The sequence below is a fragment of the Gobio gobio genome (genome assembly GCF_949357685.1).
Source record: "Gobio gobio genome assembly, chromosome: 14".
NCBI lineage: Eukaryota > Metazoa > Chordata > Actinopteri > Cypriniformes > Gobionidae > Gobio > Gobio gobio.
Window position 1 is genome coordinate 30,555,530 of NC_137107.1, and position 144,179 is coordinate 30,699,708.

A 144,179-nucleotide genomic window follows, 5' to 3' on the forward strand; every position below is an offset into this window, starting at 1 on the left:
TCACTGTTGCTGCTTTCGGCAGTGGACAGGGGTCAGCATGGGCACCCTGACTGGTCTGCGGCTATGCAGCTCCAAACTGCGAAACACTGTGTATTCTGCCACTTTTCTATTAGAACCAGCTTTAACTTCTTGACCACACAGGCCAGCCTTTGCTCCCCACGTGCATCAATGAGCCTTGGCCGCCCATGACCCTGTCGCCGGTTCACCACTGTTCCTTCCTTGGGCCACTTTTGATAGATACTGACCACTGCAGACCGGGAACACCTCACAAGAGCTGCAGTTTTGGAGATGCTCTGACCCAGTCTTATAGCCTTCACAATTTGGCCCTTGTCAAACTCGCTCAAATCCTTACGCTTGCCCATTTTTCCTGCTTCTAATGCATCAATTGTGAGGACAAAATGTTTAGTTGCTCCCTAATATATGCCACCCACTTACAGGTGCCTTGATAAAGAGATCAATCCCTAACCCTAACCCAATGTTATGCCTGATCGGTGTATATGTTGTTCCTCTAGTTTTTAATGTGTGTGTATACACACACTGAAACCTACAGGAACATAATTTTGGATTTGATTGATTTTCAAATAGTTTCTTGTAATAAACATCTCGGGAGTATGATTTTACAAGCATGACTGAACTAGTAACTATGAGAAACTTCCATGAAACATTAACTATTTTTGTACCATTCAAAAATTGTTTTAATGTAGACCATATATATGGTTGGAAACGCTAATTTTCATCCATGTTTACAAAACTTTAAGAAATCAGGAAGTAAATGTTATATTAAATCATTCTGTAATATCTTTCCTAACATAGTTGAGAAACTATGTGCAAGTGTTTAGTGGAAGTTTAATTTTCTGTGCCAAAGTATTGAAAAAAAAAACTTCACTCATTTAGATTAAACACGGCTAATTAATATGTACACTAGTGTGCATACACAAATATGAAATATAAACATATTTCACCTATATATGCAGAGGAATGTAAAGAAAGTGAGCACAAAACCTAAGAATTTATTTAAGTCCTGGAATCTCGATAGGGAATTTATTTCTCCAAACACTATAAATTTCATTAAAATAAATAAATAAACATACATTCCAAATGTTTTTCTCTTCAGGGTCCCAGGAGGATAACATGAACAAATCCAACACAGATGAAATACAAGCAGGTCTAAGACTTTAAACGTCAGCTTAGTTCAGATCATCTCACGTTGCTTATGGCCATCCGCTTCACTGCATCTGTAGCAACACTGAGCAAGAGACTGATATACAATAATCTGAAGGAAAACTAGATCTCACTTGTTTAAGATTTAGCCTAACATTTGTTCAGGAAAAATAAACGACAAAAGGTACAAATGCTATTTTGGGGTTATACCAAATTCAACACCCCACTGAATCAATCACTCTTTGGGTCCCGAGGCCAACGATCAATCACCATTTGTTTCTACGCCCCAATGGATCTATATTAATTCAAAACAGTTGACAGTTAATTATAGTCACACAGTTCATGAGCTCCCCAATAGCCACTTAAATACAGAAGGAAAGAGTAAGGAAAAGGGCGGATGGGAAAACATAAGATGCCAAGACAAAGAAAACTTTGGACTTGGGTGCAGAAAATATTGTACACACATCATTCCAGTATCATTGCTTTATCCATCTGGATTCACTCTGTCAGCTACAATGAGCTCATGCCTGTGTGCGTTTCACCAGCTCAACACTATCCACAGAAAAAACAGCCCTGAGAATGCAGAATGAACATTTAAGCCTAACATTTACAATCACCTCAGTGTTAACGCAGCCACGGGAATCAGGCCCAATCCCCCTGAAAAAACAACAGACTCTCTTCAAAGACTAAAGCAGTGTGTATCATATGACTACACTAAGACAAGACTCTTATAGCGCAAAGATAAGAGTGTCAGGACAATCAAGAGAGACGGCGGAGCTGAAAAAAAAATTTCAGCAGATGAAAGGTTCTCTCACTACTGTCCATTTCCTCACTGAGGAATCTGATTCCAGAGTTCACTGCTGCCAGGCTTGCAGGACAGATCTCTCTGGTTCTTTTCAGCAAGATTGGCAGTGTGTCTAGCAAACTGCCAAATCTATAGCGATACACAGTGAGTTGGAGGAAACAGCCCACTGTAAATTTAATTTCCTTTCACTATGACTAGCAGTGTGACATTCCATCACCAGCCAAAGCACTGCAAGCTTGGAGGAAAGAAACTAGCAGTATTTCCTGACATCAGAACTTTTATTAAAGTAAACATTTTCAAGCAGAGGGTGACAGTATAGGATCAGTGATCCAGTTTTACAAGTCTCACCACTGCTCACGAGAAAAAAACCCCATAGAAAGCACAATGGACATCAAACTGGCCACAGGAGCACAAGGGTCAGATTTCACTGATTCTCTGGGGTATTATGCCCCCTAGTGGTAAAGTGAAGCACTGAACTTAAATAAAAAAAGAGGCTAAGATCAAATGGTTTATTTGGACTGAAGTTAAGAGTTACCGATTTAAAATATAGTTCTATCTCCTATATCCATCAACATTGCTTGAACTCAAAATAAACACTGTAAACTATCAAAATGATCTTGACCTTCCTGTTTATAGATCTGTCATTACACACTAATGTTTAGAAGTTTGGGGTCCATCATTTAATTCATTTTTCTGAAAACATCTTATGCTCAACAAGGCTGTATTTATGATAAACTATAGCACAATAAATTAAAAAGAAATTTAGGCTGCCATTACTCCAGTCTTCCCATAAACCTTCAGTCTAGTAAATAGTAGGGCTGGGTATTGACACAAATTTCACAATTCGATTCAATTTCGATTCACAAGCTTTCGATTCGATTTTCGATTCAATTCAATATTGTTTATTTTAGATATGTGTCATGTATAATACATTAACAATTTTCTCAAGGAAAACAAACTTCTGAACTAATGTTGTAAACTATGGGAGTCAGTTGGTAGTACATTAGCCTACTAATATTGATGGTACAAATTAACAGATTTGTATACAACACTTAGATGACACTAAATTGTTTTTTATATATAATAAGTTATTAACTTTACAATTACATAATCATAATTCTACTCCAATTAGGTTTTTGAAATAAACATTGAAATGATGGCTGTCATAAACTTGCCAGATTTATTCATACATGCATTAAAAATTGAAGTACATTGACAAAGAATATCCTATGTAATGTGGTGCATATAATTAGCAAAATGCTCCTCTCTAGAGTAATTTTTTCTAGCTGACTTGGACACTGGATATGGTTTTTCTGAGGTAAATGTGACATTACACAACATTGTTTACAAGCCGTTTTACTTGCGTCTTTTGCGGTTGAAACACTGATTGAGCTATTCTATGTGACATGATACGGATTTCGGTAAGTTGTCCTGTATCTTTTAACACACTTTCAGAGGCTCATTCATGTTTATTGCACACTGTTACTGGTATAGGGCAGAAGAGAAGATCCGTTCATGTGCGCTCTGTAATGCCAGATCACTTGCCACAGCGGTATAAGTTTTTGAATTTCGTTAAAATAAAAGTAATTAGAAATCTGAGACTTTGTTTCATATCATTAGTAAAAAGCACAAAGATTATAGCGATTTTTTGGATGGGAGGTGTGCTACAATGTTTCTCATTCATTAACTGAAAACAGGATGACTAATCAATTCTTGGGATTTAAAAACCGATATGGTTTTGTAAAAGTGAGAATCGATTAAAATCGAGAAATCAATATTTAACCAGCCCTAATAAATAGGTATAATAAGTTCAACTTACTCCTAACTTTTAAAGTTTGATTCACTGAAAATTACATTGTTCAAAACAAGAGTTGTCACTTTACTTGATACCCCATAATTCTGGCTAATTCACTAACGGGAAACTAGTCTAAACTTGTAAAAAAACAATTTCGGTTACTTGCTCACCCTTATGGCGTTCCAAACCCGTAACACAAATTAACCTCATTGGTTCTCGCAAGTCAAGCAAGTTTCTATTTACCATAACTGATGTCCAAGTTCACAAATGTTTGTGAATAAAATGGATTGACAGATTCTTCAAAAATCTTAATTTGTTTTCCAAAAATGAGAAGTCTTATGGTTTGGAACTACATGACGGTGAGTAAATGACAGTGGGTGCACAAACTCTTTAAGAGTCCACAAATTAATGATTAAATGCTTAACATATTTGGGCAATAAAGTGTTCACTCACCGCCAGTGAATGCCTTAAACATCAAGCTTTATTTTAGAACAAACCACTTCTCCAGCCTCAATATTAAATCCGAGCAAGTGCAAAAGCTAAATGACAAAAGATGACAACTACAGCAAATGCAAAGAACCAACTTCGACATTCTTTATTTTTGATAATTTTAAGTGCACATTGCCCATTTCAGTGTTACCAACATGTGTTGCAGAACAGTTTGATCTTCACCCTCTTCCTCTGGAGGAGCACTAGGCCAGTGCAGGGAAATCTTCTGGATCATCTGGGTTTGGAGCCTTAGGAAATGCCAAAACATGATTTAGCCACAAACCACCACAGGCGCAGTCTCACACAGCATGAACACCAAGATGGCTTACAAGTCTTGCATTTTAGAGGGCTAGGTTGCCAGGGGCATTAGCAAATTCTGATAGAACCAATACAACATTAACTTACGGATTCAAATTTTGGTGGAGATCTTTGGGATGGCTCAGAGGGAGCGCCACGGCCACGACCACCTCGTCCACCTCTCCCACCACGAGAGGGCCGAGCCAGGCTGCCAAAGTTGATCTCCAGTTGACAGGTAATGTCATTGGCTGGGCGACGGAAAACCACATCCTCGTCGTCAACGCCATGTTGCTTCTAGAAAGAAAAAAAAAAAAAACTGCAATTACAAGAACAGAACTGCACCCAACAAACTCCGCACCAAGAAGGACTCCTTACCGGAAGGATTTTGGACTTATGGATAACCAGAGCCTTGGACGGGACAGGGGTGTCTGCCTTACGGATATTCAGCTCTGCCTTGGGCCTGCTTTGCTCTTGTATGGCTTTCCACTCATCCAGTGTCATCTCTATGGCAACCTCAATCACTTCCTCAGGCTCAGATGGCCTGTCAGAGGAGCACATGTGGAGTAACATCCATTATGACATAAAAGCACAATTTCATAAAGCCAGCACACAGTAGTATTTGCTGTCAAGCATTGTGTTACAATGGATTTCCTGCAGCGGTGCGAAACAAACCTGCTTTGTCCAGTCTCAACTGCCTCTTGGGTCTCCTCACTTTCAACGACCTCCTCGTTAGGGGACCTCTCTTCAATTTCACTACAGTAAAGGAGGAAGATGACAACCATTTTAAATGTGTGTGAGGGGGGGGCAAACAAACCAATCTGACATAACTATATAAAATGTGAAAAGTCACCTCATTTGGTCTCTCATAGAGCCCCAGTTACGAGATCCACTGCCACTGCGCTTCTCTTCCGAACGGACACTCCTGATTTCAAGTAAATCCTCATTTACCAGAAGACATTGCGCACACAAAGGTTTTAAAAGGAGTCATATGATGCTTTTTAATGGTTTCCTTTAGTGTGGAATGTGTCTGCATGTGCATGCATATAATCCGGAAAGTTACAAAGCTCAGTCTCCCACAAAGGGACTTATTCTAACAGAGAACCGCTCCAGACCTGCCTAAAACGCCTTGATCCAAGTCCAGACATTACTTCTGCAAACATCGGTCACTGTGATATATTAGCATAATGCCCGCCCAAAAGACATATGCAAAGAGAAGACGAGGCTTCAGTGAATTGTATTGTCATCATGTCGTAAAGACACCACGTGTTTGGATGCGAAAGCAAAACCGCTTTGTGTAGGGGTGTCGAAATTAATCGTTTCTGCAATGCATCGCGATGCAGACGAGGACGATTTGGTTTCGGTTCAGTAATAGACCATAACCGATTATAATGCACTTATTTTCTGACGTCATTTGTCACGTACGTGCTTTGTCGCGGTTGCATACAATGGCAGAAGGAGGCAAGACGCGAGTGAGAGTAAAATGCTCCAACTACTTTAAAAGCAGACATCTGGGCACACTTCGGCTTTTATGAACAACCTGGTAAGCACGACCTGGAGAACATGCGCGTTGTGTGTAAATCAAAGCTATCTGATGATTTCATTTACACTTGGGCACAAATGCATCTACGCGAAGCGGATATAAATCCGATCTTAAATTTCCACGCTACATGCTGAGTTAACTGAGTTCACGTCACCGAAAACAGATGAGCTGCATTTTATTGATCATCAGCTCATTTCAAGATCAAAGACCGCAATAGGAGAGAGCACAGCAACAGCACTGGTAAGATCATTCTGTTTCTTTACTTTTAATGAATATGATTGAGGAAAGTAAAGACGTGAGTGCTCAACATAAAATCACGGTCATATCCGACTATAACATGTCATAGCTCATTACACGCTCACACGTTAATTTTAGCATTGTTGCGAGGAGTAAAACTTACATGTGGTTTCAACAACCAGATGCATTTAGACTTTAGTTTTGACTGTAATACAGCCCAGACCACATCCTGAAGTAGCTTTTAGTATTTTGTGTATTTGTTCTAAATGATCCTGTTGTCTTGTGCCCAGACTTGAGTTTTGTTTGATACATTCAAGCGGGTTTGCTTTGAACAGGTCAAATTAAAGGTTCAGTTCATATAACTGACTGACAAAATTATCTACACTTGAGGATGCAGTGCGATGCATCGTGATATTGAATTTAACCGAATCGATGGCATGATAATTGTAATCGAACCGTGAGACCAGTTTAGGTTCACACCCTTATTTGTTTGGCCTTGCGAAATTAGGAATCAGATGTTAAGGTTTATAAACCTGTTCTTTTTGAGCAGTTAACACAAGCTTTGCGCATTTTTACTAAGGACAGGGTAAGTACAACGCAGGCTATATACAAAGAGTATTTAAAACTGCAAAATGTTCTCCTCAAGTCATGCTTGCAAAGTTGGTTCCGATCGTACGGTTTAATCCACATTTTTAGAAACCGACTCGGACACAAACTAATACGGTAAATTAACGGTTTACAATTGCTTAAAGCCTAGGAACTTAAAAGCTGAAGCTCACAATGATGGAATAAAAGTGATCCGATTTTGATTAAAGGGGCATTACACTTCAGACACACGCTTGGTGTTTGGCCAACCAGAGCACTGAGCTTTACAGAAGGAGGGGCTTTGTAGGAATTAGACTGGGAATAGGGGAACTTAAAAGCATCATATGAACCCTTTAAGATGGTTCACCCAAAAATTATCCCATAATTTACTCACCCTCAAGCCATCCTAGGTGTATGACATTCTTCTTGCAGACAAATACAATAAGAGTTATATTAAATGCCCTGGATCTTCAAAACTATATAAATGGCAGCTCAATTTGAAGTTCAGATAACTTTTATTAAACCCCCTGGAGCGTGTGGAGTACTTTTATAAATGGATAGATGCACTTTTTTGGGCTGCCATTCACTGCCATTATAATGCCAGGACATTTAATATAACTGATTTGTATTCACCTTAAAGAATAATGATACACCTAGGATGGCTTGAGGGCGAGTAAATCATGGGGTAGTTTTCATTTTTGGGGGAACTGTCCCTTTAAGCTTACAGGCATTCATTTTCCAGAATTCTTTAAACCAGCAGGTTCCAACTAGTTACCTAACTTAATGGGTCACAAGTTCAAAGGGTTACAGAAATGGAAAAAAAAGGTAGACAACGCAATTAACCATACAATTGTGCATGCCAAGCATATAATGTGATCTAGAGATTGATATTAATCTATCACTCAAACAGATGAAAACAACAACATGGTTATATATTAAATTACATATTTATAAAATAATATTAAAATATGAAAATGTTTCAGTGATAATTAATATTTTTACATCTGTATAATTTTGTTTAATTACATAATTTATAGGTGATTAAGTCTGGGTTCTAAATCAAAACCGGTTGCGAACCATTAGATTTTTTTAAACGGAAAACATGACCGTAAAGAACCACTGCTCACGTTCGGTCGCTGCCACTGTGCCTTTCAAACTCCCTCTTTCCTCTCTGGTCAAATCCATCATTGGATCTTGGATATCCTGGGCCTCGGGCTCCTCGGCCTCGTCCAGTACCTCTTCCTCTGACAGGCCTGTCCAGCACATCCACAGGCCTACACACAGAGAAAGAGAAGATTGAGTGGCACGCAAAATTATTCGGGACGATGACTTAAAAATACGTTTTATTAGTAACGTTACATAATTAGAGAGCTTTAAGTTACCTCTCAACAGAGAAACTGAGAGGGGTGTCGGCATCGCTGAATTTTCTCTCAAAAGTCACGCGTCTCTCTATTCGTTCCTCAACCTCTCCACGAGCAAGGCGGACTTGGCCTAGACATTTGGAGAAACACGAACACTTTAAGTGCCTAAACTAGCAACCACTTCATGCGGTTGAATCTATCATTTCATTAAAAGAAAGGCATGTAACGTAAGCTAACAGTTAGCGTTAAGTAAAACTACCCAGGCCTTCACCTAACGTTACCTTGTCCACTTCCACCTAACGTTACTGGAAGAACGATTTTCCTCTCCTTTTGGGACTCCTTTCCAGCTTTATTTGTGGCTGAAGGTTTCTTTTGCTCTTCTTTCTTTTTCTTCTGCTTTTTGTCTGCCGCTGCCGCGTATAAGATGTCGAATGGGTCGGATTCATCGTCCAGCAGCTGGCCGAAACGATTGGCAACGGCGCACCCATACCCCTCACCAGGCATCTCCTCCACTAATTCCTTCATCTTTTTCGATTATTATCAAGAAAATGAAATAATCGACTTGATATCACCGAAGGATCAAAAAAGAACCAAGCTCTGTTTATCTCCCAAATAGAAGATTTAAACAGCGCCCATAGAGTGAACACCAACAAACTTAACCGTCAGAAGTGACGTTCATGAAATTGAATTCAGGTTAATATACAAGCAATTAGTCCCCGCCCCGGAAGTCCACTTACAACGTGCTCATTAATATTAATTACGCATTCAATACCCGAAACGTGAAATGATATCTTTTAGAACAAAAATAAAACTATAAATACATCATTCTAGTTTGCAGAACACGCTCATTAATATGAATTACGCATTCAAGTTATTATTTGGTATCTTAATATAAAATAGCCGAAATGTGAAATTATAACTTTTAGAACAAAAATAAAACTATAAATATATTGTCATTCTAATATAATTTGGACATTTTCCTCATCTCTATACATGTCATAATATAGCCGTCCCATATGCAACATTACAATAACAAAAAGATATGTTCAATTAATTAGATCACACAAACTTTTGAGATAACTAAGGAAATGATTGATAAAATAACTTCCCACTATTAAAAATAAAATGTTACAAAAAAATAAATAAATAATTACATTTACTACATTAACCACTCCGTCTGTTTAACACACACAGGATTCTGGGATCTTAGAATATCTAAAAATCGACCAAGGTGGGTAAGGCATTTTAGTAGAGTAGGTTAGCATATGCTGTATTCAGACATGAGATTTTATAATCAACCATTATATTTAATCAAATACAATTATTTTATAATACATGTAACGTTAAGAAGACAGAGCTGGTTCTCCACGATGTTTTTATTGCCATCACACACAAGCATTGATTCCCAGTCCTGGTCTGAAATCATAATTGTTAACACAATTAAAAATCACAGAGGCTTACAAACTCTTATTTCATTGAGCTTGGCAATCAAGACCCTACAGTTCAGCTATGAACATAATAATGCTATGCATTACATAAACTAATTCAGACAGCCCTGCACATGAGATTCAACATTTAATTCAGTGTAACCTTTGGTCTTGCAAAAATTGAAGAATTTACATAGTGTATTTACATTTATGTTGCTTGAGATTTCTATGATCCACAAACTTTTTCCCACAGCTCTCACAACTGAATGACTTGAGACCGGTGTGCACTCGCTGATGTGTCCTCAGATGCACAGCCTGATTGAACGTCTTACCACAAACGTCGCACCCAAAAGGTCTCTCTCCTGTATGGATTCTCATGTGCATCTGAATACTGCTCGAATACCCAAACCTCTTTCCACAAACATCACAACTATATGGCTTTTCTTTCGTGTGAACCCTTTGGTGAACCGTAAGGGCGGCTTGCGAATAGAACTTCTTTTGACAATGATCGCAACTGAACTTCTTCAGCAGAGGACTGACCAGTCGCTCATGATGCTTCTCTCCTGTGTGTACAAGCATGTGCTGATTAAGAGAACTGGGGAATATGAAGGCCTTATTACAGATGGAACACACGCAATCCCTCCTTCCCGCGTGAATGATTCGCTTGTGCCTTTTCATGTAGTCCGAGCTGGTAAATCCCTTCCCGCAAACGTCGCAAAGAAACGGTTTGCTCGAAGTGTGTTTGTGCATGTGCATCTTCAGGGCGTACGCTGTGGTGTACCTTTTCAAACATATCGGACAACCGTACAGCTTCACTCCTGTGTGACCAGCTTTGTGTCTGTTGAGGTTTCCAGAGGTGGCAAACTTCTTGTCACATACGTCACATGCGTATCGCTTTTCCCTCGTGTGCACGAGCATATGTGCCTGCAAGTGTTTGCGAGCGCTGAACCGCTTGTCGCAGACTTCGCACGGGTAGTCGTAGGTTTTCTCGATGTGACTCTTCTGGTGATTTTTCAGATATCGCTCACAGCTATAAAAGGCGCCACATATCTCGCAGCAGTAGGGCTTCTCGCCGGTGTGCAGTGTTTGATGATCGAGCATGTTTTGTTTAATTTTGAACTGCTTGTCACACACGGGACAGTTGTAGAGCGTTTCGACTGCTCTGCATCTGTGTCTGCCGAACGAACGCTTGCCGGGAAAAACCTTCTGGCAGTTTAGGCAAGCAACCGTCTTTTCTGCCGTGTGAAGACGCTTGTGCTTTTCCAGGGAGGCCTGAAATACAAAAGACTTGGAACATATATCACATTTGAATAGCTGAGCTCCAGTGTGCATCGCCGCGTGTCTGATGAGGCAGCTTCTCATAGTAAAGCGCTTGTCGCAATGCGAACATTTGTAATGTTTCACGTGAGCCCGAACGTGGTTAATGAACTTCCACCTCAGTTCAAAACACTTCCCGCAAGTTCTGCATCGGAACAAACCATCGTTTGATTGCTTTATCATATCCGTGTTAGGTGTGGCGTTGGGCTGACCGTCTGCGTTTTCGATGGTAATATTCAAACCTTGCACAAGCGATTCCGTTGTATACTGACTGCTTTCCAAGACAGCACAAGATAAGTCTTCGTTGTCCAAGTTATTTTGGAGAATTTCTGTAAGGAGTTAAACACAGAGTATGTTTAAGAGAAACAAACAGAAAAGGTAACAAATATTTCTACATTTTCTTTTATATAGAAATGTTGGTCATTTAAGGTGCATTCAGAAAATTAACTCATCAAAGCTGTGGTCCTTCAACTTTTTTAGTCACACCCGCCTTTAAAAATCTGGCACCCCCACCCCACAAAAAATTAGTAAAAAAATTATGAGTTTTTAGTTGAGATTGAAAACCTGCAATTGCATAATTTTAAACTGTGTCTACACCTGATGCGAGTGGCACAACGTGACCCGACTAAAGAACCCATTATAATCAGTGATTCTGATTATAATTGGATGTGGTGCGATGCGACACAACAAATCCCCTACAGGTAAACTGATACCCCGTTCTATTTATGACATACTCCAAGCACTCATGCTACTTCTGAAATAACGGACAAATTAATTTGCAATGGTCGCTTTGATACATCCAGTGTAAACAGCTTTTAGCTGTTGCGATAACACTTGTGTCCGGTGTAGACACAGCGTTTGCACTGCTGTTGAAGGGGAGCGGCGGGTTCACAATAGCAGCTTGTGATGCCGTCCGCTGAGAAGATGCTTTTCTATGGTGAGGATCTTCAATGTTCAGACAGTGTGAAGTCAACGGTCTGAAGAAAAAAGTTTCAGAGGAATTGGCATTCGGTGCCATTTAATAAAAGGCAGAGAGCCAAATGACATTCAAACACTATTTTTTTGTTGTTGTAATTAATACTTTTATTCCACAAGGCCAAATTAAATTGACCAAAAGTGGCAGAAGACAATTTTTTTTATTATTTCAAATAAATGCTGTTCTTTTAAACTTACTATAAATCCTGAGGAAAAAATGTATCACGGTTTCCAAAAAAGAATTAAGCAGCACAACGGATTTCAACATTAATAATAAGAAATGTTTGTTCAACACAAAATCAACATTAGAATGATTTCTGAAGGATCATGTGACACTGAAGACTGGAGTAATGGCTTCAGAAAATTCAGCTTTGCAATTACAATTTGAAATGTATATAATAAATTGTAAACTTTTATATATATTATATTATATATATACACAAGTATACAATCCTAGATGACTGCCATATCGGGCAGAGCAACATACAGTCAAACCAAAATTTATTCAGACACCTTCAACATTTTCTCACATTGTCACAGTTTATTCGTTATAGTTTAGAAAATGGTAATAAAATCAGAACAAATTCATCTTGATAATACCAGATAACTTTGATAGAAAGGTATGTAATGGATTACAATCAACCAATCAGCTGTTAAATTTAAGTACACAATTAGATAATACCAATTTATTCAACCAATCACCAAGCAATGCTTAATTTTGTTACGTCTGTGGTGTAAAACGTTGCATTAGCAATTAAAGAAAAAACACTTAAAGGATTAGTTCACTTTTAAATAAACTTTTGCTGATAATTTACTCACCCCGTGTCATCCAAGATGTCCATGTCTTTCTTTCTACAGTCGAAAAGAAATTAAGGTTTTGGATGAAAATATTCCGGGGGTTTCCTCCATATAATGCACTTCAATGGGCCCCAGACGGTTCAAGGTCCAGTTTCAGTACAGCTTCAAAGGGCTTTAAACGATACCAAACGATGAATAAGGGTCTTATCTAGCGAAACGATCAGTTTCTGCGAGAAACCGAGCAGTATTTATGCTATTATTTTACCTCTGTTCAGACGAGCGTGATCATCTCTGAGCTCAGCCATAACTTCCGCCAAGTGAGGTCAAATACGATCGTGGTCATAAATATATCGATCATAGATGCCTCATTCTACTGATCCGTGGAGGTGCTAATGAGGCATCTACGTATAAATCTATGACCACGATCGTATTTGACCTCACTTGGCGGAAGTTATGGCTGAGCTCAGAGATGATCACGCTGTACTGAAACTGTCATTTGGACCTTGAACCGTTTGGGGCCCATTGAAGTGCATTATATGGAGGAAACCCCTGGAATGTTTTCATCCAAAACCTTAATTTCTTTTCGACTGCAGAAAGAAAGACATAGACATCTTGGATGACATGGGGGTGAGTAAATTAGTTTATTTAAAAGTGAACTAATCCTTTAAGCAAAACATGGTCACGTCAAAGTGTCTGAATAATTTTGTATCAGTTTTACTGGTAGTCCACTGTATGAAGAATTTTTGGGTATATGTCACAGTTTACTTTATTTTTGCTATCCTCACTTACATAAATTAACTATAGTGTCCTGCACCCACTAGTAAAAAATTATATCTGGTGTCTGAATAATTTTTGGTTTGACTGTATATCACTGAATGCACCTTTAAGCAATGCATTTGAAATGTCTTACCTTGAGTGGTGACCTCTAGTGTTTCCAGGGATGTATTGACAGCATCACAGGTTTCAAGCTGCACAATGAATTCTCCTTCGTGCAGAGTGGCTTCGAACTCAATACTCACATCCGGAGTCGTGTGAAATCTCTGGTGTTTCATCAAGCATTTCATCATTTTGAAAGTATTCCCACATGTCAAACAATTGAAAGGCCTTTCTTTGTGTAAAGCATTGTGAATGTTCAACAGGGCCAAGCCATTGAAAGATACTCCACAGGACTCGCAAATTAAAGGCTCTCGTCTCTCTTCTGCAGCTACGTTTGTGCTTGTGGAAGGTTGGCTTTCACTCAAACCCACACTGCCTGCCAGAATATCGGTGGGTGCAGATGACAGCTGTTGGTACTGATTGTTTGCTGCTTGTCCAGAGTTTTCATGATGTTCTGATTCCAGTTCATAATCCTTGTTCTTTTCAGGCTGAAGAAGCACAATATTTTCAGGCTCAGGAGTAGCTGCTTGACCCTCTGTAAGAATACAATAAGATTTCAAATAATAATGTTTTTTTTTTTTTTTTTATTAAAATCTTAGAATCACTATATCAAAACAATATATTAAAACGATACACTATTATATATATATATATATATATATATATATATATATATATATATATATATATATATATATATATACACATACATACATACATACATACACACACACTATATGATATCCTATATAATACTTATTATTATTTTAGGAATTTACAAGCAGGAATCTTGAAATATGGTTAGGTAGATTTCCAGTTCAAGTGTTTCTGGTAATCTTTTTTTATTAATTGATCTCATTTCTACGACGACAAGTACAAATAAATGCACTTTGGGTACTTTGAAAACCTTCTGCAGAACACTCTAGAAGAGAATAATCATAAAACTATACATGTGCACAGCAAAGACATACATCAAATATTTTTGCCCAGGTTGAGATTCAAGCTGGAGATTAAAATCACCATGAAATGTAAGTCTTCCCTGTTGTGATGTATATGCAAGTGAAACCAACAAGAAAAAATGTAGGGTGAGACTTGTAGGTTTTGTCCATCTGGAATTGATTGGATTGTTGGATTATTGTGGATTGAATACATGTTAACATTCATATCCTAATCATTGTTAACATTTATTTATTACTTCAATGAGCTCATTGTTTCTGCCTTAATTTAATATGTTGTTTAAATTAATACTTTGTTAGCTAACTGCGTACATTTCTGAAATACATAATTTGGACAGCACCTCTGAAAACAGATCCCTCTAAACTGTAATGTAGACACATGCATTTTCTGTAAAGCTGCTTAAACAATACATATATATTGTGATAAACGCTGTACAAATAAATGTTTATTGAATTTAATTGGTTTGCTATTGCTGTGATCTCATGTGAGTGGCCGGTCGCCCCGCCCTTGGGCCGGTAAACACTTCATCAGTAAAGAGAAGAGATGTCGTCGCAGGAAGAAGGTGCGATATTGAAGAAAAACGCGATATGCAACATCCTTGTTAAATAATGCGATACGATATTGCTTTAAGTGTGTAAAATCTATTTCTTTCCCTAACTGATATCTTTTACTTAAAGCATAACCGACTGTGTTTACATGAATACTCATAATATGTCATTTTGACATAACAGTGTGTGTATTTGACAGTTCGAGTGTGTAACATGACACGAAAAAAAGAATGACTTTTGCGCATGTTTCGATGTGTGTGTCCGACAGCAGTTGTTTTTGGCAAGTTATTGCATTTAATAACTCTTTTTAACGTCAAGCAAGTCACATAAGTAACAGTCGTGTGCTCAGTCTATTCTCTGCTATATGCGTCAACCTAAAATTTACACTTTTCACAATGTTGAAGTAGCCTATTAAAATCATTCAGATATTGCGTACTCTTGCGATATGCATATTGAGATATATACATTTGCGATATTTCGATATATTGTGCAGCCCTAGTGGGTGGGACAAGACCCACCCACTTTTTACGATCAAAGATATTGGACCCACTCACTTTTATCATCTCTAATTCAGCACATGTCTATTTACCTACCCCTAACCGATAAACACTTATTATTAAACACGTTAGATGCTTTACTTCCACTTTTCTAATATTTTCTTCATTTTTTCGAAAATAAATGCCTTTCCGATCTGATATGTGATGGGAAAAGGGAGTAGAGTGAGTTCGGCAAAAGGTGGATTCGAACCTCGGCTCGATTTGCGTCAAAACTTGATGCCATGAGTCTTACCCCTACACTATTGCGCTCTCAATGATACAGTGATTTCCCTAATTTTGTCTTGCCCAACCAGACATTTAGACAATAAATACATAAAACAACCATAAAAATTTTCTGAGAGAGGACCCATCCACATCTTTTTGCTTCCAACGCCCATGTATTCCATAGAAAATGTCAGTATTGATTTAATTGAAACTTTTAGAATAAAAACATACCATTTAGTTTGCCTTGTTTTGACAGCTGAGACTTTGCTGTAGATTCCAGTACTTGAGCTGAGATGCGATCATGAATCAGTTTCACCATTGTCTCTATTGTGGCTTTACTCAACAGCTCCATGAATGCGGCAAACTCCTTCTGAAATGCAAAGAGATCATTTGAGATTTAGTTATTTGCATGCACCCATTACATTTTGCTTCATGCCAAAAGCAGGGTTTTATTCAAATAAATTATTTTATTGCAATAATTACTTTCTATGCACAAAATATTTGACTGCCTAGAGATCTGCAATGTTGTCTTTTGTTTTAATGCATTCTGACTAGAACAAGTTGCCGAAAGGACAAACATGTTCAGAGGTATTCACCTGTTTGAGTATAAATATCCTGCTCCCATGTTTTCACAAAATATGAATTTCCAATCACTCAATATGAGTTAACACCGACAGACACAAAAAGCAATGTTGCGTATTATATAAATCACAAATTCTAGCATTCAGTTGAATTAATGAGACGACAGGATGTTTTCTGCACCATCTATTAAATTGTCAATTTGTCATCACGTCGCGGTGCGCTGGTGACAAAAAACAAACATTTTGTATTAATGTAGTATTGATTGTGTTTGTCTGTTGTTGCTAGCTACTTTCAGGAGGAAAATCATGTAAAAGCACCAAAACTATTTTTTTTTTTTACAATGTTTGATGAAGGTTACAATTGTTATGATTGTTGGATTATTGAAATTAAAACCTTGCCGAGCACATATGACAAAGAAACTTTTTAATAAACTTTTTTTTAAGTTTTCAAATATATCTGTCATGTGGACAGAAAGTAGGTACAGCTGTTTAAGTGAATATTTGCTGTATACAAAAGAATTCACCTCATTCTTCAGTCAGAACGGTTTCTTCTATGGTGTTCATATATGCATGCGTCTGTCATGTGTCAAAAACAAATTAGATTTTTGTCTAAAACGTAATAATTTCTGAATAATTTCCAATGTAGGAGATTACTTTGTAAAAATTGTTTAAAACAAACAGGAATTTAAAACAGCATGTAACAAAAAAATTATAGATACACGCCATTTAATCAAAAACAGCTTACTGGGAAACAGGTGGAGGTTGCAAGTTTAACAGGTTTATTATATTTATAATATAATTATCACTATTATGGAATTTAAATATGTCATTTACAGTGTGAACACTCCACATGCCAGTTGTAATTACAATGTAAACAACAGACAGTCAACATTTAGAAGCGTGTTGTGAACAGGCATGGACTGTATTCGCTAGTCTACTCTTGAACTTACAGTTTTGGCTTGATTCGCCTTGTTAAGTCTGTTTTTGTTCACTGCAGTCCCCTTGTTGCGCTTCCACTCTTCAGATAAGACAGTCGTGAAGTCAGAGAGATGTTTGCTCAACTCCGACACGACACTTTCAACTAACACCCCCATAACGGAGGACAGTAACTCGTGAATTACTGCCGTCATGCTCAATGATGATTACTCGGCACTTTATTCCCCAAAAATATGCTTACTACCTCATCATTACATACAAAAATGCAGGTTCAAAAAGTATTTTAGCTAGCCCGATCCATTTGGTTGTGTGTGGCGGGTGAACAAACGGAAGGAAATTTGTCTCTCAAACTAAAATCTCGAATGAAGTGTGTTTTGTAAAAGCAGTACTGCCACCTAGAGGTTTGGAGTTATTAGTACGCTTTATTCTTTGCGAATTCATATTTTTATTTCTTCTGTCGGCTACTGGGAAGCATAAAGTCTCTAATTTGTGAGATTCATATTAGAGAGCTAAAAGTTCATAGGCCTATTTGTTATTTTTTCAATCCTGAATGAATGAAAAGAACAATTCTTAAAGGGATAGTTCATCCAAAAATGAAAACTTTGTCATGATTTACTCCCCCTCAAGTTGTTCCAAACCTGTATGAATTACTTTCTTCTGCTGAACAAAAAAGAAGATATTTTGAAGAATATGGTTAACCAAACAGTTCATGGACCCCATTGACTTCCATAGTATGGAAAAAAATACTACGGAAGTCAATAGGGCCCATCAACCGTTTGGTTTCCGACATTCTTCAAACCCTTTTTTGTGTGAAAGTAATTCATATAGGTTTGGAACAATTAAGGAGAGTAAATGATGCCAGAATTGTCCTTTTTGGGGGGGTTTCTAACACAGTTTTCAAAAATATATCCTGCGTGGAAGACTAAGCACATTCATGCAAAGTAGAGTTGAGCAAGTAAAGTAGCCTATGGGCCTAGGCCTATGAATTAGTTAAGAACGTTTTGTAAAAGCATTAATGTAGATGAGATCCAATTCCAAATTAAAGAGCTAAATACGTATCATTGCTATTTTTTCACTCCTCGAAAAATGTTTTTTGTCAATTTGTGAGATGCAGACAGCAATTCTTAATAAATTCTTAATTATTTAGCCTAATCTATGCAGAGATTCTAGATTGTAATAACAAGAATGGAAGAAACCATTATTGAATAAATACATACAACTTAATACATTTATCAATTTAATAATACTTTGTGTAAATCTTGCAAGTTACATAAACATGTTGGTGGTCATTCCAGGACCAGATTCGTTTTCAGTTTATTGGATGTACACAAAATAAGCTTTTTGGCAAAAACATCTCTTTGCAATTTAACAAAAACAAATATATTACTGAATTGAAGTATTCAACTTCTGTTCTAGTAAATCTTAATACAAACAATGATCAAAATGTTAATACAGTTCTATAAAATGTGGCATCAATAAAGATCTTTTACAACTTGTTTGAGTGTGAGCTTTATATGGGTGTTCCATAGAGTCATTTGTTCCGTTGTGGGTTATATATATTCACAGAGCTCAGTTATCTGTAGACTCTGCCTCAGCTTCTTGGCTCTCAGGCTGAGGGCTCTGAGGAGCAGGACTCTTCACAGCTGGAGTGTAGGTAATGGGAATCACTCTCTCGTTGCTCACAGCATTAGCCTCTTTGGGTGCTTGTATCTGTAGCTGTCCGTTATTTAAAGAACAGGTCACCGTCTCAGCACTCACACCTTCAGGAAGGTCAAACTCCTGCCTGAATTCTTGGCATCTGTACGAGTACGATCCTTTCCCATCATCTTGCTTCTTCTCTGCCTTGCCGCTCACCCGCAACTTCCTGCCCACTTGTTTGACGGACAGCTCCTCCGGAGAGAAATTTTTTGTATCTAGTGTCAGTGCATAGTGGCTCCCTTCATTTCCGAGCTGGAATGAGATGGGTTTGAAAGTCGTCATGGGTGGGACATGGTCAATCTCGTCAAAAATCCTTTGGTGCAGGCGTTCCATGAACTCCAGGTTGTGCCTCATCTCCTGCATGTGCCTCATCATTTCTTTCTCGATCTGAAAGAACAGAGGTCTGGTCTCCGGCCACAGGCTGCGCACTGGCCAGTTGAAGTCCATGAATGGGCTGAGATGAGGCTGAAATGTGCTTGGGCAAAGCATCTTTGGTGGATTTTCGGTTCTGTGTTGAGCTGGTCGACTTCGTCTGTGCTTCTGTCCCACTGAACAAGACTCGATGCTTTTATATGCAGCCTCAGAACGTTCCAGTAACGCCCTGATTATTAGCACTGCAGTGTGTCAGCCTGTCGAAGAGCTGCTATGACTGAGCACTTGCAGTCATGTTCCAAAACAAGTCGGCTGTATTTTTGTGATCCATCTGTTAAATACCAGAGAAGTGCATCGTTGTTCTATTTACAGTGACAACTCATGGCACTCTAATGGGTCTGCATAACTTTCTATTAAGGGAAGAGGTTAATGCAAGAGGATGATATAAGGTTTTCCATACTTTTATATTAATATAACATACATTATATTACTAATTCTGGCTAATCAGGCTCACTCTAATAAATACTTCAATGTTTTCTGTTTGTGTCATAACTTACACTCTGTCAGTCGTGTTTAAATTTAACTTACGAGGTGTTCTAATCCTGAAGGATTCTGAAACTGACACCTACATTGGCAGTGCCTCTGACGACGTCACCACCTGAAATAGTTTCAAAAGGAAGGAACAAGTTTAATCTAAACAAACAAACGTATCATCACTTGGAGACTGACATCCATCTATTTAGGTAGTATGATGGAATTCATCTTTATCAATATCCATGACCTGTCCTGTCAAGGTTTCTGTCACTGTCAAGACTATTTAAGTCTTATTTATCTCAAAAGTTATGTTGAGATAAATAAATGCTAAAAAGGATGTTAAAATGATGAATAATAATAATAATAAACAATAGGCCTACAAAGCATTATAAAATGAATGAATTAATACAAATGAATAAATAACCAATGTTACTTGAGAGACTATATGGATTATTTATACTTCAAAAAACGTATTTGTAACACTTTAGGACCATTTAAGTTAACTGCTAAATCGTTAACACATATATAATTAATAAATAAATAAATAAATAGGCTAACTTAATCATACTCTAATTGAGAAACTGTATTACACTGGAATATTTATACTTTACAAACACAATTGTCACACCATAGGAATATTTAAGCGAACTGCTAAAAAGGTTAAATAAATGTTGAAAAGTCACAAAAGTTCATGGACATGTGTACAATGTACTGACAGTAGAGAGAATCATCAATCAGCCCCGAGCGCGCACTGACTTCCTCTCCTGCCCGAAGAAGAGTTCCATTCAAACATGGTTCCTCCCGTACAGGTCTCCCCGCTCATCAAGGTAAAGGTTCTATTAAGAATATGACCCTCAAAGTGTGTTTTATATTTATAAACATGTTTTATACTTGTTAGTTTATATCAGCGACCTTCATTCATCCTCAGCAAATAGCTCGCTATAGTACATTGCTAGCGTTTAGCTTAGCTGTAGCCGGTGGATGAACTAATCGTGTTAGCCAGCTAACGTTAGCTGCCTATCCTCAGCACTGCAAGGTCAGGAATGTTTGACTAAATTGACGATTATCACGACGTGTTGCAAAGATACTGGCGAAGGAGAATATTTAAATAGAATGAAAAGGGTGTTAATTGACTAAAGTTAAACATGCCCCTGCGATTCATTGAATTTACAAAAATATAAATATCCCCTGTAGTCACTGAGGTCATACACAATGCATACTTATTATATAAAAGCCGTATTTTATATTTGAAAACATTTTATTTAAAATAGTTGATTATATTAATTATGGCATGTCACGCCAGAGGACATTGCTGAATGTTTTGTCAAGTACCCATAAACAGACTGCTCTGCTTTGTCCCAAGTTTGACCCAAACATTTTTTTTTCTCGTACTGTGTGTTCAGTTTTCGTAGTCTATTCAGTAAAGAAATAGATTTATAAAATATCGAATTGGCCTTTGAAGTCATTGACAAGCTTACCAGTAAACAAACCAGCAGTCTTCTTTCTCTGATTTCAGACAGCAAGATGGTCAGCCTTGCTAATTGGATTAATTTATGGGAAGCAGAGATATGGTAAGTTTTTATATATTGTGTATTAATTTACTACTAATTTACTAATACATTATTAAAATTAAAGTTGTATCTGTTAATATTATTTAATGGACTTGAGCTAACAATTAACCGTTGTATTTTTATTAACTAGCGTAAACAACAAAAAAATGTATACTGTAACAAATGTAGCTATTGCTTATTGTTAGATAATGTTAGTTAATGCATTCTAATTTTAACTTAATGGGACTTTATTGTTAAGTGTTACCTGTTGTTCTTAGTTCTTTTGCACTCTAATCGGTTTGAAACATTTGGTTACTTTATACATTTTATGTATTTTTTTGTATTGATATGTTCAGGTTTGTTTACTTTTCTGCATTTCATTAAATTGTCTTTATTGTGTTTTTATTGTGTCTATTGTGTTTTTCAATCAATCTGATCACCAGATTATCTTAAACCCATTGCTGCTGAAGAAAAAAGGATTGAAGAGGAAGAGAAGAAACAAAGGGAAGAGCAAGAGCGCATTTACAAACAGCTTTCTGAAGGTCTGTAACTAGTTATACATAGTTGCGTGTGTGTATATATATTATTCTAATATAACAAGAATAAAATGACAAAATATATATCAGATGATGTTGCAATTAAAAATAGCATGGGTTGTATTTGAACCCTGCTCCATCTGTTAATTTCTGACTTTAATGTCTCAGTGTGGACATTTTACATTAACCAAACCTATGTAGAGGGAAGATACAGTGTGTTTGACAAAAAAAACTGGTCCCTTTTTATTTTGTAATGCATTAACAGCATCTCATAATGATAATTTGAAATTTAACTTTGGGACCGAAGGTTGCTTTAGATTCTTTTGAATTCTTTTCAGCCAAATATTCAATTAAACAAATGCAAAGAAGTGTTATTCACGGAAAAGAATTTCAGGGGATGTATTTCAACTATTTCAATGATTAAGAGAAAGTTATCAAAGTTCAGTGTATGTGTGTGTGGCATAACGTAATGTCACGTTTAGTAGTAATACAGGGTGTTAACTTGACCATAAATATTTCAAAATATTAAAATCTTAATATTCAGGTTTCTGTGTGAAAATGGATTTAAAAAGTCTTACACAAATAAAGGCCTTAAAAGGTCTTAAATCAGATCAGAAAGATATGCATTGCAAAGCAAATCAGTATTTCTGTCCTGTTTTCCAATAAAAATATCAAAACCTTCAACATTTTTGATACATTTACTTGAGATGCAAATGTAAAATGAAGTCTTGAAAAATTAAACAAAATGGAGTTTATGCTTAAAACAAGGACAAATATCTGTCATTGAGCTTTGAAACTTCCATTTGAATTACTGGTAAGTAGATATTTCTTAGCCCGTTGGAACATGTTTCTTCTTGGTTTAAGCATAAACGCACTTCATTTTGATCAGAAAACACAACTTTTTTTTTAAACATTTTTTTTTGTATCTCCAGTAAATGCATCTTGAGAATCTTTAGACAACTAGAAAACAAGACAAATACTGAGGAAGAACACCACATTTTTGCTGTGTGATCAGAAGATACAGTAAAAGTTGTCTATATTGTAGTGGCTGAGAGCAAATGTTCAAACTCTGAAGTGTTGCTAATGCAACTCGTGTTTATCACTAGACATTACATTTCCAGAGCATATTGATATATTGTAACCCCTTCAACATATTGCTTAAGTTTTCTTTACTTAGTCTTGAAAAACTCTTAAATTTACCTTCATAAACCCTGAATTCTCTCTCTTTTTTTTAAAATCTCCACAGCAAACTCTGACACCATTCTGAAGTAAATCTCCATGACGTATCCATTCCAGCACCAAATGAGATGAATCACAATTAACCTAATTCTATTTTTCAATAAAGGCAGAAGTTAAAATCTTTTTTGTATATTTTCTTTTTTTCCTCTTTGGCATTTTTTAGGTAATGATGATTATATGCATCATAGGGATTTCTGCATACTCAATCAGCAAGAGAATACAAATGTCATTTGTTTATATTTGTATGCATTATGTACATCTAACCAAACAAGATCATTCTCTGTGAATGTGTTGTAGACTGTTTTGTCTTTTCTGCATTCCCGTAGTGAGGACGGTTGTATAACTCGACCATGGTTTAGCATAAATCCCAGGATTTAGGTCAAGCCAATACAGTGCAAGTGCTGATTTAGCAAAAATGCTTCGCAGCTATTTAGCAGCAGTGCTACACTTCATTATTTATATTTATCATCTATTTAAGCAAGATATATATTTGCTTAGATGTCTCAAAACTCTGCTTTCTTTAATTTATACACAGCACTTCTTGACTTGTGTTTATCTGAAACCAAGAAATGCTATGAGTTTAAAGACACCAGCGGACGATAACGTTCTGTTTATGACAATTGCACGCTGAGTTGTGGTCTCCCGCTTTAAATGCTTGAGCTCTTAAAAGCAGGATGGAATCTAATTGGCTGTCATTGTTCATCAGCAGGAAAAAAATAGTTCTAAAAGTGATTTTAACAATATTGTTCCTCTGTGCCTTTATCGTAATAGCTGTGGTGTGGACACTTCTTTTTTTAATTTAGAATGATTTTTAGAATTATATATTTATCATTAGATTTCGCTCTTGCTGTGAAGGGGCCTTAACCGATACAAAAACATTGAAAGTCTTGTAAGAATATTGTCAGAGGATTTATTGTGAAATGGAATATGTAGTTGTTCAGATAACCTTTGCAGATGACACCGAGGATGGGAAGGCTGGAAACTGCTGATAGTTCTGATGGGATAAGAGGCTTTCTTATCGAGTGAGTCACTGAGCAGATGTGTGAAGAGAATCAAATCCTTTGTATTTCAAAGAGTCTCAGATTACTATCGTTATTGGTTTTATGAAATAACATTCACAAGTTTGAGCTGATGTTTTTTAAGGACGTCTCTTATGCTCACCGAGGCTGCATTTATTTGATCAAAAATAGGGTAAAAAGTGCAATATTACAGTTTAAAATATTATTTATTCCTTTTCAGCATCATTACTCCAGTTTTCAGTATCACATGATCTTTCAGAAATCATTCTGATATTATTTGGTGCTCAATAAAAATATTTCTTATCATCAGTCTTGAAAACACTTGTGCTGCTGCTGCTTAATTTTGTCCTGGAAACCGTGATGCATTTTTCAGGATTCGTTGATGAATGGAAAGTAAAAAAAAAAAAAAAAACAGCATTTCTTTGAAATGGTCATCTAAGCACTATGTAAAAACCACAAAGTTCATAAAAATATATGCTTTAATTGTCATGGTATTGAGCATACAAAGTGAAGCTTAACATTGTTACCAATTGAATTGGAATCACACATATTTCATGCTGTATTGTGGATGGTTGGAGAGCATTATATTTGATGATGAATAATAATAATCATAAACATAAAATTATGAAACTATAACCGGGCCCCCACTGTCAGATCTGAAACATCGATTTAAACATCCATTTGCTACAATTCGCTACTTAAATTTAACCTTTATTATACGTGAATCAGAAGCAGCAGCTTTGTATAATAAGCAATTCATTAAGTGCGCTATAACACACCTTCATATTATTTATTTTAAAACTATGTAAAGTCGTACATCATAAAATTTATAAATAATTTATGTATATTGACACAATTAGATTCACAACTGATTTTTTTTTCTCCGATGTTTTATAGATAACCAGTGAAAGAGAAACTTGCTTCCTATAAAAGTCAGACATAAGAGGAAAATAAATATGCCCGAATCTGAATACCTTGGTGAATTTCTTCCCAAGGTACAGTGTGATGACAGGTCAGCTGAGAACTCAACAGATGAATGGTATCAAGGCCACTGGAATTAGTTTTCTCTGTGAACGCATGTCCCAACAGTGGAGAAACGGAGTAACGGGACATTGCTCAGTAAAACACACCCATGACAGCACTTGACGTATAGAAGTCTGAAGGACAATTGCGTGTTTCCTGTCAGAAATAAAAATCAAACTACAAAAACAACTATAACTCTTTATACATGCTGACCACCACTGTACTCATATCTTGCTTACCCGAAGCTATATTTTGGTGCGCACTTAAGTCTGTCACCTACCAAAGTCGAACAAAATTCTAACGTTTAGCTTCAAAGCTGTATGATGTGATCACTTTTAGAGGGAATGAATGACATAAAAACTGCATATCATTCATATAATGGCTTTTATGTTTAGGGAAAGTAGCAGGTGACACTAAATGGAACATTATTACAATAACAAAATGGAGAAAAAGTTATCTTTAAAGTATAATATTTTGCTGTACATTCCTTCGATTTTAATTACACACGTGAGAACTTGTGGATCTGCTTGATATTAAACAGCAACTGATCACCAGCGAGGAACTAAAAGTCATTTATAGATTATCCTAATATTTTTGATTGGCTGGGGGAAATTTTTTCTTCTTATAAATCAGAAGACCGGCTCTACGGCTCTGGACGTAAGATAATTAATGTTCACCTCTGAAAATTTCCTGTAGTGCATTTAAGACTGCATTGTGATTAATTGAAGCCGAGTACCATCCAATGAAAATGCTTAAACCAAACACTATGACCCAAAGGAAACACAATGGAACAGTAATACTAACTGTAGGCAAGATCCAACGTGTGTTTTGGTTAGCAGGTGGTCCACTATAATGCATTGATAGTGTTTTCCCACTCACTCTTGATTAGATCCTTGGAGATCCTGGGGGTCAGGTTGCATCCCCCCATTTCACATAATAGAGGCTAGGTTGCATCTTAAACTGCCCTGCCCTCTGTACGGTTGTCTTTTCTCTAGCAGATGGAGCAGGTCTTGGACCCTGATCCACCGGTGCTGTTGGACTGTGCAGCTGTAGAGAAACAAATACAGAATCCAAATTATAGAAATGTGTTAGATTATACAATATAAGGCCGACAGGATGTGGATAACAGGTCTGGCTATTCCAGTTCAGCTTTGTGACGGCCAATCAAATTCTTTTGAGATTAATAAAGTTCTTGATGTTTCATTACATGTTCTTCAGGTCGGATTTTTGTTGTCTGGGTTCGTTCAAAAGTTTAGTGTTGGTAGTTTTGGGGTTTTTATTCTGCAAGGATACATTAAATTGAACAAAAGTGACAGTAAAGACATGTTAATATTATAATTAATAGTAAAATTCAGTTTCAAATAAATGTTGTACTTTTGAACTTTCTATTCATCAAAGAAAAATGTATCAGTTTCCACAAAAATATTAAGCAGCACAACTGTTTTCAACATTGACAACAATTAGAAATCAGCATATTAGAATGATTTTCTCATGTGACACTGAAGACTGGAGTAAATCATTACAATTTACCATCAGGAATTACAATTTGAATGTATTAAAATAGAAAATAATTATTTTAAATTGTAATAATATTTCACATTAGTACAGTTTTTACTGTATTTTTGATCCAATAAATGCAGCCTTGGCGAGCACAAAAAGCTTATTTGAAAAAAATCTTAACCCCAAACTTTTGAGCGATAGTGAACATTTGTATGTCAAATAACAACCTGAAGATGAGCTATAAGAGGGTTTGATTATAGGTTTATGACCCCATTTTATATTAGGTGGCCTTAACTATGTACTTACATCAAAAAATAAGTACAATGTACTTATTGTGTTCATATTGTATTGCAAAACACTTTTGCTCATATTGAGGTGGGATATGGGTAAAGTTAGGGACAGGTGTGGTGGTATGGGTAAGTTTAAGGGCAGGGATAGGTGTAATGGAAGTGTTAACAGTGCAATTATAAATGTAACTACAGAAATGAATTACAGATGTAATTACATGCAGCTAATTTAAAAAATGTAAGTACAATGTAAAAACATGTATGTACACAATAAGTGCATTGTATCAAATGATTAATTAAAATGTTAGTACATAGTAGTTAAGGCCACCTAATATAAAGTGGGTCCGGTTTTATTAAATGTAGTACAAATACAGAAGAAAAAAAAAAAAAAGGATACAACTGAACCAAAGACTGTATCTAAAACTCAAACCGTTGTTTGCAGCTGCTTCCTGTTTGGCTTTAGCTGCCTCCTCCAACACCTTTAGTGTCGCTTCATATTCCTCCTGCCTCTCTTTCCAATGCATCCGGTTGTTCAGAATGCCATCATACATTGGCTGGATGTCCTTGTGGAAACGAGAGAACTCCTGTGGAATACAAAGAGAAGAGAGTTGCTAATCATACCGGCAAAAACTTTTCATTTTTTCATTAATTTCATGAAACGAAAATGTATCAGTCTTGACACAGGTACCTTGTAGACAAAAGTACAGACAAAGTCGATAAAACCACACTGAAGCTTTGGCAGCTCTGCGGCTTTGTTCCTGTCCATCATGGGCTAGATTAGGTGAAAAGACAGACACCACATAAAATTTTCAGAATATTCTTTTTTTAACAAATGTTTCCAAGATGGCCGCTTTCATAGTAGAATAACCACCAATATGAGCAAAAGTTTTGTGTGAAAACAAACTCATTACTCACGATGGGCTGTTGCTCAAGGACAGTCCTCTCAAGATCACCCTGCTCCCAGAATTCAGCTGCCACAGAGAGGGCAACCTAGGATAGGAGAAATCACACTTTGTATATTCCAGAGAAGCAAAAGTGAAGTTATTCTTCAGTTGACATCTCCTACCTTGCTCTGCACCTCCCATGGCTTTGTGATAGCTGAGAGGTCACACGCTGTCATCATCATCGCCCTGGTCGATTAATAAAAATATGAAAAGTGATGATTCTTTTTGAATCTTTTTAAAATATTCATTATGCTAAAACGCCAAATGTAGCTATAAATGGAAATACTTACATTACAATTTCTTTCCTTGTCGTTTCAAGGGACATGAAGTCCACCCATTTCTTCTCCTCTTCATATGTCTCAGAGAGATCCACAATTTTCTGGAACATTGTCCTCTTTCTTTAAATAGAGAAAGAGTTGAGTTGAGCATTCTTTAAATGAACAGCCATGGTCACTCTAAACTTTCAATTTTAAATAAAAGCTGCATGATTCTTTTCTTCATTAAAAAAAACCCCAGCAGTTTGAAACAGCATCGTGAGTAAATAATGATGAGTAAATGTAATAGTGGCATTTCAAACATGCCATTGTTACATATTGTCATAACTTACTTGAAGTACAAGGCAAGATCAGTTGCAATAATGGCAATATCAATGAGGTGGAAGACATGCTCCGTTTGTCTTCTGTTGAGGTTTTGGAAGATGTTTAGTGTCTAAGGAAAAACAAATATGTAAGTATCAAACCAAATTAACATGGAGGCTTACATTCTGGACGGTTTGCTCATACCTCTTCGCTTAGCAAGAATTTGCCAAAATCCAAGTGATGCCTCTCTAGAATGGAGGACCCATGCAGCTTGGCTAGAGGATTTTGGGACCTAAATGTGATGACGATGATGATTATTATTACTAGAAGCAATATAAGTACAAGTACTAGTAGAAATAGTATTAATAGTTTACTCACTTCACTTGGTAGAGGTTATTTGTGCCTCTGTGGTCGATATCATGCAGGAAGCCAGCAGTGATCATGGCCATCACCTCCAAATCGGAGTAATACCGCTTCAGTTTGCCTGTCTGGATCCATAAATACAAAAATAATTCTCATTAGGGTTTTATTATTTGTATCATTGTATGTATATCAAAAATGTGTCATGAACAAAATAGATGCAAAAATCTCTTTGTCTGAGCAGCCCAACTGGGCATGAGTTTGGGCAGGGCTATACCAATGGAAGATGGAGTGTTCATTATTTTTCAAAAGGGTTTACTTAAATCAAAATACGTGTAGTTTGGACCCCATATCTCAAACAGTACAGCATGATGCTAGCAACATGAACATCCTGGTTTAAATTCCCAGGGAAAGCGTGAACTGAAAACATCAGATAACAGTGGCATCCAAATGCATACATGTAAATATAAGCCGAGCAGTTCTTACCGTGAGTAAAGTGAACATGGTTTGCCCAACATTGAAGCCATGGCGCCAGTTGTGGTAGGTGATTTTCCTGTAGCCTTTGCTGACCGAGTACATGAATCTCACCAAAACCTAATTAAAGCAGATAGCAGCCAGATAACATTTTGCTTTTATGAAATTTCATGACACACATAAATCAAGTGTTGTGTCTATCATTATAAACATGAAAATGTACCTCCTGAGGGATCTGAAACTTTCTAACCACTCCAACTTCATAGTACATCTGGATCCCACACATTACAAGCTCCAGTTCAGTGCAGTCAAAGTCTGAAAAATGGAAGGCGTAGATCTCAAACTTTTTTGGGCCAGGCAGCTCTTTTTTCTGCATGAAAAACAAACAAAAAGTCAGACAATGCATTACTTTTTGACAACATAAACCAATGCTAAATGAAAGATTTGCAAGAATTTTGAAGAATGGAATAATAGCTGAAACAACATAACTTGAACATAATTAGCATATCAAGAGAGTCACAATAGACATTTTTAAAATAATCTGTATTGTTTTTGCTAATGGGCTCCTATTAAAGGTGACTTTCTTTGTCTTATCTGTCTGATTTCAAAAATCTTGAATTAATAAGATAATAGGAACAGTAAACAGGTCAGTGTACCAGAATCTCCAAAAGCTCGTCCTCCTCACAGTCTCTTGGCTCTTTGTCAAAATATTCTCTTGTTTTCTAGAACATTAATACCAAACAGAACAAAAATGAAGAGAAATAAAATACAAATCAATGTCAGCACAATATATAAAATAAGTCACTTGGAACTTACAAGGACATTTTGAATCTCATCGTCTCGACATCTGACATGGTACAGCACCATGTCCTGGGCAATGTCCTTCCTGTTCTCCAGCCTATTCATTTTGTCGTAGGTGTCCGTGTTGAGGACCGACCAGCCCAGAAACTGTGTCAAAGCCTGTCAAAACGACAATGAATTGTTCAATGACTCATCAAGTAAGCGGTGACCCATCTCTGTCATTCTACCAATCAATTTTACCTCCATGAGTTGCTCATCATGTTCATCGAATGGTTTGCCATCCTTCCTGTTGTAGAAAGTTGCAACACCGACAATTTCTTCTTTTTTGTTGACAATTGGCAGGGATAGCACATTCTTGATGGTCCATCCACTGCTATCCAGAGCTTCCGTCTACAGAAGCACAAAGTGTTATTACTGCAAGGGAACTTCAACTATTAAACATGTTTTAGATAGCAAAACATATCTACCTGAAACGTGAACATTTCCTCTGATGCTGCATTCATGATGTTGCAAATCTTGAGCACACAATGAAAAAAACAATAAATGAATATGTAAATATACATTTACCATTTCAAAAAGCAACCATACTTCGTTTCCAAAATAAAAAAGGAGTAACTTACAAATCCACTTTCTGCTACATATGTGGGTAATCCACTAGACAAAGCCCAATGATCTGGAGTTGGATTTCTGTGGGGAAAAAAATATATATTTTACATTTTTATAATGGCATCTTTTAAAATGAACACTTTGGATATAGCACATCAGAAGAAAAGAGAAAACTTACGGTATGACTTTGATGTCCTCTTTTCCGTGCAAAATATAATCAATAACTTTGTAGAAAATGATTTCCTAAGTGAAACGAAAGATCAAATTTTTATTTCATTAGCATTTCAGAGGCCTTCAAAAATGAAAATGATGTCATCGTTTACTTTAAATTTATGTCATCATGTCATTATTACATAATTTTGCCATTCAAACCAAGTATGACTTTTTCGAAAAGAAGTAATCTAGCAAAATGTCCAAGCTGCTCTCTTCCATATAACGAAAGTGAAAGTGACCACAGGTGCCACTAGCCGCGTTTCCACCGCAATCACCGGGAACAATTTGTCCCAGGAACTTTTTTTCTCCCAGACCTATTGCTGTCTACGTTTCCATCATGGTCTAAAGTACCGTGAAGATTAGGGTAATTAGTCCGGGGACATAGGGCTGCGCGCAACTTATACAACATATAAGCTTAATAAAGCCTGAACCTCGTCCTTGGTCCATTGGTCATATTTTTTTTAAACTCCATTGCTGATTTGAATAGTAAACAACTCTTACTGCACACACCGCAACAGACTTCTAAGAATGGTTGTTGAAATAAAATCCTGCGTGGAGTCAACCAATCAAAATGCTGCGTGAACTCAACCAGTCAGCATGTTCAGCGCCCAAGTCCCACCCCCGAAAGTTCGTGAACTTTGAAAAAGTACTACCTCGCGAGCAGGGACTTTCTGAGGGGGAAATTTTTACCCGGAACTTTGTTTAGACCCAGGTCCCTGCGGTCAAAATGCCCCTAGTTCCTGGGGAACGTTCCTGCGGTGAAAACGTGGCTACTCTTCCATTAAAAAAAAAGTCATATGGGTTTGCATCGACATGAGGGTGAGTAAATGATGAAACAATTTTGATTTTGGCTCAACTATCCCTTTAATTTGAAATATGAAAAATGCAGCCTACCCTTCCGTCTGGAGTTACAGGGCCAGAATAAGGTGCCTGCTCTCCCATCAACACCGGCCAAATATCAAAGAACTCCTGCAAGAGAATAAAACCACCAGGTCAGTCTTAGAGAGAAACAGGAGCAGGACAGTCTGAAGCCTCTAAATTAAGCATGAAGCCTCTGTTCCTTTCAGCAATTATAGTGATTGACGTACCTTTTCCTTGGTCATGTCCAGCAGGCCCACAGAGTACCTGTCACAGTTGAGGTAGGCTCGCACGGTGTACAAAGCTTTGTGAAACTGTCGTTCAATGTCTGTGAGCTCTTCAAACACCTTGTTAGCTGACCACAACAGCAGCTATACATGATATGTATATATAAAAAATGCATTAAGAATCATATCTTTTTCAGTTCATTTTTAACAATTTCACAAGCTAGTGTTTAAAAGTGTATGCAGACTGACCTGTCCTTTACGTGTTTCACAGTTATGAAGGTAGCTCAGATGAAAAATCTTCAGGTTCAGAGAGCCAACTTTCAGATACTTTAAAAAAAGCTTTGAGAAAAAGAGAATTTTTTTTATTTTTTTTATTAAGAAAATAGCATGATGCCAAGTAAGCTTTAATGTCTCAATAAATGTCAAGTGAGTCTTTAGCATCTCATTGCCAGTTAAAATGTCTTACTTTTTTGACTTGTGATGCAAAAAAACAAATAATATTGAGGGTTGTGCTATCTGTACTTAAAATAAACGCTAATTAGCTTGATATTTTGTTATCTAATGCAGTGACATTCATACATGCTTTAATGTGTTTTGAGGCCACTGTAGACTGTATTAATAGGTGGTGGATGGAAAAGGCCGAGAGACACTTACATCCTCATCTTCATCTGTGAAATAGGGTCCAGTAGTCTTGTTGACAGCCATGATGACGGCTACTATGTCCTTTCCATTCATAATGGGTGTGGCCAACATGTTGCGTGTGGTGTATTCAGTAAGTTCATCAACGAATGTGCTGAAGTGACTATCCTACAGTAAAAGCAATGTCAATTATGTCACACACATTGCACACTATCCACATACATTCATACTTGTATTTATCACTAGGGTGTCGTAGGGTCAGGCTGCAAACCAAATGTTTACTTCTTTCATTTGGATTCAATTTTGTTTTTTCTTGATGTTAATTAACCACAATATCTCATCACAGATTAAAAAACACCTTTAAAAGACTCTTTTTACAGATATACTGATAATTGGCTTTTAATTGTGGCACATTTATCTGACAAGTAATGGATATGGATATTAGTAAGGAGATGAAAAATAGGCGTGTTTTCACCCTTGTTTAACAAATCAAAATAATTGTGCCATAACACCCACAACATATTGCACACATTATTAAATTAACAATCTTTTCAAGGTTTTGTGTGAGTATTCAGCTACTGAGAGGAGATTTGGTCATTACATAAATGCCACAGGTGAAATAATCCTTCATGCTGGACATGGGTCAAGGCATATTGAAATAAATGGATTATGTCAAGAGGATTTGCCGCGCCTCGAAATATGACCATAGCTGCAGTCTAATAATGTATTATTGGTCTCTTTCAATCAAGTTTTACAAAGTGTGTCTGATCTGTGTACAGATGTTTCAGAGTGGTTCGTACCTGTGTGACATCCTTCACATTGACAGACTTCTTGGTTTGAGCCACATGTCCTACTATACCGATGTCCAGAGGGAAGACGATCTCAGAGTCTGGAGGCACCACACAGTCATCGAGCTCAGAATCTTTATTAACGTTGAAGAGGCGGGTAGCCAGCTCGGCGATGCCATTCCTTTGTCGATACATGAAGAGGCTACATCGGTCGGCATCGATCAGAGCGCTGATCCTCTTCAGAATCTTAAAAATCACCTTCTCCATATTGACGTTCTCCTGCATGTCTGTAATGAGATCGTAGAACATCACTCCTTCTTCTATCGAGCTTATGTCCTTAAAAGTGTTCACATCCACTTTCGACTCCGGTATTCCCATGATCGAGGCCACGGCACCAGGTTTGAGCTTTTTGTCAAAATAGCTTCTGGCAAAATCTTGATTTCCATCCAGGAACTTCTCCACGTCTTCCTTTTTGACACTCATCTTGGGATCTTCTGGCCCAGTCCCAGTACTGGCAGGTAATGGCCAAGTAATGAGAGTTCAAATGAGTTTTTCAGGACAAAACAACTGAATATTTACAGCATATAATCCTCAAATGGTTGAGAAAAAGAGAAATCGTGAGATGAGACGCCTGCCACAGCAGGGGCAACCCGTGTCCAATCTAACTGTCATCAGCAAGGTGTTTTCCTAATAGTGTTGAAGGTGAATCAGGATCTGCTCTAGTAAAACTGATCAGGTGACCTGCAACAAAGCCTCAGCCCACAGCTGAAACTGACCAACATCCTTCTCTGAACTCTCCTCTGCTTTCTGTGTCCTGGGAAAAAGAAGAGATTAACTACAGTTTTAAAGGAAAAGCTACAGTCATAAAGTAAGAGTGGTAATGCACAATCATATGCTTTGTTCCTCTTCGTATCTTCTCCCAAAAGCCAGGCCTTTACGCTACAAGCTCTTTAAGTTCTTATTAAAAACACACTCCTCATTACTAAGCCCTATTTAACCAGGCCACTAGCTGATTATCTCAGCACCCCAGTTGTCTTCTTACTCAATGTGACTGCTACAATGAGAGCAGTGAAAGGGATTTCCTAAAAAATGGAAAAGAACCAATGTACAGTATATCCGAAGATTCTTAATCACCAGTATTAGGGAAAGTTACTTTTAAAAGTAATGCATTACAATATTGCGTTACTCTTAGTTACTTTTTATGGAAAGTAATGTGTTACATTACTTTTACGTTTTTACTTTTCTCATCTGAGCTGGGCTTGCCTGTTTGTTTCTTGATAACATTTTAGCAAATGTATAGGCCCTTTAACACCAAAAGTTAAATGAATAAGCCTGTTCAGTAGAGGCAAACAAACCTTTCAGCTGTGCTGCCATTCTAGATTGCAGAAGAATAGGACGCCAGGGAAAAAAAATACTCTTACTGAAGTAAGATTATTTTTTACTCTGGCGTCCTATTCTTAAAAAAACAAAACAATAAAAAACCAAAATGAAACACATATGTGATGTCCCTAGCTCTCCTCGATTTCACATGGGGACAGGAGACATTTGCATTACTTACTTGAAAAAGTAACACTGATATTTTGTTGTAAATTTTTAATTAATGTGTTACATTACAAGTTAACTATTACTAGTTTACTAGTAATCTGATTATGTAACTTGCCTGAATGACCATTTAAGAGAAAAAATGTTAAAATAAAACCAGCATCCATAACAATTCTCAAAAAGAGTCAATATCTCTGTATTGCATCATAATTCTATGAACACCATCTTGTATGGCAGTAATACAAATACTACATACTCTCATATATATATATATATATATATATATATATATATATATATATATATATATATATATATATATATATATATATATATATATATATATATATATATATATATATATATATATATATATATATATATATATATATATATATATATATATATATATATATATATATATATATATATATATATATATATATATATATATATATTATATTATATATTATATATAAAATTCAACTAAGAAAACTTTAGGAGGACCATGGCACTCTTTTAAATTAAAAAGCCTTTACTGTCAGATACATACAAAAAATGTCAAATCTCTCCAACACGTTTGGGCCATGCCTCTTCTATTGGACTTTGTTTCTATATATATTATTACCAAAATAAAAAAAAATAATTGACAAATTATTTTAGTAATTAATTACTTGATGCGGGTGTAGATGGAATAATGATACTTATCATAAAATTAGTACTTAGTCTTATCATAAAATATAATCCTTTCTTTAGGTAAAGTTCATATCTATATAAAGGCCGCGTATCCATCTTAAGCAAAAGGTCATGAGGATAATCAGCATATTAATAGCTCCATACGTGCACAAAATAAGTCACAGCTTTGGCTGCTGAAGGAAGGTGAATACTGGTACATTTCTATTGTTTGGGTGAACCCTGCAGTTTAGAAGCTGCATGATTATTAGTCAAAATGTATTCAGCTGTCAGTCAGTTGCTAGAGTACACAGACATTTTAACAAAATCAACCTGTTAAACAAAATGCAGTCTCTTTGGAGAAACTTGGAGGTTCAGGAGGGACAGGACAGCCTACAAGGGTGTGAACCTACGATCTCTACATTAGCACATCAGATCCATAACCAATAGGATTTCATCAGCCAACGTAAGGGTAACTGATGCATATGTAAAAATAACATTTAGTGTTTTAATGCTTGTTTGTTTGGCAATGAAAATGATATGCTAGATATTTTTATCCTTTGACATGACAAGCAACACATTTTATTTGTAAGTTTCTGTGTAACCGTCCTGACCGACATAAGGGCAGTAATCAGAACCTGAATCCAGCCCTAAGTGCATTTTTCTGTAGTTCTTATGTTACTGTAACACCTAGTGGTAAGCATCAGTATTTTTTTTGCTGATGTGATGCCACACAGCAGGAACCAAAAGAATTGAAATAATTGAAAAAGAAAAAAAAAATGTATCAAGCCCTTAAATAAAAGACCTCGATTCGCAAGGTTTTACATGAAGAATCAAAAGACAACATAAAGTGTTTTCTGTAGTCTAAATGCAGCTTTTGTCATTACTACAATGTCCACAGGGGTGCAGTAGATAGTTCGACTCATTTCACTGAACTCATGTGAACTTATTTTTCTTACATGCAAAAGATCTTGCATTTTGTACAGTTTGACTGAATTGTCCTTAGATTGACAGAGTTTGGATGGGAAGGGGTGGGGGGGTCACTGGGCCTCTAAAACTTGAAAACCCCTGAAAAAAAGTTTAAAAGTGCTTGCCACAAATTGATTTATTAGCCTGTAGTTACGTGGACCTTTAAACATTAAATAAACCTTGCTCTCTAAAAAGGAGCATTAAACAATGGATGTGATTTCAGAAAACTAATTGGAACATGTGCATGGTCAGCACATGTGTACTCAAACTAAGGAGTGCCTTTGTTTGAATAGTTTCATAGGTTGGCGAGGAGAAAAACCATGAGAACATGGGGGATGTGTGGGATTAGGATCAGGGTTTATGGGTTGAGGTTCACGTGGACAACAAACAAAACAAAAGGCCTATAGATACATTTCTGTGTGTGCTAAGGCTGAAGGAAACAGTTAGAAGGGAGTGAGGATATCCACTGAGCAACAATATCATAATGTGAAAAGGTTAGTCAAGTTAGAGGCAATTGTTAAACAGCAGTTGTTAACGTGCAAACAATATCTTACACTTTTTGAAAAGAAAGAAAAGGAAAATGTTGCTATTATTTACATCATCCTCATGTCGTTCCAAATCTGTATGCTTTTCTTTCTTCTGCGGAACACAAAAGAAGATATTTTGAAGAATGTTGATAACCAAACAACATCTTCCATTGTATGGACAAACCCTCCGAGATATTTCTCAAAATATCTTCTTTTCCATCCCAGAGAAGAAAAAAAATGCATTTTCCATTTTTAAACGTTTTTCCCTACAGTTCTTACACATGTTTAAAGGTAAATGTGCAACAACCAGGGACAAACTTCTTTTCCATCTGTTTACATAGTATATATAGCTGTAGGCTTGAGAAGCTGTGGCCAAAAAAAGAAATAAAGGTCTTTAAAAGAAGTGTACTAATCTCTGTGGAGTACACCTACAAATAGATACCACTGAACACTCTCTGGTGTGCCAGGAGAGGTTAGTCAGGTCAGCCATATCTCATCTTTAGGCACAGCGTAAATAAATGGATTAGGATTCAAATTATGGCAACACTGCCACTGTAGAGTTAAGACAGAACCTAATCATGCATTATGTAATGGAACCTGTCAAGCATACTGGCAACTGTATGGATACATATGTTGCCTAGATCACCCCACCTGAGAGCAGTCACCGTGATTTTGCCATGCAAGACATGTTCCTAAATCAACATATTTTGTTGATCCTGGAACAACATTCCTTATACAACGAAGTCCTTATCCTTATCCCTACCCCTAAACCTAACCCAAGCCCATAAATTAAACCTAAAATGTTGTTGATCCAGGAACATTTGGTGAACTTAGAGAAATCACGTTCACCAGCTGAGAGCAAAGTTTCTTGAGGTCACAGTAGCATCTAAGCCAAGAGACCTCAGTGCTCTGGTGCTAATTCAGCAAATTTTGGCCACAGATTATGCAGATATGCACAGGAAGTAGTCTAAAAAACAGCTCAGAAAAGACTTCTATGGACAATCTAGAACAATTATTTTCAAAATAGACAAATGTTCAGCGATCATATTGTACAACAAATGTATTCTTCAATATCAAACGTCTGGCCAAGAATCTTAAAAACACAGATCTAGACTGTTAACAGTGATTCCTTAATTAAATGTCCAAACAAAACTGTGATAACGCTTATGAATCTCGGGTTAACAGGGCTAGCATGTTTGGCATGTTTTGCCGTTTTTGTGTGATACTTGTGAAGTGGCCTCAATAACAGCAAATGCTATTTTATTTACTTATCCATTTTTATGGTGTCGCTAGTGAATTGTACTATATATACACTTTTACTTTTTAAAAATAAAACAATCTTTTCATTGAACTTGCTAATTGTTTCGATTTGAAGTATAAATACATTTTAATAGTAGAGTTCAATGATGAGAGAGACTAGGAGTGTGTAACTTCTTAATGAATAAATATGGAACAGAATAAATAATGGTTACAATTTTATGCAATGCTTTTATGCAATGACATCATAGACATACGGTTAAAAATATATATATAATCTAGATTTTGTTTGCATAAATCTAACACAAAGAGGCAAGTACATTACATAATGGATTCTCATAATGAATAAAGCTGCTTCCGTAATCAAGTCTATCTCATCTAAATGGCACAAAGCCACTTTTGTCTAGCCTTTGTTTTCTGATTATTGGACATTTAGTACATCTTGCATTAGCTAAAGCTTGTCATATTTGGAAATACATCTGGAACTTACTGGAGTGGAGTTACAAATAATTTATTCAACTATTTTCTCCTTCCTGTATATCTTGCATTGTTTCTCTTATAGTTATTTTAACATAACAGACATCAACATAAAGGACATCAAGGATTTAGATTTAAACTTGGATATGAAGAAAAAAACAACCATCCTTAGTCTGCAACATTCTAGCTTCACTTAATAATCTGTTAAGAGATTATATGGACCAGAACTATCTGGAATATATACAAGAGTCTATTATGACTTGTAATCTTTGGAGGAAAACCTTTATTCCATACATTTGTTTTTCACTTTGCAAAATTACATTAGATGTTTAACATAATTTCACAAATAAATCTTACGAACTGATTATTTTAGCTTCATCAACCACTATTTCCAGATGTTTTTTATTTATTTAGACAAAGTCTCACGATATTCCACTTAGTTGCATAAATGGCAAGCATGGGAGGGTTCAACCGAGAAGCCAGATTACAGTGAGGATTTCTACAACCGGATTAACCATAGATTTAAGAACCTTATTTAGTCACAAGAAGTGAAAATAATCAATAAGCCTGTCTGTAGAGTTGGTATAAAAGGGCTCTTGCTCAGTGTAGACAACACAGCCTTGTGGAGAACCACAAAGAGAGACCCGACACCACTGAATCCTTCCTTTCGTTCACTCCAAATAACAACAAAACAAACAGGTAAGATCTAGAGTTTTTGTGTAGGCCCTCTGGGCCATGAGGTTAACTAACATGCAGTTCAAACTGTATTGAAAAAGACTGTTGGAAATAGCTAATGAACTGATTAGGTTTGCATCAGACTGCTTCACCTGTGCTGTCCTTCTCCACTGCTCAGAATGGAATACTACAAGTTTGCCCTGCTAGTGGTTTTCCTCTCCTACATTGAGCGCTGCTGGTCTGCGTCCTGCATTGTGGACAGTTTTACAGTCAAGGATGACTTTGACCCCAAGAGAGTATGTAGTATGCCGTTTGATGATCTCAGAGGAGATAAACGTTTGCTCATTAATAATGTTGATGCAAAACAGACAGGATTACCTGACTTGCTGTCCTGTACCTTGTAGTATGCAGGCAAATGGTATGCTCAGCAGAAGAAAGACCCAGAGGGACTCTTCCTCCAGGACAACATCTCCGCCGAATACACCATTGATGATGATGGCACCATGACTGCCTCTTCAAAGGGCCGCGTAACTCTTTTCGGGTTAGTGGAAAATCGGAAAGTATGAGTGTAATGAAGCATTCTATTCAATGGCATTTGATTCATAAACCAAGTTTAATACGTGGCAGCAATGGCATCACATGCTAATGATGCTGCTTACGGATCCTGGTTTGATTCATAAATCAAGTTTAAATATAATGACAGCAATTAAGTCACATGCTAATGCTAATTCAGATGCTTATGGATTCTGGTTTGATTCAGATATCAAGTTTAAATGTATAACAATAATGGCATCACATAGGCTAATGCTAATCCTACTCACGTATTTTGGTTTGATTCAGAAATCAAGTAGTGTCACATGTTAATGCTAACCCTTCTAACTATTTACAGATTCTGGGTTGTTTGTGCTGACATGGCTGCCCAATACAGTGTGCCTGACCCTACCAGTCCTGGCAAGATGTTCATGAACTATCAGGGCTTGGCTAGCTATCTGTCTAGCGGAGGTCAGAGGATATGTATATTATCAAACGTGTACCCATTACTGTCACATGAATCATTTGACTTATTTTTTATTGTTTATTCTTCATAAAGGTGACAATTACTGGGTCATTGACACTGACTACGACAACTATGCTATCACCTATGCTTGCCGCACTCTGAAGGACGATGGCACATGCGATGACGGCTATGCCCTGGTCTTCTCACGCAACCCCCGTGGCCTACCTCCTGCAATCCAGCGCATCGTCCGCCAGAAACAGGATGAGATCTGCATGGCTGGTCAGTTCCAGCCCGTGCTGCAGTCCGGTAAGTTCACGGGCAGAAGTCAGGCTCTCAATTTAGCTGCAAGACAACAAAAGTAGACATGTTAATTCAAATTAAATACGCAGATAAGGATAGAGTTTGGATTTATCTGTCTGATTTCTCTCATCTCTCATTTTACAGGGGCTTGCTAAGCTGTTAGAGGAAAGGGATTCCTTTAACATGTTGACAAAAGAAGCAGCATCCACTGTCATTCCCTTTCAATGCTGTAGAGGTGCATGTGTGCATCAGGGAGACATCAGATCATTGAACTTCTTATCTCAAGGGAGTCATGAATTGTGTTTTAAGTGTCTGTGACAATAAATATTTTTTAAACAAAACTTAATGTAGTATTTTTTTATAGAATTCATAGGGGTGGGTGATTATGTATTGCTTTGCATATTACTGACAACTTTAGTATAACTGGCCATAGTGTACAAATTGAAAGACATTATATTACACAGGCAGCACATTTGCACTGATAACCAATGACAAGAAAAACAGAATATATTGATATAATCAACATACTGAACAAAAAAAAAATCAATAGGGGACAATAAATATTTCTGTTTGGGAAACAGAATAGAGATTATGGGAAAACGTAGACATACACATGTTTAGAAAAGCAATGAGTAACCATAGTTTCTGTAATGCCCAACCATTCATGAACATTAACTAACTGTTAGAATGTCAGCAAATATAAATGAACACACTGGCCTGTTTTAAAAAAGGAAAACATCTGCAGAAGGTCAAAGTTCATGAGAGAGTTCACAAGATCTAATTAGGTAAAATTGGACAAGTTCGAAACTTGGAAAATGCTGCCTTCTGAGGACACATTTTAAGATAGGAAGGCATCAAGGCACGTCCGAATCTAATGTTAGCTTCACTTCCTGTCTCCTGAGATACTGTCATCTGATCGAATTTTGAAGGCAGCATAAATGTAACTTTGGTTGCCTTTGATATCCCACAATCCAGTGTGTTCCATTCTGTGATAGTTGAGCTAGGAAAAAAAAGGCGTCCGAAAGTTGCGTCAGTTTTTGTAAATGTAAGTTATTTACTAACATTTTCCACTTCTGATGTCATTTCTAGCGAGAAATTACCAATGTAGTAATTAAATATTTGTCTAGTTCTCACCAAAGCTCTCTCTTTTTTGCTGTTTCGTGAGGTGCCTTCATGCACAAACATTTACAAGTCATTGTCTGATAAGGCAGCGAGGCAACAAGTCAGCTGCCTAGGTTTTCGGACGCAGCCGTTGTGTAGCCAAAAGAGAAAGAAAGGAATCTGTCAATTAATTTGACTGAAGAATTAATTTGAATATACTTGGATTTTTAAAATTAATGCAAAAAAAAGTAATTAAAATCATAAGAGTCAAGAATCAAATGTGCCTGGGGCTTGTAGAAACATTTCCATTTTCAATTTCTAAAGAAATATTTTTTCTCCAGTGATAAGAGAACCAAACTTAAAGAACTTTTCATAGTGATATGAATTCAATAAGGTCTATCGAAAGATAATAGTCTACATGTTTTCAATGTTAATTTCAGGTGTGTGTTTTGCTGAGAAGTAACACAGTTAATATACAGGTACATAGTCAATGCAACAACTTTCAAAGATTCAAAGAAGATTTCCTAAATAAGTAAGTATATATGAGCTTATCCAGCATTATTACATCTTTGGTCATCTGAGGTCTTGCCAATTTATCTACAATAGGTTAATACCCCCTAAAAACTGTTCTTATTATGACTGTCTGCTGCTAAATATTCTCATGCCAGCTGGTGTCTTGAAGACAGAACATATTGTCTGTACTGAGCTGAGCCTCTAGAGAAAGGCAGGGTTAATGACATAAGAAGCTTTTAAAGCCTGGCAATGTAAGTAAACTAGATGTAGTCCAGACTCCAGACTGGAAATCTGACCGTTTTCTGAGCGTGCACTACTAAATAATACTTAAAAATCTAAATATATACATTTCAACAACACAGCTTCCTCTTTTGGTTATAACATACATCATCATCATGCAGCAGCTCCATTCAAACATACACTATATTGCCAAAAGTAGACACCCCTCCAAATCATTGAATTTAGGTGTTCCAATAACTTCCATGGTCAAAGGTTTATAAAATCAAGCACCTAGGCATACAGACTACTTCTACAAACATTTGTGAACGAATTGGTCGCTGTCAGGAGCTCAGGATTATGGTATGGGGTTGTTTTTCAGGGGTTGGGCTTTGCCCCTTAGTTCCAGTGAAAGGAACTCTTAATGCTTCAGCAAACCAAGACATTTTGGACAATTTTATGCTCCCAACTTTGTGGGAACAGTTTGGGGATGACCCCTTCCTGTTCCAACATGACTGTGCACCAGTGCACAAAGCAAGGTCCATAAAGACATGGATGAGCGAGTTTGGTGTAGAGGAACTTGACTGGCCTACACAGAGTCCTGACCTCAACCCGATAGAACACCTTTGGGATTAATTAGAGCGGAGACTGCGAGCCAGGCCTTTTCGTCCAACATCTGTGCCTGACCTCACAAACGCTTCTAGAAGAATGGTCAAAAATCCCCATAAACACACTCCTAAACTTTGTGGAAAGCCTTCCCAGAAGAGTTGAAGCTGTTATAGTTCCAAAGGGTGGGCCAACTCCATATTAAACCCTACAGATTAAGAATGGGATGCCATTAAAATTCATGTGCATGTAAAGGCAGGCGTCCAAAACTTTTGGCAATATAGTGTATTTAAAAAATAAACATTTAAAATGTAAAAAAAAAACAACACTTAAATGTTGGTCTGTTTGTCACACAAAGCATCAAGCAGTCATGACTTCATAAGACTATATTCTGTTATATAATGCTCTATGAAGACTTTAATTCTTGCAGTTGTGATAATTTGATAGTGCCAGCAAAAAATAACTAATTTGAAGGCAAACCCTAGTACATTTTCTCTGGAAACTATCTACATAACTGATGTCACGAAAATACACTGAAGTGCAGTGCAGATTCTGCAGACATGTACACATTTTCAAAACATTGTGATAACAGCAATGAGTAACCATATTACTGCAATGCCCAACCATTCATGAACATTAACAAAGTGGCAGAATGTCAGCAAATATAAATGACCATACTGACCTGTTTTTAAAAGATAATTAACTTGGGCTCAAGCTTTGTTTGCTGTGGGAAAAAAAACATATTTTGAAGGGTCATAATGAGTCTTGTACAGCAAAAAAAAAAAGGAACAAAGAGAACAAAGCAGAAGCAGCTAAGCAAACACTTGTTTTCCATTAGTATAACGTGAGCTAGTGAGCTGCTGTCATTTTGTGGGCAAAAAAGAACATTTTTACATTTTTAGAGGACAACAACCAATAAATGGCTTATTAATATTAAAAATGGCTAAGACAATTAACAGAATGCATTTAAACAATCCCAAAAAATAACACACTTCACATTTAAAGTATGCACTTTTATTCATATATTGGAGTCCTCAATAAAACATCTATGACGTCTATGGATAATGCTCAGATATATGTTATCTATGTGTCAATATAAAATCAAATACCAGTGCAATTGTATAACAAAGAAAAAATGTCTTCTCATTTTTTCCCTCATGTGGCTCTCAGTGCACTACTAAGATGCCTTCAGCTATGTATAAATTCAGTAATACTAAGAAGTGACTGTGGGTGGCACTGTTTCTATGGTGATCAGCCCACAGCCCCTCCTTTCTCTTCCTCCATCTGTCTATGATTGGTTGCTGAGGGTTAAGCAAGTGAAACAACATCTTTACCCACAATCCTTTGCCCCATTCAGTCAAGCCGTGCACAAGGAAATTCAGCAGTGAAGGCATGGCAAATGTATTCTCCATTCTACTCATCCGCTCCTATGATAAGGGTGAGTCCATGTTTCTGTCCCAAAATATTAATCTTCATTCTTTATATGGTGGTGGGCTTCCTCTTATACACATCCTTTATTTGTGTGTGATATCACAACAATATTTCATAGGAAATTAAGATAAAGCTACATCCCTCTTGCCTTTTGGGATGGTCATGTCATGAAAATTATTTCATGATAACATTTTAAGATTTTTAAACACTTTAGAAATGATAATACAACACTGAATTGGTAAATAATCTTTTCCCACACATTATTTAAACCCAAACTGCCCTACTACTATTAAGACACATCTTACAAAAGACTTCAGTGTGCCAAGAACCATATTTGAAGGTTTGTCTCTGTCTTTCACTCAGTCATAACATATTTGCTCATAAAGTATGACTCATATTAACTGACTGTGGACCGAGATCTTGGTCTATACATAATTGCAGAACTTGCAGAATAAAGACTGCATGACTGAAGAGTGGACAGAAAGCACACCATTATTCTTAACTACAGAGTCTGTATTCGACCAGATGACAGAGGCTTACAGTTCGTAGAATAAACTGACAGGTTGCCTGAACAGGTCCATTGTTATTTATTGACACAACAATCAGTCAAGCTCTCTCTCTTTCTTTGTAATTATGTAAATGAAACACGCACATGCACAAACAAAAGTATGACTCATACTAATACCATACAAAAAAAAAACATGAAAAGAAATTTGCACATCCAGAAATATAAACTGTGGTTTAACTTAATAAATATTATATCGTATTTTAAAAAAAGTATTAAACCAGTGTCAAGTTTCAATGATAAAATCCCATGTGACTCTGTGATGTTTCATCACGTGGGACCTATATTTAAAAAGCAGAAAATGTATGATAAAAGACAGAGTTAAAAAGCGTCCTGCAGAAATGTGCGTGTAAATCTTATTTCACACGATTTCTCACAGTATAACGGCATGGATCCTGAACAACAGCCTTTTAAAGTAAGCGTAACATTTTTAGCAGAGGCAGACAGTAGTGAATTATTTGTCTTTTCTACTCAAGTACATTTTTCAAATATATGTACTTTATCACCGTTTTTCTTGGGAAAACTTTTACTTCACTACATTCCAAAGCATAATGTCGTACTTTTTACTACACCACGTTTCATAAATAAAAAGTTGTAGGGTTTTTTGTACCTTTAATACTCAAGTAAAGAAAGAAAATACTACATTTTTAATGTAAGAATTAAATTATATTCAATATGAAACGTAGTGTAGTAAAAAGTACAATATTATGCTATGGAATGTCGTGAAGTAAAAGTTTTCCAAAGAAGAACACTGATAAAGTCCATATACTTGAAAAATGTACTTAGAAAGTAAAAATACTTCACTACTGTCCGCATCTCTGCATTGCCTGAAACAAAGAGCCACTTCTAAAACTAGTTCTCTAACCCTGTTTATAACTCATTTAACTATAGTTCAGACGAAACTTTGATTTTGTTATTTTCTTTTCAAATTTGATTAATATTAAAACGAGCTAAAATGTGGCTCGCGTTGCACTACTCAGTCCAATCTATACAGTGGGGCAAAAAAGTATTTACTCAGCCACCAATTGTGCAAGTTCTACCACTTAAAAAGATGAGAGAGGCCTGTATTTCACACTTCAACTATGAGAGACAGAATGAGAAAAAAAAATCCAGAAAATCACATTGTCTGATTTTTAAAGAATTTATTTGCAAATTATGGTGGAAAATAAGTATTTGATCACCTACAAAAAAAGCAAGATTTCTGGCTCTCACAGACCTGTAACTTCTTCTTTAAGAGGCTCCTCTGTCCTTCACTCATTACCTGTATTAATGGCACCTGTTTGAACTCGTTATTAGTATAAAAGACACCTGTCCACAACCTCAAACAGTCAGACTCCAAACTCCACTATGGCCAAGACCAAAGAGCTGTCAAAGGACACCAGAAACAAAATTGTAGACCTGCACCAGGCTGGGAAGACTGAATCTGCAATAGGTAAGCAGCATGGTGTGAACAACTAGGGGAGCAATTATTAGAAAATGGAAGACATACAAGACCACTGATAATCTCCCTCGATCTGGGGCTCCACGCAAGATCTCACCCCGTGGGGTCAAAATGATCACAAGAACGGTGAGCAAAAATCCCAGAACCACACGGGGGGACCTACACTCTAAAAAAAAAGGCTCGTAATCATAGGGGAACCTTTTTTAGTGCTATATAGCACCAATTTTGGTGCTTCAGTGGTTCTTCAGCGGTTCTTCAGAGGTGCTATATAGCACCTTAGTCAAAGAACCGGTGAAGAACCGGTGAAGAACCTCTGAAGAACCGCTGAAGAACCTCTGAAGAACCGCTGAAGAACCACTGAAGCACCAAAATTGGTGCTATATAGCACTAAAAAAGGTTCCCCTATGATTACGAGCCAAGAACCATTTTTGGTGCAATATAGAACCTTTTTTTTTTTAGAGTGTAGTGAATGACCTGCAGAGAGCTGGGACCAAAGTAACAAAGGCTACCATCAGCAACACACTACGCCGCCAGGGACTCAAATCCTGCAGTGCCAGAAGTGTCCCTCTACTTAAGCCAGTTAGGGATGAAACAGTATGGAAATTTCACATCACGATTATAGTGACCCAAATTATCACGGTTATCAATATTATCACGGTTTTGTTCAAATGAGATGAAAGTATTCAAAAAGAACAGATGTACACACTTAAAACATTTAAACAAGTTATATATTTGAAAATCAACAAACAACAAATAAATCAAGCAGCTCTATGCACGTTTTTAAACTAGATTCTGTGGGATTTCCTTCCTTATAATGGCCGTCGTCAATAGCAACGCATAATTAATAATAAAAATTTGGAGTATGTAATCTCTAATATTATCTCTGTAAATATATTCTCAAGCAATATTCATATCAGTGTTCAGCAATGATGCATTTAAATCTAGCATATTTTGTGTAAGAGTCCAAACAGTATCCTAGTGAAATAATGCATATCCATATTTCCATATGATTTGACAGTTTATTTTGAATATCAAAATGTGTGCATCATACCTGACACCTAGATGATCACTTTACAGTCAGTTTTATGACTGTCATTCCCTTCAAATGCTATTGAAGTTTGAAACGTGTACGTTACCTAAATTGTATGTAACTTTAGAGACGGTCCCTAAATTCGCCAACTTTATTCCTGCCAGTCATATCAGATGTGCTGTGGCTCTGCTGTGTTTGTTTGAAACTATTTTTGCTGCTGAAATAGAACAAAAACAGTCAACCACTGTATGATGAGTGAATCTCCTGCGTACATCACACGTTCATCTCCGCTTTGAGTGCAGATTTCAGCGAGAGCGGCGCGCGCTCGGAACAAAACTCCGGCTAATCTGAACGCCTCTGATTATGAGACATTGCATTCATAAACTTAATAGAAACACGTGTGAGTGGTTATAATGCGCAACGCGATTATAACAGATGGCTTTTGAGAAGACTATAATAAGTTCAACTGCCAAAGTGTCTAGTGTCGTGTGCAGCCGAAATAACGTTACACCCGCAAATGGCGGTTGTTAATGTCAAGCCCTGATTATTATCCCTTAAATGTCACCCTAGTCTTGACTGAATCTGTTCGTTCGCTTCACGTTATTATTTCCCAGACGTAGTTTTGGTATTGAGGTCAAAGTCCACTTGCCTTGCGTTCGTAGTTTTGAAGTGTTCACCCTATTACAGCGACTTTCTTCTGGCATGTTCTGCAGACAGGGTGACCATCTTTGATTAAGTTTCCCTCAGGACTTTTGTCAAAGCCAAAATATGACCACACCTCAGATTTGGTCCTTTTAGAAGTCTGAACAATCTCCCGAGTGCTGTCACTGCCTTGTGCCATTTCTTCTCATTCAAATAACAGCGGTGCGCTGTGCCTGTGTCAGACTGACTGGACAAGATTTACCGTGAGTTTTCAAAATCGTGATAATCACACGCGGTTTTAATGATAATTCAATTTTAAACGATATTACTAACCGTCCCTAAATTTTATCGTGGTTTATCGTGAAACCGGTAATCGTTTCATCCCTAAAGCCAGTACATGTCCGGGCCCGTCTGAAGTTTGCTAGAGAGCATTTGGATGATCCAGAAGAGGATTGGGAGAATGTCATATGGTCAGATTAAACCAAAATAGAACTTTTTGGTAAAACTCAACTTGTCGTGTTTGGAGGAGAAAGAATGCTGAGTTGCATTCAAAGATCACCATACCTACTGTGAAGCATGGGGGTGAAAACATCATGCTTTGGGGCTGTTTTTCTGCAAAGGGAACAGGAGGACTGATCCGTGTAAAGAATGAATGGGATCATGTATCGTGAGATTGAGTAAAAACCTCCTTCCATCAGCAAGGGCATTGAAGATGAAATGTGGCTGGGTCTTTCAGCATGACAATGATCCCAAACACACCGCCCGGGCAACGAAGGAGTGGCTTCGTAAGAAGCATTTCAAGGTCCTTGAGGGGCCTAGCCAGTCTCCAGAACTCAACCCCATAGAAAATCTTTGGAGGGAGTTGAAAATCCGTGTTGCCCAGCGACAGCCCCAAAACATCACTGCTCTAGAGGAGATCTGCATGGAGGAATGGGCATAGGCGTCGATTTCGGGGGGGACGGGGGGGACGCGTACCCACCAGATTTCGTCATGAGTCCTTTTATACCCACCACTTTTTTTTTTTTTTTAAACCTCGAGTTCAATTTTGCGGTGAAGCATTGCTGACACACACATATTATTTTTTCCACTCAATTGTGTCGTAATAACGATATCTTATGTCGTTTTAACTACATATTTTCTCATAATAACGAGATCTTATGTCGTTTTATCGACATCTTTTGTTGTAAAAACGTTTGAAAAGCAGAAGCAAGCTCCGTAAAATAGGCTCTTCCGCTGCCTGTATCAGTGGCAGTGCCCATAACACGAAATTGTTGTAATGGATTGATGTAGCCTATACAGTTCTTAACAGCCATGGGTAGCAGGTGCCATGGACCGCTCATGATTTAGCGTAATGACGGACCCCGGTGCAGCCACAAATATCATAATTATCTATAGGCTAGGCCTACTGTAATTGAGACATTCAAGAAATGTATTAAAAAGAAAGACGCTTTCAGCCTTACTCAAAGTAGAGCCCTACATTTCTGCCCGAGCCCGACGGGCCCCGACTTTTTTACGCCCTAGGGCCGGGCTTCGGGCCAATTTTCCAGTCATAGCCTACCTCAGACGCGGGCCGGGCTTCGGCCTTTTCGCCGCAAATGAGTAAAGCAAGCCAACACGCAAACTGCCACAAGTGAAACTGAAAATAAGCTAAGTTTTAGATGCTCAAAAGCACAATCATCTTCATTAAAATTAATGAGACTAAATGCTCTTACCAGTGTTTAGGTCGCTCGTTCTCATAATGCGGTCTTGATGTTGAAAAGAGCTGATGAATAAAATACTCATATCGGTTGATTTCGTTGACATGAACTCCGTTAAATGTGCATATAGCACGGGAATTGAAGATCGGATATATATTCATTTCGCGGAGAGGTGTAGCCTAAGGTAAGACAACCAGCATGTTTTTTATTTTTAATTATTTGTTTAGATTGTGTAGCCCGTTTTGTTTGCGCGCGCCGTTGCGATCTGCCTGCCTCATCTTGTCAAAAATGCCTTTTTACTGTGATGGTGGTGATAATAGGCTAAACGTGTAAACGATGCTTTAAGTGTTTTTTATGGATTTAATAAGCAAGACAAGTCAAGTGTTGATTTCAGAGGCTAAAGTGTTGGGTTAACTCACTGTCGGCCGCTGGCCGCTTGGTCGTCACTTTAAAAAGCAAAAACTTTAGTTTAACAAACATTAAATGCTTTAAACATTTTTCTAAATTAACTTAATAAAGAAACAAAACGAAATATATCTACTTTGACATTAAAAACAAAACTGAACTATTTTAATGGCTGTAACTAATGTGTAATAGGGAGGATAAAAAAAACACGGGCTCCAGTGGGACTCTGATAATGAAGTGGTAAAAAAAAATTGCACAAATGAAAAATATTAAAGAATTCGCGGGGCGCTTTCGTCGGCATGAGTAAGATAGGCTATAAGACCCGCAATATGTCTCTCATCTGACATTTTTATTTATTTACATTAGTAAGCTGCAGGACATAGTCTTTCAAAACATGACCTGCGCGAAAGAGAAAAAAAAATGTACCCAGCACTTCTGAAAATGCACTTCTGAATGCGTCTCTGTCCCCAGCACATTTCAAACCAAACTGACGCCCATGGGAATGGGCCAAACTACCAGCAACAGTGTGTAAAAACCTTGTGGAGACGTTTGACCTCTGTCATTGCCAACAAAGGGTATATGACAAAGTATTGAGATGAACTTTTGTTATTGACCAAATACTTATTTTCCACCATACTTTGCAAATAAATTCTTTAAAAATCAGACAATGTGATTTTCTGGATTTTTTTCTCATTCTGTCTCTCATAGTTGAAGTGTACCTATGATGAAAATTACAGGCCTCTCTCATCTTTTTAAGTGGGAGAACTTGCACAATTGGTGGCTGACTAAATACTTTTTTGCCCCACTGTAAATCATTTAACTAGTTCAAATAAAATTGATTCCATTAATTTCATTATTTTTCATGGAACAATCTGATGTGTGAAATGTTTTTGCTCCATATGATAAGAACCAGTAAAAGATTGACTCCTTGTGCCTTGATGCTTTGTTATTGCTTAATACATCGTTACACACTAGCATATGTTTAACCCAGGAGTGACACAACACTTCTTCCACCTTCTGTTCCTACAGCCTATGAAAACCACTGACGTTGGAAAGGTTTCCGCAAACTGAAGCATGGACTTGCATCATTGCTTTTTATTTAGCCGGTGGGAGGTGGGGTAAAGAGGTTAGTGCATAAATCGAAGAAGTTTTGTTTATTTTATAGCTTGATTTCTATTCTTTAAGTGACCATTTATTCAGGTGAGTGTTTAATAGCTGCTCACTTAGATTGTATCTAATTCCTCTCTTAAAATCAGACACCTTGACCACATCAAGGACAACTGCAGAGGAAAACAAAATAGTTTACTAATGTTAATGCCAGTTCAAATATAATAAACTTTATGAGACGCCATCATGGAAAATGGTCTCATCTAAATGGCGATTTTACGACCCTCCAATAAAAAGGCAATTATGACATAAATAGCATGCATGCATAGTTCACTTTGACTCCAGACCAACTTCTTTCATTGTCAAGAAGGACAGACACATCCAAACATAGATGCCTGACACACTGACATGAAGATGATTTAATGGGAAGAGGAATCAAAAAGAAATGTTAGATACATTTTCCTTTGAACTAATTAGTAATTGGACATTTTTACTCAAGAATTGCTTTGAATAGCCAAATCCCACAGCTAAGTGCACAGATCTGTATGTGATGCCACATAAGCCTGACCTTGTCATTTGTGGAGTGGACGGTCACTTTTAGCAATGATTATTAAAGGCAAGGGATTTTATAATCATGGCCATCATAAAAGAGTTGTATTAGCATATACATTGTGCATACAAAGTCCTAATAATAGTGCTGGCTGAGATGTAAGATCAAGCTTATCTTTCTTAGTTTCACTGTAGTCTGTAGATCAAGCAGCTACAGAGGAAAAGAGATGATTGATTGTTCCTAGCACGTTAAAACATCTCAAGGACTGACTGGTTTAAATTCATTGATAATTGTGTTAACTTGTGTGACTAATTATTGACTCGAAACTCCAAAAAAATAAAATGGAGGAATCTGTATTCCATTCACTCTTGTTCTAAGCACAGCGATTAATCAGTTACCCCTATTTAACAGACATCCAGTTTGATCTTAAAGGGAGATCACTTACTGATCAAAGGTCTTTGTCCCTTTTTCAGGAGCTGTTAAAAGCCTCATCAGTGCATGGGTCCCTCATCACTGGAAGGCATGGAGGACCTAAACTCTGGGACTGTCGGTCCACTAAAGCGCAGAGTACGACAGAGGAGGAGGATTCATGAGATTATCAAGACCAAGTTGCAGCGAAACCTCTCCTGCTCAGCACCTAAAGTGAAGAGGAATCTAACAGGCTTCTTCCCCGTATTTAAATGGCTTCCAAAGTACAAGGTAAAGGAATATATATGGGGAGACCTGATGTCTGGACTCATAGTTGGCATAATACTGATCCCTCAAGCCATTGCGTACTGTCTTCTGGCCGGCTTGGATCCTATCTATGGCTTGTACACGTCGTTTTTTGCAAACATCATATACTTTTTCATGGGGACGTCAAGACATGTTTCTGTCGGCATCTTTAGCCTCATGAGTCTGATGATTGGACAAGTTGTGGATCGAGAGGTTTACCTTGCAGGCTTTGATATGAACGAAGACGGTACGAAAAACACATTTGGGTTAAATGGAACTGGGGAAACCAACAGCACTGTCGTCAACTTGAAGATCATGGCACTGAATATGGAATGTGGAAAAGAATGCTACGCCATTAGCATTGCCACAGCTTTAACATTTCTTGCTGGAGTCTACCAGGTATGTATATATTCAGTACATATTCAGGCAAGGTCTAAGAAATTTGCTAAATTTACGTTATGACTACAAAAATGTGTTTTAACCATCAAACAAAAAGTAGTGAGATATTTTCATTTGAAGACAAGCGAGTGGACAGATCTTAATCATTATTTTAAATAAATAAAAAAGGAAAAAGGTGTCAAAAAGTATTGGCATAAAAAGGTCAAATCTTATAAAGGCACAGTATGTAAGTTTCGCCGCTCGAGGTCACTTATTCAAAACAAAGGCGTAGCTTGATGACACCGTGAATGAGCATGGAATCATGGGAGTTGTAGTCTTGACTCTTGGCTCTTTCCGTTTGCGTATGTGGGGTAACGTGGTGCTGTTTTACATGGTTAAATCAATCATACTAAATACATTTGAGCGGATTGAAAGTTATATGATGTTATAATGTTACTCTGTGCGTTCAATCGGTGGCTGGTATGAGAGGCTTGTTGCATTTTGCAGTAATCTAGATTGATATTAGGATATCATATTAATAAAAACGGGATGACTAAATGACTGTTGCTAAATGACATGCAATTCATTTTTAAATATATTGTATGATGGAGAAAGCTCTCACTGATTATGATATGTTAGCCACTTGACAAAATAGTGTTGTCTCTGAGGCATGGTAAAACAAAAAAACAAGCGATTCAAACAATAAGACTAACTGTATAGCAAAGATTAGTTTTCTGTTGATAAATGTATATCCAGACAGTTGCTCGCCTGTCTAATAAAAAATACATATTTCCATTTCCATGGTTTCTACAAAAATCAAGGGTAGCGCGGATATGACGTCATTGACAGGCGCCACAAGGACACGTTCCGTAACACTAGTTAAAATAGATGATTTCTCTGGATTTAAACATTGTTGGAAATGTTTGGGATAATGTAAGTACACAGGTCAACAAAATATATAACATTGTTCAAGTAGTTTTTGGATATTTGAATCTAGAAATCTTACATATTGTGCCTTTAAAAAGACTTCAGAAATTGAAAACATGCTCATTATAAAACGTATATTTTTAAGTCTTGTACATTACTGCATTTTTTTAATGTATTTATAAATGAATACATTAGACAAAAAAAATCAATGTCATGTCATTGACCTGATGGTGTATTGTATGTTCTCCTCAGGTGCTGATGGCTGTTCTCAGGCTGGGCTTTGTCTCGGTTTATCTCTCTGCTCCTATGCTCGATGGCTTTGCCACTGGGGCATCTTGCACTATCCTCACTGTCCAGGCAAAGTACCTGCTTGGCCTTAAGATCCCTCGACACCAAGGCTACGGCACAGTGGTGGTCACCTGGATCAACATCTTCAAGAACATCCACAACACCAACTTCTGTGACTTAATAACAAGTGCCATTTGCATCCTAGTGCTGGTTGCAGGAAAAGAGATCCAGGATCGCTACAAAGACCGTTTGAAGGTACCGATGCCCACAGAACTGGTGGTAGTGGCAGTGGCCACCATAGTTTCCCATTTTGCTGATCTAAACGGGCAGTTTAGCTCCAGTATCTCAGGTGCCATTCCAACTGGTTTCATTCCTCCAAAGGTACCCAGCGTTGAACTGATGCCCCGGGTAGCATTTGATGCCATTCCATTAGCTGTCATCAGTTTTGCGTTTACCGTTTCTCTCTCCGAGATGTTTGCTAAAAAGAACGGCTACACGGTTAGGCCCAACCAAGAAATGATAGCAATCGGGTTCTGCAATATAATTCCTTCATTTTTCCATTCTTTCACTACAAGTGCGGCCCTTGCGAAAACCATGGTGAAGGACTCAACAGGTTGCCAGACTCAGGTCTCCAGCTTAGTGAGTGCCTTAGTGGTTCTTCTAGTCCTCCTCTTCTTTGCACCGTTTTTCTACGCCCTGCAGAAATGCGTCCTCGCCTGCATCATCATCGTCAGTCTGCGGGGCGCCCTGCACAAATTTAAAGATGTCCCTAAACAATGGCGTGAGAGCAAGATTGAGGCAATTGTCTGGTTGGTGACCATGAGCTCAACTGCTCTAATTAGCGTGGAGCTTGGATTGCTGATCGGGGTGGTCTTCTCTATGATCTGTGTGGTGGTCCAGACTCAGAATCCTAAGGTTTCGTTACTGGGACAAATTGAACAAACCAATGACTATGAGGACATGGAAGAGTATGATAATCTCTCGCCTGTTCCAAAAGTGAAGATCTTTCGTTTTCAGGCGCCTCTTTTCTACGCCAACAAAGACTTCTTTTTAAAATCTTTATATAAAGCAACTGATCTTGAGCCATTCCTTGAAATAACCCGAAGAAGAAAACTGGAGAAAAAAGCTAGAGAAAAAGCTAAGAAGAAGAAGACTGATAGTGTAGATCAAACAAATGGAGATGTGAGTGTGAGCTTGATTTCAAAAGACTTAGATTTTCATACTATCATCTTGGATTGCTCCTGCATCTCCATAATAGACACAACAGGAGTGAGCACCTTCAAAACGGTTTTGAAAGACTATAAAGAAGTTGGCATCAATGTAATTCTAGCTTGCTGCAACACAACAGTGATAGATTCTTTAAGGAGAGGCTCTTTTTTTGGAGCTGGTGACAAAGACATGGAAAGACTATCATTTCATACCATCCACAGTGCTGTTTGTTTTGCTACTGGTACAACACAACCGGTTAATGACTCGTCTGTGTAATGTGTCCACAAATGGGCCTCAAGAGCTGAACAACATGTTTCTATTAAAACATATTAACAACTCCTGGAAAATGATCTCATGTTAAACAAATCATTTGATGACAAAGATTCCACTCATGTTTGAGTCAATGTGAATATTCAGAATATTCTGCTACTGTACAAACTCAGGGGTTATGATTATATACACACTGTAAAACTAACAAAATTGCATTTATGTCTCATAATATATAATTTTTTTATTTATTTTTTGTTTATTTTTAACCAAAATTTACACAAATAGCAAAATAATTATTTGGTGACATATTTCTAAAGACAAACTAATCCCATATTTAATACCATTTTAAAATTTAAATACATATAATATTCAGTGTGATTGGTGCAAAACTTGCCATTATTTTCTGAAAAAGATCTTCTGACATCATTAACACAGGACCATGGGAAGGCAATACAGATTTGCTTTTTAAAGTGATTTTAAGTTATAAGCGACTGTGTTTTTTATATATATATGTGAAAATGTTTTTATGGTGTTCTTGGGAAATAAAAGTGAATGACAAATTTGTGATTATATTTTAAACCAGTGTCAATAACTGTTATTTGGAAAACCATTTGGATACACTTGCTGCCTCAAGGTTCATACTTGGTTTTTAGCTTTGTTCTTCATATGCACATGAATATTGTAACGCAGGGGTTATAGACCAGGGTTTTTTCAGACAAATGATGCCTTGAGAGGAGAGAAGGAATCCCCTGTTAAATGTTGTATAAAAGCACTTTTTTATGTACATAATTTAGGCTATGTGTTTATATTGGGGTTTTTTTGTTTGTTGGTATTTTATAATATATTGGGGGGGTTTTGTACAAAAATTATTTTGGGATCAAACAATAGTTGGACCTCCTACAGACCACCCTTGCTGGAGGAACAATTGCCAATGCTTTGACCAAGAAGCACACATACAAAAGTGGCATTACAGTTTACTGTACCTTATTTGAAGATACTCCACAGACTGCAGATTTTGTGGTTTGTAGGCTTCCTGTTGTTCATCATTTGTTCAGTTTGTCTTTTACAACAAATATGTAGTTTCTCTTCTATTATGTTTAGTGGAACAAAGGTCACAGGTTATTCCAATATTTTATCACACTAACATCTTAGGGTTGCGGCCGGGTGGCCAAAACAAAACAAAACAAACAAAACATGTTTAGTGGAGCAAAGTTCCACAGGTTATCTTAAGGTTATTTCAATATTTTATCACACTAACATCCTAAAGGCTGTGACGAAAACCAAACAAATCTTCGTTATCACAAATCACTACGGAATGTGTTTGATTATTGTGATAAGGAAACTATTCCGCTCCGGGACGCGTCGTGGCGCACTACTTTAGACGCTATATGAGTCTCTTTTCAAGCTGCATCCAGTGAAGAAGAAAAGAAGACGTCAGCTGCGATTCAAATTTTACCGCTCGTTGGATGCAGGGAGAGACGACAGGCATTTATTTGTATAGGCATATTTTATGTAGTTTATCGACGGAGTTGTGCGGTAATACGGTACAACGATGTCTTGTCGAAAAAGGTAAGCGTGTCTACGTGGAGACTATTAAAAAGCGCGAGATTAAACGGCCAAAACAGCGCGAGATCAAATTATATTATGGCCGTGTCTCATTATCTGGTATATCTTATGCCTGGAAACATAAAACATATGTCAGTTACATACATTACCTAAATGCATTTTGGTAATCCAGCGAGTTTTGTTGAAGCTGTAATTTTAGCTAAACGTGGTTTATTACTTTTTGACCCGTTTCGTTGTCGTGAGCCTTTTTTAGGTGTCCATAACAGTGTGTTAAAGGGATGGTTCAGCCAATAAATAAGATGATGATGATAATAATAATAATAGTAGTAGTAAACTTTCTGTCATCATTTGCTCACCCTCATGTTATTCCAAAACTGTCTAACATTCTTCTGTAAGTCGCTTTGGATAAAAGCGTCTGCTAAATGTAAATGTTGAACACAAAAGGAGACGTGTAGTCACCATTCACTTTCATTGTATTGCAAATAGATTAAATGAAAGTGAATGGAGACTGATCTGTCAGTATTAATTTAATCTCATTTATTTGCTTGTGTTTTCATGAGCAGTGAGGCTCTGGCATTCTCTCTTGTGACTGAGATCAATCATGCGATGGCCAAGCTTGTGGACATATGGGACAGTATCGGCATCATGGAGGACCAGAGGGTGGAGCGAATGCAAACTGTGAAAAAGCATATTGATGTAAGTTATCCCTTTGCGCACATCACATCCCTCACCTATTTAGGCTTTATACTTACTCTTAATTATACACGTTCTCTAGGGGCTTTTACATTCCATGATCATGGAGGAAGAGGCCTTAAGACATCGCATCAGAACCGATATCATTACCTCCCAGAAACAATTGGATACACTGTGCTTGGAGCTGACAGTGGAACCGTACAAAGTAAGACTTGAGAAATATTGTTATATTATTATCAGGATGAGCAATTTCACTTTTCATGAATGGTACAAATTGGTGTCATTATTATTATTATTATTATTATTATCATTTTTAAAGACAAAAGAGTCTTTATTCATTCATTGAAGACAAACTTTTAAATTCAAAAGTTACTAAATATAGATTTACTATATTATAATGCTTTTTATAATTAGATTACTTTTAAAATGCTGTTTATGTTAAAATAACAATCAAAACGCATAATTTTAAAATATTCAAGAATTTCAAATTTGTACGCTAATCATGTAAAGTTCCAGTTTCTTTCATGGTTATCCTGCAATCTTTTATAGTTGGAGGAAGATCTTACAGTTCTGCAGATAGAGAAGAACCTGCGGTGCCGTGTGGACTTTCTTCTGAAGGAGAAGAATGAACGTTTAAGAGATCTGAGCGATTTGAAGAAGCAGGATGAGGAGTTGTGCGTGACTCTGTGCTCTACCCCGTACTACATTCCTTCGGGAAGTGTGCCCTCTCGAACCCAGCTGCAGGAACTCCAGGAGCATGTCGAGAAACTCGGCAAAGAAAAAGTATGTATTCTTTCTCTTTTTGAAAGTGTTCTGATCCCTCATGAATTTCTGTCCTGGATGCTTTTGTGATTTTTAGCTCTGTGTTTGCAGGAGAGCAGGGTTAAGGTATTCTCTGGGCTCAGGGGGGACATCAGGACACTGATGGACGAGATGGGACATGAACCAGAGAGCAGTCTGGAACGGGAGTCCATCTGCCCCGACACTGAAATATTTCTGCTCACACATGACAATATCAAAGCCTTGAAACTGCTGCTCAGCCAGGTGCTACACTTTAATCATATAATAATTAAAAAATGTAGTTCAGTTTTGAAAATATGTAATTTGTTTTATCTGGTTTTTAAATTAAGCTAATGGTGCCATCTAGCGGTTGTTTAGAGAACAACTTTAGCATCTCAGCCAGGGTCCAAAATGAACATGCCAAATGCGAATAAAAATCACTGCAGTTCAAAAGTTTTTCATTTTTAATGTTTTTAGAATTCTCTTATGCTCACCAAGGCTGCATATATTTTATTAAAATTGTGAAATATTATTAAAATGTAAATTTTAAAGTTTTCTATTTGAATATATTTTAAAATGTAATTTATTTATGTGATGAAAAGCTGAATTTTCAGCATCATTACTCCAGTCTTCAGTGTCACATGATCCTTCAGAAATCATTCTAATAAGATGATTTGCTGCTCAAGAATCATTTGATGAAAATTGGTTGTGTGTAAAAAATATTTTCTGGATTATTTGATGAATAAAAAGTTCCAAAGAACAGCATTTATTTTAAATATAATCTTTTGTAACATTAAATGTCTTTACTGTCACTTTTGATCAATTGAACGCATCCTTGCTGAATAAATGTTAATTTCTTTAAGTTCTTCCCCCCACAAAAAATTCTTACTGACCCAAAACGTTTGATCGGTAGTACAATGTTGCAAAAGCTTTCTATTTCAGATAAATACTGTTCTTTTGAACTTTCTATTTATCAAAGAATACAAAACTATTTACAACATTGATAATAATCATAAATGATTCTTGAACAGCATATCATTATATTAGAATGATTTCTGAAGGATCATGCAACACTGAAGACTGGAGTAATGATGCTTTTATTTTAGATTTGAATAATATTTCGCAATACTTTTTTTGTATTTTTAATAAATAAGCAATAAATGCAACCTTGGTGAGCATAAGAGACTTCTTCTAAAAACATTAAAAAATAATAGTTGTTGTTGTTGTATAGCTGATCATATGCCAGGGGGGTATTCCTGAAAGCAAGGTTATCTTACCGTCAAACATACCGTGAACTCTCAGTTGATTAACCCAAACCTTGCTTACTTGAGGTATGCTGGTTCCAAAAACGTTCCTGGGTTTAGCAAACCCAGAGTATGTTCACAGTTGTTGACACACAAGACATTCTCAACAGGACATGTTGATTATATAATAAATAGAAAACCGTCTGTGCTTGCAAAGATAACATGGCTGTATAAGTTTATTTTTTATGTTTAGTCATTTTGCTTCATATCACATTTTTTTTATTTTATAGAAATGCATTATGATCCACCTGTGTCTATTAAACATTTGACAAAATCACAGCGGAACATTCAAATCTTAAAACGTGCATTTAATGCTTAATTAATATTTATTCCACACAGCTTGAAATGAAGAAGGAATCCTTGATTTCAGCTCGAGACAAACTCAAGGAGCGAGCTACGAGCCTGTGGAATCGTCTGAGTTGTCCTGAGCCGGAAGGCGAGGTTCTCCGAGAGGCTGCGATGAGCACTCTATCTGATGATATCAGACGGGTGAGAGCTTTTCTATCTAGCCCACAGGATGTCATATCAAGGCACTAGAACCTTCTCGCAGATCTTAACTCTCCTTGTGGTTTACTAACGAATGCTAATGGAGTGCATTTGCTCTTTCAGTGGCGGGACTTTGTGGAACATCTGGAGGAACTGCAGATGGCTCGACTGGAGGAGGTGGTTGAAAAGGTCCGACAGGAGCTTGTGGTTTTGTGGGACAAATGCATGATTGGACCAGAACAGAGAGAGCCGTTCAGTGTTCACTTCTGTGATTGTAAGTTACCCAAACCTTGCTATCAAAACTTAACAACCTAAAAGCAGTCAAGTAACTTTTGGCGGTTAAAAAACAAAACTTGTATGCATTTTGCAGATGAATGTTGTTTTGGTTGTGCTTCGGCTCTGTGTAAATGTGCAGATGAATATGGCCCTTTACAATAGATAGATAATGCTTTATAATGAACTCTGTTAGAGGCTAGCTACATATTGGCAGTTTATCTGTTCAATAAAATACCATACTCATCTGTTGAATAATAAAAATGCCATCTCCACGTCGCTTTTACAGCATTTCAAATCCCTCAGTTCTCACCATCTCTGAAAAGCCAACGCAGTGTTGACTTTTGTTTTATTATGAGATCTGTCACGTTCTCTTTTTGCCAGTAGACTGTTGTTCAGCATTTTTAATTTTTTTATTTACCAGATATCCGATTTCCCCGGAGGTTTGAAATTTAGTGTGCTCCATGTCAACCTTTCTCGCTGGTTGTAACTATCCTATGCCACTCCCAAACCATAAAAAGTAGCCGGTGCATCTTTTCTCTATATACAGATATAAGACATGCACAGATGAGTGATATATGTATGCAATTTCCTGTGAAAACCATCCTGCTAGATTAAAAATATAAACGCTTATAATAGGCTTACTCTAGTGAATCCGGGTTAAAAAAAAAAATCATAGTGTACCTTTTAATTCATAGCTTTCCCTCAACATTTTATGGAAGTAGATTATATATTTTTAATAATGATTACCAACCCTATTAAAAATCATTAAATTCAAAGATCCGATAAAAACGGACTCTTTGCTAATGGACAGGGGCCTTAACTTCATTCTGGTTGAATAGATCACTACACAGAGGAGCTGCTGGCCCTCCATGACACCGAGTTGCTGAAAATGAAGACTTTATACGAGGCAGCACAACCCATACTGGAGGACCTGGAGAAATGGAAGCGGAACTGGGCTCTCTTTCAAGAGTTTGAGGTTCTCCCTAGTCACATGCGTAGAATCAACTCAACCTTATGTGGTTTCAAGTGTCGTTTTGTTCTATATGTTTGTTCTTTACTCACCAGAGAAAGGCTGCAGATCCAGGTCGCTTCAGTAACAGAGGAGGGTCTCTGCTCAAAGAGAGTAAGGACAGGGCCAAAGTACAGAAACTGCTCCCAAAGGTACTTAAACATTTGTTTATGGTTTAAAAAATAAACATATTTGAATAAATGGGAAATTATGCATGACCACTAGGCATGTTTTTGTCTTTTCTTTTTTTGACCTCGTAATTTTTATGATAAATGGCAGAATTCTCCAATCATTAAGTCAGCATAAATTTCACCCCCGTTCTTACAATCGACTGCAAGCTTGCGTTCAAATCTGCCTCCACCCAATCAATAACTGCTGGATATACTCTACTTTATTATTATTTTTCGTTCTCAGCAATTCATAATTCAGATGTACTAAAAGATCTGTCGCTACATTTTTGTAACTTCAATAATGATTTAAATTTTTCGGTGAACTATTCCTATTGTAAACAAGTTCTGGATGTGAACAACAAAAGAAATGGTCAATTTATCTGTGTATTTCTACACATACAGCTGGAAGAGGAGTTGAGAGGCCGTGTGGAAGAATGGGAAAAGAATAAGGGGTCTTCCTTCCTTGTGCAAGGTCAAAGGATCATGGATTACATCTCATGCCAGTGGGAAGAACATCGCTTGCAGAAAGATAAGGAGAAGAATGAACGGGCAAGTTTAACTTTATGGATGCAATTTAGTAGTATATACACAGTGACATATCTTACCGTGATACATTTACATACTCAGGAACATTTTTATAGCTTTATTTCACTAACCTGTATGCTTTGTGCTTTCCAGATGACAAAGAAAACCGAAACCTCTCAGTTTAAAACTCCAACAAAGAGGCCCCTCGGAACAACATATACCACCCCCACCCCTACCAAAATTAAAAAGGTACTTGTTTTCTTACTGCGAATGTTCTGTGCAAAAAACTGCATTTTAATCAAAACGCACATTTTCAATAATTTCAGATGGCCAATCAGCTGGCACCTCGCACTGCCACTGTTAACAGTATCAGTGCTGCCAGCAGCAGCAGTAGCTCATCCACCACGTTTCTGTGTGTGCCAGGAAGGCCTCAACTCTCTGCCAAGGTAAGAACACCTGCCCAGGGCAGTCAACTCATCTCTGTGATCAAAGCTTTTGGCTTGAGATCAGTCCAAAAGGATTGTGGTTAGACTTGAAGGAACACTAAAATAAAAAAAAAATAGGCTCATTTTCCAAATCCCCTAGAGTTAAACAGTTGAGTTTTACCGTTTTCGAATCCGTTCAGCCGATCTCCGGGTCTGGTGGTAGCACTTTTAGCATAGCTTAGCATAGATAATTGAATCTGATTAGACCACGGGTCTCAAACTCATTTTACCTGGGGGCCGCTGGAGGTAGACTCTGGGTCAGGCTGGGGCGCATCAAGTATTCCACATAAAAAGTGTTTCAAGTATTCCAAAAAAAGTAGCACAACTGATCCAATCTTCTCAATCTTTATTATTAACAGTTCTTCAACATGAATGTTTCTTCTGAACGTGAACTGTTCCTCTGAATTTGAACTAAATCTAGCCTTTAGAAATTAAATCGTGTAATATGAAATAATGAATGATTTTAATTTTATTTTAAATAATAGACTAATTCACAGCGAGGCCGTAACCAGGTCAAACAGAACAGTGTGCGAAATTCTAGGTCTAGTTGGGAAATAATCTTTTTGGGACTATTTGTAAACAATATTTGCATTAATTTACATCAAATATATTATTAGTCCCGATATTCTTCGCATGAGGGAGTGAATAAATACATATATCCGCCATTTACTTATGGATTCCCTAGTGGTCTGGTGGTAGGGTTTTTGTCAACCGTGTCAAAGGTTCCGGGTTCTAATCCGCTCTCATATAGTTTTTCTTCATTAAAATCAAAGATGTTCATCAATGATTGTATAATAAGACCATGGACACGTTTGCATTTTGTTTTGTGATTTCACCGGAAAGAAAAGAGTCTCTCTCAGCAACGGCATTAAAAGATAGATTTACGCGCTCGTGTGTGAAGACTGTGCACGAGCCAAAAGAGAACGTAAACCCTGCCTACGTTGATTTGATTGGCCATCTCAATCATTTTGACATTGACGAGCGCTGTTAGACCACATCTGTTTCATCTGTCTGATCAGCTTCGTTCGTCTGTTCCTGCCAATCACGTGGTGTCAACCAATTATACTGCACGAGGGAGGGGCGAGCCATCTCTCACTCACTCACTCACTCACTCACTCACTCACTCACTCACACAAAGGAGGCAGCAAGCGCTGCACACGCAACAATTCAGCAAAAAGGTGCTTTTCAGAGCAATGCGCGGGCCGCACTAACACTAAACTTTGATGTCAAGAAGGGGGCCACAAAATATCATCCTGCGGGCCGCGAGTTTGAGACCCCTGGATTAGACCGTTAGCATCTCACTCAAAAATGACCAAAGACTTTTGATATTTTTCCTATTTAGAACAAAAAATGTGTGTGTTTTTTTTATTTATTTATTTTTTAGGCCGATTATGGCTAGGAACTATACTTTCATTCCTGCTTAATAATTAAGGAACTTTGTGCTGTACCATGGGTGCAGCAGGCGCAATGATATTATGCAGCGTGAAAATCGCAACTTATCATTTTCCATTGTCTTAGTACACGATGTAACTACAGAAGAGGAAAAAAAAAATGTTTTAAATAGGAAAAATATGGAAAGTCTTTGGTCATTTTTGAGCGAGATGCTAGCGGTCTAATAAGATTCAATGATCTATGCTAAAAGTGCTACCTCCAGACCTGGAGATCGGCTGAATGATTCGATAAACGATAAAACTCAACTGTTTAACTCTAGGGGAGTTGGAAAATGAGCCTATTTTCAAAAAAAAGTGGAGTGTTCCTTTAAGTTCAGTGATAAAATGGAGATGTTCCCTCAGCTAACACTAGAGGACACTGTTGGATCAACACAAATCAGTACTCGGTGTAAAACTGTCGGTCAAGTCCCATCTTCTTTAGTATGTCGTTTATGCTGAAAATGAATGAATCTTCTTAATTTTTGTCTCCTTAATTTTTGTCTAACAGAGGAGCAAGACTACAGAAGCCAGCTCTGGCCCACGCGTGCCGCTGCAGGAGTTCAACAGTGACAAGAAACCCGTTCCAATGAGCTACTCTGCCTTTACCGTAAGACCAATCACTCAGTTCTAGACCACTTTCCCAGATGTATATTAACTCCAAATGGAGCATTGGTGATAAGAAGGATGCTCATTTGTGACCGCTAATTCCCCTGAGAGAGATCATTAACATTTTAAGACCCACACATGATAATGATTCAGCGTTCAGTTAGTAAAAATGTGTTAACAAATGTGTCGTCTTGTTTCCCATTACAGAGCGAGCTCTCCAGAAAAGCCAACAGTGATGCTTTTCTCAATTCCACTGTTAGAGACATGCTTTGAATGGACTGTCAGCATTGTTTTCTTATTATTTATTTTTTTATGAGGTTTAGGTCACATTCATGTCAGGATTGGAAACTGTACAGGATAAAACAATTCTCAGGTGTTTGCCTTATTTACATTTTACCAGTGCAGTGACTTTCTAACAACTTTATTGTTTGTTTTAAAAGGCACAATTATATATATATATATTTTTTTATCTTGCTTTATTTTATTTCATTGTTTACATACTCGTTGGTAACTAAACTAGTTGGATTGTGTATCAACTCCTAAAAGGTCAGTCATTTCCTTGTATATACAGCACTTTGAATAAAATGCTTCTTTATACATTTTAAATGTATTTTTGCTCCAATTCTTTCTATACTCTGGATTATTAAAAATTGAGAATATTCCCTCAAGTTTGTGGTCAGTAAGATTTTATTTTTCAAAGAAATTAATACTTTTATTTTGCAAGGATGCATTCAAATGACAAAAAAATTACAAAAGATTTAAAATGTTAATTTGAACTTTCTATTCAAAGAATCCTGAGAATTTTAGTTTAAAATAATGAAGCAGCACAACGGTTTTCAACATTGATACTTGAGCAGCAAATCAGCATATTAGAATGATTTCTGAATGAAAATGTGACACTGAAAACTGTATTAATGGCTGCTGAAAATTCAGTTTAAAAATAGAGCTATTTTACTGACAGTAATATTACTACTTTTATAGTATTTTTACTCCAATAAATGTAGCCTTGGAGAGCATAAGAGACTAAAAAAAATGACTGACCCCAAACTGGTTTAGTATATTGTGAGTGGATGTCAAAGCAGTGCTTCAAAGATCTTAGCATTATTATTTTTCATAAGATTGATTGTCACATGCAGAGAATAAAACATCTGTGGTGTGCCTTAAAAGTCACATTTGAAATCATCTTCACATTAGTTTTGCAAATGGATAGTAATTTAGCTCTTTGATAGTTGAGTTTGAATTTTTGAGTGGCACCTAGATGCCTCGACATGTAATTGGCTCATTTGGGCAAAACAATGTAATGGCCTGATCAAGCTAATGCTTTCAAGGCCATATGAAACATTACACAATTAAAATACTTCACCATTTAGCTGTCTCATAGAAACCTCCATGAAGCCATCTGGAGCACAATGGAACGAACAATGGCACATCAATCAAACACCCGCATTTATGTAATGGATGAGAAGTGCCCAACAGATGCAGTACAAGTAACAATATAGTTATGTAGTTTTATGAAACTTTGACAAGAGTTTAACTTCATCATCCAGATACACTGTACATTAAATTCAGTTTGATTACACAGTGATACAATAAAAGTACAAATGTCACACAGTGACAAGCCACTGCTTCTTTTCACAGAAGTCAAAACTACATGTACAACATAGATACCTTGATGAATAAAGAGGGAGTATCAACTCCTTGAGCATTTGAGGTTCACTGCAAGCTAGAATAACACATGCTTAAATGACAGGCTGCTTTTAATTGTCTGCTGAGCATTATATATTTGTCATTGTTGGCCTTTACAGCCAAAGCAGACGTGTTCCTCCTAATTTGAAAGATGATAACAACATAAATGGAGCAGTAAGCTGCTGCCAACCACATATAGCTTGAAAAATGTTCAATGGGATGAAGAAAGAGATCTTCATAAAGCAGTTTTCTTTTCCTTTACCTTTTTTTTTCAAACTGTACCCATCTCCTTGAACATTCCTGGTCATATTATCTGTTTGCTTTCGTCTGATAAAATGCCTGCATGCTAACATCATCCTCACACACTGAAAATTTTGCGAAATAGGCCTATAAACAATCTGATTGATTTATCACTGAAAGCGAAAACCCATCAAAAAGCAAGCTGCAATGAAGTCTCTTGATTTGACACATTTCCAACGTAGGCTGTTGCCTGCATGTTCTCATCAAACTGCATTTCTAGGCATTTGAACTCTTGGCTATGATGCACCAACAGACTCCTGTGATTCCAGCTCACTCGACAGAAATCGGTTGGAATTGTCGCTGTATCTTCGGCTTTGAAGAAATGACAATCTGAAGGCGAAACAGAAAAAAAACATGTTTATACATTTATATTCTGCTTGGTTGGAAAAGAAGACAATGCAGTTCAATGCAAAAAGATTGTATACTCTGCTAATGTCAGTGGACAGTGAATGAAAACAGATGTGAACAGGAAAATGAGAAAAGACAAAAATACAAATCAAAAGTAAAGACAGATCAGACCAGAAACAAACTAACCTCCGCAACAGAATCTTTGTACGTATATAGAGCCTTATGGACTTTTTTTGGACTGACTTTGGAAAAACAATTTCTAAATTTCCCTTCAGGGGTAAAAAAAGGGTAACACTTTATTTTAAGGTGACGTAGTTGCACTGCATGTACAACCCCAAATTAGAAAAAGTTGGGACAGTATGGAAAACGCAAATAAAATAAAAAAGAAGTGATTTCTTTGACTTGTATTTCATTGCAGACAATATGAACACAAAATATTTCATGTTTTGTCAGGTCAACTTCATGTAATTTGTAAATATGCATCCTTTCCTGTCATTCAGACCTGCAACACATTTCAAAAAAAGTTGAGACAGGAGAAATTTAGGGCTAGTAATGAGGTAAAATGGTTACATAATGATGTGATTTGAAACAGGTGATGTCAACAGGTGATTGTAATAATGATTTGGTAAAAAAGCAGCATCCAAGAAAGGTCTAATCCTTTAGGAGCAAAGATGGGCCGAGGATCGCCAGTTTGCCAACAAATACGTGAGAAAATTATTGAAATGTTTAAAAACAATGTTCCTCAAAGAAAGATAGGAAGAGATTTGGATATTTCACATTCAACAGTGAATAACATAATTAAAAGATTCAAGGAATCTGAAGGAATTTCAGTGCGTAAAGGACAAGGGCGCAAGCCTAAGCTGAACAACCGTGATCTCCGATCCCTCAGGCGGCACTGCATCAAGAATCGTCATTCATCTATAAGCGATATCACCACATTGTCATGTACCACAAAATGTAGTTACATCCACAAATGCCAGTTAAAACTGTACTGTGCCAAAAGGAAGCCCTATGTTAACAGTGTCCAGAAGCGTCGTCGACTTCTCTGGGCTCGGAGGCATCTGGGATGGACCATCACACAGTGGAAACGTGTACTGTGGTCAGATGAATCAGTATTTCAGGTCTTTTTTGGGAGGAATGGACGCCGTGTGCTCCGGACCAAAGAAGAAAAGGATCATCCAGACTGTTACCAGCAACAAGTCCAAAAGCCAGGGTCTGTCATGGTATGGGGTTGTGTCAGTGCCCTTGGCAAAGGTAACTTGCACTTCTGTGAAGGCACCATTAATGCTGAAAAGTACATAGAGATTTTGGAGCATAATATGCTGCCTTCAAGAAGACATCTTTTCCAGGGACGTCCATGCATATTTCAACAAGACAATGCAAAACCACATTCTGCACACATTACAAAGTCCTGGCTGCGGAGGAAGAGGGTACGGGTACTTGACTGGCCTGCCTGCAGTCCCAACCTGTCTCCAATAGAGAATGTGTGGCGCATTTTGAAGCGCAAAACTTGTTTGCAGGAAGAATGGGACAAAATTACACCTGAAACACTTCATCACTTGGTGTCTTCAGTCCCTAAACGTCTTTTAAGTGTTGTGAAAAGGAATGGCAACATTACAAAGTGGTAAATGCTTTACTGTCCCCCTTTTTTAAAATGTGTTGCAGGTCTGAATGACAGGAAAGGATGCATATTTACAAATGACATGAAGTTGACCAGACAAAACATGAAATATTTTGTGTTCATATTGTTAGCAATGAAACACAAGTCAAAGTAAATTTAGAAATCACTTCTTTTTTTTTTAAATTAATTTATTATCCATACTGTCCCAACTTTTTCTGATTTGGGGTTGTACTATAGTAATGACTAAATTATGCATAATTAAGAGTAACTAACCCTAACTCTATAGTAACATGTAGTTAATTACTATTACTTATTTGACTAAGTACATTGCAACTTTGTCACCTTAAAATAAAGTGTTACCAAGTTGTTCTTTAGCTAAACTAGAATCCAATCTGGGGTCCAATCCGTTTTAGCTGTTCTTAGATTGGTTTTAGATTAAGAGAAAGTATGGTTTCCAAAAAAGGATCTCTCCTAATGGATTCATAAAAAATGTCACGCCAACCAGGTGTGTCAATCAAAGTTACTCTGACCAAATTTAGACATCCATTAAAAACTAATTAAACCTTGTTGAAGAGTTTTTGCACAATTATGGTGTGCATCCATTAATCCATTAAAAGAGCCAAAAAGAAAAATGCTTGTGTTAGAGTTGCCATTTAGATGACATCTGTGACTGATTATTAATATAATTTGTTTTTTTTTGTTTTTTTGTTTTTTTTACTTCTAACAGGGGTTTATTTACCTTGATTTGTCTTACCCTTTGCTAATCTGGAACACATATACTGTTAAAAAGTTTGAGGTCTGACTTTTTTTTTTCTTGTCTATTGACCAAACAAGTCTGATTGATCAAAAATACAGTAAAACAGTAATACTGTGAAATGTAATTACAATTTAAAAGAACTGTTTTTTATTTTAATACATTTTAAAATGTAGTTTATTACTGTGATGGTAAAGCTGAATTTTCAGCATCAGTACTTCATCAGTGCATCAGTGTCTTCTGTATCACATGATCCTTCCGAAATCATTCTAATAAGCTGATTTTCGGCTCAAGAACCATTTCTTATTATCAATGTTGAAAACCAATGTTGCTTAATACCATAATTGTTTTTCAGGATCCTTTTTTTTTTAAATCAGCATTTATTAAGTTCTTTGTAACCCTATAAATGTCAAAAGTGTCGATATGATCAATTTAATGTGAATACAATTAAAATTCTCTTTACTTTTATCCATAAGCATGACTTTAAGTATGTTGTATGCTGTCCACCTATCTTCTAAATTGACACCCAGAAAGCCCTTGCAGACATCAAAATTTGATTTTTTAACTAAAAAGGTAAAAGTTAATTTCTGGCACTGGTTGCAACTGCTGTGCGAATGTTTCATTACCTTATATTCATAAACCAAGTTAGCAAAGTTTATTATGTATCTCTTCCACTGTCAAATTGTTTCTACCTCTCTATTTGAATGACTGTAGCTGGAGCTTAGTGATTACAAAAAAAAAAACCTATCATCATGGAGGAGCAGAATGTGGGACAGAAACTCTAAAACTAGCACTTGATCTGCATTATATCATGACTACAGCAGGTTTCGGTGAACCTGAGCTCACTGTAGATCTTCCCAGGATGAAACTTTGCACTCTGCACATCCACATTATCGTGCATTTAAGCAGAGCACTCTACAAAAAAAACGTTTCAGACCTCAGCATGTTGTTCATTTAACCATGATACAGCACAACAACAGCTGTTTGGTGGAGCAAAACAGCTGAAAGAATGTGTCTTGGGGTCAAGTATGCTAGGGGAGTATAGAGTGATTGACTCGTGAGTTTCACTCGAGCGAATCTTGGCTGAGGGTCGGCAGGGTAAGACTGAGGAATTCTCAGCCTGACTGTCACACAAGCCACAAACTCACTAAGTTCCTCATCACTTTCTCACCTCCAACTGGCTTTGCTTCCTTCTTAAAATGGCACCTCCGATATTTGACCTCTCAGTTTATAACATAAGTCAATGCAAATTTTGTTAAAGGGATAGTTCACCCAAAAGTGATTTACTCACCCATGTGTTCCAATGCGATTTAATTTCATGGAAAACAATAAGACAAATCAATAATTTGACATAGGTCATTTTCATACAAAGACAGTTCATAAAGTGAACACATCCGTTCCAATAAGGACAAAAATGCACCATAAAATTCCATAAAAGTGATGTCCAGTCGGGTTCAAGTCTGGACGCTGGCTGGGCCACTCAAGGAAATTCAAGGAAAGTTGTCCCATAGCCACTCCTTTGTTATCTTGGCTGTGTGCTTAGGGTCGTTGTCCTGTTGGAAGATGAACCTTTGCCCCAGTCTGAGGTCCAGAGTGCTCTGGAACAGGTTTTCATCAAGGATGTCTCTGTACATTGCTGCATTTCTCATTAATGCAATTATCTAATCAACCAATCACATGGCAGTTGCTTCAATGCATTTAGGGGTGTGGTCCTGGTCAAGACAATCTCCTGAACTCCAAACTGAATGTCAGAATGGGAAAGAAAGGTGATTTAAGCAATTTTGAGCGTGGCATGGTTGTTGGTGCCAGGCGGGCCGGTCAGAGTATTTCACAATCTGCTCAGTTACTGGGATTTTCATGCACAACCATTTCTAGGGTTTACAAAGAATGGTGTGAAAAGGGAAAAACATCCAGCATGCAGCAGTCCTGTGAGCGAAAATGCCTTGTTGATGCTAGAGGTCAAAGGAGAATGGGCCGACTGATTCAAGCTGATAGAAGAGCAACTTTGACTGAAATAATCTCTCGTTACAACCGAGGTATGCAGTAAAGCATTTGTGAAGCCACAACACGCACAACCTTGAGGCGGATGGGCTACAACAGCAGAAGACCCCACTGGGTACCACTCATCTCCACTACAAATAGGAAAAAGAGGCTAAAATTTGCACAAGCTCACCAAAATTGGACAGTTGAAGACTGGAAAAATGTTGCCTGGTCTGATGAATCTCGATTTCTGTTGAGACATTCAGATGGTAGAGTCAGAATTTGGCGTAAACAGAATGAGAACATGGATCCATCATGCCTTGTTACCACTGTGCAGGCTGGTGGTGGTGGTGTAATGGTGTGGGGGATGTTTTCTTGGCACACTTTAGGCCCCTTAGTGCCAATTGGGCATCGTTTAAATGCCACGGCCTACCTGAGCATTGTTTCTGACCATGTCCATCCCTTTATGACCACCATGTACCCATCCTCTGATGGCTACTTCCAGCAGGATAATGCACCATGTCACAAAGCTCGAATCATTTCAAATTGGTTTCTTGAACATGACAATGAGTTCACTGTGCTAAAATGGCCCCCACAGTCACCAGATCTCAACCCAATAGAGCATCTTTGGGATGTGGGGGAAGGGGAGCTTCGTGCCCTGGATGTGCATCCCACAAATCTCCATCAACTGCAAGATGCTATCCTATCAATATGGGCCAACATTTCTAAAGAATGCTTTCAGCACCTTGTTGAATCAATGCCACGTAGAATTAAGGCAGTTCTGAAGGCGAAAGGGGGTCAAACACAGTATTAGTATGGTGTTCCTAATAATCTTTTAGGTGAGTGTATGTACATGTGATTTTTTTTCAGTTTTTATTTTTAATACATTTGCAAAGCTTTCAAGCAAAACTTCTTTCATGTTGTCATTATGGGGTATTATATGTAGAATTGAGGAAAACAATTATAAATTTAATCCATTTTCGAATAAGGCTGTAACATAACAAAATGTGGAAAAAGTGAAGACTTTCTGGATGCACTGTACACTATATCGTCTGAATAATGTGAAACCTGTATACGTATCTAAAAATACACATAATTTCATGATCACATGGTTTGGTACAAAGTTCTACAATGCATTAAGCAAATCAATTTGAGTAGAGTGGAAATCTTCTTCCTCAGTGATACATTTGCTTTGTAAATGAATTCTGATTTATTGGAAGTAAATGTGTGTGTGCTTCTGATGCCCAAGAAAATAAGATTAACCCTGAATGTCAGAGGGAACTCTGATCAAATTATTCTTATTGAATCAACTGTCAAATATTAAAACCTTCTTAACTTTTACTCATATAATCATAAACTTTATGCAGCAGGACTGTTATTTGTCAGTTGTAAATAATGTGCATACCACGTATGAACATTGCTAAGGTCTCCAAATGCATACAGTTCTGGGAAATTTTTTAGACATACATTGACTTTTTTAGTTATTGCTGACAAGATGGTCAAACTTTAAGAAGTTATATTTAAAAATAACCCTTAAATAATGTGGCGGTTTGTACTTTAAACTTAGTACTAACTATTATTAATGTCCCAAAAGAAACAATGAACCCTTTAGGTCAACAACAGGCATGTCTTGAAACCTTTTTTTCATGCCGTTCTCATGAGCTGTTCTATAATAAGACTGAGATTGATAAGATCAGTAATCCAGTTCAGATGAGTTTCCCCCTTTATGAGCTACATTATACCCCTAATGTCCAATAATTCTCCCCATATGCCAAAACAGATTCCTACAACACGGCAGGCAGGCTTTGAGCTTTGAAAACTTTGTAAAAAAGAGCAGCCTGTCTGTCTCGAAGCTTTCTTCTTTGACTGATCCCTGTCCTAATCTAGTTTCTGTCCTTAGCTAGAAGCTATCGAAAAAATCTTTCAACATCCCCAGAGAAGAAGAGAAAATAAAGAAAGAAAAGAAATGGGGAAGAAAAGATAAAAGACAAGTGGAGAAAAATATACTTGTATTTAGGCAGCTCACTGAAATTTTTGATTCAGATTGTTCATCGCCCCATCTGATATTTCCTCACCTTAGCAAAACTTCTCAAAAATTTTGCGAACAAAGAAGGTCCATGATGCATTAAGCACTGCATGCACAGAGGTCACTCTAACAAACTGCTTTAGCTAAATTGGTCAGTGTGGCGAAACTTGAATCCGATGTGAAATCCTTGTGGGGAACGTGTTCCTCAAATTTCCAATCGCATGGATTCCTATTGAGATGATTTCGCTGTACAAAGTTTAGTTAATTTCTATGGAGGTTGAGCTTCACGTTTGATTGGTGCATTGTGGGATTGAAAGCGGACAGGAAAAAGCATTGACAGTGACCAAGAGCATCAAAAGGTTGGGCAATTCTCGACTTTATGCAGGTATCAAGGAAAAAAATGCAGTCAGCAGCCAATCGCTGTGAGGTTCAGGTAGTGACGTCTGTCTTGAGCATTTAAAAATATGTAGGTTGTGCCGGAGTTTATGCTGGATTTAGTGTGTAAATTATTCTGATAACAGATTGGAAGCTTTGCAGTTGTTATATACCCGTCCAAATCATTGAACTAAGGTGTTCCAATCACTTCCGTGGTCAAAGGTTTATAAAATCAAGCACCTACGCATGCAGACTGCTTCTACAAACATTTGTGAAAGAATGGGTCACTCTCAGGACCTCAATGAATTCAAGCACCTCTGCAATAAGTCCATTCGTCAATTTCCTCAATACTAAATATTCTACGGTCAACTGTTAGTGATATTATAACAAAGTGTAAGTATTTGGGAACAACAGCAACTCAGCCACGAAGTGGTAGGCCACATAAAATTCACAGAGCGGGGTCGGCGCACAGTGCGCAGAAGTCACCAACTTTCTGCAGAGTCAATAGCTACGGACCTCCAAACTTCATGTGGCAGATTAGCACAAGAAAAGTGCATAGAGAGCTTCATGGAATGGGTTTCCATGGCTGAGCAGTGGAGACGTGTTCTCTGGAGTGATGAATCACACTTTTCTGTCTGGCAATCCGATGGACGAGTCTGGGTTTGGCGGTTGCCAGGAGAACGGTACTTGCCTGACTGCATTGTGCCACGTGTAAAGTTTGGTGGAGGGGGCATTATGGTGTGGGGTTGTTTTTCAGGCATTGCGCTTGACCCCTTAGTTCCAGTGAAAGGAACTCTTAATGCTTCCGCATAACAAGACATTTTGGACAATTTCATGCATCCATCTTTGTGGGAACAGTGTGGGGATGGCCCCTTCCTGTTCCTACATGACTGAGCACCATTGCTAAAAGCAAGGCCCAGAAAGACATGGATGAGCGAGTTTAGTGTGGAGGAACTTGACCTGCACAGAGTCCTGACCTCAACCCGATAGAACACCCAACATCAGTGCCTGACCTCACAAATGCATTTCTAGAAGAATGGTCAGAAATTCCCATAAACACACCCCTAAATCTTGTGGAAAGCCTTCATGTGTGCATTTAAAGGCAGGCGTCCCAAAACTTATAGTGTATATATATTTCTATATTTTTTTTGCATGGTATTGGATATGACAATGTTAATGTATTTTGTCTTGGAGGAATAGATTTGATTTGCTGATAATTATTATTGCTGCTGCTGCTACAGAGCAAGAACAGGAACTTGCTACAGCCAATACATACACTAATATGCTGCAGTGAGCATGCAAGACATACTGCTGCTGCACAAATAGCATATATCAATTACCCATAGCAGATCTATACAGGTAGAGCTAGAGGGTTTTAGACCAACTCTAAAAAAAGCGTGCCACAAACTGCTATAGTGAATGGTAACCAGCCATTTAAATGTTGAGCTGCAAGCTCATTGGCTGCAGATCATGTGACATGAACCAATCAGCTTGTGCCAAGGAGTTAACATTGTAATTATTATCAGCCTGCGCCATCTAGTGTTTCATGACAGAACTAGGCATGTATGTTATATATTGTTGTTTGAACACTTTCATTGATGCGTGGTTTATAAAAGTCTGTCAAATTGACAGGATATCTGGACTAGGGGAATTTGGAAACAAAGCTTGCCTATTTCCAAATTTAGTTGCGTGCATCTCTGATGATTATATTGTCTGTGTGTATTTCTGCTGTAGTGGTTCCAATAGTCCTTTTCTTGCCCACTTGCTAATGTGACTGTACTGCACTAGCTGAAATCAGTGCTACTTTCAAATATTATGCATCACACCGTGGACTCTTGCTTCATACAAACGCAACAGCTGCCATCTAGAGCCATTTCTCAATTGTAGTGAAAATGACCTCATATGACTTTATTATTTATATCAGTAATATTCTTGCAGTGTTGTTCTTCCAATTGTTTTGTACGTTGAAATACACTGTTTATTTTGTCTTGTGCAGGGGTGTCTGTCTTGGTCTGGTGGGCCACAGTCCAGTGAGGTTTACCTCCAAATTGACTCAACAAATTTGCCTGGAAGTTTCTAGTATGCATAGTAAGACCATGATTAGCTGGTTCAAGTGTGTTTAATTGGGGTTGGAGCTTAACACTGCAGGACAGTGACCCTCCAGGAGCGGTATTGGACACCCATGTCTTAGTAGAAGTTAAACTATTTTAGTTAAACTAGTCCTCTGTTCCTCTTCTACATCCTAATTATCTCTGCAGTATTCATTTTGTGATAATGGCCGGCTGACTGTACAATAACTGAGCAACAGTGTCCTCTATTATTTGTAGATATTGATTGGGAATCGTATGGGCAAATGAAATCCAACAAGTAACTGCACAAACCAATTAGTGCCAGCGAAGAGGAACATCCGTTAACATCACTCAACCTTCTGCTTTTAAAGTAATTAAGTCTGAGTGTAGTAATTAGTCCATCTCAGTCATCTGTGCCTGACATATAAATTACACAATTAACATTATCCCCTGTTCTTTCTTCCGCACTTCCAAGTAATTTCATGGTTTTTATTTTTTAATTTTCTCAAGACTGTTTCAGCATGCAATAATAATGTGACTTGTCAAATATCAAAGTGTGACTTGAAACTGAGCGCACAAGTTTACTTTCACAGCAAAACGCACTGTGCTAACTGTGAACTTTGCAAAAGATAAAACAGGCAGTACGGGTGGTCAAAAATAAGAAAGGTCCAGGGAATGTGTGCAGATATATCTAACCAAACAAACCATTTTGATTTCCAAATCAAACATAACCACATCGAAGTACTATGATCACTTAAAAACATCCCAAACATCTGCAACAAATCAAATCAGATGAGGATACGGATTCCTCGCTTCAATCTATCGGGCCACATTCTCAAGTAATCCGTGCACATTCCGCATGGGAAAGAAATGATACAAAACAAAATATTTTCAATACTGCCATTGAAAATTACAAAAGAGGCCATACTGAAATTCTGCCCGGCCAAATCTCTGTTGCACTTTTATGTTTAAATAATCATCCCTGACAAATTTGGCACTGCCTTTACATCGGATCCATATGTTCACATGGACACCAGGGGTTCAAATCCTCTGGACTCCCGAACAACCTGTCATTGACATTAAAACAAGAAATACATAATGTCAAAACTATTTTTTTTACCAGGGGGACAAAGCTCTGGACCTCTGAACAACTTTCAAATCTAAAATAAATAAAACAAAATGTAATGCTCACAATTAAGTAAATATCCACAGACAAATTTAGTTTTTTAAAATAAAAATAAAAATCGAGAAATATCTTAATTCCCTGTGAAATTATTTTTTTAAACCATGGGGGAAATGATTTAAAATAGATATTCATGCAAGACCCTATCCATTAGTCTGATGACCAACTCATAGCCTGACCTGACATTAACCTGAAACAGAAGGATTTAGAGCAGCTGAGAGTGAAACTGGTGCAGTTTTGACCAAACATGGAAACATAATTTTTAGCAGTGGATTATAGCAGATACCTTTCAAATGGTCAGTCTGAACCTCATTTAGACTTCACAAGAGAAAGGGAAAAGATAAAAATGTGTTCAGATTTCTGCCTACAGATACCAGTGATTGTCTAGGCTAATTTTTTTTTTTTTTTAACTGAGCTCATTTAACAGTTATCAAAGAAATAATTATATTAATAAGTGGTCATTAAGACTGGTAATCTCTAAAGGGATAGTTCTCCAAAAAATGAGAATTCTCTCATCATTCACTCACTTTTTCCAAACCTGTATGACTTTCTTTCTTCCATGGAAAACAAAAGGAGATGTTTAGCAGGATGTTCAAACTGTTCTTTTCCATAAAATAAATTACTTTTAATAGTTTTTAGTTTTGGTTAACAATAGCAACAGTGCTTTGGAATAAAGAAAGTTAGAAAACTTTGGAAAGACATGAGGGTTATATTGGATTGGAATTTAGACACGCTCGATGCTGAAAGTCAATCCAAGATTACAGCAATATTCCATCACATTTTATGATTTGTTATATATAGTCAATTAGTTTAAAACGGCAAGTTAATTAGTAATAATAATAAATAATTTGACAGTTATGCCCTCTTTTAGACACGGCGCAGAGGTTTGCTCACCATTATTTATATAGGTTGCTAAAACAGTGCCACTTCTGGGATCAATCTGAAATAATAACTGCTCTGGCAAGCAGGAAAAGCTTGTAAAGTACATTGTGAAATCAATGGGACGCATTAACCCGTTGCTCCTGTTAAACCACTCCAAGTGTCTGAGATCTTAATGGCAGAAACTAACAGTTATTAAATATTTACAGCCTTTACTGCGGTGTCAAATTCATCACAAGGCAGGGTGGACGACATGTTTTAAAAAATGTGCTGAGACCGGTCTGTCCATCTCTGAATAAAAGCCATGTCAGGGTGCAAGGCCGCGACTTCGCACAGTGCCATCAAATTGAATTTCTCCCTCTTAAACCATTAACCAGCCCGAAATCTAATGGGACATTTTTATAGGTAGCAATAACAACAATGTCCTTAATCTAAGATAGGACCATAAAACATGTGACCACCTTCATCTCAGCATCTATTCAAAAAGATATCAGTGAGAGAAGGCTATCAGGATGTTCTCATTCCTGAATCATGCTCCTTATTAAATTGAAGAGTAGCAATAAAACATTCCCTCATTTGTTTTGGTTTTATTTCTTGGCTTTGTGTTTCACGGTTGTGCGGAGGATTTGATTTGACCTTGGCTGAACCTGAACGCTGAGAAGTTTACCTTTAAACTTCTTGTTAACGTACATTTTTGGACACTGTCCTGCATTATTACTTGGAAAGCTTTTGTGCTACCTGGTTCTGACTGAGCCAAAGGTCCAAAGTTTCTCTCACAAACGAAGCTTTTTCAGTCACACCGAGCGAAACGTGAGTCCGGCTGCTACTGAACGGATTCAGAAAGCTCAACTCAAAGCTCTCCGCATGAGTAGAGAGCGGACTTAAACCACACGGCTATAGCGCTAAGCCGCCCAAATGTTCCTCGGTTGGGAGAACGTCACATTCCAGACATACCTCCGGAATGTTTGAGGGAACAAATGTGTAGAATATGTAAACAATGAAAGGCTGTGATAGACAGTTAAGGTTTGCTGGATCGTGGCCATTAGAGAAGTCTCTATGGAAACAGAAGCAAAGAGATCTGTTTTCTGACACCTTTTCTGCTTTGCCAATCATCAGTCTGATAATGAACAAAGTGGCAAAAATGCAGCGCTAAAATACTTCATGTGGGCATCAAGGCTGTAGCTTTCAGACAAAAACCTCACTTCGCTTCTCGCTCCATATTTGCACATGCTGCACAAGGACAGAATCTGTAGCAGCCCCTCACAAAAAAGACTTAAAAGTGTAACTCTGAATCCTTTTATAGCATACGAAACACTGGAATAAGCAGGGATGTTAAAACAATTAAGCGAACCGAATGTTTACTATTAATTTGGATATAATAATATTAACAGGGTACTACATTTCAGAGGGGGTTAATCTGAGAACCAATAATTATTTTTCCTTCAGAAACATCCTCTGAGATAATTTTTGACTTACACTTCCGCGGGAAAACAAGAATTAGATCATCAAGCATTTGAAAAAACACTACATTTTCCAACATATTTAAATCCCAGAGTTGAACAAAATGTAGGCTACTAGCTAAACATACCAGACCACATTCAAATCAAACCTTCCTTTAGTGGTGTTTTGTTGCCCTTATTATTAATTTTAAAAAACACACACAATATTTAGTCATATCCTTAATCAAGCAAAGTTATCATGTGACAGAAACATGAGAAAACTAATCAACTTTCTACAAGGCAGATAAAAGGACAAGACAAATATATATATATATATATATATATATATATATATATATATATATATATATATATATATATATATATATATATATATATATATATATATATATATATATATATATATATATATATATATATATATATATATATATATATATAGCCAGCGACTTAGCTAATATAGTTCTGCCATCAAATGCAGGAAATGCTATTAAATATTATTATTATTATTATTATTATTATTACAAAAATATATTACAAAATGAAAAACAGTTTAATATTTATAATTTTAAATATATTAAATAAAAAAGATGTTTCCTTAATAATGAACAGCAGCAAAATAGGACTTAAAAGACTTAAACTGCCACATGCTTTGCACTACACACAAAAAAGGAGACTACTCATGCAAACTAAACATCATGGTTTGTCTAGAGCCACTTAAAAGTAATAAAATGGTGAATAATTCCTCAAAACATCATTGTAACAAAGCAAATCATATGGGTCCACCCATTATATTGGCGCATAAAACGACAAGCATTTTGTTAGGACGAGAGATGGCAAACCACTGAGGTTCAGAGTACTGGCCTTAGTAACAAAAATCAAAAAGGTCAAAACATCAATGAAGTAATTAATTGGCCTGGGGTGGAAAACACACACAAATAATAGAAATGCACAAATAAAAGACGGGCAAATAAATAGTGGTGTATTTAAAATGCCTGTGTTGTTTTACGCAGGTTATAAAATTTCTGAACGATGAATATTCCACAGTAACAACCATGTGCTTTTGTTTTGATCAAGAGCCACAATGATGTCATATATACTTATGCAAAACGAGTGTGTGGGTAATTGCCTTTGTGATGGCAGAACTCGCTTAAAACAGTCTGAAACCATGAGGAGAAAAACAACTGGAAACGTGGAAAGCCTTGTTGCTGAATATTCTACCAGCTCTTGTGGCTAAACAGAGTTTTTCACTTTAAAAGTTACAGAGCGTGTTCTAGCCAATTATGTCATTTTTAAGTGTCTTGTAAAAAGCTGTATGGAATTAGCATGTTTCTAAATGGGTTTTATAAAGATCATTCTTATGATAATGCACACAGCCTAAGATTACAGTAACATGATCATTTCTAACTTTTTTTTTGCAGGCCAAAGACTTGATAACATATTTGTATAGAATTGAGGGTTGCATTTTCAGCTTTACACTATGATACTCGCATTACAAAATCATTACAATAATAATTATGGATGAGAAATATTGGCACATTACATTTTAGTTTTAATACTTTACCCTTTCATTTTACTTTACAAAATACATTTTGTGGGAGGAAGAGTGAAGCACTTTAGCTGAAATTTAGCTCAACTTGTGACTTAATATTATATTTCTGTTTATTTCGCATTATCTTTTTTTCAAAATGATGGTACATTTTGAAAAATTAAATATTAGTAAAATATAATTATTAATTAGCCATTGACGTCCCATCAAAGACCCCTGCAATAGATGTCATGTTAACATCAAAAATAAAACAATTAAAACATTTTTTTTTAAACTGTCACTGTTTTCACAAAAATATCAAGCAGCACAACTGTTGTCAACATTGATAATAATAAGAAATATTTCTTGAGCACCAAATCAGCATATTAGAATGATTTCTGAAGGATCATGTGACACTGAAGACTGGAGTAATGATTCTGAAAATTAAACTTTGCCATCACAAGAATTAATCCATCCATCCATCCATCATCTTCCGCTTATCCGGGGCCGGGTCGCGGGGGCAACAGTCTAAACAGAGACGCCCAGACTTCCCTCTCCCCAGCCACTTCATCCAGCTCTTCCGGGGGAACCCCGAGGCGTTCCCAGGCCAGCCGGGAGACATAGTCCCTCCAGCGTGTCCTAGGACTTCCCTGGGGCCTCCCCCCGGTGGGACATGCCTGGAACACCTCCCTGGGAAGGTGTCCAGGAGGCATCCGAAATAGATGCCCGAGCCACCTCAGCTGGCTCCTCTCGATGTGGAGGAGCAACGGCTCTACTCTGAGCTCCTCCCGAGTGACCGAGCTTCTCACCCTATCTCTAAGGGAGCGCCCAGCCACCCTACGTAGAAAGCTAATTTCGGCCGCCTGTATCCGGGATCTTGTCCTTACGGTCATGACCCACAGCTCATGACCATAGGTGAGAGTAGGAACGTAGATTGACCGGTTAATCGAGAGCTTTGCCTTGCAGCTCAGCTCCTTCTTTACCACGACAGACCGGTACATCGACCGCATTACTGCAGAAGCTGCACCGATCCGTCTGTCAATCTCCCGTTCCATCCTTCCCCCACTCGTGAACAAGACCCCAAGATACCTGAACTCCTCCACTTGAGGCAGGAACTCTCCACCCACCTGAAGCGGGCAAGCCACCCTTTTCCGACTGAGAACCATGGCGTCGGACTTGGAGGTGCTGATTCTCATCCCAGCCGCTTCACACTCGGCCGCAAACCGTCCCAGTGCACGCTGAAGGTCCTGGCTCGAGGAGGCCAACACGACAACATCATCCACAAAAAGCAGTGACGAAATCGCGTGGTCCCCAAACCGGACACTCTCCGGCCCTTGGCTGCGCCTAGAAGTTCTGTCCATAAAAATTATGAACAGAACCGGTGACAAAGGGCAGCACTGCCCAACTGAGTCCAACATGCACCGGGAACAAGTCTGACTTACTGCCGGTAATGCGGACCAAGCTCCTGCTCTGGTCGTACAGGGACCGAACAGCCCTAAGCAGGGGGCCGCCGACCCCATACTCCCAGAGTACCCTCCACAGGATGCCACGAGGAACACAGTCGAATGCCTTCTCCAAATCCACAAAACACATGTGGACTGGTTGGGCAAACTCCCATGAACCCCCCAGCACCCTGGAAAGGGTATAGAGCTGGTCCAGTGTTCCACGACCGGGACGAAAACCACACTGTTCCTCCTGAATCCGAGGTTCCACTATCGGCCGAATTCTCCTCTCCAGTACCCTGGCATAGACTTTCCCGGGGAGGCTGAGAAGTGTGATCCCCCTATAGTTGGAACACACTCTCCGGTCCCCCTTCTTGAAAAGAGGGACCACCACCCCGGTCTGCCAGTCCTGAGGTACTGTCCCTAACCCCCATGCAATGTTGCAGAGGCGTGTCAGCCAAGACAGCCCCACAACATCCAGAGACTTGAGGTACTCAGGGCGGATCTCATCCAACCCCGGTGCCTTGCCACCGAGGAGCTTTTTAACCACCTCGATGACTTCAGCCCGGGTGATGGACGAGTCCACCTCTGAGTCCCCAGCCCCAGGGGCACTGCTTCCCCCTCCTGAGGCGTCGAACGGTTTGCCAGAATCTCTTCGAGGCCGACCGATAGTCTTTCTCCATGGCCTCACCAAACTCCTCCCAGGCCTGATTTTTTGCCTCCACGACTACCCGGGCTGCAGTCTGCTTCGCCTGCCGGTCGATCATTGACCTCCGGCCTAGGGTGTCCTGGTGCCACGTGCACTGATGGACACCCTTATGCTTGAACATGGTGTTCATTATGGACAAACCGTGGCTAGCACAGAAATTCAATAACAGAACACCGCTCGGGTTCAGATCAGGGGGGCCGTTCCTCCCAATCACGCCCCTCCAGGTGTCACTGTCACTGCCCACGTGGGCGTTGAAGTCCCCCAGTAGAACGACGGAGTCTCCAGTCGGAGAACTTTCCAGCACCCCTCCCAGAGACTCCAAGAGGGCCGGGTACTCCGCACTGCCATTTGGGCCGTAGGCACAAACGACAGTGAGAGACCTATCCCCAACTCGAAGGCACAGGGAAGCGACCCTCTCGTTCACCGGGGTGAACTCCAACACATGGCGGCTGAGCTGGGGGGCTATAAGCAAACCCACTCCAGCCCTCCGCCTCTCACCATGGGCAACTCCAGAGTGGTAGAGAGTCCAGCCTCTCTCAAGAAAAATGGTTCCAGAGCCCAAGCTGTGCGTGGAGGTGAGCCCGACTATCTCTAGTCGGTACCTCTCGACCTCCCGCACAAGCTCAGGCTCCTTCCCCGCGAACGAGGTGACATTCCACGTCCCTAAAGCCAGATTCCGTGTCCAGAGATCGGGTCGTCGGGGGCCTCGCCCTCGACTGTCGCCTGATTCACTATGCACTGGCCCCTTACGCTCCCTCCTGCAGGTGGTGAGCCCACAGGAGGGCGGCCCCACGTCACTCCTTCGGGCTGAGCCCGGCCGGACCCCATGGGGGGAGGCCCGGCCACCAGGCACTCGCATACGAGCCCCAACTCCGGGCCTGGTTCCAGGGTGGGGCCCCGGCTGCGCCATGCCGGGCGACGTCACGGTCCTTGGTGTGATTGTCAACATAAGGGTTTGTGAACTGTTCTTGGTCTGGCCCGTCACCAAGGACCTGTTTGCCTTGGGAGACCCTACCAGGGGCATATAGCCCCAGACAACATAGCTCCCAGGATCATTCGGGTACTCAAACCTCTCCACCATGATAAGGTGACAGTTCAAGGAGAGGACAAGAATAAATGACATATTAAAATATATTGAAATAGAAAATAGTTCATTTAAAGTGTAATAATATTTGTTTTACTCTATGTGGTGAGTATGCGACTTCTTTCGAACCTTCTTTCGACCCCAAACTTTAAAAATGGTTTATACTGTATGTGTGTTTATATACAATAACTTTTAACTTTTCAGAGACTTTTCAAGGGTACGTCTCCAACAATCTACTAAAAACGGAATAGTTTCTCCGTTGCGTTTTTCGCATACCACAAAGTTGTTAAAACAATCTCCGCTCACGCGGATCCGCCAAAACGATTAGAAACGCTGTATTGTGCATGTCAGGCCAGTAGTTGGCGATGTCACTTTGTAAAGAAACGTCTCGGTTACGTATGTAACCCTCGTTCCCTGAGGAGGGAACGGAGACGTACGTTAGTGACTAACGAATGGGGGTTTCGCTTAGAAGCCAATCATCTTCTTCGTATTCAACAGCGCCCAATGGCAGTGCCAATGCCATGGGCATGCGGAATTTGCATGCGTAACTCCGCCCCACCTCGTGGGTATATCAGGAAGTACGCTGGCAACATCGCATTATGTTACTGCTGCAGGAGCCAAGACTGAACTCCGCGTTCCAGGCAGCACAGCTGACGTGGCAAAGGAAACGTACGTCTCCGTTCCCTCCTCAGGGAACGAGGGTTACATACGTAACCGAGACGTTCCCTTTCGTTCAGTCACTACGACGTACGTTAGTGACTAACGAATGGGGGATCCTATACAACAACGCCACTCGGCTGTCATCCAGTGCCCTGCGTAAGTGTGAGACCCGCCACTTAAGGCCGTAGGACTCCCACTTAACACAGGATTACCAAGGTACACTGGGAAGCATATCCCAGTGAGGGAATGCCAAGATGCCTACCGTAGGGAGGACTTAGAGAATACACATATGACCCGCTAAGGGCTGCATATGGAAGATCTCTAGGGTACCAGCCGAAGGTGGATTTTTAACCCTAGGGGTGGCAGGGACTTGCCAAGGGAAAGACACCTGCTCGCTGAGGAGGCTTACGGTGGAAATACTCGTGTGGGGGTCGCCGGAGGGGAACCATGCACACGGAGCACCTGGCCGGACATGAGGGTCTGGGCTCGAAAGGGCAGACTGAACTGATGTCGGCGTGAGCAGTGCTGGAGGAGCTCAGGGCTCTCGGGGAGCTCACCTGAGGAAAATATCGCACGTATCCAGTCCTGGGAGTGGAATGGCGAGCAAGCGAAGACACCTGAGCCTGGTCCATTACCGGCCACCCGTAGGGGCGAGTACATAGTCGGACACTGGCTCCACTCGGAGATTGTAGAATCTGGCGAATGTGTTGGGTGTCGCCCAGCCTGCAGCTCTGCAGATGTCTGTTAGCGAGGCGCCATGCGCTAGAGCCCAAGAGGAGGCCACACTCCGGGTGGAGTGTGCCCTCACACCAAGGGGACATGGTCGGCCTTGCTGCTGGTACGCCAAAACAATGGTGTCCACTATCCAGTGAGACAACCTCTGCTTTGAGAGAGCACTTCCCTTCCGCTCTCCACCATAACAGACAAAGAGCTGGTCTGAGGTCCTGAAACACTGCGTCATGTCTACGTAGGCGCGGAGAGCGCGTACTGGACAGAGCAATGCCAAGGCTGGGTCTGCCTCCTCCAAAGGCAGCGCTTGCAGGTTCACCACCTGATCTCGGAACGGAGTGGTAGGAACCTTGGGCACATATCCGGGCCGGGGTCTCAGGATCACGTGAGAGTTAGCCGGCCCGAACTCAAGGCACGCTTCGTCAACCGAAAATGCTTGCAGGTCCCCGACCCTCTTAAGTGAGGCCAATGCGGTCAGCAGAGCCGTCTTCATAGACAAGAACTTAATCTCAGCCGACCGCAAAGGCTCAAAGGGAGGCCTCTGCAGAGCACTTAAGACTACTGAGAGGTCCCAAGAGGGAACGAGAGGAGAGCGAGGAGGATTCAGTCTCCTCGCCCCCCTCAGGAACCTGATGATCAGGTCGTGCTGACTTACCTTTTTGTCCCCCAGGAGATCGTGGTAGGCAGATATTGCGGCCACATATACTTTAAGGGTGGAGGGAGACAGCCTTCGCTCCACCCCCTCCTGGAGAAACGATAGCACGGACCCGATCGGGCATTTCCAGGGGTCTTCTTGGCGGGAAGAGCACCATGTGATGAAGAGGTTCCACTTCAACGCATAGAGACGTCGTGTAGACTCAGCTCTAGCGGAAGTGATGGTAGCGACCACCGCAGGTGGAAGGCTACTCAAACCTACCGTGTCCCGTCCAGAAGCCACACATGGAGCTTCCAGAGCGCTGGACGCGGGTGCCAAAAGGTGCCCCGTCTCTGAGTAAGGAGGTCCGGTATCAGAGGAATAGGCCAGGGAGGGGCTGTCGCAAGGAGTAAGAGTTCTGGGAACCAGGTCTGGCCGTGCCAAAGCGGGGCGACCAAAATGACCTGCTCCTTGTCCTCCCTGATCTTGCACAGTACCTGTGCAAGAAGGCTCACTGGGGGAAACGCATACTTGCGTAGCCCTGACGGCCAGCTGTGCGCCAGTGCATCCGTGCCGAGGGTGCCCTCGGTCAGGGAATAATACAGGGAGCAATGGGAAGAATCCTGGGAGGCAAACAGATCTACCTGTGCGTCGCCGAACCGTTCCCATATCAGCTGGACCGTCTGGGGGTGGAGTCTCCACTCTCCGGGGAGAGGCTGAAACCGTGAGAGCTCGTCGGCTGCACAGTTCAGGTCTCCAGGGATGTGGACAGCACGAAGGGACCTCAGGCGCTTCTGACTCCACAAAACGAGATGGCGGGCGAGTTGAGACATACGGTGGGAGCGTAGACCGCCCTGGTGGTTGATGTACGCTACTACGGCCGTGTTGTCTGTCCTGACTAGCACATGTTGACCCCTCAGCAACGCTCGGAAGCGGTGCAGGGCGAACCGTACTGCCAGTAACTCGAGGCAATTGACATGCAGAAGGCGCTGGGGTCCTGTCCAGGAGCCCGCGGCTGCTTGTCCATTGCACATGGCACCCCAGCCCGTGGATGATGCATCTGTTGTCACAACAACATGCCTGGAAGCTCGTTCTAAGGACACTCCGGTCCGTAGAAAACTGAGGTTCGACCACGGGGTGAGTGTCTGTAAGCAGGCCCGAGTCACTTGTACCCGGAGCGTGCCAGACCGCCATGCCCATCTCGGGACTCGATCGCGTAGCCAGTGCTGAAGCGGTCTCATATGAAGCAATCCGAGCGGCGTTACCGCGGCTGCAGATGCCATATGCCCCAGGAGCCTCTGAAACAGTTTCAGTGGAACCGCACTCTTGCCCTCGAGTTGTCGAAGGGAAGTCAGCAGAGACTGCGCGCGCTCGCTCGAAAGCTGCGCGCACATGGCGACCGAGTCGATATCCATACCGAGAAAAGAGATCCTCTGCGCGGGGCAAAGTTTGCTCTTCTCCCAGTTGACCCGAAGGCCCAGACGGGCTAGGTGATGGAGCACCAAATCTCTGTGTCCGCAAACCTGCTCTCGAGAGTGACCCAGTATGAGCCAGTCGTCGAGGTAGTTCAGGATGCGAACCCCGTGCTGCCGAAGGGGCGCAAGGGCTGCCTCGGCAATCTTCGTAAAGACGCGAGGGGACAGAGATAGCCCGAATGGTAGAACTGCGTACTGATATGCCCGCCCCTCGAAAGCAAACCGTAGGAACGGTCTGTGTCGAGGCAAAATGGAGACATGGAAGTAGGCGTCCTTCAGGTCGATCGCTGCAAACCAATCGTGTGGACGAACGCATTCGAAAAGGCGTTTCGCTGTCAACATCTTGAACGGAAACCGGTGAAAGTAACGGTTCAAGACGCGCAGGTCCAGGATTGGCCGTAGCCCACCGGTCTTTTTGGGTACAATGAAGTACGGGCTGTAAAACCCGCAATTCATCTCGGCTGGAGGGACAGGTTCGATCGCACCCTTCGCCAGTAGGGTGGCAATCTCCGCTCGCATGACGGGGGCGTTGGCCCCGATCATGGTGGAACGGACTCCCCGGAAGCAGGGAGGAACCTGCGCGAACTGAATCGCGTAGCCGCGCCTGACGGTCCGCTCGACCCAGCGGGACAGCCCTGGAAGCTGAAGCCAGACATCCAGAAACTGCACCAGCGGGGTCATACGGTGTACAGACGTACCCGGTGTGGGCTTGCAGCGATGCAGCGTCACCGGCCCGGACATGGGAGGCTGTGGGGCGTCCCGGTGCGGGGGCACGGTTGACAGCTGCGTCCTGACAGAGGAGACCAGGGAAGGACGCACGTTCCACTGGGGTCTGCTCTGCCAGGAGGCTGGCGACAGAGTGGGATGCGAGTGGCGGGTCCCGTGGGTGGCGCGCACCGTCATCACCGGACTCTGTGGGCTCAGGGATGGGAGTGTTAATTCTTTCTTTGACCAACATAGGGTGCTGCTGACCCGGGGGCCAGCAGCTGAACAAAGGATTCTCCCCCGGCCCTCCACCGGGGGAAGGAGTGGTCCTGCTACCATCTCCTCGAAAGAATTTCCCATCCCTGAGCCGTCCGTCTCAGGAGCGCCGCTTGGCCTGGCGTTTAGCGGGGCGCGGGGCGGCCTGAGGGGACTTGGACGCCTTCCTACGGCTTCCTCCGCGACCCGGCCCGGGTGAAGGCTGCTGCTTGGACCGGGTGGGAGGGGCGGGAGCCTTAGGAGGGCGTCCTCGGCGTGGAGCAGACTGAGGCGACTGTGCCGGCGGCTGGGTGGAGGCAGCAGCTGGCCGCCAGGGCAGTACGTGTTTTATAGCCTCAGTCTGCTTCTGGGCGATTGAGAACTGTTGGGCGAAGTCCTCAACCGCCCCGCCGAAGAGGCCGGCCTGGGATATGGGGGCATCGAGGAACCGGGTCCGCTCGTTGTCCCGCATATCGGCCAGGTTCAGCCATAAGTGACGCTCCTGGACCACACTTGACCCAGGGAGCGTGCGGTCACCTTCGTCGCCCGGAGAGCGAGGTCGGTGGCGGCACGCAGCTCATTTAAGAGCCCCGGATCAACTCCACCCTCGTGCATGTCCTTGAGGATCCTGGCCTGGTAGACCTGGAGGATCGCCATGGCATGCAGCGAAGCGGCAGCCTGCCCCGCGGCTCTGTGCGATTTCGACACCAAGGTTGATGTGAACCGACAGGCTTTGGAGGGGTGCTTAGGATCACCACGCCAGGTTGAAGCGCTCTGAGGACACAGTTGCATCGCAACAGAACGTTCAACTGGAGGGATCCCAGTGTTCCCTTTAGCTGCCGCCCCATCGAGGACGGAGAAGGCGGAGGAAGCCACCGAACGGTCGCGGGAAGACAACGGGGACTTCCAGGACCGCGTGAGTTCCTCATGCAGCTCGGGAAAGAAAGGTATTGAGGGCGGGGACTGACGGTTGTCAGCGCGGGCCCCCAAAAACCAATCATCGAGCCTTGAACGTTCGGGACAGGGCGGAGGGTTCCACTCTATCCCTAAGCTCGCGGCTGCCCGAGACAACATGGCTGTCAGCTCTGGATCTAACTCGGGCAATGCTGGCACGCCCGAAGGCGGCAGCACAGCCGAGTCATCATCTCCAGAGGACTCGAGCCCACCTTGTGATGCGGTGATCGACATCGCATCCTCCTCCGGAGCGCCAAACGAGATGCGCGGGGGGGCCGGAGCCGGCCCCGCGATCTGCGTCTGAACGCTCGCGGGTTGCAATGTGCAAGACGGGGGTGTGGCCCGAGGCATGAGCGGCGGGGCTTTGTTCCACACCGTAACCGTCAAGTCACCCTGACCACCAGCCGAAGTACTGGGCCTCTGGGACTCAGTAGATCGGGGTGTGGTAGAGGGGACTCTCACTTCAGTACGAAGGTCATGGAGTCTTGACCGCAACACTGCGATTGTCATGTTCCCGCAGTGAGAACATGACGCATCCACGAACGCTGTTTGAGCATGCTGAAAGCCCAAACATACCAGACAGTGTTCGTGCCCATCAGAGGAGGAAAGCAACCGACCACACCCAGAAGTACACGGACGAGACATCCTGAAAAGGACACGTCACGTGTAAGCTCTTTTATGAGAGGAAAGCCTCGCAGAGAACGCCGAAGCGCCCAGGGACCACACACCAGCTGTCTAGCGGACCACTGCGCAGATCAGCAGGCAGGCAGTATGATGATCACTGGAACGCGCCGTAACACCAACGCCTCTGGAAAGCTGCTCGTCTCGAAAGCTGTCGAAGACTCAGATCAGGCTTGTAGGAGTGAAGAGATCCTCTTGGCTCCAAAGCAGAAACATAATGCGATGTTGCCAGCGTACTTCCTGATATACCCACGAGGTGGGGCGGAGTTACGCATGCAAATTCCGCATGCCCATGGCATTGGCACTGCCATTGGGCGCTGTTGAATACGAAGATGATGATTGGCTTCTAAGCGAAACCCCCATTCGTTAGTCACTAACGTACGTCGTAGTGACTGAACGAAAGGGAACACTACACGCCTTTACTGAACACGTAACATGCACGCACATGATGTCACCGTTTTCACAAATTCGCGTTTTTGTAGTTTACACGGAGACGATAACTGCATTGTTTTTAAAAACTTGCACTTTTGAAACACGTTTTCAAAAGTTAGCATTTTTAGGCTCCCAAAACGCTGTTATCCAAACAGAAATCTGCATCAAGTTGGTAAAGTCAACTTTACCAACATTCTAACATTGACTTTTCATATACAACATTATCTTTCATCTCTTTCCTCCCAGAACTAATTTCTGAAAGCTCAGTGTGTTCAAGAGGGACTAACTGTACCTGAGAAAAATGGAGGTTCCGTTGACAGACTCTGACTGCCGTCTGCTTGGACTAAAGCCCCCCTGCCGGGCATAGCGCTCATCCCCACAGCACAGGATCCTAAGGAAGGCTCTCCGAAAAGCCCGGTTCAGAAAAGCATACAGGAACGGATTCAAGCCCGAGTTGATGTAACCCAACCAGAGCCAAGCGGTCCACATCTGCCAGGGTACGCTGTAATTAATGAAGGGATCCACTACGTTGGTGATGAAGAAGGGCGCCCAGCACAGACAGAAGCAGCCCATAATGACAGCCAGCGTCTTGGCCGCCTTGGTTTCATTCTTAATGCGACTGGAGCCGTGTTGATCGTGGTTAGGGCAAGTCGAAGAAGGGGCAGAGCCGGCCCGATGTAGAGAGCCGATTCGCCGAGCATGACTCATAGCGGTGATGTAGATTCGCTGATAGGCGAGGACCATCAGCACCAGAGGCACATAGAAGGCCACGGCCGAACACACCAGGGCATAGGGTCGGTTCACCATGAACACACAAGTTGAATTACGGGAAGAGTTAAATTTTCTTTGTTCGATCTGGGAAATTAAAATGAAAAAACAATTAAGTATGCATCAATATTACAATTCTGGCTGAAACCAATAATTGTTAGTTGAAATAAAAGTCGACCAGTGCATAATATATACAATATTGACTAGTACAATAAATTAAATGTCGATAATATTTAATAGCTGATAACCGATACCGATATATTTTGTAGTCTTGACCTTCTCAACTACATCAAACAAATACATACCAAAAAATATTTTATACAATTAATTTTCACATACACTACCATTCAAAAGGTCAGTAAGATTGTTTAATGTTTTTGAAAGAAGTCTCTTATGCTCACAAAGTTGAATTTATTTGATCAAACATACAGTAAAACAGTAATACTGTGAAATATTATTACAATAAAAATAACTTATTTTAATATGGGTGTAATTCATTACTAAGTAATTCATTACTCTAATCGAATAATTTTTCCCATGAAAAAGTAAAGTACGGGATTACTCTTAATTTGTAATTGAATTAAACACTGTATAGACAATATAACAATTCTATACAAAACAAGTGGATTTAACATCAAAATGTAACGTCTCATGTTAAAATGTATGTTTTTTAAACCTCCCTTTAAATAGCAGTTCAAGAATAATTTATGCACGTTTATATTATTTTTTGTTTAGTTCAACTGATCCAGGTTGATGTGTGATTTAAAGGGTAATTAGTCATATAATGCAATACTTTTTAGAGAGAGTAAATATTACAGTAGTACTTTTAGAGTAACTTAACCAACATTGTTCATGAGGTTCAAAAGCATTTATTCGAAATGGGTTTTGTAACCCAGTCTTCACTGTCACTTTTACTCAATTTAATGCATCCTTCCTAATAATATTAATTTCTTCAACAACAAAACAATTACTGACCTAAAAAAACTTTTGAACAGTAGTGTAACCTGTCGAATTCATATTCAATTAATTGTGGTAACATATTTTAAATATTACTATAACTACCATACAATTGAATGGGATAATTTCCTCAAAAATGTAACATTGCTTAAAATGGTCACGCCCAAGAAGTGACATCATTTAAATTTTATACCCTTTTCTACAGTATAGCCAAAGTAAATTAATTATCATTCCATTTTTTTTATTATTACACAATTTTTGTGACATTTTTATTTTGGAAAGTACCATTTCTTTTCAAAACTGGGTTTATAATCCAGCCTAGAGAGAGCTAGCGGAGAGTAATTACCTAAAGCTTATAATACATCAGCATAACAAGAAGAATGAACCCTCACTTACAAAGCTCTCGATTCCAATGGTATTCCAGCTTTGCATTATGGGAAGGAAAGAGATGAAAAAGGGGGTGACCCAGCATCCAACCAGCATCAGTGAGACTCTCACAGGTGTCATCCTGTTATTGTAGACCAGAGGCTGACAACAAATCGCATAGTACCTGCCCAAGACAGAAATTGCAAATATCTGAAGAATGATTCAATGGATGCTGTCAGGCAGTACAGTGTCTTTCATAATCAATGCGTCCCTACATACTGTCCTTTGATATACCCTGATGATTCTGCTGATCTTGTCTTAAAAAGCCAATGCTGTGAATTATGTACAACTATAAAATATGCACTTACTGGAGACTGCAGAGGCAAAGACATCATGAGTCATGGGAATCATATACGGATAGAGAAAGAACTTGGTGACACAGTGAGATAGATAAACAGAATGTGTTGCTTAAGGAAAAAGAGAGACAGATAGATAGGCTTTGAGAGACTAAGAATGAGTCATGTTACTGCCATATGGACCAGGTGCGGTGCATAAATCACAGCTGCTCTCTTTCGGGCCAAGGGTGCTGCAGTCTTCCCAATGGGGGAGCATGAGAAAATTTGCATACGTAACACAGCAAATTACACATAATTAACTGACACGCTGACAAGCCCCTTGGAGTAAGCGTGAAGACATCAATTCTGCGTTTCTTTTCTGTGCAATTATGGGTTTCTTTTTTGTGCATACGTTTTTGAATGAATTAGAAAATGGATAAAATATAAATTAGAGTTCACAATACAGGCCGGACATCATCTCTGTATGTTGTAGCACACTGTAATTTGGTGACGCAAGATTACAGGGCTTAGACCAATAAAGAAAGCCTATAAATATATTTATTGTGTGTATATACTGTATCATGTCACAACCCAAAATACACGTTTTTTTTAAAGAGAAAAATGTAAGATCAAATCTAGCAACGAAAATTGCTATCCCACAACTATTAAATGTATGATAACATGGTCTAATTTAAGACCTCTCGTCTCAATATTGCCATGGCAACACAAGCAGTTATTTGTATTAGCTTCATGAGCACTTACCTGTCTAGTGCAATGCAGCACAGATGCAGAATAGATGCCGTGGTTAGCAGTACGTCCAGCGAGGTACGGACCAAGCAGAACGTCTCTCCGTAACTCCACTGACCTGTGGTCAACTCTATGGCTGCTAGGGGCATCACAACAAGGGCAACTAGAAGGTCTGCAAATGCCAGGGATACGACGAAGAAGTTGGTCTTCTTCTTCCTATATTTAGAACAGTAGATATGCAAATAATAAGATTATTAAACATTAGTTCACAGCACAAAAGTGTCTGTACAGTGTCAAAAATACTCACATTTAAGCAATTTATTGATACTTTATCATACTTATGTAGTTTATGGGAGATCTTTAATCATATAAAAAAAATGTATTTACATTTTTACATGGTGCTATTACTTTCGCATTAAATGACAGAAAACTAGTTTCTAGGGTTTCTAATATAACAGCTGAGAGAGTGACGGCAAATTTGACATCTTTTTCTGTTCTGACCAACGTAATCAGTCTTTCAGTGTTTTTTCCTCTTTTGTAAAGTCATAAAAATGCTATCATGGATTTTATCTTTTGCTATTGAAGAAAAGGGGAATGTAAAAATTATATTTGTTGTATTTCCGTTCATCACTACAGAAGTGACCCAACTATGATGACTTGCACTTCTGAGAACCCCAGAAATGTGAAAAGCGTCCATTATAACTCATATGAAAAGTTCATTGCAAAAATATTTTTTTTTTTTGCATTTTTGTCTTAATTTCCAGAAAGAAAATATCAAGCATCTTTAAAATGAGACAAATTTACTTGAGAAGCAAATTGTTTAAAGTCCCCCTGTAGTAAATAATTGTATCCCTTAAAGCTCATCTTTGATCACCGAATTTACATATTTGAATGGGGGTTTTTTTCCATGTGAAAAAAATGTATTCATGCTCTAAAATAGCTTGAATGTAACTCTACACCCTTGCTTCATTTATGGCGCTTTTCACTGCATGGTACGGCTCGTACGACTCAAATAGTACCACATCGGTTGAGGTTCCAAGCGAGCCGTACTGATACTAAAATGTGATGTGTAAACACTGCAGATCACTGATTGGTCAGAGAGAACCCGCTAGAAACAAACTTCAAGTGAAAAACATCCAGAGAATCAAGAACACCATTCCAAAGATTTGAACCATTTCTCCTGTGTTGTGCAATTGTTTGTGCCGCACATTAGTTTGTGTCGCGTTTACCATGATGTCACATCAGTAGAGGCGGCGCAACAATAAACCCACCCACTTTGAAGCGGTACTATACTGCAGTTGAAAAGCAAGCTAAGCCAAAGTAAAGTGAGCCAAGCCGTGCTTCTACAACGTCGGACACATAATGTTAATTCATATGATTACCCTTTTGCTTGAATACTTTACCCAAGCGGCAACCTCCCGCAGTTTCTCTTGAAGCCAATACGGAAGTGACTTAAACTGCAATTCATCGACTGGCCACTAGGGACAGGTTCCAGTAAATTCACTTTGTTTTAAAGTTTAGATATTTTTACTGGACAGAAAAACAAGAATACCGATTTAAAGAATGTTTTTGCAGTGCTTTCAACACCTGCATGACAAGTGTATTAACCAAATGAATTAATTATATTTTGTGTAATTAAAATAATGATTGTTCAAACGGTTGTACTGAACACTCCCCCATCTGTCATTGGTTGGAAAAACAGATAGCTCCACCCCAAACTCACACCATTGGTTGAGCCACTGTTGCTATGTGAGGCTGGTCGGGATTCTCAAACAAACAGAGCAATGTTTTGAAAACAGAACCAGGGAATCTGGTTTGGAGGGAATCAACCTACAAATAACTTACTTTTAGATATCTTGCATATTAAGCTTTATTTTAACCATAAAACATGTACATGACACAGTACATTTAAATGTAGATATGAAGCACCATTACCTTAGCTGTCTGTCTTTACAGAGAGCCACCATAACAAGCAAATTACCAAGCGCAGTCAGTACAATGATGGTCGCCAGGACGATAGACAGTGTTATCCTCGAAGTGTGTTTAGACACAACTGAATTCACTGCACTGTAGACAAAAATATGCAGATAATTATACATGAATTTAAGATAAATACTTATTAATCTATGTAGTAAACATATTTGAGGTGGTTCTTACTCCTCCGCTGAGTCTGATGCTGTGGCCATCACTGGTCATCTGTATGGAAGTGGTCAGATGGAGGTTGGTTCACACAAGACAAAGCAGTCCCTCTCCTGTGGGATAAAAACAACTGTTTTGGGTTCTCACATCCAAAATTGAATCATATTCTTTCAGCATGAGCTTCAAAGTAAGAGCATTGAGACTAAACCATCAGCATGTTTGTAAACGAAACAGGCTTCTGGGATATAACAATGAAATATGAGCCATGATAAAGTCGCTGACCCCCTTTAAATCCACCGATCAGGCATAACATTATGACCTAATATTATCCTAATATTGTGTTGGTCCCGATTTTGCTGCCAAAACAGCCCTGACCCGTTAAGGCATAGACTCCACTAGACCCCTGAAGGTGTGCTGTGGTATCTGTGATGCACTGTGTATTCTGATACCTTTCTATCAGAACCAGCCTTAACTTCTTGAGCAATTTGAGCTACAGTAGCTCGTCTGTTTGATCGGACCACACGGGCCAGCCTTCGCTTTCCACGTGCATCAATGAGCCTTGGCCGCCCCTGACCCTGTCGCCGGTTCACCACTGTTCCTTCCTTGGACCACTTTTGATAGATACTGACCACTGCAGAGTCTAGCCACCGTCTAGCCATCACTTACTCACTTGCCCTTGTCAAACTTACTCAAATCCTTACGCTTGCCCATTTTTCCCGTTTCTAACATTAACATTGAGGACAAAAGGTTAACTTGCTGCCTAATATATTCCACCCACTAACAGGTGCCGTGATGAAGATATAATCAGTGTTATTCACTTCACTGGTCATAATGTTATGCCTGATCAGTGTAAAACTCTCCCTGCACTTCATAGATTTAATACATGTTGTTGCTGCTGACAAACACATTTCTGGTTTAAAGTTGACAAAGTGGTACTTCAGTCTTACTGATGGGGTGTGGATAAAACAAAAAAGGTTAGGGAAAACTGGAAAATATTGAAGATAGCAAAACTTCAGCACAAAGCATATGCACTCCATCATCACACTTTTAATACCCACAGTGGCCAAATCACACCCTGTGCCTGTGGTGCTTGAGCCATAACTCATGCACAAGTGTAGAGAGCTCTCACAGGGTAAACACTGGAAGCGTGTAATGTATTTGCCCAGCTGGGAGGCTCAAGTGGGTATTAGAGAGACAGCTTGGACGCTTCTTTCCTGTTCTGGAGCTTTTGTTTGAGTTTCAAAAGAGATGCATGATTATTATACACCTGTATCAAACACACTGAACAGAACAGGCTATTCTAAACAGATACACAGGAAGAACAGCTGATTTACACATGGAGCTTGTTTTTAAAAGAGAGGGTAAAAGGGTCATTCTACAGAACAGGTGTCATTTGTGTCACTGATATGCATGTGTAAAACATTTTTTTTACATTTAACATTAAACATCTGAAGGCAACTTTGTGACAAAAAATTGTGGAAACCTTAAAAGGACATGGTGATGGAAAAGAATATGAGATGGGAGGAAAAATTATATTCCAACTAGTGCTGTCAAACGATTAAATCGCATTCAAAATAAAAGTTTGTGTTTACATAATATAAACTGAACCAAATTATAAAAGGCAACACTTTTGTTTTTGCCCCCATTTTTCATGAGCTGAACTGAAAGATCTAAGACTTTTTCTATGTACACAAAAGGCCTATTTCTCTCAAATATTGTTCACAAATCAGTCTAAATCTGTGTTAGTGAGCACTTCTCCTTTCGCTGAGATAATCCATCAAAATGCTGATTAGACAGCATGATTATTGCACAGGTGTGCCACAATAAAAGGCCAATCACAAAATTCGGTGCTTCTACTAGTACCTAGGATATCGAAGTCCACTAAAGGAGGGAGAGCGTTTTCACATTTGGCTCCTAAACTCTGCCTTTCTGATCATATTCGGGGCTCAGACTCACTCTCCCAGTTTAAGTCTAGATTAGAGACATCTCTTTAGCCAAGCATACACAGAATACATCTCATAACCTTGTACTCCAGTTTTATCAGATCAAATGTACATGATTATCTGTGCTTAATGTTATGAACAGCAGCTACGCTAATTATTTTCCATTTCCTTTTCTGTTTTATCACAGGATGCCCATCTCGATGTAAATAGAGAGTACATCAGCTCCAGTCTGGATCCAGCCTCTTATGAAGATTTCAGATGCCTCAACACCTGTGAAGAGACGGTGCCAACTCCTGCGAGGATTTCAGATGACGCCAACTCTGAATCAACCTGCACCAATGCTATTTTCTATGTATACTTATCATTTTGTAAAGATGTATTCATTACTGCAATGAGCTCATTGTTTCTGCCTTAAATTAATACATTGTAATAGCTAACTGCGCGATTTGTACATTATGTACATTTCTGAAATGCATAACTTGGATCACTCTAAATTGTAATGTAGACACATGCATTTTCTGTAAAGTTGCTTTGAAATTGTATTGTGAAAAGCCCTATACAATTAAATGTGAATTGAATTGAATTTGTGAGAGAATGCAAAAGCATTTAAATATGATTTCTCACCTTGTCCCCTCAGGAGCTCTAGTCTGTACACTGAAAAAAAAACAAGAAGTAAAATGTACTTAATTTTTCTTTGTCAACTTTTTGCAAGCATATTTAAGTAAATTTGATTTTACATATGGAATTAAGTAAACTCTACTTAACTAAGAAGCAAATTAATCATTTTAACTTGCCCAGTAAAAGGTTGAGTAAACTTAGTTGAAGTTTCCTTTAAAATACTTTATACTCAAACAATATATCACTGAATCAAACCACGCTTTTAAAGTGTATGTTTTACTTAGAAACATCTACGTAAATAACACAATATCTATGTAATCGTAATGCCACACTTGAACACAGAGACCTCAATACTTGGTACACAATACACAGTGATGGTGACATTCGATAGATCATTTTTGAGTATGAATGTGTCATTTTGAATAGAAAATTTAACAAAACCATTTAACAAAATATAGAAATAAAATCTAGCATTTTGTCTTTATTCTCATCTGTCAGTAGGGGACTGTTTTAAAAATGTCAACCCTGTTGCCATGACTTGGTATAGTAAACTATTGACAAATGAAAAAATATTAATCTATTAAAATATCATCATTAAATTCTCTTTCTAAGAAGCAACTTTGTTTCAAAATCTTGAGCACAAGGCTTGTCAAATTAAATTGTAACTGTCAACCCTGTTACCTTTCAAGCTATACAATTATGATGTCCCAAAATGCTTTAATTTAAGATATCAGAAATGCAATTTAGTGACTCTTAAATACTTTATTAGAAAGAATGTTTCAAATCTTATGAAACTTTACTTAAAAATCAAACTGGGAATGTCACCCGTTTCTTCAAATGACCCAAAAAGATAGCCGAGCTGAAGTATGAAAGCTGATTGCATGTGGCACGACACTATCACTAATCTTGTCTTTTAAGATCCAAGAGCCCACTATTCCCTTCAGCTCAAGGGATTTTAAACTTGGTTAACTGTCTGAAGCATATAGATCTGTCCAGATAAAGAATTTGGGTCTTTAAATGTTCCTGTTTTTATTAAAGCATAATAAACTGATCAGTACAACAATTAACTTCAAACTCTTTCTTTAAAGCTAATGAACATGCTATACTTGAAACCGCAACCTGAAGTGATACATCATATATATTCATGTGATAACATATATTCATGAAGTAGGCAGCTCTAGGTTTCAAACAGGATAACGCCTATAACTCTTGGCAAGTTATTGTCATTGTAACACAATGTTCTGATTTGATTGATTTCTCTTAAACAAAACAAAACGTGACATAATTGACACGAAAAGAATATGCACTAACAAACCCTACAATAACCAATTTGACACCTTCCCACACAATTTCTTTTTTCATTTCACGCCACCAGGAAAACAGAGTGCCATTTGCATTTAAAGGGATAAAATACAATCTGTGGTGACAAAAAAAAAAAAAAAAACATAAGCCATAAGCCTCAAAAACAAGTTATGAGAGTGAACTTTTTTACACAATCATAAAACCCATTTGGGAGTGAAACAAGTGGTCTGAATTGATCATGTAATTATGTTAGGTCACTGTGATTTTGCGAAGCAAGACATATTTTGTTGATCTTGGAACAACATTCTGTCCAAAGATTGTCCTATACCTACCCATACAATCTGAGGGAAATGATAGCTTGTAGGAAGCGTGTAGGTTGTAAGCCTATACTTGACAAACTGTGAACTTGCGCCTTAAATCTGATTGGTTGATTGGAATGTTGTTCCAGGATCAACAAAGATGTTGATAGCCTACAGGAGCATGTTGTAGCCTACTTGGTGAAATCACGTTCACCAGTAAGGGACCTACATGGCAATATTTAACAACAATAACAATCTTCACATTTTTCAACTGACTGAAAATGAACTAAAGTCTTTGCTCATCATGAAATAAATAAATTATTTAATAAAGCTATAATGTGCTTTTTTAGTCTTGATAAGGATTAGTCTCTCTACAATTACAATGAATAAACTATGATGAAAATCACATCTTTCACATCTTAGAAAATCACATTAATGATGATGTATTTAACAAATTCATGATTACTTCAGTCCCAGCTGTAAATTTGATAGTTGGAGGCAAATTTCTCCATTGAAACATCGAAACAGATAATCATAATCATAATAATAGCTGTTATTATTGCATTAAAAAATAGATATTAATAGTACGTTATGGTGCTTAGAATAACCTGTTGCACTTAAAGGCATTTAAGTAAAGGAGGCATCAATCAGATTACTTTACTCACCCAGCGGCTCCGTGTTTCATGTCTCTGTGAATCCACACGTGTTTCTATAACCTGTCATATTCCATCACAGTATGTCGGAGACTGAATTGCTCTTCTCTGCCCTATGTCACAATCAAACAGCGGCTGCAAACAGCAGATCATCTGTTGATGTAAGTGACCGGTGCTCTGAGTATCTGCCTGTCCAACGCACATGAGTCTGTAACACCACAACAGAGCAACACCGCCACCCAGTGTCTCAACTCACATTACTGCGCTTATTCGAAACAAAAGGCCCATTCGGTGCACAAATGTTTCAGTGAAGAGCTGCTGATATTATCTATGTATGATATTATCACTATGTACTTTGCCATATAAGTTGTAGTTTCAAGCAAAACAGCTTCAACTCTTCTGGGAAGGCTTTCCATAAGGTTTAGGAGTGTGTTTATGTGAATTTTTGACCATTCTTCTAGAAGCACATTTGTGAGGTCAGGCACTGATGTAGAACGAGAAGGCCTGCCTCGCAATCTCCACTCGAATTCATCCCAAAGGTGTTCTATCGGGTTAAAGGGTTAGTTCACCCAAAAATGACAATTCTGTCATTAATTACTTACCCTCATGTCGTTCGACACCCGTAAGACCTTTATTAAATTAAGATATTTTAGTTGAAATCCGATGGCTCAGAAAGGCCTCCATTGGCACAATGCACTTTACACTCTCAAGAACCATAAAAGGTACTAAAGACGTCGTTACAAAGTCCATCTCACTACAGTGGTTCTACAATAACTTTATGAAGCGACGAGAATAGTTTTTGTGCGCAAAAAACCCTAAATAACGACTTATATAGTGATGACTGATCACTGCACAAAACACTGCATCATGAAGCTTTGAAGTGTTATGAATCAGTGAGTCGATTCAGCGGTTTGGATCGCCAAAGTCACGTGATTTCAGCATGATTCGACTCGCTGATTCATAACGCTTCGAAGCTTCATGATGCAGTGTTTTGGAATCGGTCATCACTATACAAGTCGTTATTTAGGGTTTTTTTGCGCACAAAAAATATTCTCGTCGCTTCATAAAGTTATTGTAGAACCACTGTAGTGAGATGGACTTTGTAACGACGTCTTTAGTACCGTCTTGAGAGTGTAAAGAACATTGTGCCAATGGAGGCCTTTCTGAGCCATCGGATTTCAACTAAAATATCTTCATTTGTGTTCCGAAGATGAACGGAGGTCTTACGGGTGTCGAACGACATGAGGGTAAGTAATTAATGACAGAATTTTCCTTTTTGGGTGAACTAACCCTTTAAGCTCAGGACTCCTCCACACAGTCATGTTGGAACAGGAAGGTGCTATCCTCAAATTGTTCTCACAAAGTTGGGAGCATGAAATTGTCCAAAATGTCTTGGTATGCTGAAACATTAAGAGTTCCTTTCACTGGAGCTAAGCGGCCAAGCCCAACCCCTGGAAAACAATCCCACACCATAATCCACAAGAACAGGTCTCCACTGCTCTAGAGTCCAATGGTGGCGTGCTTTACACCACTGCATCTGATGCTTTGCATTGCACTTGGTAATGAAAGGCTTGGATGCAGCTGCTCGGCCATGGAAACCAATTCCATGAAGCTCTCTATGCACTGTTCTTGGGCTAATCTGAAGGATACACAAAGTTTGAAGGTCTGTAGCTGTTGACTCTGCAGAAAGTTGGCAACTTCTGTGCAATTAGCATGCGTTGACCTTGATTTTACGTGGCCTACCACTTCGTGGCTGAGTTGCTGTTATTCCCAATTGCTTCCACTTTGATATAATATCACTAACAGTAGACCGTAGACTATTTAGTAGTGAGCACCTATGTGATAGTACCTAACACAGTACCACGCTTGAATTCACTGAGCTCCTGAGAGAAACCCATTCTTTCACAAATGTTTGTAGAAGCAGTCTGCATGCCTAGGTGCTTGATTTTTTACACCTGTGGCTACTTTGGAAGTGATTGACGCCTGAATTAAATTATTTGGAGGGGTGTCCCAATACTTTTGGCAATATAGTGTAACTGGTTAGGGAATGGTAGTCTGCTGTATGGAGACCACAGTCATAAAAGAGCCTCAGTCTGAGACTTCTTTCAACCATGAGATGGCGCAAGGGCACCATACATACCTCTGCATTTGACCAAAGTCCCTTTAGTCTTTGATCTTATAAGGGAAAATATTGTGCTGCTGTGTGCGTGTCTCTATAGTAGATATTGGTCAGGTTAATAAAATCCTGAAATATTATTTACATACAATCTACTCAATATCGCATTTCAGACTCAATGAACATAAAGGTAGTCAAGATTCTGCATGATGCCCAAAGACAAGATGACAAATATGATTAAAGAAAGTATTACCTAAAAAAAGGCAAAAATAGATTTATGCCCTGCAAAAACTTGTGTAGACCTTGTTAACATTTCCCACAATAAGTAGCAATTATTCAGTCAAGCCAAGTCACCTTTATTTATATAGCACTTTATACAATACAGATTGTTCAAAGTAGCTTTACAGTGATAACAGGAAAATTATGCATTTCAGTTCAGTGTTGATTCAGTTCCGTTGTAACGATCATCAATTATTAAATTAGTTCATTTCATCTAATGCAGTTCTGCAGAAAATGATGTCAATGTCCAGCTCAGTTTAGTTCTCATACAGCAGTGACAGTGCAGTCAGATCAATAATATAGTTGAATATTTAGTGTCCCCAACTAAGCAAGCCAGAAGCAACAGTGTCAAGAAGGAACCCAAACTCCATAAGGTGACAGAATAGAGAAAAAAAAAAACCTTGGGAGAGTTCTTCTCCTATTTACTGAATAGAGAGAAATAATATAGGCTATCAAATAAAATTTGTTGGGATTTTGTTTCCCAATAAGAAATGATTCAGAAAACAAGGACTGACCTTGATTTACATTAATCATGATGGTAGAAGAGTAACAATATTCTATTGGTGGACACATCACGACTACAGCTCGGCTTCAGTCTGCTAAATTAAATTGCATTCAATGACCTTACATGACAATATACTGTGGGTTATTGATATTACTGCCATTGATTGAGCTGCTTCTTCCCCTTTACCATTACAGGAAAGCCACTTCCTTTACAGCTAATGCTGTATATTAGAATTTAGCTTAATAACAAGTGACAGAAGAGAGACTGAGTAAAGAAGCTGCGCAATATAATTTAATCTCTTTCAATTCAGTGACACAAGACAAAAACACTTGCAAACATAGCCGTTTATCAAGACACATATGTGATAAATGAAATTGCTTATTAATGTTAACAGACACTGCTGAGTTGTAAAGATGAGGGCACAGCAGAAGAGAGGAACTGGGTGGTTTGCTGCTGTAGACACAAACACATGCAGACAATGGTGAAATTTAAGACAGCTCCTGTGTTTCTGGTGACTTTGCACTCTTAGGTATTGGACAGATTTCAATACAAACTGAGAAAATCGGAGCGCTGAATTATTCATTGTATTAACAGAAAACCCACGCGGATATTTGTAACATATTGAAGTAGGCAGAACAACAAGTGTTTTTCCGAATTTATTTTGGTCAACTATAACATACTATAACTATAATACAATAAAATAAAAAATATTATTGTCAATATTTTACAAAGCTCCAACTGTGTTTGCCTTAAGTATTGTATGCTTAGGTTGGTTGTTACTTTTAAATCAAACCTAGATTTCATCATGGAAAAAATAAATCATGTTGATGAGCTTGGCATGCAGGATGGAGTTTTTCTTAAATGGTTTACTGAGCAGTGTGAGCTTTTTTTCAGATGTGCCTCGCAGACTCTCTAGCTGAAAATAATAATTTGCATGACTCTAGTTCAGTCTGTTGTTATTGATTTACTCTCAAGCAGTTGAAACAGAGAGTAGGACATTTCAGCACAAGTGTAAGTGATGATTGAGGGAATAAATACTCCTACGCCATATTTTTTTTTGTCTTGTTCCAACATGTTGTTTAATTACTGTGGTTACAGAGAAGCATCACTGTAGATTGGTATAAGGGATCTGTGTTAAATATTCATGGCTTGTGCGTAGGAGCTTTCATTGCTTGCCCTTGTCCCTCAACTGAATAATGCATAGGTCAGAGCTCACTCTAACTCTTCGGTTATGATTAGAAATTGATTGTTATGTGCAGTCCGTTTTATTGAGATGACCTGGGGTCAGGCTGGGCTGGGTCAGGGGCTGAGGTCATGGCGCCACATCCTCCTCTGAGCCATAAATCAAAACACACATTCCGAGTGCAGGGGTAAAGCAAGACACACACACCACCTGCACTTTGGGGCCTGTGCATGCAACCTTAAGGTGCTTTATAACTCCCTGTTTGTTTGGAAATGAGTGAATATCAAATGGAGTGGAGTGTGTGCCCAGGCATTTTCAGCATCCTGTGTCCACACTGCCAGAGTGTATTATTAACCTCGGTAAGGTCAGCGAGTCAGGCCGTTCTCTGAAAAGGAGCAGAGCAAGTTTCCACTGAACCTGCTGTGGAATTTATCACTTAGAACTGATCAATCTAGTTGGCACATGAGTTAATATTCAAACCTCTCAGCGGATCTGAAATATATTTATTTGGAACAATAGAATGAAAGCTAGCTACACAAAATAAGACATCTACGTAGAGTTGTTCGGTCATTCCTTGAAAAGACTTTCCCATTTTGTTCTATACACTGCTGTTTAAAAGAATGGGGTCAGTAAAAAAAATTTTATCAATAGATTAAAAGGACAGAAATGCGATATGCGACACGATATTGCTTTAAGTGTGTAAAATCTATTTCTTTCCCCAACTGATATCTTTCACTTAAAGCATAACCGACTGTGTTTACATGAATACTCATCAAGACAGCCATTTTGACATAACCGTGTGTGTATTTGACAGTTCGAGTGTGTAACATGACACGGAAAAAAGAACGACTTGTGCGCACGTTTCGGTGTGTGTGTCAGACCGCAGACAGCATGAGACTGCAAGGAGTTTTTTTTCGCAAGTTATTGCGTTTAATAACTCTTAAGTCACATAAGTAACAGTCGCATGCCCAGTCTATTCTCTGCTATATGCGTCGACCTAAAACGTACACTTTTCACAATGTTGAAGTAGCCTATTAAAATCATTCAGATATTGCGTGCCCTTGCTATGCATATTGCGATATGTAAATTTGCGATATTTCGATATATTGTGCAGCCCTACAGTAGGCCTATAAAATGCGTTTTGGTTGATCGGATCACAAGAAGATGAGGGAGACACATCCTCGTCTCTTTTGTCCACGTTTAACCACTTCTGTCCTGATTTCTTTGAGGGGAGGGTCTATTGGTGGGTAAATGTATTAGCTATTTCAAATCTTTCAATCTGGATGAAATTAGCTCACGCAATTTACACATGAACATGCTGTCACGGTTCAGGGTGCTTCATCGGCTTCCCTGTTGTCTGTGTTGTCCTGTTATTTTCTGCAGCTCGTGACCTGGTCAATCAGCGCAGATCATGTCGCTTGTTCCCTTCTTCCCTTCTATTCTCTGCTGTGTCTGCCCCTTGTTTTAAGTCGATTTCCTGCTGTTGTTCATGTACGGTTGTACCTGTGCTGTGCGTCTTTCCTTCATCCGCTGCTGTGCCCAGGACGCCTAGACGAGGAGTCTTTCAGCTGGCCATGCGCCCGCTAATCTCAGTCTCGTTCCCCGTCCCGTTGGGAATTACACCTGAGGTGGAGTTGTTACACCAGCTTGCTGTTCGTGTGTCACTATACACATTGGATGTTTATTGGGTTTTCATTCGACAAAGTTTAAATCCCCTCTGGCTAGCGCGCTTCCCATAATATTCATGCATTGTGTCAGTAGGCGGAGAGTAGGAGGTCTTTTGTAGGTGGCTATTCGAATGCGTTTTTGACTAGGCTACTTCTGAAAGTGGTTGAAAGTGGACAAGCTCAAAACTTTTAAGACCCTGTTTACATTTAGCGTCGTCCACTTTGTGATCCAATTGACCAAAACGCATCTTAAAGGTTTAGTTCACTTTAAAAGGAAAATTACCCCATGATTTAGGCCTACTCACCCTCACACTGTAAAAAAAAATCAGGTCTCCAAGCTTGATGTTCCAAGCTTTCGAAGCAATGTGTTTTTGTAGGGAAAATATACATATTTAAAACTTTATAAAGTAAAATAGCTTCCGCCTTCCATATTCAATTTATGCAGAAAGTTTAACGCCTCTTGCAGTTCAAAACGCTTACGCTACGTCCGAGGCCATTTTTTGTTATATTTGAATATTGAATATTTGTTATAGTTGAATATTTATTAATATAACTCTGATTGTGTTCATCAGAAAGAAGAATGTGATATGCTTGCAAGGATGTCTTGAGGGTGAGTAAATCATGGGGTAATTTTAAAGTGAATCAATCCTTTAATACCAGGCGTAAACAAGGCCAAAGAATCCTGAAGCAGCACAACCGTTTTTAACATTGATAGCCTATTAATATGAAACATTTCTCGAGCACCAAATCAGCATATTAGAATCATTTCTGAAGGATTATGCACTGAAGACTGGAGTGATGGCTGCTGAAAATTCAGATTTGCATCACAGGAATAATTTACATTTTAAAATATATTGAAATAGAAAATGGTTATTCTGAATCTAAACCAACCCCACACGTTTGAATGTGTAAATTACGCACGGACCTCAGACATGAATTTTGAAGCCACTGTGTTGCACAAACTGTCAACAAGTGACCAATCTGGAATGTTCTACATGAGCATGCAACTCCACATGCACCACAAGTATCACTTCTTACAGCAGACTTGCAATTAAGTTCAATAGAGTTTGTGTTCTACAGAAGAAAGAAATTCTTCAGTAGGTTTTGGAACAGAACAAATGTCTGCACACTCCCCGACTTCAGTCTGCTTTTGATTTTTTTGTTTGTCAGATTGTTAGACCATAAGCCAAGTCTGTCTCAAACACTGTCCTAATAGGGTTATACGTAAAACATCAACACCTGCTCCATTCTCAGGGAGGATTGAGCTGTTTCCTACTTTAAAACAACTTACTCTCTACATATTCAAACAGAGACCACAGTTCAAGACCATCATTGAGGCATTAGTATTCACACCTGTGTGTTTGAGATAAAGCATGTACAACGTAAGCATAGAAGTGCTTAGTGGCTTACAGGTGGCAGGCTTTTTTTCTTTTTTACAGTTTGCCCAGCGGGTGACAAGACGTGTACAGTCAGTAAACAGGATGCAGAAGCCACTTAATGACACATTAGTGCCACCCAGACAGGGTTAATGCTCTGACAAACACTGAGTCAAGAGTGTAATTGTCCCGCTGGGTGCTCTGTTTAGAGGTAATGGGACTGTCTTTACATTACAGAGGTTTATGCTGACGTCTGAAACTGTTAGAACTGTTTTGTGATTAATTATTAATGTTAATTAAAGTTCATTAATAATTCATTAGCATTAATAGTCATGGGTGTTTTATAAACTGGGTACTGTAATGAAACTACATGCACAATTCATTATGCTAATTGGTTTTAATGACCTAATAATTGCAAAGCTGGCCTTGTTAAAAAGAATTACACTTCTTGAAAATGTCTGTAGCCTCCATGTGCAGCCTACTTGTAATTTTGTGGATGGGAAATATTAAGATCCATATTCAAAGGTATGAATCTCCGTCTAAAAATCCATGACCTTTCATGCTCTTGCTGTGATTTTGCCAGTACAGAGTGCACTTCCGCTTTACCAGACGTTTTTTAAGAAGATTCAGGTGCCACATCCTGCAAAACAATGTCTGGAACAAATTCAAATTAGATATTTTAAGAACAAATGCAAATAATTTACTGCAATGGATCACGTTGATGTTCACTGGTCATTCATGATTTCTGTAAATGTCATTGGATGATATACATCTTACCAGACATATATAACCTCTTATATTATTATCATATTATAGTTGCTTCTAATAGTATATTTTTTCATTAAGAAAGTACAGAAAAAAGTATTATTTTTATTTGATAAAGTTCCCTTATTGCCTGTAGATTGTACATGCATCACCTCTTTTCTAATTATATATCACAGAAAACTTTTATAAATACAATACACAGAGAAGTATTTCTCTCAAAGTTTAGTTTCTTAGCCATGTGGTCTCCTCCCACACCCCTGAACCTGCAGTCCCACCTCCAGTCACTTCATGTTCTTCAGTCACGCACACTTATTTCCAATCAGCTATTTTTCCTGCCCTCCTTGACCGCACTGACCCCTCGCTCTGCAGCCTATCTGCTCTCACAGTCAATTTTAAAAACACACAACTGTGCTACATAATGTGCCAGCCTTTCTCTTGCCCTCCCTCTCAGACCTCGCAGCAAGACGGTGCCATGGCACGAACATGACTTACCTCTTAGTTCACTCTACTTCTGTAACTTGACAATTGATGTCTCAAGGCTCCAACTAGAAGAAAATAAATATTTTTGCATTTATAAAAGTCAGATTACCAGCAGAGTGTGATGATGTGTACATGTCCTCTATTTAAGTGCTTTCATTGTGTTATTAGTCAGGAAATGTAATACATTGGAGATCACACAGGATAATTATAGTGCGAGTCTCAAGACAGTGTTACGTACCACAAGGTTCCATTCAGTGCTATTCACGTGGGAGGTTAGTTCATTATGTGCAACAGATTATCCATTGTTTTATTCATATTCTGATGACAGTTTTTCCAGTAACTAGTGGAAAAGGATAACACAGAGTTCTTGAATTCACTGAATGGCCAATTTTTGTGTCATTCTAAGTGAAGGCCACAGACTAAAAACTGTTTATAGACAATATTCATGAGAACAACTTTGGTAAAGACATGATCAAAAGACTGGCAGTACATGTACCATGGCATTTTATCTTGGGTGGCATGTAAAATGCCATGGTACATAGGCTAAATGTGGTAATAATTCAGTAACATGATTTATATCAATGTACACTATATTGCCAAAAGTATTACACCCCTCCAAATCATTGAATTCAGGTGTTCCAATCACTTCCATGGCCACAGGTGTATAAAATCAAGCACCTAGGCAAGCAGACTGCTTCTACAAACATTTGTGAAAGAATGGGTTGCTCTCAGGAGCTTAGTGAATTCAAGCGTGGTACCGTGATAGGTTGCCACCTGTGCAATAAGTCCATTCGTGATATTTCCTCACTACTAAATATTCTATGATCAGCTGTTAGTGATATCATAACAAAGTGGAAGCAATTGGGCACAACAGCAACTCAGCCACGAAGTGGTAGGCCACGTAAAATCACAGAGCGGGGTCAGCGCATGCTGAGGCGCACAGTGCGCAGAAGTCGCCAAACTTTCTGCAAAGTCAACAGCTACAGACCTCCAAACTTCATGTGGCCTTCAGATTAGCTCAAGAACACTGCATAGAGAGCTACATGGAATGCGTTTCCATGGCTAAGCAGCTGCATCCAAGCGTTACATCACCAAGTGCAATGCAAAGCGCCAGATGCAGTGGTGTAAAGCACGCCGCCACTGGACTCGAGAGCAGTGGACACCTGTTCTTTGGAGTGATGAATCACGCTTCTCTGTCTGGTAATCCGATGGACAAGTCTGGGTTTGGCTGTTGCCAGGAGAATGGTACTTGCCTGACTGCATTGTTCCAAGTGTAAAGTTTGGTGGAGGGGGATTATGGTGTGGGTTTGTTGTTTCAGGGGTTGGGCTTGGCCCCTTAGTTCCAGTGAAACAAACTCTTAATGCTTCAGTATACCAAGACATTTTGGACAATTTCATGCTCCCAAATTTGTGGTAACAGTTTGGGGATGGCCCCTTCCTGTTCCAAGATGACTGCGAACCAGTGCACAAAGCAAGGTCCATAAACACATGGATGAGTGAGTTTGGTGTGGAGGAACTTGACTGGCCTGCCTGACCTTAACCCGATAGAACACCTTTGGGATGAATTAGAGTGGAGATTGCAAGCCAGGCCCTCTCATCCAACATCAGTTCCTGACCTCACAAATGTGCTTCTAGAAGAATGGGCAAAAATTCCCATAAACACACTCCTAAACCCTGTGGAAAGCCTTCCCAGAAGAGTTGAAGCTGTTATAGCTGCAAAGGGTGGGCCAACTCCATATTAAACCCTACAGATTAAGAATGGGATGTCATTACAGTTCATGCGCATGTAAAGGCAGGCGTCCCAAAACCTTTGGCAATATAGGGTATATTTCATACTATCAATATACCATAACATTGTCATAGTAAGCTACTTTTTGAAAGGATTTTTTTTTGTGGGTGAGGACTAGAATAGCAAAATATTTTAAACATTTAAAAAAGATTACTCACTTCACATTAAAGTCCCGTTCACACCAAGAACGATAACTATAAAGATAGCTATATTAGCGTCCACACCAGCGGACGATATCGTTCTGTTTATTCTAAGCGTGTGCTTGTCTGTCGCTTTAAATGTTCGAGCTCGTTGCGGCAGGGTGGATTCGGATTAGCTGTCAATATTTTTTATTGTTCATCAGCTGGAAAAAATCTTTATAAGTGATTCCAACAAAATAGTTTCTCTGTGCCATTGTCATTATAGCTGTGGTGTGAACTCTGCTATTCTTTAATATTGAGAACCATTTTTAGAACTATATCTTTATAGTTACCGTTCTTGGTGTGAATAGGCCTTAAGTCATTCTTCATTTGCTGTGACAATTGTTTCTCTTCTCTTCTCTTCTCTTCTCTTCTCTTCTCTTCTCTTCTCTTCTCTTCTCTTCTCTTCTCTTCTCTTCTCTTCTCTTCTCTTCTCTTTTCTGATGACGTGTTTACTGGCACAAGGGCGGGACTCAATTTTTTCTTTATGAGAGAAGCTGTTTAATTGGAATATACAACTTCAGTTTTTAAAAGCCTTTTACAAAGCCTCTTGTTTGCCACACCAATTCAAGAGTGACCCATATGTCATATATATGTATAATTCTGGAAATTAACATTTGACATGACAAATAAAAAAAAACACACCTCTGAGTCAGCCTTGTCCCCTTTGGTACAAATCAGCAACATTGTCTCTGTGTATCGGCTACATGACAATAAGGCATGAGGAGGTGGCGAATGACACGTCATCGTTCTTCTGGACTTTTTGCCTGTCTACTCACACTCTAGTGCTGACCTCATCAGCCTCTGACATGATGTCTCAAGTCTTGAACTCTAATCATGGTTGGCATGGCCTCATATTTAGTGACAGTGTGTAGTTGGGCTAAGGGCTGGTGTCTACATGGAGATGAAAATAACTGTGATGCTGGCCAGAAGAGCCAGTGGTAGCCCCTCAATCCATCCATCCAGCCAGAGAGAATGGGTCTTGTTTTAATAATTCATAGCAGTAGCCTACATGACGACATTTACTGCAGTTTATCCTAAGAAGCAATCTATTTACAGTGACCGATATCATGTAGGGTGAATTCAAGGTGATTGGGAGACTTTTTGCCATTGAGATGACTTGGAAAAAGTGCCCCAATCACCCTGAATTTACCATATGCTTTTATAGGGATAGTTCACAAATAAATTAACATTTTGTCATCATTTGCTCACCCATAAAAACCTGAATGACCTTTATAGTATAATCGGGACTATTTTTTTGTCCTTTTAGGAGCTTGACATTTTCTGTTCTCCATTTCCTTGCATGGAAGAAACACTCAAGTTTGTCAACTGTAAATGAGTGGTCAGTAAATAACACAATTTTTATTTTTGATTTAACATTCCCTTTAAGGAGAGGGTCGTTCATCAAAAAGATCCGTGGTTCTCTTTTCAGAGTTAAAAAGCATGTTGTCTGTGAAAGCACATAGATGCAGTCAGGTGCTGCAGGGCATGCTGGGACAGTGTGTGGAGGTCATGATGAGCAGGAAGACAGTCCTCGTTTCAGCGACATGAGCTGTGACAGATTCATCCGGCTGTCGGCAATGACAGATCAGAGACCACAGTTCAGTTAGGAGGAAGAGAGAACAGCCCTGTTGGCTGTTTAAACACATATGATACAAATTATTTAAATATATATTTTGAAATTACTTTACTGGTCAAAATCATGGAATAATAATTTTGTAACGTTTTTGAAAGTTCTGAATACAGAATACAAAAAAAAATTTAGTGAAATTATTGAAATTTAAAGGGGGGGGGGGGGGGGGTGAAATGCTGTTTCATGCATAGTGAGCTTTTTACACTGTTAAAGAGTTGGATTCCCATGCTAAACATGGACAAAGTTTTTTTTTTTTTTTTAAGTTGGACGTTTGATGGAGTATTTCTGTGCCAAAAAGTCTCATAAGTTTTGAAAAAAAAATTTCGAGTATGGGCCAATGTGACAACAAGTGCGGAATGTCCTTGGGCGCGCGCGCGACGAGAGCGAGAGAGCAAATGCACGCCCATTAACGCGCTGTGCTCGGAAGTCATCGGCTGCGCACTGCAGTCACAGGACTTCACGAAATCAACAATGTCACCAAAGATGTGTGTTTTTGGTTGTCAGGGCAAGACAACCCTGCACAGCTTCCCAAAGAACCCAGCGTTAATGGGACAGTGGATGGAGTTTGTTTTTCCGGAGCAGCAATGGAGTTGTGCAAGTGTTTTTGTTTGTTCCCTGAATTTCGGCGACGATGGTTTATGAACAAGCCCCATTTCAACTCCGGATTTGTAGCTCGTCTAATGCTGAAAGATGGAGCAGTCCCAGCGATTAAGGTTCACGGTCGTGAGTCGTGTGTTGGAAGCAGGCGGTGAGTAAAACTGCTTCAAATGTCTTTGTGTTGTTAGCTATCGACTCATTCATTCAAATGCGCTACTATTCCATTGTTTTTCTATGTAAACACGCACTAGTCTGACGTGCAAAACCGTTCCGCTTGCAACTGCTAACATTAAATCCCATAAAATAGTCCATAAACCAAATTATGTCCTCATAAACCACGAGTAAACACACAAATGTTGCAAAACTTGTGCATGAAAAGCCTCTAAGCAAGTATATAAGTTACAGTTACAGTACATACCATTGAGACATCCTGCTGTAGTCGTCGTTGCTGCTCCTCCTGTTCAATTTCAGCCTCAATAGGATAACGTTTTTTTTCTCCACGTTGAAAGATGTCACAGCTTTCAGACGCTCTCAACGCAATAGCTGCATGTGCTCTTGATTCTTTAGCTCCGCCCACACGATACGCCTCCAGCCGCTCAGTTTTTTTCGGAAAGACTCTGTACAGCGTATCTTTCTGTACAGTTTATAATAAAACTAAAGACTTTTCGGAGATATGAAGTATGCAATACTGCTCTATAGGCACTCAAGATTGACATGAGATTGACTGAAACTGAGTGTTTCACCCCCCCCCCCCCCCCCCTTTAAATATAATTATTAAATATAGCTGCAAGCAGCCATTAACGGGGCCAAGCGCAACAGAAGCAAACAAGGAAGATAGCAGCAGACCAACTGAAAAAATGAGTAAAGACATTTGAAGCAAAACCGTTAAAACACCACATTAAAACATTGAGTTGTACAGTGCCAATGTCATGTTTTGTTCTATTATAGCGCCACCAAGAGGCACAATCCTACAATTTTTTTTATGTGTCATCGGATTGAGCCCATACATGTGTGTGTCAATTTTGGTGAAAATATCTCATTTCGTTTTGGAGTTATAGACATTTATATGAAAAAACATGTAAAAAATGACTGACACTTGACTTTGATTGGATTTTACTACCCCTTACTATCAATATTTTGACATTTGGGCATTGACGTATAGCTATCGACCTATGTTTTCGATTTTCTGGCGCTCGTTTCGTCTCGATCGGACTAGCGGTTTCGAAGATATCAGCTAATGTTTTTTAAGCGCTAAATTACCGCGCTGCACAAACCATACGCTGAAACCTGGCAAGTCTGGTATCGTTGGACTTGGCAAGGATTCAGGAGACAAAAAAAGTTAGTCCCATGAAAATAAGTCAACCCCACTTAAAGTTATAGGCGTTTGAAAAAAAAAATTATCCACTAGGTGGCGCTGTTTTGAAACTTGTCAGGCTACTTCAGAACATCGTGCTGATGACCCATACCGAGTTTCGTAAAAATCCGTTCATGCGTTCATAAAATACAGCATTTTAGAACATAATTCAAAATGGCCGACAGTCAAAATGGCCGATATGGTAAAATTGGATATCAGACGACTCGGCATGCCGTCCTGAATCTAACGAGATCACTTTTATGATTTTTGGACAAATAGTTCAGAAGTTATAAGCAAAAATAGCCATTTTTCGTATCTCCGGACCAGTAGGTGGCGCTGCGCCGAAACGCTGCATGTTGCCTCAAGTCATGCTTGTGATGACTTGTACCAAGTTTGGTTTGAATACGATAAAGCGTTGCGGAGATATTGGCTTAAATGTGTTTTTTCAAGCATTACGTAAAATTTGTTTGCGTGTAAATCAAAAACGATTTAACGAATCAACTTGAATTCCATGTTTTTTTGTCAACACTGTCTGGAGATGATCTGGTTCAATTTTCGTGTAAATCGGACCAACGGCCTAGGAGGAGTTCGAAAAAGTTGGGTTTCGGTTAATTCAAAATGGCGGGAACATTGTAATGATGTAAATGACGTCATAGGGTGCGATCGAATCGGCTTAAACCAATAAATCGAAAGAAAAAAAGATTTTGTTTCTAGCCCTTATGGTTCAAAAGTTATTAGCAAAAACATGAGTCAAACTTTGGACAGGTGGTGGCGCTAGAGAGATTGATTTAGAGACTCCAAAATTGGTGTGGGTACTATTGGTAATAACCTCTATCAGTGTACCAAATTTCACAACTTTCCCGCAAGCGGTTCTATGGGCTGCCATAGACTTCCATGGCGGAATAATAATAATAATAATAATAATAATAAGAAATCTAACGATTACAATAGGTGCCTCCGCACCTTCGGTGCTTGGCCCCTAAATATTATATTATTCCTGGGATGTCAAAGCTGAATTGCCTCCAGTGTCACATGATTCTCCAGAAATCATTCTGATTTGGTGCTCAAGAAACATTACTAATTATTATCAATGTTAAAAAAAGTTGTGCTGCTCAATATTTTTGTGAAAAATATTTTTGATTTTTCCCCTGATTCTTTGATGAATAGAAAGTCCAAAAGGCCATGATTTATTTGAAATAGAAATATTTTGTAATTTAATCTAATTTATATATTTAATAATATTATGTGTTCGATCATTGTATGTGTACGTGGGCACCAGAGTCCAAGACAAATTTCCCCATTGGGGACAATAAAGTTCATTGAATTGAATATTGATGGAAATTTAAACATTGATAAATATTAATATCCTCTAATGTTCCTGGAAATCATTCATATGTCATGAGTAGGCCTATGATAACATGCTGATGGGTAATTCACACTGAAAAATTATTATTATAACCATCGTTCCCTTAAATTCAAATTCAGTTTAAATTTAGAAACAGAACAGGAATTTTAAAGGCATGCCAACTTGCCGCATAACCCTACAGGCAGATCTTCAGAGAAATGGCCACTTAAGGCAGGAAATGTGTTGCTTTTAAACTTCCGGAAGCATCTGAACAGAGCAGTTAAGTCTCGGGTCCCTCAGGTACTGCCTCTGCGATAAAAGCTGTAAGTGGTTTGAAGCTTTTTGAGATGAGTTGCATTTAGAATGGCTGAGGACTTCCAGGACGAGGCACAGGTTTTTACCAACCACAGAGGATAAAGCGTTTCATAAACAGACTTATTCATTAGGTTTATCTCTCCTGGTCATCTGGTCTTAGTCATGGATAGTTGCCGAATACTGGTGTCACAAGGTACTTGACTGATACCTGTTGTGGATCATGCCTTGGTGGTTTGTGGCTGTTCTCTGAAACAACCTATATTGGTTGGATTGACCAAATGAGCCTGTTTTCATTACCATAAATCTTGGCTGGTCTAGGAATCTTAATACGTCCTTGATTTTGAAGGTTTGAACAAGAGTACATGATGGTTGCCATGGTGATAGCTAACCGTGGAACAAGGAAAACAGGAAGCAATGTTCATGCACCATCCTTCTTAAAGTGAGCAGCACTGTGCCAACTGTATAGTCTGATAAGGAAATCCAAATATCGGATGATTCACTCCTTCATTTACGTGTCTCTAGCTGACACTGTTAGATTATGAGCTCTGGTGGAGAGAGGCAGTGGAGGGTCACGTGACACAAGAACATGTGCTTTTAAATCACGCTGAGGATGGTGACTCACCCGACTGGACATCACTTTTTTTCCTACCTGTGTGTGTCTGAGGCAAAAATTGCTTTCGGACAGCAGCGATAGCAGATGTTTGATTAAATAAGTGCGCATCGCTAATGCCATGTTCATTATTGCGAATTGCAAGAATGAATCATCAAATATCATGTATTGTCGCGAACAGCGTCATTGGCAAAATGAATGAATGAAATATTTCTTTCAAGAATATCTACTCTTCACATGTGGAAGATTTACTTTTAGTCTAAGCGTCAGTGGAAGACTGATTTGTTTCCTTTAGTGGTCTCTTTTCAGAGCAGATCTGTTATGCGGCGTTTTGTGATATAGCCTAGACTTCCACACATACACTATTTACACTCATTTAACAGTCACTAAAAAGCGTTTCAGCCTGAATGTCTGTCGTGTTGAACATCCTGTGTCACTCGACAAGCGACTACCAACAGCAGGCCTGGTTTAATGACACCTGCTTTAAATCTCCCATCAAACTCTGAAGTTCTGATTGCTTTGAAATGCAACTTTGGGATTTTAGTTTCAGAGAAGTGGCTTTACTAATTCAGGTGGATCTTTTATTAGAAACTGTCTGAGTCATACGTGCATGAATTACTTCCCTTACAGCCCTTGATTGACAGACTCTGCTCTCCCATAATGGACAGCGGCTTTTACAGATCTGCTCAGATCTATCCCGAGTTGCAAGGCTGCGTTAACAGTTAATGCACTTTAGAACACGGCGGTTTCCTTTATAGCGCAGATGAAATGATGTCGTCATTTTATGTAGAATGTGCAGAAGTGAGCTGAAGGCTATAGGAGTATTTTTGCTTTACCATAAAAAAGATGTTTGGTCAATAGTCTGAATGTGTGACTAGGAGTCTTTTTAATCATTTTACACAATATGTACATTCATTGATCAAAAGTTAATTGATATATGAATATTTGCAGAGAAAATCCCCCAAAGGAAGATAATTAAAAATGTACATTATTGTGGCAGACAATATTGATTTATTTTATATATTTTTTACACAATTAGCAGCATTCGTTTTTCTATCATCCTTTGTCTAGCGTTACATTATATGATCACACTCATTAGATTTATGCAAATGCTTTTAAACCATTTAAGCGCGACAAGACAAAAGAGAACGCACTGTCTGTAAATGTCCTGTCTATGTGACACCCACGAAAGACGCGCCAGTATCGTGCCCACAGACAGCAGCAGAATAGAGTTCTCTTTCACACTTGAACAAACAATATCACACAGAATTATGCCAACATGCCTGATTTGTCGAGTTTTCTCATTAAGAAGTGTTAAATGAGTTAAATAACGTCTTAAATTAACTTAAAGTGGCACTTCAGCGCTGGGAAGATGAATGTGTATTTAAACTGGGTCATTTATGTAGTAGAAATGTGAAATTATTTTTGAATTTGCTGCCTTCTAGACTGAGAAAAGACAGAAAATGTATTTTTGTCTCATGTGGATGAAAGACAACAACTCCCAGAATGCACTTGCTTCGCTGCCCTATGAGGCCACTCCCACTTGCCCACCATTGCACCGCCCCCAATGTCGTTTTGATATTCAAAGTAATAAAATAATTTCGTTCAGTTAGAGAATAGACACTACAATTAAAAACTGAACGTGTCTTTTCAATAAAGTGTGAGTGAGCCGAACGAAAGTCACGTCACAGACGCAGCAGAGGCCAGATTTTATTCCTCACGAGAAAAGAGCTGAGCTGAGCTGAGGTAAGCGCGGCAGTCATTCTCAGCGCGTGTCCGTTCCGGTGCGTTATCAGATCGCATGTGGAAGCTAAACTTTCATAGGAATTCATTGAAAAGTTGAAACACTCGCTTTGCTCCGTACCGCTCCGTTATGAATGCCCGATCCAAGCGGCCGTGAGCATTTACATTCTGTGACTGAGATCCCTCCCCTGTGGGCGGGTTGATAACATGCGGAACTAGCTCCTGTAGTCTCTAGCCTCTGGCCAAAAATCCTGTGATGACGCAAAATGACGATATTTGCATCATCGGAGGATTTTTTCCAGAAATAAAACGCATAATTATCTCATCTCAGGGGGACATGAGGGGGAAAGTACCATAATTCCAATTTACTACCGGGTTTGTATACAAAGCTTACTGCTAAATCACTGAAGTTACCCTTTAAAGAGTTGTGAGAAAATAAGATGCACGTCAGATTCGTGTCATGTGCGGCAGCGGCAGATCTTAAAGTGACAGCAGCCTAATAAACCAGTTGATGTGATGTCTGTCATTAATGTTAATCAAAATACATGTTGAAATTGATAGCTTAAAATTTCGCAGTCAATATATATTTGTATTTATGTTTTTGTAATTACAGACCTAATTTGATTGAGATTTTATGCAAATTAATTCAAAGTAAATTAGTGACGGTTTTAAGAGCACCTGAACTGATCAAAATCAGATGCTGGATTGGTCATGCAAGTGTTTGGATGATGTGTCTTTCATTCATGCTGTTTTCAGTGGGGAGTCCTTTCTCATCTTTGACAGCACATCGGATCTGGGAATGAGTCTCCTACACTCTTTAAGCTCCTCAGAGACAGGCAGCAGGCGGTTGTTGCCATGGTTACTGGTCACCTGATTGTGTCTTTGCCAATAGGGATTCCCCATTTATAACATACAGTGTTGATGGAATTCTTATCAGGGTGTGTTGCACGTGCATGTGTGTGTGTGTGTGTGTTTACAGTGTGTTCGGATGCATTAGAGTGTTTGCAATTTCCCCCTAATAGTGCATTGTTTCCTACGGGATCATTAACAGTCCTTGTTGTATCTTATCTGTACTTGTGTGTGATTGTTTGTTGGGAAGAGGGGATTGAGGTTCCTCCTGTGAGGAGGGTATGAGTCAGGAGTGAGTCAGAGAGTCCCCCTCCCTGCCCTCACACACACACACACACACACACACACACACACACACACACACACACACACACACACACACACACACACACACACACACACACACACACACACACACACACACACACACACACACACACACACACACACACACACACACACACACACACACACACACACACACACACACACACACACACACACACACACACACACACACTGAAATAGGGGAGAAATGGCAGACACTCAATTTATCATTGCTAAATACATAGATACTACCTTGATGACCTATATACCTATATACCTATACTTGGTACCTATACATATACTTTATATACACTATATATACTTAGTTTTATTTATAGTTTTTATACAATTAAAACAGATATGCACGTGCCAGCCTCATTATTTCAAATATGACAACAAACATTCATAATAAGAGGCCTCATATCAGTTCATACTTGGTAAAATGGTTACATTTGTCATTGAATCATTATCATTGCTTGTATAACAATATATATATATATATACTATATATATTAACACTCTTCACAACGCAGTGTTGTTGTTGAATAATGTCTCATAATCAGATCACTTATGTTCATCTTCCTCTAAAAACGGCCTGTGTTCTCTAAACCCACTACTCTTAAACTTTTATGTTCTTTTAACTAAATTAACCCTCCTACACATTTTTTTTTTTTTGCTGTGTATTCTCTAATTTTGTTGTTGTTGTGCCAGTGCTGTGACCCAGATTTCTGCCAACCAATGGTTGTTCGTATTGTTCTGCATCAGCATTTCCCTATTGGCTGCTTGAGTCTATTTTCACCTTAATATCTGCATTTGTTTTATTGACAAGGTCATCCATTCAATTCAGAGCACCCTTGTCATCCATCCAATTCAGAGCACCCTTCGTTTGCTGTACGAAACCAGAAGGGTCAACAACGAGCAAAACGTGATATTATCGCTGTCACCTGTCATCTGGCATCTATCCTCTAAAATCATTACTCGGACAGCCCGCTGTTCACCTGCCAATGTCAATCTCTGAGTTATAACCATAATGAACCATCTGCCCTGCGAGGTCAAGATGCTTTGGAACGAGTAGTGTCTCACAGCTTCTTTGTTCCTGCTGGTTTGTCTCGTCTCTGCGGGCATCCGATGGAACAAACACTCTAGTTCAGTGTGCCCGCGACTTTCATCATCCCCCCCGAGCATCACAAATGACTCTCCGGATGTGTAATAAGATGCTGTGCATGGATGGCCATCTCAGCCACTGTGAACGAGGCCGGGCCAATCTCACATCAAGAGCTCCGAGTTAACTCCGATGACAACTACGCTGTTAGACTTTTTATTACCCTTCCTTATTTATTTTACATCAGGTGCAAAAAGAAGATGTGACTAGTGCCGGTGGAAATAAAAGCTGTGATATTTGGTGACGTGGAAGGGTCTGGTGACTCTGAATGAGTCTGGGTAAGTGTGAAAATACACGTCTGAATAAAGCAGATGACAGTTAGCTCAATTAGATCCCGTCAGCGTGTCACTATACATACGTATGTGCATATTTTGAGACATATAATACAGAGTATGAGACAAGCCGCAATTTTCAGTGAACCTCCACAGATGTAAGGTTATAACTAGTGTTGGGGTAACTTGAGTTACGTAACCGGATTACTTTTTCAAGTAACTAGTAAAGTAACGCATTACTTTTAAAATTTACAACACAATACACTATTTTGCCAAAGGTTTTGGGACGTCTGCCCTTACATGCACATGAACTTTAATGACATCCCATTCTTAATCTGTAGGGTTTAATATGGAGTTGGCCCACCCTTTGCAGCTATAACAGCTTCAACTCTTCTGGGAAGGCTTTCCACAAGGTTTAGGAGTGTGTTTATGGGAATTTTTGACCATTCTTCTAGAAGCGGATTTGGAAGGTCAGGAACTGATGTTGGACAAGAAGGCCTGGCCTGCAATCTCCACTCTAATTCATCCCAAAGGTGTTAAGATCAGGCCAGTCAAGTTCCTCCACACCAAACTCGCTCATCCATGTCTTTATGGACCTTGCTTTGTGCACTGGTGCGCAGTCATGTTGGAACAGGAATGGCCCATCCGCAAACTGTTCCCACAAAGTTGGGAGCATGAAATTGTCAAAAAATATGTATTTATTTATTTATTAGACATCTCATCAGAAGATATTGTATATTTAATTGTTCATGTCCCATATTTTTACATTAAGATCTAGATTTTCTCTCATCTAACACTTACTTAAAGTGAATATTTAAAAACACTAGTCATGTAAGGACACTGTTACATGTACACTCTAAAAAATGCTGGGTTAAAAATAACTCAAGTTGGGTTGAAAATGGACTAACCCAGCAATTGGGTTGTTTTAACCCAGCGGTTGGGTTAAATGTTTGCTTAAAACAACCCAATCGCTGGGTTAAAACAACCCAATTGCTGGGTTAGTCCATTTTCAACCCAACTTGGGTTATTTTTAATCCAGCATTTTTTAGAGTGTAATCTTCCGTAAATATCAAAAATAAATCCATTGGATTAACCCTAAAGTTTTATTTTGTATTTAAACAAAATAATATACAAATTTAATATTAAAAATGTATCCACTATCTGCCGTAACATGGAAATAAATATCGGCTTATTGGTAGCAGCCAGATTTTTAATATCAGTGCATCCCTGCATATCCGAGTCTACACTTTCCATGGTGGAATAATAACTGTTCTGCCAGTCCCTGATTAAAATTCAAGATGATATAACCGTTGTAACTGGAGCTGATGATTGATAAGTTAGTCTGGGGTCTGAAATGAACAGTCATCTGCCTTAAGCTTCAGTGACTGCACTGCTGCTGCCCTAGCTTGAGGATTTGGAGAGCTGGCGTTACCTCAACCCGTCCTCTGCTCTAACTAGTGACTCACTCTCAGCTCTTTATGTTATAAAGCACAACACACACCGTCCTGCTCATGAGACAGATGGGTTAAATGCACGAGAAAGTACTGACGTGAGCCGCACGGACCCAGGTGGGCTCCCTCACCAGCTCTCACGTAGCCTCGCTATTTGTTTCCAATCATCAGATGCATTTAATGGACTCTATTTCCCCTGCTATTAGCTATTTATCTCTCTTTAGTCCATTAGGTGGCCTGCAAAAGCAGATTGACCCTACAGCGCCTGTAAAAATAAGCACCTGTTCAACGTAGATGGTCTAAAATGGGTTTTATGTACAACCTTATCAGGGTAGTGTGCTGAGCGAGTCAGTGAACAGGTCACTGACGGGGAGATGGGTTCCTTCATTGTCATCATATTATTTTCTGTCTCTTTCGGAAAATGACTCGTCTGATACCGCAGCTGGTTCTGAACCTTGGCCAGCGTTGCGTAACCTGAGTTTGCGTCATCAGGTAGTGGCTCACATATGCCTGCTTTTGTTAACCAGCCTGTCAGGGGATGTGGGCGTTCATACTAGAGGTCTTGCTCTCTTCCTTTTAACCATCTTTTAACCTATTTTTAGTTTTTCATTTCTTCAGAATTTGTCATTGCACTCAGTCACTGTCACAGAAATGAAAATGCCACCTGGATTCCAAAACCAAATACTTTCTCCTGTCCCATCTTTAGGCAAGACACCACAGGTGAATAGGGTGAAAATAGTTGAATTTAGATAATTGTTTTGTATTACACTTTTTCTGAAATGTTATGCTTTTGATTTAGAGCAGAACTATGTTATACACTTCTACCAGACAGACTCGGGAGGCTAGATGAAGTACGATGAAGTAACACATTTATTAACAGACCAGCAAGTATTATATTTAGAGGTTCTTTGGCATAGCTCTCGTCTCGAGGGTAACGGACTCTGCATTTCCTGCCTGAAGATGAAGACAGGGGCGCAGCCGACCCCCTGGGAGGTATAGGCAGGGAGCATCCTGGTGGTGGTGGGGAGGATGGAGGTAACAGACATGTGTAAGTACCCAGGCCCGGTTCTACGGCTAAGCACCCTCAAACGCAAGCAAAAGCACCCTCAGTTGATACTTTGTTTGTCTATTCATGTCTTTTAATTTTCTCAATAAAGGTGGTTCTGGTGTCCTCTACAGAACAGAGGATATAGCATATAACATAGAAAAAAAAAAGAAAAGAAAAGAAAAAAAAACCAATAATGATGGGGGAAAAAAATCTAAATTCACAAAACCTTTTTTTCTGGTTCTCAGGAAGATATGTAAAAATACTAGTGTGGCGGGCAGCGAGGCCGAGGGACCGTGAGGGCGGGACGAGGCGGCGCTCATCAGGGAGGATGAGCGCCAGCTGCGCGCCGCAGCGATCTCGGCCCTTGCGGAGGAGTGAGGGACTATAAAGGAGGAGCGACAACAGTGAGGGACGAGAGAGGACCAGGCCTGGATTTTATGTTGAGTTTTATTTATGTTTTGTTATGTGTTGCTGCAGTCGACCGTGAGGGGCTGCAGCTTATTATTTTCATTTTGTGTTTGTGTGTAGGCGGCAGTCGACCGCGAGGGGCTGCCGCCGCCATTTTATTTTGTGTTTATTTAATTAAAAGTTTGTTTATTGTTCGCCGGTTCCCGCCTCCTTCTTCCCGTACGAACAACGTTTACTACAACTAGTAATGCATCAAAGCAATGTAAAGGCAGACTAATAAATTAATAGACAATTTGTAGCAAAATATTTTTTAAATTCCAATTAGTGGTAAATGACTTGTAAATAAATAATCATACATTTCTCACTGTACACTGCTATGGTGGAGCTGTTACTTAGCCTATCTGCAGTTTACTAGAGAACCCTCAGTAATTTCAGAAGCACCCTCAGTGATTCGATTCTGGAACCGGGCCTGTGAGTACCGGTCTTTTATACTCTGAGTATATTAGGACATGATTGGTTATGTCTGAATGTGATAAGTGACGTAACATTGAATCTGGCAGAATTTACTCTAGAGCTTTCATTTGCAGAACAGAGGGGATTTGGATATCTCATTATCGCCATGTTGGTGATCAAATTCACCATGTTTTTAAGAATAAAATGTTATTTAAACCAGGCAACTCATATTCACAATGTAAAAACCTTCTGAATATAGATAGGAATAAAACAGGAAAGTTTGGTGTATGTAAGTGCTACTTAAGTGGAGATTTATAGCTCAGTGCATGAGAAAAAAAGAAAAACTCATTTTAAGAAAATATTTTATGTGTATTGTAGTGGAAATCTACAGACACAAATAGATTACATATAATAAAAAGGACACTCAAATGTGTGTTTTGGGTGTTTTATTTCCACTAGTCTGAAAGAAGGCAAAAATCTCAAAATTGATCTTAAAAAATGGTATCACCTTCTTGCCGTAAATAACCGAAATTGTGAGTTTGGTGGCAGGGCTATCTGTGTGTCCAACCAATGGCAGACAGAAAACGTTTTCAATTCAAAACTTCACATCATGTTTCGTTTAAAAAGTCCCAAGCTTGTGATGAAAACTCACATTTTGTGTACCTAAACCGGACACGTCTGTGACCATTAAAAGAACTTTGTCCTCGTTTCAAGATTCACTGTTGCGGATCAGTGGGGGCCTGATTTTTGGATCGAATCTCACAATAGAGGAAGCAAGACACCTGCTCCCCCCCTCTCCCCACAGACACACAAAGCCCTTCTGGAAGTTTCTGTGCGTGGGCCGTGTTCCACTTCCCCTTCCTGTGCTGTGCCAGAGGCAGTGGGCATGTTATTCCCCCTCATCCTTGTCTGTCAGCTGCTAGAATGAGTCACTGGGCAACGGGCAGCAGGCTGGGTCGCCTCTGCCCACTAACACTCCCCTCTGCCAGTGCACACAGATGGGTCCGCTGATGGAGACAGGCATTTCGTGTGTGTGTGTCCGTCCACCTACTTAAGCAAAATAATGTTTCTGTGTTAATGTTCAGGATCCGAGTTTGTCAGCCTTTTCTGGCCCTCCAACTCTGACTTTTTACATCAAGTTTGAAGTGCTTGATTTTCATGATAACACTGTGTAATGTCTTCCATTAACACAAAAAGTCACCATTAAATCAAAATTGACAGTTGTTATTTTTGATTGGATTATTACAGCATTCACTGAATTATCCGAGTGCATCATTTTTGTCATAATATTCAATTAAAAATAACTTACCCTACCACTTGCAGCAACATCTCTTCTCTGATGATGATGTGTTTACTGACGCGAGGGTGGGACGGCCTGTCACTCACATGAGATCACAGCAATGGCAAACAACAACCATCCAATCAATTCCCACCCTATTCCCTTTTTTCTTGTTTGAGAAGCCATTTCACTCAGATATACGTCACAATAGGGAAGAAAATACTATCCCCTCTTCTGTTTCATGTTGACTTTAATTTATGATTTAGAGCAGAACTTTTTAACAATGGGGAAAAAAGGGGGGCATTAAGTTCGAGCCAGACTATTTTGTCAAAAAAAAGGTCATATATACTGTACATTTCAAAAGTTTGGGGTCAGTTAGTTTTTTTTTTCCCCCTAAATGCATTAAATTGATCCAAAGTGACAGCAGGCAGTAATGTATATATTACCCAGATAGCAAAATTGTGTCTGCCCAGATCCGGCCCACATCTGGCACGTGTGGAATGATTATCTGGCCCACATGCTGCTTGGAATGATGGCACTTGGGTGGACCACTACTGTTTGCCAGATCTGGGCCACAAGCAGGCCATAGCAAGGCCACATGTCAGCCAAGAGCAACAACAAAAAAACTTCTGTAAACTTCTGTTAAGAGATTTCAATGACATTTAGTTTTCTTCTGTTAAGAGATTTCAATGACGGTCGGTTTTGTTTTGTTATAAGTTTTCAATGACGGTTGGCTTTATTCAATTATGAGATTTCAATGACGGACAGTTTTGTTAGGTTACAGTTTTGTTCTGTTCAGAGATTTCAAAGACAGTCAGTTTTGTTTTGCTACGAGATTTCAATGACGGACAGTTTTGTTCTGTTATGAAATTTCAATGATTTCATATGAGGGTCAGCTTAGTTCTGTTACGAGATCTCAATGATGGTCGGTTTTGTTTGGTTACAAGATTCCTATGACAGTCAGTTTTGTTTGGTTTACTCTTGTTAAGATCTAAGATCTAAAAGGGTTAGTTCAACCCCCCAAAAATAATTCTGTCTGTTACGAGATTTCAATGGAGGTTGGGTATATAATTTGTGATGTGAAACTAACTAACCAACTACCTGCATGGTATGTGATGTTAGGTATTATTTTTGCCCCAGGGTTACACCCCTTATTTTCTGGGGTTTATTTGAACCCTTTATTTAGTACAGTTTATGGGCACCATACTGGGGCGTTGGGCGGTATGGGGGAATCCTCCTCTGCTGAGAGATTGAGAGATTTAATGTCTTCTTTTATCTTCAGTGGATTTCATTTAAGGCTGTAGCTGAAGTCAGTTGTAGTTCTTGTTGTTTCTCTTTCCTTCAGTGATTCTGCTTGTTATCATCAGCTATCTTCAATAATGCTCAGTCATCACTCAATTAATCACTTAATTATCTCATTAACTCAATTAACATAAACTGATTCAGTGTTACATTTAACACCCTGTAGTGTGCACAACGAGCAGTTTTCATTTAATCTGGGCTAACCCATGTGGGGCCTCTGTGGAAACTGTGGACAAAACTGGCTGGGCCCCAATTAGATAGCCCAGGTCAAACCCATCTGGGCCCCACATGGCTGTGCTGGCTGGGATGTGGCATTGCTATCACCTGCTTGTGGCCCAGATCTGGCAAACAGTAGTGGTCCACCCAAGTGCCATCATTCCACGTCGCATGTGGGCCAGATCATCCTTCCACATGTGCCAGATGTGGGCTGGATCTGGGCCAACACAATGTTGCTATCTGGGTATTAAAGTTTTATGATATGGTATGATGTTTGTTCACTCCATGAAACATCAGTGCCAACAGCTTTCAGTGTTTGTTTGTCATGATAAAAAGTTATCGGAGCAGGCAATGCAACAAACTACATTCAAACATGAGACAAAAACATACAGGTTCATAACACAGACAGAGTGAGCATAAACCTGCTTCAAGAGCTTTGACTTATAGTGCCCCTTTAAATAATTGCACTACACGTGCAGTCTTTGTAAAATAAGCACACTGGTTGTTTATTTTGGAAGCATGAACAAGTTCTTGTCAGTCCATTCTAGTTGAAACTGATGTTTTTTCCTGTCTATTTTGCATTTCTATCGGCATGGAGAATGACATATTGACACTGTAAAAGGCCCCAGAGTGAAAAAAGAGGTAATTTTAGCTCTTTAAATCATCTTGACAGATTTAAAACCCAGTTGGATAATGATTATTTGTAGCTCAACCAGGGAAAACGTCTCAGTTACATATGTAACCCTCGTTCCCTGAAGGAGGGAACGGAGACGTTACGTCAGTGACTGACGGAATGGGGGTTTCGCTTAGAAGCCTATCACCTTCGAGTTCTACAAAACGAGCCAATGGCAAGACAATGCCATGGGTCTGTGGAATTTGTATAGCGCAACTCCAAAAAAAGGAGCTGCGCATGCAATCTGGCATTATGTTACCTGCTGAGGAGCCGTATTTTAACCCTCTCGAGTCGGCGGTCGCGCCAGCACGATTGGCTCTCTTTTTTCTTATCAGTGCTTATCAGTCATTTTTTTATCATTCAGGCAAGTGTTATACATCATTATAATCTGTTAAGTTTCTATTTTTTTTGTGTACAGTCACATTAAAACCAAATTTTTAGCTTTTTGCAAAATAAAGAAAACAAACATAATGCGCGATCTGCAGCATCTCTGTCAAAGACGTTCATTCAGATAGACTTCAGAAAAGGACCTCTAGCTTAGTGAATACTTGTCTCACAAACATGAGACATATGTCTAAAGAAACATTGAAATGTCAGGTTTTAAACAATGTTAACCAAATCGAAAACAAATATGCTGTATTTATGTAATCTGGTTGAAAAATGATAGATGTCAGTCTTTCGCGAGCCACTTCATTATCCGCTAATGCGGGCACGCCCACGGAGCACCCGCTCTTTCAGATTCAAATACTGACGATCCACGTGTCAACGGCCACACATCAACTCAAACAAACACATCAAGTGAAGCGCTGTAACGTCACTTCAGCTACATCATTTTGAGACGCGTTGAGCTATAATTCACCTCATGAAAAGCTGGTCATTTCTTAAAGCAACGGATTCAGAGCTGATTGTAAGGTAGGCTTTATTCTGTTAAGTTTATTCTGTGAGACTATGAGACTACTTTCAAAAACAAAAAAATAGTAACAAAAATTTAGAACAGATGTTCTTAGTAATTTTTGTCTTGTTTCTTCTCTAAATATTTAAACATTCTTAAATCAAGATGCATTTACTAGATAAGTACAATATATAATATATATAATAATATATGTCCTTTGTCCTGCTGCTCTCAGTCACATAGGTACCTGAAGCTCATTCCTTATGCAGCTCATTATGTGGGCTATTATATTCTTTTGTCCTCTCAGGTGAGATTCCAGCATTATTCATTAGCTATCACACCTCCTCACATATGGGCTTTGTGTGAATGAGTAGGCTCAATGATTCTCACATCAGTTTAAAGCAAAAACTCTAGGCAAATACACCCATGAGTCAAAAGTCTTGTGAACACATATCTACTGTGTGTTTTGAGGCCTTAATTTAAAAAAAAAAATTGTTTTCTCAAAAACCATGCATAAACATTTTTCTCTCAAAAATACTAGCATGTACATACATGTTGCTCACATATTATGGTAGCCCAGTTTGTGCTGAATACAGTGTAATTACACTTTTGCTTATAAGTTGTTGTTTATAAGCAACCAAAAAAAACACAAATGTCAGAGCATGTCAAAACTTCTAAAGGGCCCCAAAACAGCTCAGACTCTTAGGGGTTAACCGAGACATTCCCTTTCAGTCAGTCACTCTGCGTTACCTCAGTGACTGACAGAATGGGGGTCCCTATTTAATCACGCCATGGCGGCTGTCTTCCAGTGCCCTGCGCAAGTCTCCTGATGGAGTGTGCCTTCACCCCTTGGGTGGCAAGACTGGCCTTGAACTTGGTATGCCAGGAGAATAGTGTCCACAATCCAGTGAGACAGCCTCTGCTTGGAGAGAGCCTTTCCCTTCTGCTGCCCTCCGTAACAGAGAAAGAGCTGGTCTGAGGTCCTGAAACACCGCGTTCTGTCTACGTAAGCATGAAGTCTTACTTAAGCATGGGTCTGCCTCCTCCAAGGGCAGCGCTTGCAGGTTCACCACCTGATCCCTGAAAGTAGTGGTGAGAATTTTGGGCACATATCCAGAATCCTGAATTCCAGACACGCTTTGTCGACCGAAAATGCCTGCAGGTCCTCTACCCTCTTGATGGAAGCCAAAACAGAGAGGTATTAAGCTCCACTGACTGCAGCGGCTTGAAGGGAGCCCTCTGCAGTGCAGATGGTACCACTGCAAGGTCCTAAGAGGGCATCTGTAGAGGGCAAGGAGGATTTAACCCTCCTTGCCCCTCTAAGGAACCTGACAACCAGGTCATGCTGTCCTACCATCTTAGACTCCACAAGGTCGTGGTGCGCAGAGATTGCAGCCACATGCCAGAGGGTGCCCTGTCTCTGAGAAAGGAGATCCTTCCTCAGAGGGTTTGGCCAGGGAGGAGCTGTCAAGAGGAGCACCAGTTCAGAGAAGTCCAACTGTGCCAATGAGGCGCAACAAAAAGGACCTGCTCCTCATCCTCCCTGATCTTGCACAGGACCTGTACGAGAAGGCTCACTGGGTGAAACTCATACCGTAATTTCCGGACTATTGAGCGCACCTGAATATAAGCCGCACCTACTGAATTTTTTTTATTTTTATTATTTTGAACATAAATAAGCTGCACGTGTCTATAAGCCGCAGGTGCCTACCGGTACATTGAAACAAATGAACTTTGCACAGGCTTTAACGAAACACTGCTTGTAAAAAAAAATTAGGGGTAAACAGTAGCCTACCAAAAAAGTCATTTGGTCACTATCTTCCTCCTCCTGTGCACTGAAACCACTGAAGTCATCTCCTTCGGTGTCGGAGTTGAATAGCTCAGAATTGCTTCATGCGATATTGGAGCGTTTTCATTGTCGCTCTCGTCACTTTCATCCGGAGGCAAATCCCCCGCTGAGCCCTCTTCAACACGCAACAGTCCAGCCTTTCGAAACCCGTTGATGATAGTGGATTTTTTGACATTGCTCCACGCTGTCAGGACCCACTGGCAGACTTGACCATATGTTGCTCTTCGCATCCGGCCCGTTTTAGTGAAGGATTTCTCCCCACTTGTCATCCAAGCCTCCCACTGAACACGGAGCGCCACCTTAAATGCACGATTTACACTGATGTTGAGTGGCTGCAATACTTTGTTGTGCCTCCAGGAAACACAGCTGGAATTGAGTTTGTCTTCTTGATGGCTTCTTTCACCGAATCTGTTATGTGGGCCCTCATGTTGTCCAAAACGTGCAATGCCTTGTTCCTGTGAAAGAATCCTCCCGGTCGCTTGCCGTAACACTCTGTATGCCATTCATGCATTAGGCTTTCCGTCATCCATCCTTTCTTGTTGACTTTCACAACAATTCCTCTCTGGAATTTTTCTTTTGGCATCGTCGTGCGTTTAAAAATCACCATCGGTGGAAGCTTTTCTCCCGATGCCGTGCAGCTCAGAACACAGGTGAAGTGTGTTTTTTCATGCCCAGTTGTTTTCAGCGTGATGGATGATTCGCCTTTCCTGTTGACAGTCCGAGTGAGAGGCAGGTCAAACTTCAGAGGAACCTCATCCATATTTATGATGTCGTGCGGGTCAATGGAATGCTCCGCTATCTTTGCATCAGTGAATATGCAGAAGTTTTTGACATTTTTTCCTCGCAGTCGGGAGGGAGCTGCTGACACAGACTCGTCCGTACCCTGATGGACAGGCCTTTACGTCTCATAAATCTGAGACACCACGATGGTCCACCTCTAAAATCCTCAAACTTCATAGCGGTGGCGAATGTTTTGGCTTTCAGTCGGATCTGCACAGTTGAAACACCTCGGCCGTCTGCTCTCTGTGTGTTGACCCAGTCTTCGGGCTCATTTTCTAGTTCGGGCCATCTGCTTTTCTGCCCTCTGAAAGATTTAGTTGTCAATTCAATTAAAGAGTCAATTCCTCGCGCTATTGTTTCCAACGTCTTATCATCGACTCATTAAGACCAAGCTCCCGTGCAGCAGCTCTATTTCCTTTTCCAACAGCCAGATCAATCGCCTTCAACTTCAAAGCTGCATCATATGCTTTTCTCTGTGTCTTTGCCATGATGAGGGTGACAAAATGACTAGCATAATCAGAATGAGTTTGAGCGCGCTCGATTTAATCTAAACTGTAAACAAAAAAGTTGTTTGACCTTAACCCGTTCGGCAATTTCATTGGTCTAATGAAAGTTCATGCGGCCAAAAAACTGAGCACGTCTCAGAAAAGCGGGAAAAATCCATATATATTAGCCGCATCATTGTATAAGCCGCAAGGTTCAAACCGTGGAAAATAAGTTGCGGCTTATAGTCCGGAAATTACGGTACTTGTGGAGGCCCTGCGGCCAACTGTGCGCTAGTGCATCCGTGCAGAGGGTCCCATCGGTCAGGGAGTAAAACCAGCAGCAGTGGGAAGTATCTGGGGAGGCAAACAGATCTACCTGTGCGACGCCGAACTGTTCCCAAATCAGCTGTACCATCTGGGGATGGAGTCTCCATTCTCCGGGACATGAGCGCTGTCGTGAGATTGAGCTTGCCCGGATTGTGAATGGCACCTCAGTGACCTCAGACGCTTGTGACTCCATAACAAGAGATGGCGGGCGAGTTGCGACATACAGCAGGAGTGTAGACCACCCTGGCGGTTGATGTACACTACTGTCGGCATGTTGTCTGAATGGTCTAGTACATGCTTGCTCTTGAGCAATGTCCGAAAACGGTGCAGAGCTAAGTGTACTGCCAGCAACTCGAGGTAATTGACATGCCAAATGTGCTGGGGTCTATCAGGTTGAGCCTAAGGTGCCTTTCCTGGACCACACAAGGCGCCGTCACCTTCGTAGCACATACCCAGCTCTTGCATGAGCCCTGGATCAGCCCTGCCCTCGTGCATGTCTCTGAGCACCTGTGCCTGATGAACTTGCAGGATGGCCATAGTATGCAAGGAGGAGGGTTAGGGACGAAACCACCAGAGTGGACAAAAACCTACAGGCCCAAGAGGGGTGCTTTGGTTTGCCATGCCAGGTGAAGGCGCTCCGATCTTTTTTTTACATAAACGCTAACCCTAGATAAACCTTTTTTTATCTAACCCTAACTCTGATTGTATTCGTCTGAAAGAAGAATGTCATATACAACTAGGATGACTTGAGGTTTAGTAAATCATGGGCTAATTTTCTTTTTGGGTGAACTATCCCTTTAAGATAGTTTTTTACTTATATTTTCATTTTACTGATTTGAAATAAACCTTGGTAAAAAAAAAAAAAAGGTCTTTAAATAGATTGGACGCTATTACCTATAGAAGATGGCTCCCTAGGGCATTACCAATATGGCCGCCAAGTGAACTTACTTGCCTTACAGGAACTTTAAAAGCAGTACACCATGATCCAGAAGGTGAAACAAAGCACATCTCACAAAGGGACAACTGCAGTTCTTCAAAGCCCCCCCTTGAAAGTAAAACATTTTTATCTCAAAGAAAGTCAATATATCTCTTCTCTCTCACTCTCTCTCTCTCTGTGACTTCCTTCCTACATCCTGAGGGAGGACAACAAAGAGCTAAAATATATTAATAATTGATGTACGCCCACATTCACAAGGAGGAACACCCATCCCTGCTGGTCCCCATGCCTTACTTTCACTGACCAGTGACCACCATTCATCCTGCATATCCACCATATCTATATCCATGCATGGCACATCCCTCCACCTCTTGTACATCTTGTTCTGAGGGACTTTTTCATTTCCTCTCTGCTTACAGCCTTGTCAACAGCCAATATTCACCCCCAGGACACTCTCACTGAATAGCAACAATCTACAAAGCTTCAAGGTCTGCCTTGAGTGACATGGTCACCTTTTTCTGGGAGCAGTTGCTTTGAATGAAGCCAGATGGCTTACTGATCATGATGGTTTTTCTTAGTTTGTTCTCAGGAAGGATAGGAAGGTAAATCTTTTTTCAGAGCAGGAAATTACTAGAACGAGAACTACTTTTTTACCTCATCAAAAAGTATTAGCCCTAAAGAAATATTGATGTATTGAAAATAATTTGTTTAAAATGACGTACACACACATTCAAGATGAAGAATATTTAGCTTTTCCCCAATGCTTCATCCACACCCCTAGGTGTCAGTGTAAGTCCAGGATGACTGCATATTAATCAGCTCAAGGGGTCAAAGTTTGGATGGTTTGCATGTCTCCAGTAGTCCCAGATTTTAGATGTCATAATTTGATGTCGTCTAAATTTAAAATAGCATACAGCTTACTCTTATGAAGATATATGACAATGTTAGTTAATGCATACTGCTTTATCTATCTATCTATCTATCTATCTATCTATCTATCTATCTATCTATCTATCTATCTATCTATCTATCTATCTATCTATCTATCTATCTATCTATCTATCTATCTATCTATCTATCTATCTATCTATCTATCTATCTATCTATATTTATCTTTTTGCAATATACGCATGTTTTGCATACAAATATTTAAATACTTGACTGACTACGTCATTTGCAGTGCTTCATCGGAGTGGTCGGATGCTAAAGAGATCTTTTGGCTTGATTGGCTTGTTTTATTCTCTTATTGGTGGAGATTTCTCTGCAGAATCTCCACTAAATCTGATCATTTAGAAAAACGTGAAATACTGATGGCTTAAAAAAAAAGCATGTTTGGGAATCAAAAATCGATCAGATACTTAAGGTCAGGAATCGGATACATTTTATAAAATTAAATTTGGATTCCGCCGTGCACATATAATGGGATTTTAAACCATTCAAGCACGAGAAGGCACAAAAGGGAACTCAGTTCGGCACTCGTGTGCTGTTTTCTGTGCTGGGCACATCCAGAGCGTGCGCACAAAAATAAATGCCTCTCTTATAGTACTGAATTGAGTTCTCTTTCGCATCTTCTCGTGCTTGAACGGACAATACAAAATGATGTCAAAATATCCTTGTAAACACAGTCGGGTATGTCTTAAGTGAACGTAAACAGTTGAGAAAGAAAACGCATGTGTAACAGTTTATTGGATTCGTGAATTAGCTCTTAAAGTGACAGCAGCCTACCTATTAATCTATGTTTTATTTATAAAAAGAAAGCAATAGCATTATTTGATTTCATTTTCTGAACTTTGTTCAGGTGTATTTATATCTAATTTGCTTATTTGTTCTTATTGTATTACTAACTGTTTACTTAATAATGTTTACAATGTATATGCTAATTTAGATTTATTTATATTCTAGTTAGTCTAGATTATGAGTTAGTTGTTCTTTAGACTGCTGATTTTTGTTAATGATATTCAGCTGTAACAAAATGTTTTGCAAAAATCTTTGATATCTAAATGTTTGACTTCAAATTTTCTTTTTTTTCTTTTTTGGAATTGCTAAAATTAAAAAGATACCCAACCCTTTATATGCCATTGATTAATAACCTATTAGCTCTCAGTAGGTCTGTCTTTAATGAAAAAAATTGGTAATGTTTTCATGTTTTTTTTAAATAATACTTGATCTTATTTATTTTGCAGGGGGAAAAGAACCAAATTAATCTTATTATTCCAAAGAATTACTTTGGTGACTTTGTATCAAGCTCCAGCCTTGACTGCTGATGACACAACATTAGCGGATGTGGAGTGGGCAGCAAGTGATAGGTGAGAAATCAGCCAGGTGTGTGCACAGCGACACGGCAAACAGAGCGGGGGTGTGGATTCGTTTCCGCCACGTACCGCAGTGACGTCCCTCAAGGATTGACTTACTTTGAGACACTGCGCCTGCAGTCGCCTCATCTGTCCAAAGGCCCTCTTGTTTGTCATTAGCCATAAGATCCAAAGGGGTTGCCCATTGACTGTCGTATTGATGGCCTGTGTTTGCCGTTCACTGTTTGTGCTGGTCACAGCATGTTCAGTAATTACACTCTGAGTGCTACACCAACGCACTGGTGTTTGGTAACCACAGCTGCCCAATCCACCATCGCTACATCACGACAATCCTGATAAGCATGCAGAGAGCTTTGCTTTATTCCACCAGTATCACATTGAAAGACACGTCTGCCTGGAAAAGATAACGATCGCCGCTGTCGGAAATGATTCACTCGCTCATTCATTTTCCTCTTTGATGTGTTTTGATTAAGAATTTTAAAGGTGGCTTATACAACCTCTGAATGTCCAACAAAAAGCCTTGGAATATGATTTTGCAATGCATTCTGCTCTAATTTACCCCAAAAGGATGTTATTTTCTCAATTTGAATACATAATGCTTCCTTTTCATAAACTGTTGACCTGGGCTGACTAAAGAACCTTATGTGTTTAAAGCAGTGATGCAATCAAATGAAGAGAGAGTGACCTGCTTTAGGCTGCCAGAGATAGGAAGCGGGGGCTTTAGAGCTGCGCTTTTACAGCCCTGATACACATTCAGTTTGGAGTCAGATGAGGTCTGTCACATTTTAAATCATCTAAAGCAGGTAGCACATCACCATTATTATCAAAGCATTTTCCCTACTTTTCAGTTCTAGTTGTCTAAAACAGGATGAATTCTGAATACCCATGAGGACAAAATGCCCCATAAAGATGGCAATATCCAAAATCCTTGTCGGGACATTCCTTGGTCCCCGTGAGGACACCAGCTTATAAATGATGCTAGTGAGGAAACCAGCTTATAAATCATGCTAGTGAGGAAACCAGCGTATAAATCATGCTAAGTGATGTTTTTTGAAAATCTAAAATTGCAGAATGTTTTCTATAATCGGTAGTTTTTGGTTCAGTGGTATACAATTTGCACTCTATAAACATCATTATGAAAGTCCCCATAAAACATGAAAACTATATATATATATATATATATATATATATATATATATCTATATATATCTATATATCTATATCTATATCTATATCTATATCTATATCTATATATATATATATCTATATCTATATCTATATCTATATATATATATATATATATATATATATATATATATATATATATATATATATATATATATATATATATATATATATAAACCTTAACTGTAAAAAAAAAAACTAAAAAAAGTGTTTTTACCTTATTGTATCCGTTACCAAGTAATTTCCTCTGAATGAGTCAGGGGATTTTAAATTAATTTTTTAGTAAGCATTATTTTGGATCACCTACACAAACAAAACCAGGTGGCTGAGCTCAGCTAAGCCATAAACCACAAGAGAACGCTGAATCCTCCACCCCCTCAAGAATACAATCTGCAGAGTTGCCCACCTGACCCAGCAAAAGACAGAGAAACCTGTCTAGCCAAAGCATTTCTTGTGCCTTGTGATATTTAGTGAGCTCTTTCTTAAAAAAAATAAAAAATATAAAAAACATTTTTGTCCCTGACCTTTAGATATTTCAACTACACGATATTACTCGAAAAAGGCGTGATGCTTGTAATGGTAGGATTTTAAACTGATCTAATTTCTTGAGGTGGTGTTTATGTAATGTCTTTAATCAGCGAAAGTGACGCATCGCTGCGATAATCAAAGATGAAGTACAAGGACACAGACAGATTGGAAGCTGAGAGAGGTGCTTGGCAAAATATAGGTCAGTTCTGTTACTCAAAGTCTCCAGCCCACAACCCCAGTGACGACACCGGAAACCTGCCGCAAACACAGGTCAGTACTATTTCAGTGTTTGAGCCCCAGCAGCCCGGTGAGGGGATTACCACACAGATGTTGATGTTGGGTTTTCAGACTAGACTGACATAGCAAGTGCAACGAGGGGTGTCTGAAAAGCTAATGTGTTTTTGCTGGGAGCGAATGGTAGGAGAAAAGGGTGACAGCTGGAGAGGTTTGGATAGTGTAATTAATACAGAGATATTATAGGAGGAGAAGACTGGGAGAACTGAATGGGAGAAACTGTAATGCTCAACATGACAGCTGTAGTCCCGCTCTACAGTCAAAAGAGCCAATCACATTTTTCAAGAGGCAACGTCTGTTTGTTTACACTTTTCTGTCAAATATTTTTTCAAATTGTACTGTTTACTTATGTTGACTTATTGCCGAATATATAATAATACTGACAGTATCTGAAATATCTCTCTTTTCCCCACCGAAGTAGATGCTGAAGAAGAGGAATGTGAACTTCAGATGAAAGAGGGAGAAAAATTATGGGGTGGATCTCATTAAAACATGTCCAGGTCACATTTCACCACAGAATCAGAAAGAAGAAAAAAAAAGAAAAAGAAAAAAAACATATATATATATATATGTATATATATATATATATATATATGCATTATGAGACTATTTTCATGACAGTTAAACATATTTCCCCAAAATTATCTTGCTGTAATGAAATTCTGTAAGATTCTAGAAGAAAATGAAATATTTTTTATATTTTAATAAATATAAAACTAGAATTCACAATGCTCGATGGTGATTCTCATTACTGTAATAACAAAAATACTATAAACGATTACTTATTTCAGTCAGTTGATTTCCATTATTACATGATTCCAATTCTAATTGTAATTTTACGAATCTTGTTCTTAAATGGTCCTTCATTTTCTTTAAGCAAAATATATTTTCAGATTTTTTTATAAGTGAAATAGACATGCACTTAACACTTTTCATAACATTGCTGTATTAATTGGGATTAATGTATTAATTGCACTGTTTAGCTGAAGGTTTGTGATGATGATGATGATGATGATGATTATATGAATTGCAATGAATTTTAAATATATATCTAAAATGGGTACCTGCTGAACCAAAATGTCCAAGTCCATCATAATGGAATTTAGCAGCTTCCTGCGCCCTGACAGGAAGTGTTCATATGTTCATCATTCAATTGATTTAGTGTCCTCCAGACTCACAGACAACCATTTCCAGCATCCTGACCACACAAACATGCTCTAAATAAACTATAAAACAAAGAAATGTTCAAAATACAGTTACTCTTAGATGCCGCTTTGATGCGGTTAAAATTCGACACGGTTCACACAAGGCGTGGGGTTTTTCATTAATGATGAGTCATTTAAGAACATATAAGCTTTGATGAGAACTCTTTCCACAGCCTTTTATGATTTTTCATTTTGAAAATAAAAAGCACCCTGCTGACATAAACCTCAAGGAATGTCCAGTTTTTTCTGGTGATACCCAGAGCTCCTCTCTCTCTCTCTCTCTCTCTCTCTCTCTCTCTCTCTCTCTCTCTCTCTCTCTCTCTCTCTCTCTCTCTCTCTCTCTCTCATAGCAACCATAACTGCCTAGCAACGGTTAGTTGAGGGTGGGTGAGTGCTGTAGTATCTGGCTGGTGTTTGTATACTGGGTTGTTGTCATGCAGCTCTCATCTCTCCCCGGCAGAGAGACTCACGCTGGACCCTGAAAAGGAGCATCTTTATAGTGACAGTCAGAATCAGTGCTGCATGTGGTGGTTATATATTACGTCATACATTGATATATATTGACATATGCCAATGTTTATTACTTACAGCCAATATCAGTGTCTATTTCATCTTGTGTTATTCCAACCAACGAAAGTTCTGACAGTAAGCCCCATGTAGCTCCAAGCCTGTATGCTGTTTTTTTTTTTCTGTGAAAAAAAAAGGTCTTCAGGCATTAACTGTGATGAACATGCTTAAAGAAAGGAAGTGGAACACCTGGTTTCCTACTGCAGTCATAACAACAACAGTTCAATTCTCTGAAGACGGTCGACATGATAATAGACTTCAGAAGGTCCCCATAACCAACAGCTTCAGATTTTTAAAAACAATCATCTCTCAAAACTCATTCATGACAGATAAGCACCGTCTCTATAAAAATCACAAAAGTCTATTTTGGGATAAAATCATACCCTATATATTGCATTGTTAAATATTGTATTGACAACTCATCAAGTAAAAATGTACCATCTTATATTTAGCATAATTGGATGTTTTTAAATAAACACTGACAAAAACGATACAATTTTTAGAGCCAGACGAGTCGATATGACAATATAACATTGATTTAAGTGATCGCCCGGATTTAGACCTACCTATATTGTAATGTATTTATATGGAGCATTCACAGGCAAATTTGCTTTATGTATTTCCCCGGCATTGAAATCAGGCACATATAAATGTTAGGAAACACAATTCCTGGCTGCATGTCAATATCCATGGATCACTAGTTGTAAGGAGCACTATCGAGTCCTACCTTTAGTTTAAACTGATATAATTGTTTGTTTTATTCGCGTTTTCACAGTTTCCCCTATTAAATCATGCAGCAGCTCTTTTGCCACTCAGTCCGGCTGAGGGGGGCGTGTTCCGGCGGGAAAGTGACGTCAGTGCATACCCTCTATTGCTAGTAAATTAAGTAATTCAATTAAAAGCGAAATTTTTAAGTAGAAAAACTGAAATAGTATTCCTTTGTAAAATATACTTAATTTTTTGAATGAACCTGTAATATGTGAAAGTAAACATGAAGGTTCTCCCATTTCCTATTTTAAATTTAAAATGTTTAACCTGCCAAAGGTTTTGACCATCTAGTTCTACATTGCCATTATTAATACTATGAATACTTAATTTATTGTTGTCTGATCTGCCCTGGCTTCAAGGACCCCTATAAGGAGAGATCCAGGAAGGCTGCTGACAAGATCATCAGCGACCCATTGCACCTTCCTCATAACAAGTGCTGCAGAGCCAAAACAAAAACAACCAAACACAAAAACGGTTTTGCCCTGGAGCGGCAGCCGTTATCAATAACTGAACTGCACCCTTTGAATGACACACTGAGCATCTGTTGTGTACAGCATTCATTGCATTTATCGCTGCTTCCTTTCATTTGTATACTCATTTATTCTTAATTTATGACACACAAAAATAATCATGCGATATCCTTTGTAAATATCATAATATTAAAAAGATATACTGCTTCAATAAAATCGCTGAATATCAGAGAACAGTGATTGTTTGAGTTGGATGATACCAAAATAAATGCCAAAAAATCTATTTAAGTTTATTTCATGAAAATAAATCAGCATTTCACTAATAAATAATAATTTTTAAGATATACTTTTAATAATATTTATTATTTTATTATTAATAACATTTCAATCAGAATTTTCGAGAATGGAGAAATTATACAGTTTAAAGCTACACTATGTAACTTTTCCGTCCACTAGAGGTCGCCTGTTCAAAACAAAGGCGTAGTTTGATGACGCCACGTTTGAGCGCAGAATCTTGGGACATGTGGTCTTCACCTCACAGCCGGTGGAAAAAAGTCAGGATAGGACTCGGGCAGAAATCATGTTTCTTGGATGCGATTATTAACATTACTGTAGTCTGAAGCAGAGCAGGACTGAGTGTTGTGGAGCTGAGCAAGGCCGCAGGAGCGATTGAAGAGTGGGACTGTTATTATGGCATAGTCGCCAGCGGGACTTTTATTATGACACGGTCGCCAGCGCCACTTCCTCTTTTCCAGTCATGAGTATGAGGTAACGCAACTCTGTTTATCGTATTAGATATATCTGAGTGTGTTGAAAAGGAAGTTATGACGTTCGCTCGGCGGCTGCTATGACACTTCACACTGCAGTGAGAGTAAAGCGTTTCTGCTAAATAAAACCGGAAACCGAGGGCAACGCAGATATGACGCAATCGACAGGCGACTCCCTCAAACGCATAGCTCACACGTCCCGGTTCTTTGGTTAAAATAGCAATTTCTCACGATTTATAAATAGTTGGAAACATTTGGGATATTCTAAGTACTCAACTGAACAAAATATATAACACTGGCCTAGTGGTTTTTGGATATTTTACTGCAAAAATCTTACATAGTTCACCTTTAAATAACTACAATTATTCCTATCAATATTCTTCCTCTTTAACCACTTAAGAAATTACACAATTATCAATCATAGCTTTGCTGCGGACTGTATAAACAGAGTAAATGTTGAAATTAAGGGGCTGTTTGCATAACAATGTTTTCAACTAAAAACGGAAAACGTTTGTATGTAAATGAACTGTGTTTTGGCCTTTCATTTACACAGCAATGCAAACTTTTGAAAACGATACTGCATAAACTACAAAAACGTGGATTTGTGAAAAAGGTGATGCCATGCATGTCCGTATTACGTGTCCAGTCTATAGGCGTGTAGTATTTCTTTACAAAGTAACATCGCCAACTACTGGCCTGGCAGCAGAATACAGCGTTTCGAAACGTTTTCGCGGATCCGTGTGAACGGGGATCATTTTGATAACGACGCCGTCTGTACTGTTTTTATTACATCGTTATCCTAAGTGTTATTTTCTGTGTTTGTGCACAAAATGAATATAAGAGAAGATCTGTTCATGTGTAATGTTAGAATTCATAATGGTTTCTGTTCTGATGCCGTTTCGGGGGTTACAATTCTGGTGAAGAATAGAGCCTGTGTTAGGTCGAGGATGGGCTAAAAGGAAAACATTAGCCGCTTGTTTCTTCAAGCCCATAACCATGTCTTGAACATTGGGACAGTAACATTGTTACTGTCAATCATTTATCATTTCTTGTGAAACAGTTGTCAAATATTAAATATTTAGCTACTTAGCTTAACATGCTCTTTTACACCATTAAAACTAAAGCGTCACGTTGGAATTCACACTCTTCTTCTGTGAACAGTAAGGCTCGCCTTCTTTGATTTGATTGGCCATTTCAATCATTTTGACATTGACGAGCGCTGTTAGACAGCTGAAACAGAACAGACTAAAAAACTTTTGTTCATCCTAACAACAAACAAAGTGGTGCATAATAGAGTGGAGGAAAATTTGGCCATTTCTAACTATTCAGGGGAACTTGTCTATGTCTAGGTGGTTACACTCATACTGACTATAAGTAACTTTGCAACTACATTTCAGCTTAATTCTACAAACCCGAACCATAACCTTACAGTCTGCTAATACTCTGAGAGTTATTTAACATGTATTTGCAAAGTTACATATAGAATGTCTAAAGAGGACAATGGAAATAAAGTGTAACCGTTTGGTTTTAAAGTGTAGGCTCAATCCACTCTATCTATTTGATCATTTTCACTACTATTGCACTATAGCTGCATCGACCATAACACTTTTAATGTATATTGTATGTGTGTGTATTGTTTGCTGTATCCTTTGCTTGTTTGCCGCAAACCATCAAGTCAAATTTTCTTTTTAGCACAACTTTTTTTGGCCAATAAAAATCCATTCTGATTCTAAAGTGCATATAGTGTCACAGAAACAAACAACCAAACAGGAAAATTCATAGCTTTCCGTTATTCATGTCTGTAGAGAATAAT

At 39.2% G+C, this 144,179-nt stretch overlaps 9 protein-coding genes across 13 annotated transcripts; 4 read left to right on the forward strand and 5 right to left on the reverse strand.

Annotated features, from left to right (window-relative positions):
• Window positions 1–4,333: 4,333 nt before the first annotated feature.
• Window positions 4,334–9,001, reverse strand: LOC307137366 (intracellular hyaluronan-binding protein 4). Its single transcript, XM_079834984.1, has 8 exons — window positions 8,552–9,001; window positions 8,292–8,400; window positions 8,037–8,183; window positions 5,398–5,469; window positions 5,220–5,300; window positions 4,923–5,088; window positions 4,656–4,841; window positions 4,334–4,498 (listed from the first exon to the last, which is right to left on the reverse strand). Exons 1-8 carry the CDS (start codon window positions 8,793–8,795, stop codon window positions 4,454–4,456), a joined length of 1,050 nt encoding a protein of 349 aa, XP_079691110.1. The 5' UTR covers window positions 8,796–9,001; the 3' UTR covers window positions 4,334–4,453.
• Window positions 9,002–9,628: 627 nt separating this feature from the next.
• Window positions 9,629–17,817, reverse strand: LOC307137365 (uncharacterized protein). 3 transcript variants are annotated; one of them, XM_079834983.1, is made up of 5 exons: window positions 17,461–17,546; window positions 17,035–17,086; window positions 16,161–16,299; window positions 13,698–14,198; window positions 9,629–11,343 (listed from the first exon to the last, which is right to left on the reverse strand). In XM_079834983.1, the coding sequence occupies exons 3-5, from the start codon at window positions 16,279–16,281 to the stop codon at window positions 9,887–9,889; spliced, it is 2,079 nt and encodes a 692-aa protein (XP_079691109.1). In that variant the 5' UTR covers window positions 16,282–16,299; window positions 17,035–17,086; window positions 17,461–17,546; the 3' UTR covers window positions 9,629–9,886. The 3 variants fall into 3 exon arrangements, with proteins under 3 accessions (XP_079691109.1, XP_079691107.1, XP_079691108.1); XM_079834981.1 differs by lacking the exon at window positions 17,035–17,086 and having other exon boundaries at window positions 17,461–17,817; XM_079834982.1 differs by lacking the exon at window positions 17,035–17,086 and having other exon boundaries at window positions 16,161–16,296; window positions 17,461–17,761.
• Window positions 17,818–18,671: 854 nt separating this feature from the next.
• hspb9l (heat shock protein, alpha-crystallin-related, b9-like) lies at window positions 18,672–21,571 on the reverse strand. Its single transcript, XM_079834985.1, has 3 exons — window positions 21,529–21,571; window positions 20,105–20,174; window positions 18,672–19,847 (listed from the first exon to the last, which is right to left on the reverse strand). Exon 3 carries the CDS (start codon window positions 19,631–19,633, stop codon window positions 19,016–19,018), a length of 618 nt encoding a protein of 205 aa, XP_079691111.1. The 5' UTR covers window positions 19,634–19,847; window positions 20,105–20,174; window positions 21,529–21,571; the 3' UTR covers window positions 18,672–19,015.
• On the forward strand, window positions 20,753–23,498 carry atp5mea (ATP synthase membrane subunit ea). The gene is made up of 4 exons (XM_079834987.1): window positions 20,753–20,877; window positions 21,567–21,621; window positions 22,044–22,142; window positions 23,383–23,498. The coding sequence occupies exons 1-4, from the start codon at window positions 20,842–20,844 to the stop codon at window positions 23,406–23,408; spliced, it is 216 nt and encodes a 71-aa protein (XP_079691113.1). The 5' UTR covers window positions 20,753–20,841; the 3' UTR covers window positions 23,409–23,498.
• A 1,085-nt stretch (window positions 23,499–24,583) lies between these two features.
• On the reverse strand, window positions 24,584–34,741 carry pde6b (phosphodiesterase 6B, cGMP-specific, rod, beta). Its single transcript, XM_079834988.1, has 22 exons — window positions 33,705–34,741; window positions 32,920–33,072; window positions 32,515–32,604; window positions 32,269–32,409; window positions 32,075–32,149; window positions 31,146–31,210; window positions 30,982–31,048; window positions 30,829–30,876; window positions 30,602–30,751; window positions 30,377–30,520; window positions 30,217–30,282; window positions 29,784–29,930; window positions 29,573–29,680; window positions 29,105–29,214; window positions 28,931–29,018; window positions 28,756–28,856; window positions 28,439–28,546; window positions 28,271–28,334; window positions 28,120–28,194; window positions 27,893–27,976; window positions 27,635–27,788; window positions 24,584–26,464 (listed from the first exon to the last, which is right to left on the reverse strand). Exons 1-22 carry the CDS (start codon window positions 34,173–34,175, stop codon window positions 26,409–26,411), a joined length of 2,565 nt encoding a protein of 854 aa, XP_079691114.1. The 5' UTR covers window positions 34,176–34,741; the 3' UTR covers window positions 24,584–26,408.
• Window positions 34,742–36,076: 1,335 nt separating this feature from the next.
• Window positions 36,077–42,243, forward strand: rbp4l (retinol binding protein 4, like). Its single transcript, XM_079834865.1, has 6 exons — window positions 36,077–39,835; window positions 39,990–40,107; window positions 40,216–40,352; window positions 40,701–40,813; window positions 40,902–41,114; window positions 41,253–42,243. The coding sequence occupies exons 2-6, from the start codon at window positions 39,991–39,993 to the stop codon at window positions 41,261–41,263; spliced, it is 591 nt and encodes a 196-aa protein (XP_079690991.1). The 5' UTR covers window positions 36,077–39,835; window position 39,990; the 3' UTR covers window positions 41,264–42,243.
• Window positions 42,244–44,899: 2,656 nt separating this feature from the next.
• slc26a1 (solute carrier family 26 member 1) lies at window positions 44,900–56,774 on the forward strand. 3 transcript variants are annotated; one of them, XM_079834887.1, is made up of 4 exons: window positions 44,900–44,982; window positions 51,785–51,881; window positions 52,886–53,525; window positions 54,684–56,774. In XM_079834887.1, the coding sequence occupies exons 3-4, from the start codon at window positions 52,911–52,913 to the stop codon at window positions 56,202–56,204; spliced, it is 2,136 nt and encodes a 711-aa protein (XP_079691013.1). In that variant the 5' UTR covers window positions 44,900–44,982; window positions 51,785–51,881; window positions 52,886–52,910; the 3' UTR covers window positions 56,205–56,774. The 3 variants fall into 3 exon arrangements, with proteins under 3 accessions (XP_079691013.1, XP_079691014.1, XP_079691012.1); XM_079834888.1 differs by lacking the exon at window positions 51,785–51,881; XM_079834886.1 differs by lacking the exons at window positions 44,900–44,982; window positions 51,785–51,881 and adding an exon at window positions 51,909–51,955 and having other exon boundaries at window positions 54,684–56,768.
• Window positions 56,775–57,584: 810 nt separating this feature from the next.
• Window positions 57,585–66,194, forward strand: prc2 (protein regulator of cytokinesis 2). Its single transcript, XM_079835134.1, has 14 exons — window positions 57,585–57,767; window positions 58,328–58,460; window positions 58,540–58,662; window positions 59,007–59,240; window positions 59,331–59,501; window positions 60,881–61,030; window positions 61,151–61,301; window positions 62,143–62,279; window positions 62,369–62,464; window positions 62,885–63,031; window positions 63,161–63,256; window positions 63,334–63,453; window positions 65,431–65,529; window positions 65,736–66,194. Exons 1-14 carry the CDS (start codon window positions 57,751–57,753, stop codon window positions 65,799–65,801), a joined length of 1,740 nt encoding a protein of 579 aa, XP_079691260.1. The 5' UTR covers window positions 57,585–57,750; the 3' UTR covers window positions 65,802–66,194.
• A 565-nt stretch (window positions 66,195–66,759) lies between these two features.
• On the reverse strand, window positions 66,760–101,779 carry LOC307137187 (5-hydroxytryptamine receptor 4). Its single transcript, XM_079834686.1, has 8 exons — window positions 101,637–101,779; window positions 99,377–99,406; window positions 96,828–96,922; window positions 96,606–96,737; window positions 94,686–94,886; window positions 93,619–93,772; window positions 91,790–92,352; window positions 66,760–67,844 (listed from the first exon to the last, which is right to left on the reverse strand). Exons 3-8 carry the CDS (start codon window positions 96,854–96,856, stop codon window positions 67,751–67,753), a joined length of 1,173 nt encoding a protein of 390 aa, XP_079690812.1. The 5' UTR covers window positions 96,857–96,922; window positions 99,377–99,406; window positions 101,637–101,779; the 3' UTR covers window positions 66,760–67,750.
• Between the last annotated feature and the right edge of the window lie 42,400 nt (window positions 101,780–144,179).

Coding starts and splice junctions, on each gene's coding strand:
- LOC307137365 (XM_079834981.1), bottom strand. CDS start 17,640: ATGACGGCAGTAATTCACGAGTTACTGTCCTCCGTTATGGGGGTGTTA. Junction 14,199..16,160: donor AAAACAAGGCAAACTAAATG/GTATGTTTTTAT, acceptor GTATTCTTACAG/AGGGTCAAGCAGCTACTCCT. Junction 11,344..13,697: donor ACTAGAGGTCACCACTCAAG/GTAAGACATTTC, acceptor AACTCCTTACAG/AAATTCTCCAAAATAACTTG.
- LOC307137187 (XM_079834686.1), bottom strand. CDS start 96,856: ATGGCCACAGCATCAGACTCAGCGGAGGA. Junction 93,773..94,685: donor TGCTGCATTGCACTAGACAG/GTAAGTGCTCAT, acceptor TGTCTTGGGCAG/GTACTATGCGATTTGTTGTC. Junction 92,353..93,618: donor CCATTGGAATCGAGAGCTTT/GTAAGTGAGGGT, acceptor TTAATTTCCCAG/ATCGAACAAAGAAAATTTAA.
- atp5mea (XM_079834987.1), top strand. CDS start 20,842: ATGGTTCCTCCCGTACAGGTCTCCCCGCTCATCAAG. Junction 21,622..22,043: donor TTATGGGAAGCAGAGATATG/GTAAGTTTTTAT, acceptor TCTGATCACCAG/ATTATCTTAAACCCATTGCT. Junction 22,143..23,382: donor TTACAAACAGCTTTCTGAAG/GTCTGTAACTAG, acceptor AAATCTCCACAG/CAAACTCTGACACCATTCTG.
- LOC307137366 (XM_079834984.1), bottom strand. CDS start 8,795: ATGAAGGAATTAGTGGAGGAGATGCCTGGTGAGGGGTATGGGTGCGCC. Junction 8,184..8,291: donor CTCAGTTTCTCTGTTGAGAG/GTAACTTAAAGC, acceptor CTCTGTGTGTAG/GCCTGTGGATGTGCTGGACA. Junction 4,842..4,922: donor ATAAGTCCAAAATCCTTCCG/GTAAGGAGTCCT, acceptor TTTTCTTTCTAG/AAGCAACATGGCGTTGACGA.
- slc26a1 (XM_079834887.1), top strand. CDS start 52,911: ATGGGTCCCTCATCACTGGAAGGCATGGAGGACCTAAACTCTGGGACT. Junction 53,526..54,683: donor TTCTTGCTGGAGTCTACCAG/GTATGTATATAT, acceptor TGTTCTCCTCAG/GTGCTGATGGCTGTTCTCAG.
- hspb9l (XM_079834985.1), bottom strand. CDS start 19,633: ATGCTTTGCCCAAGCACATTTCAGCCTCATCTCAGCCCATTCATGGAC.
- rbp4l (XM_079834865.1), top strand. CDS start 39,991: ATGGAATACTACAAGTTTGCCCTGCTAGTGGTTTTCCTCTCCTACATT. Junction 40,353..40,700: donor GGCCGCGTAACTCTTTTCGG/GTTAGTGGAAAA, acceptor AACTATTTACAG/ATTCTGGGTTGTTTGTGCTG. Junction 40,814..40,901: donor TAGCTATCTGTCTAGCGGAG/GTCAGAGGATAT, acceptor TTCTTCATAAAG/GTGACAATTACTGGGTCATT.
- prc2 (XM_079835134.1), top strand. Junction 62,280..62,368: donor CTCTCTTTCAAGAGTTTGAG/GTTCTCCCTAGT, acceptor TTTACTCACCAG/AGAAAGGCTGCAGATCCAGG. Junction 63,032..63,160: donor ATAAGGAGAAGAATGAACGG/GCAAGTTTAACT, acceptor TGTGCTTTCCAG/ATGACAAAGAAAACCGAAAC.
- pde6b (XM_079834988.1), bottom strand. CDS start 34,175: ATGAGTGTCAAAAAGGAAGACGTGGAGAAGTTCCTGGATGGAAATCAA. Junction 31,049..31,145: donor GAGGACATCAAAGTCATACC/GTAAGTTTTCTC, acceptor TTTTCCCCACAG/AAATCCAACTCCAGATCATT. Junction 29,215..29,572: donor CCATGTTCACTTTACTCACG/GTAAGAACTGCT, acceptor TTATGGATCCAG/ACAGGCAAACTGAAGCGGTA.